The 144,179-nt window shown below is 45.2% G+C and overlaps 1 protein-coding gene, 1 non-coding gene and 3 pseudogenes across 2 annotated transcripts; 2 read left to right on the top strand and 3 right to left on the bottom strand.

Moving 5' to 3' along the window:
• The first annotated feature begins 53,510 nt into the window (after nucleotides 1-53,510).
• trnaa-ugc (transfer RNA alanine (anticodon UGC)) lies at nucleotides 53,511-53,582 on the top strand. Its single transcript has one exon. It is a non-coding gene; the product is annotated as a tRNA-Ala (tRNA).
• An 11,621-nt stretch (nucleotides 53,583-65,203) lies between these two features.
• Nucleotides 65,204-86,712, top strand: LOC139208588 (uncharacterized; annotated as a pseudogene).
• A 9,828-nt stretch (nucleotides 86,713-96,540) lies between these two features.
• LOC139208587 (uncharacterized) lies at nucleotides 96,541-115,405 on the bottom strand (annotated as a pseudogene).
• A 5,218-nt stretch (nucleotides 115,406-120,623) lies between these two features.
• Nucleotides 120,624-121,355, bottom strand: LOC139208897 (uncharacterized; the record flags this gene model as incomplete). Its single annotated transcript, XM_070838669.1, has 1 exon — nucleotides 120,624-121,355. A coding segment is annotated over exon 1 (681 nt), but the record flags the coding sequence as incomplete, so codon positions are not given.
• Nucleotides 121,356-122,103: 748 nt separating this feature from the next.
• On the bottom strand, nucleotides 122,104-122,932 carry LOC139208586 (uncharacterized; annotated as a pseudogene).
• Between the last annotated feature and the right edge of the window lie 21,247 nt (nucleotides 122,933-144,179).

The raw sequence follows: 144,179 nt of genomic DNA, 5'->3' as shown, positions 1-144,179 counted from the left end.
GGCAAGTCTCTGCTCAGAGTGTGCCCAGACAACTCAAGTGGGAAAGGAGCAAACATGAAGCAAACAGGTTTTGATCAAAGTCACTGATTCCCAAATACTTTGTACGTTTCAAACAGTAAACTGATACTTTCAATCGATCCTAATTACAGGTACAACTGAGGCATTATGATTGTGTGTTCTCTGTTTGTCTGTCCGGTTGTAAACTCGCCTCTCACTCAATGTCAGCTGGGATTGGTTCCAGCGCCCCATGAACCTTAAGGATGATTCTGTGGAAGAGACTGTTGTGTTAGACAATTGATCTCTTTAGCTTGGTGAACCTAATACACTGACAATTTAGTGAATAATTACTGTCAATTTTCTATCATAACATACAGAACTTACCCTATCCTATCATCAGTATCCATAGAGGTACTAAGGCACACATTGGCCAGTTGAAATACCACTGAGGTTCTGGGGTCCTGGGTTCAATCCCCAGCATCTCCAACATGTGTATGACTAGCATAAGAGTCTTTACACCACACTGTAATCCTGTAACAGTATTACATATAGTGGGTTCATATGCGGTAGTCTATATCATAACTTCAGCCATGTGTCCTTATCTGTGTGCTGACCATATCCTTCATTGCTGTATTCAACATATCTTCTAATGGCTACTTTCAGCAGAATAACAAGCCATGTGACAAAGCTGCTTATGTATATTTAGGGCCCGAGCACCAAGCGCTGCGAGGACCCTATTGAAATGTGAGGAAATGCATCCGAAATTAAAGCCGCAAGCAGCGTTGAAGGGCCCTCGCACCTTTGTTGCATGTCGGGCAATGTCATGCACATCAAATGATGAAAGTCTTACTTCCTGTTGTCACTAGGTGGCAAAATGACTGTGGTAGCTAACTGGCATGTAGATGTCTTCAGGCCGGGACTCTTATTAATCATGACAAGTTTGGAACAGATTGGATAATGTACACTGAAGATACAACAATTTCCTGTTTCATGGCGAACACGGCGTCGCCACGGTGACAGCGTTTGACAAAACCTCAAAAGCTTCATAAGTGAGCATCATCCACGTCTTGGGAATGTTTGGACCAAATTTGAAGTGGCTGTAACTAACCTGCTGAGAGAGAGACGTCTGAGAATAAAACATGCACTTCCTCCCTCCACTATGCACATGTCTTCAGAGCCGGACAGTCGTCAAACAGTAGAAATGTGGTGAAGATAGGACCTTGCAGAGTGGAGTTACTGCACTTGTAATGCTCACGGTGAAGGAAGGAAGCAACAGCTTTTGATGAAAACTCACGGTATGTACAATAGAGGTAGGTGTAGTGCAGAATTGCAGTGCAAAAATGTTGCAAATGTGCAGGGGTGTGGAACTATTGCACAGTGGATCCTGAGACTCTGAGGCTAGTGCGAGTTCATCAGGGTGACGGCCTGGAGGAAGAAACTGTCTCTGTGTCTGGTGGTTTGGGTGTACAGTGATCTGTAGCGCCTACCAGACGGGAGGAGTTTGAAGAGTTTATGTGCGGAGTGTGAGGGGTCTGCAGAGATGTTACCTGCCCTCCTCCTGACCCTGGACAGGTACAAGTCCTGGATGGAGGGCAGATCGGCCCCAATTATCCTCTCTGCAGATGTAGTGTTGGTTTTTTCCCAAAGAAAACAGGCAACTTCTCTCATTTAAGGTGTTTTAATATTTGTAAGAATAAAACATAAGCATGGCCATGGACTCAGTCTGTTCTCGGAAAACCACAGTCAGCAAGCTGTTAGTCTGTAGCCAACAGATAGCAGAGTGAGCCCCGGGCTCTGTGTGAGGCATCAATTTGTACATTCAGATATTGTGGATAGAATTGTGATTTGTTTTGACTAGGTGGGGGAGACCATGGTTTAGACTCAGCCCTCCCTTGTTGGTGCACAGGCTGGTCCCAGCCTCTTGGCATCAAGACCTTCATCCAGCATCTAGTGATTAAAAGTAGTATTAAAAGTAGTATTAAAATTCCCCACAATATCAAATCAAATAATTGAATAAAATCAATCAGAATTAGTGAACTGCTGATTGGAGTATTGACTCTTTATAGGATGGAGAAGCACAACCCATAATCCAGAAAAGAAAAACTTGTGTCCCAAACACCTAGGGGCCCACCTGGGAGGCGATGTAGCACCAGTCCTGGCTGCATCCACCTTTCAACTCGGAGGAGAATCAAAATAGAAATAATAAAAAGTCGTCGCTTCACCGTCGGCCCCGAATGTCTAAACTAGCAGGAAACGCAGGAGTGTCGGTGCTCGGGGACAAGTCGCTGGAGTTTTACCGGGACCCGGTGAGCTTCTGCCGGCAGCGGATCGAGAAGCACCGGGGAAGAGTGTTCCAGTGCCGCCTGCTGAACAGACCGACCGCCTTCATCTGCTCCGTGCAGGGGATGAGAGAGCTGCTGTGTGGTGTGGTATGGTGTGTGTGTGTGTGTGTGTGTGTGTGTGTGTGTGTGTGTGTGTGTGTGTGTGTGTGTGATGAGACACTGCAGTTGCTTAGATATATTACAAATGTTTCCGTGTTTGACTTTATTGTTTGTTTTGTGACATTGTGAAGTGATGGTGAAGGTTATTTAGAGGGTTTATTTAACGTGTGACTGACTGGATAACTGTCGCACCTCCAGTGAAGCATCCTCAGTGTCTCTTTCCCTCCTGCTCACCTGCTTTGTTTGCAGCACTCATACACAGAATGAAACTCTGCCATGTCCTGTATGCTGTATGTGTACGTTTGTGATGAAGTTTACGTTGTGTGTTTCTGAGAAATCCCACTTATTTGTGAAGGATCCTACTGACTTGATGACCAACATGTATGGTGACACTGTTGTCACCACTAATGGTGAATACACTCACACACAAAACCTCCACAAGTGACAGTTGATTGACAGTTGAACTAATTGGTACTAATATTTAATATAGATATTTAATTGAAAGCTGAACAGATGTTCAGCTTTAACTCACATTAGATTGTGTGGTTGCATTTGACATTTGTAAGAATATGTATTTTATGATGTGGAGAATCCCGTGATTCATGGAACTTTTCTTATTTTGACTCTAGCTGTATATTTAGAGCCTTTGGTTCAGTGGGTGTCCGTGATGGCACCAAAAATAGTGGCAAGGATATTTGTTACACAACTGCAAAGCTTTATTGCTGCAGTAGTTGTAATGTGTCCATCAATGCTGAAGGTGTCTTGAGCAAGAACTGACCCAAATCCCCACAGTTATTATACTGCGTGTAATGTGGTGCAGCAAAATGCAAGACATACGTTTGCAGAACACCTTAGAATGACTTCATCTTGTTTGAGACTAAAAGGGGAGGGGTGATGCCATCGTGTGGCCTTATCATGCAATGAGATGAGCTGTGTCAGGTCATCTGTGAAGTCTTAAAGGTATAAAGAGGTAAGGTCAGTAATGAGAGTGAATACAGCTCAGGGAAAACAGAGAGACTGCACACATTAGTTTAAGTTGTGTGGATCAGCTGACAGTCACAGATGATCTTCCACATTTGAAGACAGATGTGAATACACCTGTGTTTACTAGACACTTAACGATGAAATGCCCATGAAAATATGTTACCTTGTATCAATTGCTATAATAACCTTCATGGGAAATTGACAGAGGCACTATTTCACACAGCAAATGCCATCCTGTGTTTAAATGAGCCTGTCTATAAGACTGCTCCCTGAACACACTGTGTAAAGACGATAATGAATGCACAATATCACTGTTGATTTCTCTTCTTCTTATTATTATTGTTATTATTATTTCTTCAGTTTTATTGACAAGCAATTCCATGGTCATGCATTGGTCCTGTTTCTTTTTTTTGTCTGTTAGGCCACGAACAAGGAACCAGTCATTAGTTCAGTGCATGCAGCGCCACCATGTGGCCATTTCTAAGGTACTTTACATTACAGAGGTCTAAAATCAAACTTTCCCATGATTCCTCCAGACACATGAGTATTAATAGGCAATTAGATAAGACAGTTAGATGATGAGTTATCTCTGCTGGCAAAAAGTTCAAAATTATATAAATTCATGAGAATCTCAAATATTAAAGGTTTAGTATGCAGGATTTGAGAGGTCTATTGGGAATGAAATGTAATATAATTAATAATCATGTTCTCAGTAATGTATAATCACCATAAACCATGGTTGCAATCTGCAACTTTACTACAAGATTAAATTAAATCCTACACACTGCATCGTGCACATCAAATAATGTGTTTTCTAAACATTAAACCATGTAAACCTGTTTTTAGGAGGACCTCCAAATACAAGTATGAACCTGAAAATGAGCAGAATAGGGGACCTTTAAGGTTTTTCTTATATACTAATACACTTATCATATATGATGTACTCATGACTCATCTGACAGCAGCAGAAAGGGATTTATTAACCAACAGGAAATGGTTAATAGAACAAGCACAGCTCACACAGCATAAATAAAAGCAATAAAAATAAATAAATAAAAGCAATAAAAAAAATAAATAAATAAAAAATAAAAACATGTTTAAAAGTCTGGAGGTTGAAGGGGAGGTATAGCACATCTAGCAGGAGCTAGAGTTTTAGGCTGGTGCTGGAGTTGATGGATGGCGGCTGACGTCGTGTCTCGGGACAGGAACTGTTGTTTGCAGCTACCTGGCAGAATGGAGAAGTGAATGAAAGGGGTTGCAGGCTGCAGGCAGAGGCTGCTAGAGTAAAACATGCCTAATGTAGGCAGGAAGACAGGAATGGAACTGTACTTACCTACAAGGGGAGGATGCCAGGGGTTGCAGGTGAAGTTTTCACCTAGCTATCGGAGGCAGAGGTGGGTGCTCAGGATGATGCTGTCATGATCTCTGAGGGGAGGCAGAGGTGCAGGATGCTGGTAGGGATTGTAGGTGAGCTATGGGCTGACTGGAGGAAGAGGTGTAGGTTGCTGGAGTTTTGGCTGCAGTTCTGTGGTAAATTCTGCAGGTGGAGGCTGTGGCTGCATATGTCTGGCAGGTGGAGGTTTAAGATGCAACTTTCTGTCAGATTCTGCAGGTGGAGACTGTCGCTGCATGTGTCTGGCAGAGGTTACAGGTGGAGGCTTTTGCTGCAACTTTCTGTCAGATTCTGCAGGTGGAGGCTGTGGCTGCATGTGTCTGGCAGGTGGAGGTTTAAGCTGCAACTTTCTTTCAGATTCTGCAGGTGGGGGCTGTGGCTGCATGTGTCTGGCAGAAGTTACAGGTGGAGGTTTAAGCTGCAACTTTCTGTCTGATTCTGCAGGTGGAGGCTGTGGCTGCATGTTTTTTGGCAGAAGTTACAGGTGGAGGTTTAAGCTGCAACTTTCTGTCAGATTCTGCAGGTGGAGGCTGTGGCTGCAGATGTCGGGCAGGAGTTACAGGTGGAGGTTTAAGCTGCAACTTTGTCAAATTTGACAGGTGGAGGCTGTGGCTGCATGTGTCTGGCAGAGGTTACAGGTGGAGGCTTTTGCTGCAACTTTCTGTCAGATTCTACAGGTGGAGGCTGTGGCTGCAGATGTCGGGCAGAGGTTACAGGTGGAGGTTTAAGCTGCAACTTTGTCAAATTCGACAGGTGGAGGCTGTCGCTGCATGTTTCTGTCTGAGGTTACAGGTGGAGGTTTAAGCTGCAACTTTCTGTCAGATTCTGCAGGTGGAGGCTGTGGCTGCAGGTGTCTGTCTGAGGTTACAGGTGGAGGCTGTGGCTGCAGGTGTCTGTCTGAGGTTACAGGTGGAGGCTTTTGCTGCAACTTTCTGTCAGATTCTACAGGTGGAGGCTGTGGCTGCAGATGTCGGGCAGAGGTTACAGGTGGAGGTTTAAGCTGCAACTTTCGGTCAGATTCTGCAGGTGGAGGCTGTGGCTACATGTTTTTTGGCAGAGGTTACAGGTGGAGGCTTTTGCTGCAACTTTCTGTCAGATTCTGCAGGTGGAGGCTGTGGCTGCAGGTGTCTGTCTGAGGTTACAGGTGGAGGTTTAGGCTGCAACTTTCTGTCAGATTCTGCAGGTGGAGGCTGTGGCTGCAGGTGTCTGTCTGAGGTTACAGGTGGAGGCTGTGGCTGCAGGTGTCTGTCTGAGGTTACAGGTGGAGGCTTTTGCTGCAACTTTCTGTCAAATTCTGCAGGTGGAGGCTGTGACTGCATGTGTCTGGCAGAGGTTACAGGTGGAGGCTGTGGCTGCAGGTGTCTGTCTGAGGTTACAGGTGGAGGCTGTGGCTGCAGGTTTCTGTCTGAGGTTACAGGTGGAGGCTTTTGCTGTAACTTTCTGTCAGATTCTGCAGGTGGAGGCTTTTGCTGTAACTTTCTGTCAGATTCTGCAGGTGGAGGCTGTGGCTGCATGTGTCCAGCAGAAGTTACAGGTGGAGGCTGTGGATGCAGGTTTCTGTCTGAGGTTACAGGTGGAGGCTGTGGCTGCATGTGTCTGGCAGAAGTTACAGGTGGAGGTTTAAGCTGCAACTTTCTGTCAGATTCTGCAGGTGGAGGCTGTGGCTGCACGTGTCCGGCAGAAGTTACAGGTGGAGGCTGTGGCTGCAGGTGTCTGTCTGAGGTTACAGGTGGAGGCTTTTGCTGTTTCAATTTGCAGCAGATTGACAGAGGAAATCGTGGTGGATGGCTGAAGTTGTAGGTGGAAACTGTCGTTGCAGCTTTCTGCAAGAATTTGCAGGTGGAGGATGTGACTGTTCTTGCAGAAGCTGTTGTGGAGGTTTGGCTGTAATTCTAAGCTAGAATCTTGCAGTTATCTGGCAGAGGTTACAGGTGGAGGCTGTGGCTGCAGGTTTCCGTCTGAGGTTACAGGTGGAGGCTTTTGCTGCAACTTTCTGTCAGATTCTGCAGGTGGCGGCTGTGGCTGCATGTGTCTGGCAGAGGTTACAGGTGGAGGCTGTGGCTGCAGGTGTCTGTCTGAGGTTACAGGTGGAGGCTGTGGCTGCATGTGTCTGACAGGTGGAGGTTTAAGATGCAACTTTCTGTCAGATTCTGCAGGTGGAGACTGTCGCTGCATGTGTCTGTCTGAGGTTACAGGTGGAGGTTTAAGCCGCAACTTTCTGTCAGATTCTGCAGGTGGATGCTGTGGCTGCAGGTGTCTGTCTGAGATTACAGGTGGAGGTTTAAGCTGCAACTTTCTGTCAGATTCTGCAGGTGGAGGCTGTGGCTGCAGATGTCGGGCAGAGGTTACAGGTGGAGGTTTAAGATGCAACTTTCTGTCAGATTCTGCAGGTGGAGGCTATGGCTGCATGTGTCCGGCAGAAGTTACAGGTGGAGGCTGTGGCTGCAGGTGTCTGTCTGAGGTTACAGGTGCAGGCTGTGGCTGCAGGTGTCTGTCTGAGGTTACAGGTGGAGGCTTTTGCTGTAACTTTCTGTCAGATTCTGAAGGTGGAGGCTGTGGCTGCATGTGTCTGTCTGAGATTACAGGTGGAGGTTTAAGCTGCAACTTTCTGTCAGATTCTGCAGGTGGGGGCTGTGGCTGCAGATGTCGGGCAGAGGTTACAGGTGGAGGTTTAAGATGCAACTTTCTGTCAGATTCTGCAGGTGGAGGCTATGGCTGCATGTGTCCGGCAGAAGTTACAGGTGGAGGCTGTGGCTGCAGGTGTCTGTCTGAGGTTACAGGTGGAGGCTGTGGCTGCAGGTGCCTGTCTGAGGTTACAGGTGGAGGCTGTGGCTGCAGGTTTCTGTCTGAGGTTACAGGTGGAGGCTTTTGCTGCAACTTTCTGTCAGATTCTGCAGGTGGAGGCTGTGGCTGCATGTGTCGGGCAGAGGTTACAGGTGGAGGTTTAAGCTGCAACTTTCTGTCAGATTCTGCAGGTGGAGGCTGTGGCTGCAGGTGTCTGTCTGAGGTTACAGGTGGAGGTTTAAGCTGTAACTTTCTGTCAGATTCTGCAGGTGGAGGCTGTGGCTGCAGATGTCGGGCAGAGGTTACAGGTGGAGGTTTAAGCTGCAACTTTCTGTCAGATTCTGCAGGTGGAGGCTGTGGCTACATGTTTTTTGGCAGAAGTTACAGGTGGAGGCTTTTGCTGTAACTTTCTGTCAGATTCTGCAAGTGGAGGCTGTGGCTGCAGGTGTCTGTCTGAGGTTACAGGTGGAGGCTGTGGCTGCAGGTTTCTGTCTGAGGTTACAGGTGGAGGCTTTTGCTGCCACTTTCTGTCAGATTCTGCAGGTGGAGGCTGCATGTGTCGGGCAGAGGTTACAGGTGGAGGCTTTTGCTGCAACAGGTGGCGGCTGTGGCTGCATGTGTCTGGCAGAAGTTACAGGTGGAGGCTATGGCTGCAGGTGTCTGTCTGAGGTTACAGGTGGAGGCTGTGGCTGCATGTGTCTGACAGGTGGAGGTTTAAGATGCAACTTTCTGTCAGATTCTGCAGGTGGAGACTGTCGCTGCATGTGTCTGTCTGAGGTTAAAGGTGGAGGTTTAAGCTGCAACTTTCTGTCAGATTCTGCAGGTGGAGGCTGTGGCTGCAGATGTCGGGCAGAGGTTACAGGTGGAGGTTTAAGATGCAACTTTCTGTCAGATTCTGCAGGTGGAGGCTATGGCTGCATGTGTCCGGCAGAAGTTACAGGTGGAGGCTGTGGCTGCAGGTGTCTGTCTGAGGTTACAGGTGCAGGCTGTGGCTGCAGGTGTCTGTCTGAGGTTACAGGTGGAGGCTTTTGCTGTAACTTTCTGTCAGAGTCTGCAGGTGGAGGCTGTGGCTGCATGTGTCTGTCTGAGATTACAGGTGGAGGTTTAAGCTGCAACTTTCTGTCAGATTCTGCAGGTGGAGGCTGTGGCTGCAGATGTCGGGCAGAGGTTACAGGTGGAGGTTTAAGCTGCAACTTTTTGTCAGATTCTGCAGGTGGAGGCTGTGGCTGCAGATGTCGGGTAGAAGTTACAGGTGGAGGTTTAAGCTGCAACTTTTGTCAGATTCTGCAGGTGGAGGCTGTGGCTGCAGATGTCTGTCTGAGGTTACAGGTGGAGGCTGTGGCTGCAGGTGTCTGTCTGAGGTTACAGGTGGAGGCTTTTGCTGTAACTTTCTGTCAGATTCTGCAGGTGGAGGCTGTGGCTGCAGGTGTCTGTCTGAGGTTACAGGTGGAGGTTTAAGCTGCAACTTTCTGTCAGATTCTGCAGGTGGAGGCTGTGGCTGCAGATGTCGGGCAGAGGTTACAGGTGGAGGCTGTGGTTGCAGGTGTCTGTCTGAGGTTACAGGTGGAGGCTTTTGCTGCAACTTTCTGTCAGATTCTGCAGGTGGAGGCTGTGGCTGCAGGTGTCTGTCTGAGGTTACAGGTGGAGGCTGTGGCTGCAGGTGTCTGTCTGAGGTTACAGGTGGAGGTTTAAGCTGCAACTTTCTGTCAGATTCTGCAGGTGGAGGCTGTGGCTGCAGGTGTCTGTCTGAGGTTACAGGTGGAGGCTTTTGCTGCAACTTTCTGTCAGATTCTGCAGGTGGAGGCTGTGGCTGCAGGTGTCTGTCTGAGGTTACAGGTGGAGGCTGTGGCTGCAGGTGTCTGTCTGAGGTTACAGGTGGAGGTTTAAGCTGCAACTTTCTGTCAGATTCTGCAGGTGGAGGCTGTGGCTGCAGGTGTCTGTCTGAGGTTACAGGTGGGGGCTGTGGCTGCAGGTGTCTGTCTGAGGTTACAGGTGGAGGCTGTGGCTGCATGTGTCTGGCAGAGGTTACAGGTGGAGGCTTTTGCTGCAACTTTCTGTCAGATTCTGCAGGTGGAGGCTGTGGCTGCAGGTGTCTGTCTGAGGTTACAGGTGGAGGTTTAAGCTGCAACTTTCGGTCAGATTCTGCAGGTGGAGGCTGTGGCTACATGTTTTTTGGCAGAAGTTACAGGTGGAGGCTTTTGCTGCAACTTTCTGTCAGATTCTGCAGGTGGAGGCTGTGGCTGCATGTGTCTGGCAGAAGTTACAGGTGGAGGCTTTTGCTGCAACTTTCTGTCAGATTCAGCAGGTGGAGGCTGTGGCTGCAGGTGTCTGTCTGAGGTTACAGGTGGGGGTTGTGGCTGCAGGTGTCTGTCTGAGGTTACAGGTGGAGGCTGTGGCTGCATGTGTCTGGCAGAGGTTACAGGTGGAGGCTTTTGCTGCAACTTTCTGTCAGATTCTGCAGGTGGAGGCTGTGGCTGCATGTGTCGGGCAGAGGTTACAGGTGGAGGTTTAAGCTGCAACTTTTTGTCAGATTCTGCAGGTGGAGGCTGTGGCTGCAGATGTCGGGTAGAAGTTACAGGTGGAGGTTTAAGCTGCAACTTTTGTCAGATTCTGCAGGTGGAGGCTGTGGCTGCAGATGTCTGTCTGAGGTTACAGGTGGAGGCTGTGGCTGCAGGTGTCTGTCTGAGGTTACAGGTGGAGGCTTTTGCTGTAACTTTCTGTCAGATTCTGCAGGTGGAGGCTGTGGCTGCAGGTGTCTGTCTGAGGTTACAGGTGGAGGTTTAAGCTGCAACTTTCTGTCAGATTCTGCAGGTGGAGGCTGTGGCTGCAGATGTCGGGCAGAGGTTACAGGTGGAGGCTGTGGTTGCAGGTGTCTGTCTGAGGTTACAGGTGGAGGCTTTTGCTGCAACTTTCTGTCAGATTCTGCAGGTGGAGGCTGTGGCTGCAGGTGTCTGTCTGAGGTTACAGGTGGAGGCTGTGGCTGCAGGTGTCTGTCTGAGGTTACAGGTGGAGGTTTAAGCTGCAACTTTCTGTCAGATTCTGCAGGTGGAGGCTGTGGCTGCAGGTGTCTGTCTGAGGTTACAGGTGGAGGCTTTTGCTGCAACTTTCTGTCAGATTCTGCAGGTGGAGGCTGTGGCTGCAGGTGTCTGTCTGAGGTTACAGGTGGAGGCTGTGGCTGCAGGTGTCTGTCTGAGGTTACAGGTGGAGGTTTAAGCTGCAACTTTCTGTCAGATTCTGCAGGTGGAGGCTGTGGCTGCAGGTGTCTGTCTGAGGTTACAGGTGGGGGCTGTGGCTGCAGGTGTCTGTCTGAGGTTACAGGTGGAGGCTGTGGCTGCATGTGTCTGGCAGAGGTTACAGGTGGAGGCTTTTGCTGCAACTTTCTGTCAGATTCTGCAGGTGGAGGCTGTGGCTGCAGGTGTCTGTCTGAGGTTACAGGTGGAGGTTTAAGCTGCAACTTTCGGTCAGATTCTGCAGGTGGAGGCTGTGGCTACATGTTTTTTGGCAGAAGTTACAGGTGGAGGCTTTTGCTGCAACTTTCTGTCAGATTCTGCAGGTGGAGGCTGTGGCTGCAGATGTCGGGCAGAGGTTACAGGTGGAGGTTTAAGCTGCAACTTTCTGTCAGATTCTGCAGGTGGAGGCTGTGGCTACATGTTTTTTGGCAGAAGTTACAGGTGGAGGCTTTTGCTGTAACTTTCTGTCAGATTCTGCAAGTGGAGGCTGTGGCTGCAGGTGTCTGTCTGAGGTTACAGGTGGAGGCTGTGGCTGCAGGTTTCTGTCTGAGGTTACAGGTGGAGGCTTTTGCTGCCACTTTCTGTCAGATTCTGCAGGTGGAGGCTGCATGTGTCGGGCAGAGGTTACAGGTGGAGGCTTTTGCTGCAACAGGTGGCGGCTGTGGCTGCATGTGTCTGGCAGAAGTTACAGGTGGAGGCTATGGCTGCAGGTGTCTGTCTGAGGTTACAGGTGGAGGCTGTGGCTGCATGTGTCTGACAGGTGGAGGTTTAAGATGCAACTTTCTGTCAGATTCTGCAGGTGGAGACTGTCGCTGCATGTGTCTGTCTGAGGTTAAAGGTGGAGGTTTAAGCTGCAACTTTCTGTCAGATTCTGCAGGTGGAGGCTGTGGCTGCAGATGTCGGGCAGAGGTTACAGGTGGAGGTTTAAGATGCAACTTTCTGTCAGATTCTGCAGGTGGAGGCTATGGCTGCATGTGTCCGGCAGAAGTTACAGGTGGAGGCTGTGGCTGCAGGTGTCTGTCTGAGGTTACAGGTGCAGGCTGTGGCTGCAGGTGTCTGTCTGAGGTTACAGGTGGAGGCTTTTGCTGTAACTTTCTGTCAGAGTCTGCAGGTGGAGGCTGTGGCTGCATGTGTCTGTCTGAGATTACAGGTGGAGGTTTAAGCTGCAACTTTCTGTCAGATTCTGCAGGTGGAGGCTGTGGCTGCAGATGTCGGGCAGAGGTTACAGGTGGAGGTTTAAGCTGCAACTTTTTGTCAGATTCTGCAGGTGGAGGCTGTGGCTGCAGATGTCGGGTAGAAGTTACAGGTGGAGGTTTAAGCTGCAACTTTTGTCAGATTCTGCAGGTGGAGGCTGTGGCTGCAGATGTCTGTCTGAGGTTACAGGTGGAGGCTGTGGCTGCAGGTGTCTGTCTGAGGTTACAGGTGGAGGCTTTTGCTGTAACTTTCTGTCAGATTCTGCAGGTGGAGGCTGTGGCTGCAGGTGTCTGTCTGAGGTTACAGGTGGAGGTTTAAGCTGCAACTTTCTGTCAGATTCTGCAGGTGGAGGCTGTGGCTGCAGATGTCGGGCAGAGGTTACAGGTGGAGGCTGTGGTTGCAGGTGTCTGTCTGAGGTTACAGGTGGAGGCTTTTGCTGCAACTTTCTGTCAGATTCTGCAGGTGGAGGCTGTGGCTGCAGGTGTCTGTCTGAGGTTACAGGTGGAGGCTGTGGCTGCAGGTGTCTGTCTGAGGTTACAGGTGGAGGTTTAAGCTGCAACTTTCTGTCAGATTCTGCAGGTGGAGGCTGTGGCTGCAGGTGTCTGTCTGAGGTTACAGGTGGAGGCTTTTGCTGCAACTTTCTGTCAGATTCTGCAGGTGGAGGCTGTGGCTGCAGGTGTCTGTCTGAGGTTACAGGTGGAGGCTGTGGCTGCAGGTGTCTGTCTGAGGTTACAGGTGGAGGTTTAAGCTGCAACTTTCTGTCAGATTCTGCAGGTGGAGGCTGTGGCTGCAGGTGTCTGTCTGAGGTTACAGGTGGGGGCTGTGGCTGCAGGTGTCTGTCTGAGGTTACAGGTGGAGGCTGTGGCTGCATGTGTCTGGCAGAGGTTACAGGTGGAGGCTTTTGCTGCAACTTTCTGTCAGATTCTGCAGGTGGAGGCTGTGGCTGCAGGTGTCTGTCTGAGGTTACAGGTGGAGGTTTAAGCTGCAACTTTCGGTCAGATTCTGCAGGTGGAGGCTGTGGCTACATGTTTTTTGGCAGAAGTTACAGGTGGAGGCTTTTGCTGCAACTTTCTGTCAGATTCTGCAGGTGGAGGCTGTGGCTGCATGTGTCTGGCAGAAGTTACAGGTGGAGGCTTTTGCTGCAACTTTCTGTCAGATTCAGCAGGTGGAGGCTGTGGCTGCAGGTGTCTGTCTGAGGTTACAGGTGGGGGTTGTGGCTGCAGGTGTCTGTCTGAGGTTACAGGTGGAGGCTGTGGCTGCATGTGTCTGGCAGAGGTTACAGGTGGAGGCTTTTGCTGCAACTTTCTGTCAGATTCTGCAGGTGGAGGCTGTGGCTGCATGTGTCGGGCAGAGGTTACAGGTGGAGGTTTAAGCTGCAACTTTTTGTCAGATTCTGCAGGTGGAGGCTGTGGCTGCAGATGTCGGGTAGAAGTTACAGGTGGAGGTTTAAGCTGCAACTTTTGTCAGATTCTGCAGGTGGAGGCTGTGGCTGCAGATGTCTGTCTGAGGTTACAGGTGGAGGCTGTGGCTGCAGGTGTCTGTCTGAGGTTACAGGTGGAGGCTTTTGCTGTAACTTTCTGTCAGATTCTGCAGGTGGAGGCTGTGGCTGCAGGTGTCTGTCTGAGGTTACAGGTGGAGGTTTAAGCTGCAACTTTCTGTCAGATTCTGCAGGTGGAGGCTGTGGCTGCAGATGTCGGGCAGAGGTTACAGGTGGAGGCTGTGGTTGCAGGTGTCTGTCTGAGGTTACAGGTGGAGGCTTTTGCTGCAACTTTCTGTCAGATTCTGCAGGTGGAGGCTGTGGCTGCAGGTGTCTGTCTGAGGTTACAGGTGGAGGCTGTGGCTGCAGGTGTCTGTCTGAGGTTACAGGTGGAGGTTTAAGCTGCAACTTTCTGTCAGATTCTGCAGGTGGAGGCTGTGGCTGCAGGTGTCTGTCTGAGGTTACAGGTGGAGGCTTTTGCTGCAACTTTCTGTCAGATTCTGCAGGTGGAGGCTGTGGCTGCAGGTGTCTGTCTGAGGTTACAGGTGGAGGCTGTGGCTGCAGGTGTCTGTCTGAGGTTACAGGTGGAGGTTTAAGCTGCAACTTTCTGTCAGATTCTGCAGGTGGAGGCTGTGGCTGCAGGTGTCTGTCTGAGGTTACAGGTGGGGGCTGTGGCTGCAGGTGTCTGTCTGAGGTTACAGGTGGAGGCTGTGGCTGCATGTGTCTGGCAGAGGTTACAGGTGGAGGCTTTTGCTGCAACTTTCTGTCAGATTCTGCAGGTGGAGGCTGTGGCTGCAGGTGTCTGTCTGAGGTTACAGGTGGAGGTTTAAGCTGCAACTTTCGGTCAGATTCTGCAGGTGGAGGCTGTGGCTACATGTTTTTTGGCAGAAGTTACAGGTGGAGGCTTTTGCTGCAACTTTCTGTCAGATTCTGCAGGTGGAGGCTGTGGCTGCATGTGTCTGGCAGAAGTTACAGGTGGAGGCTTTTGCTGCAACTTTCTGTCAGATTCAGCAGGTGGAGGCTGTGGCTGCAGGTGTCTGTCTGAGGTTACAGGTGGGGGTTGTGGCTGCAGGTGTCTGTCTGAGGTTACAGGTGGAGGCTGTGGCTGCATGTGTCTGGCAGAGGTTACAGGTGGAGGCTTTTGCTGCAACTTTCTGTCAGATTCTGCAGGTGGAGGCTGTGGCTGCATGTGTCGGGCAGAGGTTACAGGTGGAGGCTTTTGCTGCAACTTTCTGTCAGATTCTGCAGGTGGAGGCTGTGGCTGCATGTGTCTGGCAGAAGTTACAGGTGGAGGCTTTTGCTGCAACTTTCTGTCAGATTCTGCAAGTGGAGGCTGTGGCTGCAGGTGTCTGTCTGAGGTTATAGGTGGAGGTTTAAGCTGCAACTTTCTGTCAGATTCTGCAGGTGGAGGCTGTGGCTGCAGGTGTCTGTCTGAGGTTACAGGTGGGGGTTGTGGCTGCAGGTGTCTGTCTGAGGTTACAGGTGGAGGCTGTGGCTGCATGTGTCTGGCAGAGGTTACAGGTGGAGGCTTTTGCTGCAACTTTCTGTCAGATTCTGCAGGTGGAGGCTGTGGCTGCATGTGTCGGGCAGAGGTTACAGGTGGAGGCTTTTGCTGCAACTTTCTGTCAGATTCTGCAGGTGGAGGCTGTGGCTGCAGGTGTCTGTCTGAGGTTACAGGTGGAGGCTGTGGCTGCAGGTGTCTGTCTGAGGTTACAGGTGGATGCTGTGGCTGCAGGTTTCTGTCTGAGGTTACAGGTGGAGGCTTTTGCTGCAACTATTTGTCAGATTCTGCAGGTGGAGGCTGTGGCTGCAGGTTTCTGTCTGAGGTTACAGGTGGAGGTTTAAGCTGCAACTATTTGTCAGATTCTGCAGGTGGAGGCTGTGGCTGCAGGTGTCTGTCTGAGGTTACAGGTGGAGGCTTTTGCTGCAACTTTCTGTCAGATTCTGCAGGTGGAGGCTGTGGCTGCAGGTTTCTGTCTGAGGTTACAGGTGGAGTTTTGGCTGTAACTTTCTGTCAGATTCTGCAGGTGGAGGCTGTGGCTGCATGTGTCCGGCAGAAGTTACAGGTGGAGGCTTTTGCTGTTTCAATTTGCAGCAGATTGACAGAGGAAATCGTGGTGGATGGCTGAAGTTGTAGGTGGAGGCTGTTGTTGCAGCTTTCTGCAAGAATTTGCAGGTGGAGGATGTGACTGTTCTCGCAGAAGCTGTTGTGGAGGTTTGGCAGTTCTTAGTCAGAATCAGCAGGTGGAGGCTTTTGGTGGAGGCTCCAACTGAAGATGGAGTCAGCAGCTGCAGATTACTGGCAGAGTCTGAAGGTGGAGGTTCAGGCTGAATGTCTCTGCTAGAATCTGCAGGTGGAGGCTGTGGCTACAGGTTTGGTGGAGGAGGTTGCAGTTTAAGTATTTGTCTGCTGTCTGCAGGTGGAGGCTAGATCAGCAGACAGCTGCTGTAGTGTGAAGGTGGCTGTAAGATGGTATTGATGGAGGGTGGGTTGTGACTATAGATGTCTTCCAGGTTCTGCAGGTGGAGCGAGGGGCAGCAGGTGGAGGGTAAAAACTGCTAGCAGAAGCTGGAAACAGTGGGTGGCTGCTGCAGGCACAGAGGTGTGGCTGGTGAGTCGGGTGGTGGTGGTGGAGGCTGAGGAGAGAGTTTCTTATTAGAGATAATATTTACAGATTCAAACAAAAATCACAGTTCATACAACTTACCATTACTTAAACTACTACTACTTAAACTACCACTAACACTAGGACTATAACTAACACTATAACTAACACTAACACTACTACTACTAAATGATACTTATTGATTGCTTATTATTGATATATGATTGCACATCATCTAATTATTCTAACGCTGTTAGATTTAGTGCTTTTTGGGATTCTGAGGTTTTGGCTCATGTGAAACATCAATATCATGTTGGGGAGGAGAGATTCCAGCCCCGTATGCTTCAGCAACATGCAGACGTCCGTCTTCACTGGTAAAAGTTGTGAGTGTGGGACGATTCAGTCTCTCCCACAGCTTTTGTTTGATGCGACGCCCGAGGTCAAGGGAGTACGGGCGAGGCTGGCCATTCTTGTACCTGTGAGAGACAGAGAAAAGGATTCAATCATAACGATACGTGTGATCCAAAATCTTCTGCTCTAAAGTGTGAAAATCATCCGATTGAAAGAGTTCTGAGTTTTGACACAAACATACGTCAACATTTCATCGACAACTTGGTGGTAGATCCGCTGGTACTCTTCCACCGAATGGTTGTGGATCCTCAGTGGGCTGTCATCGCACCGTGGAGCAGGGGAGGGCTTGGGGCTAGTGGGCACACTTGAAACCACCGGCAGGTCGTCAGGCGGGATGGGAGACATCGGCCTTTGGTCCTCTAATGTGGAGGGCTGAGGAGGGGGAACCGGCCTTTGGTCCTCTAATGTGGAGGGCTGAGGAGGGGGAACCGGCCTTTGGTCCTCTAATGTGGAGGGCTGAGGAGGGGGAACCGGGTTCAGCACTTCAGGATGCTCATGCTGTTTGGAAGAACGAGCCACGGAGGTTCTCTTCCTCTTCTTGGAAGGGTTGGCCGCAGTAGCTGAGGGCTGGCGCTTTCTTTTTACACTTGGCACCTGTGGGCGGTCAGCAACACACGAGAGGATGTCAGGCTCCAGTAAACGTCTTACTTAACAACACTCTTTTATAATGTCACAAGAGAGAAATCCACATCAAATGCACTGCGAAGGACTACTTTGTCCAATGTAAATAACTTTATTATATCCATTTTCTAGGATTTTTGAGACACACGCCTTCATAACATAGAAAACATGGAAATCAAATGCCTTACCTGGCAGTCTCTACAGCACCGGCATGTGCTGTGGACTCCAGGCTGCGTCGCTCTTGCTGCCTGCCGCTCAGATCTTCTCTTTTCACTGTGGCTGTCACACTGCAACAATATAGCCTCATGTTAGATCGACGTTTCACAAACACAGTTAAAGTCCAATAGACTGTATTCGCGGCAGACATTTTGACTTGTCACAGCTTCTTTCTGCTTTTTGGTAACTTGTGTTAAACCAAAGCATTGAACAGAATAAGGTGTAAAATCAGCCATGTACACATCTCTGAAATACAGTCACAACCAACATGTTTTATTAAAATAACACATTATAGCAACAGTAATAATGAAAGAACTTATTATTAGACCTTTAGTGGAAGAAGGAGTCAAGGATTCAAGAAACTTGATTTGTCATACCAACAAACATTTACACATGGGGTGGTACGAAATTACGCTCTCAGGTCCCAGTTTAAGCCACAATAAATATATAGAATAAAATATAGGTACCTCTAGGTAGAGGTATTAAGTGCTAAAATACAGTAACTAGAATACAGTAACTGCAGTCGTGTCATTGCAGACAGGCTGATCATTACACACTGACAGGAATCTCAGAGATCAGAGATGAGACATAAATTCAACTCTAGAAGAAAAAGCCAGGTGCACATCTGTGAAATACAGTCCTGACAATAAACCAATTTTAAATCTGACATTTTGTTTTTACAAAAATGTAGTAACTTGAAAAGACTGAGATGCAGAGAAACAGCAAAACATGACAGTTTATATCACATCGTGAGTGAAAACCAGCAGAACAACACATGGAAGTTGTAATAAACTCAATAAAGATTTCTCTTTTACCAGTAGTCATTTTTAATTAGTAATTAATTCGTTTTTGAAAACTACATAGAAAGTAAAACTTGCCAGAACTTTTTGTGACTGTTTGAAAGTTTGTGTATGTTTAAATGGTGATTTTATGAAAATGATGCACCTGGAGACAAAACATAGCAACCGTGGAATCCTGCCCGTCCATTCTGTTTACCAAATATTATTAAATAATAATAAGACAAGATCAATTAAAAAGTAATTCTGCCTCAATGTAAGTCTAAGTATATTATAAAGAATAAAGTGTCAGGATAAAATCAAGCTGACGTACATCAGTGGAATACAGTTTTGCTAATAAAGCAATTTTAAATTTGATACATTTTCTCTTAAGAAAATTAAACCATTTGAAAAGAAACTGAGATGCAGAAAAACATGAACACATGAAAATTGTAATAAGCTCCATGAAGATTTCTCTTTTACCAGCAGAGCAATTTTAAATTTGACAGTTTTGAAAACAACATAGAAACATTTGAAAAGAAAGGGAGATGCAGAGAAACAGCAAAATGTGTCAATTTATTTCACAGCGTGAGTGAAAACCAGCACAAAAACACATGAAAGATATAATGGAAGTTGTAAATCTGCACCTGTGTCTGCATCTCAGTTTCATTTGTGAATATGTGATAGAAAATAGACCTGATCTTCCCTTTCTCACATTTATTTTTAAGATATTTTGCTTAAAATACAGGCTATAATGTTTAATGAATGAATGTTTGAATTTATCTTGGATTTATTCTACTGATGAGAAAAAATAAAATCTCTTTTAGCCATTTCAGAGGAGCTAAGTGAATATTCACATCAGCTTTTCTTCAAATCCTTCTACAATATGACATATAGGCCTGTTATACACACTGTTGCCCTTAAAGTTGGAACAAAATGTTTTTTACCTCTTACCTTTACCTGATAATGTGATTTATTCTTGATAAATAAAGTGTATATCTTCTCAACTTTATTGATCAAACTCTTCCAAACATATCACAGTGAGACTTAAACCACAACGAACCTTTGCAAACTGTGTATTCTCCATGTCTGTGGGTCTGTTCATGTCAGAGCCTGTTAGCCATGTATCAGTGCAAACACATAGAAAAGTCCAAAATGTTCATAGCTTACATTTTCCATGTCGCAGGTCGGTAGTGTCTCTTTAGTTCGTTCGTCTGTTTGAGTCTTGAATACTTGTCGGGATAAAAGAAGTCCTCGGTGGAAGTGATAACTTTACAGAAATCCTCAAGTAAAACTTGCCAGAACTTTTAGTGACTGTTTGAGAGTTTGTGTATGTTTAAACGGTGATTTTATGAAAATGATGCACCTGGAGACAAAACATAGCAACCGTGGAATCCTGCCCGTCCATTCTGTCCACATGTGAGTTTACAGTCACATCTCACCTGTAACCTGTGAGGAAGATCAGGTCTATATGTGAGCACTGGTGGACTCCATGTTTGAATAAAACACTGCAGAAGTGCCCTCTTGGATGCCCCTTTAGTAGAGAACACATGACTGATGTACTGCTGTAGTGCCATTTAGGCTGCACTACATGCTAGAAAATGAGTTGACCTCTATCTGCCTCTAATGGGTAAATAGTTCATAGTTCCCTGCATGTCTCAGTTTAATACATTTAGTGTAAATAACTAATAAAATCAAATTTTAGTGGAAATGTTTACAATTGCCAAAAAGAATTCAAAGAAGACCACAGAAGGTTTTATTTGATGCATCCTCTCATGCTTTAGTTACACTGCGCCAAAGCCTGAATCAACCAGTTTAGTGTAAGTTAGCTGAATATAACTTTAGTGTAGTTAAATCTGATGAAGAAAGAAATCACATTGAATGTATGGATGGATTTTGTCTTGGAGCCTGTCCACACAAGATATTTGTTCATTTCAAAATAGCACTAATAGCACAAATTGTGTAATACATCTATATGTGAAGCCAATAAGAGTCTTTCAGAGACAGATAAATGGTAGTGGTACAGATCTGTGACTTTTCCTCAGACTGAAACAGTGAAATCGTACACAAAAGACCACTCAGTCTGACTAGTTAAACTGAGAAGTTTACTTTTGATACCTACTCCTCTCTACTCAGAGATTTCCACCTCTGCCTCAATACAATGGACATGAACTTTGGTTTTTCAGTGCTGACAGCGTAACTCAAGCCAAGTGTGAACATTAGGTTTTGTAGTTTAGGATCTCAATATATGACTTGTGCATCATTTCATACCATTTGTGCATCAAAAGCACTTTATCTGGTATGTCACACTCTCATCCTCAACCCTCTGCATTGCTCTCAGTCCCCATCTCCAGCAGCTGCTCCCTCCCCCCTCCTCCCTGCCATCCTCCACCTGTCCACCAGAGGCCCTCAGGACTCTCCCTCCTCTTCCTGTCACCTGACTTCCCCATCCATCCACCCACCACTTCTAACTTCCCTGCCTGCCTGTTGTGCCTGTTTTTCACTGCTCTCCTAGTTTTCACCCTTGGCTGCTTCATGACTCTGTAAGCTTATATATCTCCAGTTTCATTCATTAAATCATTAAACTGTATCAACTCTGCCTCGTCCGTGTTTGCGTAACATGCTGCCACATGTGCGCTTGCCGAGAAATTCTTTCTTTGAGGGTTGTTATTCTGGGAAATGTTGGAAATCAGACTAAACAAGTTGAGTCCAGGGTGCGCGGTGGTGTAGAGGTTAGCACTGTTGCCTCACAGAGAGAAGGCTCCAGGTTTGAGTCTTGCATCTTCTCCTTCACAGTCCAAAAACATCAGGTTAATCGGTGGATCTACATTTCCTGTAGGTGTGAATACAAGTGTGACTGTTTATGTGTGTTGACTGACTAGCAACCAGTCCAGGGTGTACTCCAGCCCCCCTGCGACCCTGAAGGATAACCATGGATGGATGGAAGCGGAGTCCATAGATGGTCTATATCAGGGGTCACCAACCTTTTTGAAACTGAGAGCTACTTCATGGGTACTGAGTCATACGAAGGGCTACCAGTTTGTCACACTCCTCTGAAATAACAAATTTGCTCAGTTTGCCTTTAGTTATATATTATTATTAATGATACTCATCTATGTGAAGACACTGATCACATTAGTGATTTCTCACAGTATTTATCAACAATGACTTAAAGTGGGAAACAGATAATATCAATATTACACATTTCATTTCTATTAGCCCCCAGTTGGACACAGGGGACGTGCCCCCCCTTTACATTAAGTTGTCCCCCCCAAAAATCATTGGAAACACATAAATAATTTGGAATAATATAGTTATGTTCAATAAAAAGCACAACACACGCGGTGCTAATAATAAACGTAAAACAATGCGTTTCTTAATTGTTGAAAAATTATGATCCCCCTATTCCTCACAGTGGTTTGGTCCACATGCTGTTCTCCGATGCAGCAGCTCTGTTTCAGTGACAGTCACCGATAGCAATTAGCATCATTGCTTCTTTGATAACTTCTCCATCTGAAATGCCTCCTTCTTCCTCTTTATCAGAAAATGTGTCGCTCTAAACTGCTGCTGCTTACCCAAAGCTGCCTTCGACTCTTCCCGGTGGGCAGTTAGCATGCTAGTTAGCATGCTAACTTTGTGACCCGTAGTGAAGCGTCTCTCCACATTGTGCCGCTTTGTCGTCGCCCCACAAATGAGACACACGTAGTTTTCTTTCACAGCAGTAAAAAGAAAACTCTTCCTCTCATTCACTGTGAAAATGCTGAGTTTTCTTTCTTTTTTCTGCCATGTTTTTTGGGTTAGAAACCGCATTCAGCTCCTTCATCTTCGCTGCGCTCGCTAGCTTACTCTCCACGAGCGCCAAAGTTTAGACATGAGCACAATACTTGACCTTTGAACTCGAAGAGGTCAGAGGTCACCTAAAACTATCTAAACTAATTCTTTTATTTTTAAGATATTGTCATTCTCAAATCTATATAAATACAAGTGTGATTAAAAAAAGAATAGCAACAGAAAAAAAATTAATTTTAGACGCAGCTCACTGGTGAGTTGTGCTATTTTTAGAACAGGCCTGCTGGGGGGCGACTCATGTGGTCCTTGGGGGCGACCTGGTGCCCGCGGTCACCGTGTTGGTGACCCCTGATCTATATTATACTATTATATAGTGGTGGGCAAGTGAAGCCCCATGAAGCACTGAGGCTTTCCTAACAATTGTGCCGAAAAAGATTCAAAGCTTCAAGACTTGAGTGACGGTGACATCTGGTGGACAACTGAAGTCATAGCAACCTCTAAAGAGCACGACTGAAGCACTCGCACTGTTTCAATCCCATGACAGCAATAAAAGTTCAGAAAAGTCTGTGTGGTCATTCAAGTGTTTTGTTCATTCATACCAAATAATGATTATATCGTCATTACAATAAAATATGCAGATGCTCTCCCCCATACTCTAAAACACATTTCAGATGAACCCAAAGAATAAATGCAAATTATATTACGGGTTAAATGTTGGTTAAGGGTTTATTAAAACTTTGAGCTTTATTTAAAAACTGTACTAAAAGTCCCTAACAGGATTAGAGATCCTTCCTACTTTGCAAATGATCATGGTGTTTGAATTCAGAAACATTGTTTTTTTTGTGTGAAGTGTTTTTAAGGAAAACCTTTAAAGATAATGGTTTGTCATTTGGGGACTTGTATGGTTCATTTGGAATGATTATTCACAGAAGCAGACAAGTTATTTGTCTTCACAGGTTTTTATTGAGAAATCTAATTTTTTTCTACTGTCGCAGGCTTCAGTCGGCTCCTCTTCTGGCTGACCAGCTCCCCAGCTTTGGAAAATATCCTTTCACAGGGAACAGATGATGCTGGGATGCACAGATACTTGCATGCAAGTTTCCACAGCGTAGGATATAAAGTCTTTCGTGCCACCCAGTACTTCAGGGGATCCTCTGCTCCTGTCAGAATTTGTTTTTTCAAATATCTATGACACAGACAGTAAGACAATGAATGACTGAATAAAACAACTGATGTTTCAACAGTAATCAACATGCATACCTCTGGATCTCCACTGCAGCGCTGGCAGATACACTGCTGGTGTGGTGCTGAGACTCTACATAGTTGTCCAGTAAAGCCCACAAGTTGTAATTTTCTTCACCAGCACTGGCAGATGTTGTTGCAGTCTCCAGGGAAACATCTTCTGCCGACCCATCAATACGACCGGCACACTCTCGTGTCAGCCTTTCTACAGCAGCCTGAGCATTGCTTTGATTAGTAAAGCCAGCCTGTTTAAACCGTGGATCCAAGATGGTGGCCACAGACAGGGAGTTCACCTTTTCCAAGCCACTGAATTTTTCATTCAAATTTGTTTTCAAATGGTTGGCAAGCATGGCACCAATACAAGGAGCCATTTGGGCACATTCGGCAGAAATTACATGTCTCAGCATTTTGGCTATAGGAATTGCCTTTGACCCCGACACTCTCCTTTCCTCAGAAAGCTCAACAGTTGCCTGATAGAATGGCCTTAAAACTATCAGGCACTGGTTGATTGCTGCATAGTCATCAGCAGTGAAAGGCACTATGTCAGTGCTAAGTGATGCCAGGGCTGCCCCTAAAGGTTCTCTCTGCTCATAAAGCCTATGGAGCATGGCATAAGTGCTGTTCCATCTGGTTTCGACCTCTTGAACAAGCTTTTTTTGGGGCATGCCCATATTAGCTTGAATAGAGCACAACTTTTCCTTTGCTTTTGAACTGGACTTGAAGTGTGCCACTATTGTGCGGGCCCTACTGCGCATGTTTTCCAGCTCAGAAGTCTGACAGAGTGATTTTTTGACAATGAGATTCAGCATGTGGGCAAAGCAATAAATATGTCTAACATTTAACTGCGTAACACTTGCCACAATATCGTGAGCTCCATCAGTAACCATCCCACAGACCTTTTCAGTGATTCCCCACTCTCATCAAATTTGCAATTGCATCTGAAATATTAGCTGCTGTGTGGGTCAAAGGAAAATACTGCACCCCTAAAAGCACAGTAGCCAGATCTAGGCTGTCTGACACATAATGGCAAGTGACACCAAGGTATGCATCCATGTTGACTGATGTCCACATGTCAGCAGTCAAACTAACAGCTGAAGTCTGTTTCATTTCGGCCAAGGCCTTCTCTTTGGTTACAGTGTACCTTGCTTCCACCATTGCCTTTACAGTTTTGCAGCTTGGAATGGAGTATGATGGGTCCAGGATTTTAATGACATTTTTGAACCCTTCATCCTCAACGACAGAAAAAGGCTGACCATCTTTAACTATCATGTCCACCAAGGCCTCATCCAGCTTCTGTTTTCTGGACACTGTGTGGGAGAAAGGTTGCTATATGAATATGATACACAACATCTACAATAAATAGACACACACACATACATATATACAGTATATATACAAATATATTTCGCTTACTGTCAGGATTTCCAGTGTTGACAGGGTCACTGGTTTGCTGGGTATGATTGTCATCATGCCTGGCACGCAAGTGTCTCAGCATAGATGATGTGTTGTTGCTTAAGACAACTCTTGTGTGCACAGCAAACACCGCACCTACAAGCAATTGTAATTTTTAGACCCATTTAAAAATTAAAAATACAATTCAATTATGGAAACATAAAATGTATGCCATAAACTGCATTATACCTTATTTGGTGGTATGAGATCAAAATGATCCCAAACTTTAGAACGTCGCTTATTGGTGGTACTCGCCATGAAACTTGCCAAAATACTCTCACTCTCACTCTCCAAATCTCCTCACAACCCCATTTTGAAGCATAATGATGCATCTTATATAGCTGGTATGGCACCAAACCACTCAAATCTGTCAAACCTGTCAAGCTGTCATTGGCTCAGAATGCATTGAAACCATGAGCCAATGACACACACTGAAAGACTATGAGCCAATGAAAAGCTTCGAAACATTCTGAAGCAATGAAGCGCGAAGCGAAACAGTGATGCATTCGAAGCTTCGAACGTCATCGGTCACGTGACACTGGTGTTTTGATACAAGCTCCTACACAGCGTTTCGAATCACTCCGCTTCAGGAAGAGTGACACAAGCTCCAAAGCCTCGGTATCATTTGCCCATCACTAGTTTATTTCTATTTTTCTCCTCACTGTACATACAGTCAAGTTTCACAGAGTCAAATTCCTTGTTTGCCTGTTCAAACTTGGCCAATAAAGTTGATTCTAATTCTCATTACAGATGATGACTGAGGCATTATGATTCTCTTTTCTCTGTCTGTCTTCCATCTATCCCATTCTTAGGAATGCAACGGCTGACATTGTCCATGATGTCCTGCAGCTTGCACTGTGTGCGTCCTTCCACCACCATCCCCAGTGAATCCAGACTTGTATCCAGCTCTGAGCCAGCCTTATTAACCAGCTTCTCCAGCCGCCTGCTGTTCTCAGCTGGTGAGTGTGAGCGTGAGTGGTTGTCTGTGTCTATGTATTGACCCTGTGATTGACTGTTGAGGAGTCCAGGGTTTTACCCCACCTCTTGCCCAATGTCAACTGGGAGCTCTCCCTCGACCCTTAAGGATAAGCGCTATCCAGAGATTGGGCCCTTGGTGCAGGATGAGACTTTTCACAAAAGGTCCTTTGATGTGTCATCACTTTGACAAGTCATGTTCCGGAATGTTGCATCTTTTGGTGATCCTGTTGGGACCCCCTTTTTAAGGGAGGGGGTGTGATGACCCCTGAGGTCATCTTGAGGGCGGCCCTGGTGGTTCGTGTCTGTTGTGCTGTAGTGGCTGATTAGGTTAATCAGAAGCACCTGTGGGGCCCAGGTTGCTCCTGGGTTATTTAAGAGCTAGCCACCTACTAACCACTCTCTCTGCTCACCTTCGCAGGTAAAACAGGCACCGGGCTCGGCCATAGTGTTCCAGTTTTCTCTTTTATGATTTGGCATGCATTCACAACACTCACGCAGACATGATTCACACATTCATCACACCCACACTACTGATTCTACTTACTTTCATAACCCCATCCTAATTTGGCATTAATTTGGATTTGGTTTAAGTTAATAAAATACACCTTAAACCTTTATGCTTCGTGTGTCTCTCCTTTTTGTTGTGGCCTTTTGAGCCGGGTCATAACAACAGGTCAATCATTAAATAAAATGGAGCGCAAGTAATGAAGGTATATAAAAGTTAATATTTATTATCCACGGTGCATATCATAGAATCACAATCCTATTCCTCCAAACGGGGTAAAATTATGTATACTGTCAATACCTATTGCACATGAGCCCGATAGACCGGGGGTGAAAGTCACTGCATGCTTAAGATGCCACTGCACATCAATTCATATCAAAGTAGCACCGCAATCAGTTCACACGTGACTATAACCAGCACACCTAAGTCAGGTTTCAGTACTACTAGGGATTACAGTTGATAATTACCCACCGCGGGTCTTAACAGGGAAGTGAATAAACAAACACAACAATTAACAAAAAATAAAGGAAGTTAGTCCGCCCTCACAGGATGTAACCCCAGGTCTTTACATCCACGAGCCCCGCAAGGCCGAGCGGACTAACTAAAACAAATCCTACAAATGAAACTAAAGAGGACAGCAGGAGACAGTTGTAGGAAGTTTAGAGGTGGCCTCACTACGGGGCACCATAATAATGTAGCAATATATATACCCTCTCACTGGGGCACCAAAATAATGTAGCAAGTTGACTACCATTTAATTAATTAATTAAAAGCTCTCGTATCAATAGGGGCACCACCCGTCATTGGACGGGAAATTCAACTTATTATGTTATTAGCACAGATGGCTTCAGGTCTTTAATCTTAAGAATTAAACATTAAACATTAAACAGTCTCAGTTCTAAATGTGTAAGTTCTCAGTGGCATTGATCCTCTTAGACCTTGTTATGAAGAAATATCCAGGCAGCGAAGTGGCGGTTAATACACCTTTTTATTAATAAATGCTAAATATCAACATAAAACACTAATGACTATAAAGGCGGATAAGACAGAAATGACACTAGACAGACAACAATCAAGACAGAAGACTAACATTGCTGATAAACCTTTGGATTGGTGATAGTGCAATGAAACTGAATACGGATTTTACCAGAGGACGAGGGGAACCTGTCTGACTTTAAGAACGTTGTAGTTAGAACCACAGAGGATTCACTGACTACTCTCCCTGCAGATTTAGATAGATCTCAGAGCTACACTGACACCAACTTGTGAACTAACACCAGCTGTTATACTTCACGTGGGTCCTTGGTCCAGCAGCGATGCATCCAGTGGTGGTCCGCAGTCACACAGGCAGGGTCAGCTGTCAGCGTCCCTGGCAGGTTTCCAGGAGGAGGAGAGAGAGGACCTCTCTCTGGAGGCTGAGACAGGAGGCTGGAAGGCCTTGGCGATGTCGGCTCAGTTCACTCGGCACCGTGGTTCAGGAACTGGAAGGTTCTGGTGGATCAGGACCACACAGACTTTTCTGAACTTTTATTGCTGTCATGGGATTGAAACAGTGCGAGTGCTTCAGTCGTGCTCTTTAGAGGTTGCTATGACTTCAGTTGTCCACCAGATGTCACCGTCACTGAAGTCTTGAAGCGTTGAATCTTTTTCGGCACAATTGTCCGAAAAATTGCCCACCACTATATAATAGTATAATATAGATCAGGGGTCACCAACACGGTGACCGCGGGCACCAGGTCGCCCCCAAGGACCACATGAGTCGCCCCCGCAGGCCTGTTCTAAAAATAGCACAACTCACCAGTGAGCTGCGTTTAAAATTAATTTTTTTTCTGTTGCTATTCTTTTTTTAATCACACTTGTATTTATATAGATTTGAAAATGACAATATCTTAAAAATAAAAGAATTAGTTTAGATAGTTTTAGGTGACCTCTGACCTCTTCGAGTTCAAAGGTCAAGTATTGTGCTCATGTCTAAACTTTGGCGCTCGTGGAGAGTAAGCTAGCGAGCGCAGCGAAGATGAAGGAGCTGAATGCGGTTTCTAACCCAAAAAACATGGCAGAAAAAAGAAAGTAAACTCAGCATTTTCACAGTTAATGGGAGGAAGAGTTCTTTTTTACTGCTGTGAAAGAAAACTGCGTGTGTCTCATTTGTGGGGCGACGACAAAGCGGCACAATGTGGAGAGACGCTTCACTATGGGTCACAAAGTTAGCATGCTAACTAGCATGCTAACTGCCCACCGGGAAGAGTCGAAGGCAGCTTTGGGTAAGCAGCAGCAGTTTAGAGCGACACATTTTCTGATAAAGAGGAAGAAGGAGGCATTTCAGACGGAGAAGTTATCAAAGAAGCAATGATGCTAACTGCTATCGGTGACTGTCACTGAAACAGAGCTGCTGCATCGGAGAACAGCATGTGGACCAAACCACTGTGAGGAATAGGGGATCATAATTTTTCAACAATTAAGAAACGCATTGTACACTAAACTGGTTGATTCAGGCTTTGGCGCAGTGTAACTAAAGCATGAGAGGATGCATCAAATAAAACCTTCTTTGGTCTTCTTTGAATTCTTTTTGGCAATTGTAAACATTTCCACTAAAATTTGATTTTATTAGTTATTTACACTAAATGTATTAAACTGAGACATGCAGGGAACTATGAACTATTTACCCATTAGAGGCAGATAGAGGTCAACTCATTTTCTAGCATGTAGTGCAGCCTAAATGGCACTACAGCAGTACATCAGTCATGTGTTCTCTACCTAAGGGGCATCCAAGAGGGCACTTCTGCAGTGTTTTATTCAAACATGGAGTCCACCAGTGCTCACATATAGACCTGATCTTCCTCACAGGTTACAGGTGAGATGTGACTGTAAACTCACATGTGGACAGAATGGACGGGCAGGATTCCACGGTTGCTATGTTTTGTCTCCAGGTGCATCATTTTCATAAAATCACCATTTAAACATACACAAACTCTCAAACAGTCACTAAAAGTTCTGGCAAGTTTTACTTGAGGATTTCTGTAAAGTTATCACTTCCACCGAGGACTTCTTTTATCCTGACAAGTATTCAAGACTCAAACAGACGAACGAACTAAAGAGACACTACCGACCTGCGACATGGAAAATGTAAGCTATGAACATTTTGGACTTTTCTATGTGTTTGCACTGATACATGGCTAACAGGCTCTGACATGAACAGACCCACAGACATGGAGAATACACAGTTTGCAAAGGTTCGTTGTGGTTTAAGTCTCACTGTGATATGTTTGATCAATAAAGTTGAGAAGATATACACTTTATTTATCAAGAATAAATCACATTATCAGGTAAAGGTAAGAGGTAAAAAACATTTTGTTCCAACTTTAAGGGCAACAGTGTATATAACAGGCCTATATGTCATATTGTAGAAGGATTTGAAGAAAAGCTGATGTGAATATTCACTTAGCTCCTCTGAAATGGCTAAAAGAGATTTTATTTTTTCTCATCAGTAGAATAAATCCAAGATAAATTCAAACATTCATTCATTAAACATTATAGCCTGTATTTTAAGCAAAATATCTTGAAAATAAATGTGACAAAGGGAAGATCAGGTCTATTTTCTATCACATATTCACAAATGAAACTGAGATGCAGACACAGGTGCAGATTTACAACTTCCATTATATCTTTCATGTGTTTTTGTGCTGGTTTTCACTCACGCTGTGAAATAAATTGACACATTTTGCTGTTTCTCTGCATCTCCCTTTCTTTTCAAATGTTTCTATGTTGTTTTCAAAAACTGTCAAATTTAAAATTGCTCTGCTGGTAAAAGAGAAATCTTCATGGAGCTTATTACAATTTTCATGTGTTCATGTTTTTCTGCATCTCAGTTTCTTTTCAAATGGTTTAATTTTCTTAAGAGAAAATGTATCAAATTTAAAATTGCTTTATTAGCAAAACTGTATTCCACTGATGTACGTCAGCTTGATTTTATCCTGACACTTTATTCTTTATAATATACTTAGACTTACATTGAGGCAGAATTACTTTTTAATTGATCTTGTCTTATTATTATTTAATAATATTTGGTAAACAGAATGGACGGGCAGGATTCCACGGTTGCTATGTTTTGTCTCCAGGTGCATCATTTTCATAAAATCACCATTTAAACATACACAAACTTTCAAACAGTCACAAAAAGTTCTGGCAAGTTTTACTTTCTATGTAGTTTTCAAAAACGAATTAATTACTAATTAAAAATGACTACTGGTAAAAGAGAAATCTTTATTGAGTTTATTACAACTTCCATGTGTTGTTCTGCTGGTTTTCACTCACGATGTGATATAAACTGTCATGTTTTGCTGTTTCTCTGCATCTCAGTCTTTTCAAGTTACTACATTTTTGTAAAAACAAAGTGTCAGATTTAAAATTGGTTTAATGTCAGGACTGTATTTCACAGATGTGCACCTGGCTTTTTCTTCTAGAGTTGAATTTATGTCTCATCTCTGATCTCTGAGATTCCTGTCAGTGTGTAATGATCAGCCTGTCTGCAATGACACGACTGCAGTTACTGTATTCTAGTTACTGTATTTTAGCACTTAATACCTCTACCTAGAGGTACCTATATTTTATTCTATATATTTATTGTGGCTTAAACTGGGACCTGAGAGCGTAATTTCGTACCACCCCATGTGTAAATGTTTGTTGGTATGACAAATAAAGTTCCTTGAATCCTTGACTCCGTCTTCCACTAAAGGTCTAATAATAAGTTCTTTCATTATTACTGTTGCTATAATGTGTTATTTTAATAAAACATGTTGGTTGTGACTGTATTTCAGAGATGTGTACATGGCTGATTTTACACCTTATTCTGTTCAATGCTTTGGTTTAACACAAGTTACCAAAAAGCAGAAAGAAGCTGTGACAAGTCAAAATGTCTGCCGCGAATACAGTCTATTGGACTTTAACTGTGTTTGTGAAACGTCGATCTAACATGAGGCTATATTGTTGCAGTGTGACAGCCACAGTGAAAAGAGAAGATCTGAGCGGCAGGCAGCAAGAGCGACGCAGCCTGGAGTCCACAGCACATGCCGGTGCTGTAGAGACTGCCAGGTAAGGCATTTGATTTCCATGTTTTCTATGTTATGAAGGCGTGTGTCTCAAAAATCCTAGAAAATGGATATAATAAAGTTATTTACATTGGACAAAGTAGTCCTTCACAGTGCATTTGATGTGGATTTCTCTCATGACATTATAAAAGAGTGTTGTTAAGTAAGACGTTTACTGGAGCCTGACATCCTCTCATGTGTTGCTGACCGCCCACAGGTGCCAAGTGTAAAAAGAAAGCGCCAGCCCTCAGCTACTGCGGCCAACCCTTCCAAGAAGAGGAAGAGAACCTCCGTGGCTCGTTCTTCCAAACAGCACGAGCATCCTGAAGTGCTGAACCCGGTTCCCCCTCCTCAGCCCTCCACATTAGAGGACCAAAGGCCGGTTCCCCCTCCTCAGCCCTCCACATTAGAGGACCAAAGGCCGGTTCCCCCTCCTCAGCCCTCCACATTAGAGGACCAAAGGCCGATGTCTCCCATCCCTCCTGACCACCTGCCGATGGTTTCAAGTGTGCCCACTAGCCCCAAGCCCTCCCCGGCTCCACGGTGCGATGACAGCCCACTGAGGATCCACAACCATTCGGTGGAAGAGTACCAGCGGATCTACCACCAAGTTGTCGATGAAATGTTGACGTATGTTTGTGTCAAAACTCAGAACTCTTTCAATCGGATGATTTTCACACTTTAGAGCAGAAGATTTTGGATCACACGTATCGTTATGATTGAATCCTTTTCTCTGTCTCTCACAGGTACAAGAATGGCCAGCCTCGCCCGTACTCCCTTGACCTCGGGCGTCGCATCAAACAAAAGCTGTGGGAGAGACTGAATCGTCCCACACTCACAACTTTTACCAGTGAAGACGGACGTCTGCATGTTGCTGAAGCATACGGGGCTGGAATCTCTCCTCCCCAACATGATATTGATGTTTCACATGAGCCAAAACCTCAGAATCCAAAAAAGCACTAAATCTAACAGCGTTAGAATAATTAGATGATGTGCAATCATATATCAATAATAAGCAATCAATAAGTATCATTTAGTAGTAGTAGTGTTAGTGTTAGTCATAGTGTTAGTTATAGTTATAGTGTTAGTAGTAGTTTAAGTAGTAGTAGTTTAAGTAATGGTAAGTTGTATGAACTGTGATTTTTGTTTGAATCTGTAAATATTATCTCTAATAAGAAACTCTCTCCTCAGCCTCCACCACCACCACCCGACTCACCAGCCACACCTCTGAATGACCACTTTAAGCCTCTCTCACTCTGTTGCAGATTAAAATGTGACCACCAGCCTGCAGCAGCCACCCACTGTTTCCAGCTTCTGCCGGCAGTTTTTACCCTCCACCTGCTGCCCCTCGCTCCACCTGCAGAACCTGGAAGACATCTATAGACACAACCCACCCTCCATCAATACCATCTTACAGCCACCTTCACACTACAGCAGCTGTCTGCTGATCTAGCCTCCACCTGCAGACAGCAGACAAATACTTAAACTGCAACCTCCTCCACCAAACCTGTAGCCACAGCCTCCACCTGCAGATTCTAGCAGAGACATTCAGCCTGAACCTCCACCTTCAGACTCTGCCAGTAATCTGCAGCTGCTGACTCCATCTTCAGATGGAGCCTCCACCAAAAGCCTCCACCTGCTGATTCTGACTAAGAACTGCAGCCAAACCTCCACAACAGCTTCTGCGAGAACAGTCACATCCTCCACCTGCAAATTCTTGCAGAAAGCTCCAACAAGACCCTCCACCTACAACTTCAGTCATCCACCACGATTTCCTCTGTCAATCTGCTGCAAATTGAAACAGCAAAAGCCTCCACCTGTAACTTCTGCCGGACACATGCAGCCACAGCCTCCACCTGCAGAATCTGACAGAAAGTTACAGCCAAAACTCCACCTGTAACCTCAGACAGACACCTGCAGCCACAGCCTCCACCTGCAGAATCTGACAGAAAGTTACAGCCAAAACTCCACCTGTAACCTCAGACAGAAACCTGCAGCCACAGCCTCCACCTGCAGAATCTGACAGAAAGTTGCAGCAAAAGCCTCCACCTGTAACCAAAGACAGACACCTGCAGCCACAGCCTCCACCTGCAGAATCTGACAAATAGTTGCAGCTTAAACCTCCACCTGTAACCTCAGACAGAAACCTGCAGCCACAGCCTCCACCTGCAGAATCTGACAAATAGTTGCAGCAAAAGCCTCCACCTGTAACCTCAGACAGAAACCTGAAGCCACAGCATCCACCTGTAACCTCAGACAGACACCTGCAGCCACAGCCTCCACCTGTAACCTCAGACAGATACCTGCAGCCACAGCCTCCACCTGTAACTTCTGCCGGACACATGCAGCCACAGCCTCCACCTGCAGAATCTGACAGAAAGTTGCAGCTTAAACCTCCACCTGTAACCTCAGACAGACACCTGCAGCCACAGCCTCCACCTGTAACCTCAGACAGACACCTGCAGCCACAGCCTCCACCTGCAGAATCTGACAAAAAGTTGCAGCTTAACCCTCCACCTGTAACCTCTGCCAGACACATGCAGCCACAGCCTCCACCTGCAGAATCTGACAGAAAGTTGCAGCAAAAGCCTCCACCTGTAACCTCAGACAGAAACCTGCAGCCACAGCCTCCACCTGTAACCTCAGACAGACACCTGCAGCCACAGCCTCCACCTGTAACCTCTGCCAGACACATGCAGCCACAGCCTCCACCTGCAGAATCTGACAGAAAGTTGCAGCAAAAGCCTCCACCTGTAACCTCAGACAGACACCTGCAGCCACAGCCTCCACCTGCAGAATCTGACAGAAAGTTGCAGCAAAACCCTCCACCTGTAACCTCAGACAGACACCTGCAGCCACAGCCTCAACCTGTAACGTCTGCCGGACACATGCAGCCATAGCCTCCACCTGCAGAATCTGACAGAAATTTGCAGCAAAAGCCTCCACCTGTAACCTCAGACAAACACCTGCAGCCACAGCCTCCACCTGCAGAATCTGACAAAAGTTGCAGCTTAAACCTCCACCTATAACCTCAGACAGACACATGCAGCGACAGTCTCCACCTGCAGAATCTGACAGAAAGTTGCATCTTAAACCTCCACCTGTCAGACATCTGCAGCCACAGCCTCCCTCTGCAGAATCTGACAGAAAGTTGCAGCTTAAACCTCCACCTGTAACTTCTGCCCGACATCTGCAGCCACAGCCTGCACCTGCAGAATCTGACAGAAAGTTGCAGCAAAAGCCTCCACCTGTAACCTCTGCCAGATAACTGCAAGAGAAGCCTACACCTGCAGATTCTAGCTTAGAATTACAGCCAAACCTCCACAACAGCTTCTGCAAGAACAGTCACATCCTCCACCTGCAAATTCTTGCAGAAAGCTGCAACGAGAGCTTCCACCTACAACTTTAGCCATCCACCACGATTTCCTCTGTCAATCTGCTGCAAATTGAAACAGCAAAAGCCTCCACCTGTAACTTCTGCCGGACACATGCAGCCACAGCCTCCACCTGCAGAATCTGACAAAAAGTTGCAGCTTAAACCTCCACCTGTAACTTCTGCCAGACACATGCAGCCACAGCCTCCACCTGCAGAATCTGACAGAAAGTTGCAGCAAAAGCCTCCACCTGTAACCTCAGACAGACACCTGCAGCCACAGCCTCCACCTGCAGAATCTGACAAAAGTTGCAGCTTAAACCTCCAACTGTAACTTCTGCCAGACACATGCAGCCACAGCCTCCACCGGCAGAATCTGACAGAAAGTTGCAGCTTAAACCTCCACCTGTAACTTCTGCCAGACACGTGCAGCCACAGCCTCCACCTGTAACTTCTGCCGGACACGTGCAGCCACAGCCTCCACCTGCAGAATCTGACAAAAAGTTGCAGCTTAAACCTCCACCTGTAACCTCTGCCCGACATCTGCAGCCACAGCCTCCACCTGCAGAATCTGACAGAAAGTTGCAGCTTGAAACTCCACCTGTAACCTCAGACAGACACCTGCAGCCACAGCCTCCACCTGTAACCTCAGACAGACACATGCAGCCACAGCCTCCACCTGCAGAATCTGACATAAAGTTGCAGCTTAAACCTCCACCTGTAACCTCTGTCCAACATCTGCAGCCACAGCCTCCACCTGCAGAATCTGACGAAAATTTGCAGCTTAAACCTCCACCTGTAACTTCTGCCCGACATCTGCAGCCACAGCCTCCACCTGCAGAATCTGACAGAAAGTTGCAGCTTAAACCTCCACCCGTAACCTCAGACAGACACCTGCAGCCACAGCCTCCACCTGTAACTTCTGCCGGACACATGCAGCCACAGCCTCCACCTGCAGAATCTGCCAGAAAGTTGCAGCTTAAACCTCCACCTGTAACCTCTGCCCGACATCTGCAGCCACAGCCTCCACCTGCAGAATCTGACAGAAAGTTGCAGCTTAAACCTCCACCTGTAACCTCAGACAGACACCTGCAGCCACAGCCTCCACCTGCAGAATCTGACAAAAAGTTGCAGCTTAAACCTCCACCTGTAACTTCTGCCAGACACATGCAGCCACAGCCTCCACCTGCAGAATCTGACAGAAAGTTGCAGCTTAAACCTCCACCTGTAACCTCAGACAGACACATGCAGCCACAGCCTCCACCTGCAGAATCTGACAGAAAGTTGCAGCAAAAGCCTCCACCTGTAACCTCAGACAGACACCTGCAGCCACAGCCTCCACCTGCAGAATCTGACAAAAGTTGCAGCTTAAACCTCCAACTGTAACTTCTGCCCGACATCTGCAGCCACAGCCTCCACCGGCAGAATCTGACAGAAAGTTGCAGCTTAAACCTCCACCTGTAACTTCTGCCAGACACATGCAGCCACAGCCTCCACCTGCAGAATCTGACAGAAAGTTACAGCAAAAGCCTCCACCTGTAACCTCAGACAGACACCTGCAGCCACAGCCTGCACCTGTAACCTCAGACAGACACCTGCAGCCACAGCCTCCACCTGTAACTTCTGCCAGACACACGCAGCCACAGCCTCCACCTGCAGAATCTGACAGAAAGTTGCAGCAAAAGCCTACAACTGTAACCTCAGACAGACACCTGCAGCCACAGCCTCCACCTGTAACCTCAGACAGACACCTGCAGCCACAGCCTCCACCTGTAACTTCTGCCGGACACGTGCAGCCACAGCCTCCACCTGCAGAATCTGACAAAAAGTTGCAGCTTAAACCTCCACCTGTAACCTCTGCCCGACATCTGCAGCCACAGCCTCCACCTGCAGAATCTGACAGAAAGTTGCAGCTTGAAACTCCACCTGTAACCTCAGACAGACACCTGCAGCCACAGCCTCCACCTGTAACCTCAGACAGACACATGCAGCCACAGCCTCCACCTGCAGAATCTGACATAAAGTTGCAGCTTAAACCTCCACCTGTAACCTCTGTCCAACATCTGCAGCCACAGCCTCCACCTGCAGAATCTGACGAAAATTTGCAGCTTAAACCTCCACCTGTAACTTCTGCCCGACATCTGCAGCCACAGCCTCCACCTGCAGAATCTGACAGAAAGTTGCAGCTTAAACCTCCACCCGTAACCTCAGACAGACACCTGCAGCCACAGCCTCCACCTGTAACTTCTGCCGGACACATGCAGCCACAGCCTCCACCTGCAGAATCTGACAGAAAGTTGCAGAAAAATCCTCCACCTGTAACCTCAGACAGACACCTGCAGCCACAGCCTCCACCTGCAGAATCTGCCAGAAAGTTGCAGCTTAAACCTCCACCTGTAACCTCTGCCCGACATCTGCAGCCACAGCCTCCACCTGCAGAATCTGACAGAAAGTTGCAGCTTAAACCTCCACCTGTAACCTCAGACAGACACCTGCAGCCACAGCCTCCACCTGCAGAATCTGACAAAAAGTTGCAGCTTAAACCTCCACCTGTAACTTCTGCCAGACACATGCAGCCACAGCCTCCACCTGCAGAATCTGACAGAAAGTTGCAGCTTAAACCTCCACCTGTAACCTCAGACAGACACATGCAGCCACAGCCTCCACCTGCAGAATCTGACAGAAAGTTGCAGCAAAAGCCTCCACCTGTAACCTCAGACAGACACCTGCAGCCACAGCCTCCACCTGCAGAATCTGACAAAAGTTGCAGCTTAAACCTCCAACTGTAACTTCTGCCCGACATCTGCAGCCACAGCCTCCACCGGCAGAATCTGACAGAAAGTTGCAGCTTAAACCTCCACCTGTAACTTCTGCCAGACACATGCAGCCACAGCCTCCACCTGCAGAATCTGACAGAAAGTTACAGCAAAAGCCTCCACCTGTAACCTCAGACAGACACCTGCAGCCACAGCCTGCACCTGTAACCTCAGACAGACACCTGCAGCCACAGCCTCCACCTGTAACTTCTGCCAGACACACGCAGCCACAGCCTCCACCTGCAGAATCTGACAGAAAGTTGCAGCAAAAGCCTCCACCTGTAACCTCAGACAGACACCTGCAGCCACAGCCTCCACCTGCAGAATCTGACAAAAAGTTGCAGCTTAAACCTCCACCTGTAACTTCTGCCAGACACATGCAGCCACAGCCTCCACCTGCAGAATCTGACAGAAAGTTGCAGCTTAAACCTCCACCTGTAACCTCAGACAGACACATGCAGCCACAGCCTCCACCTGCAGAATCTGACAGAAAGTTGCAGCAAAAGCCTCCACCTGTAACCTCAGACAGACACCTGCAGCCACAGCCTCCACCTGTAACTTCTGCCAGACACACGCAGCCACAGCCTCCACCTGCAGAATCTGACAGAAAGTTACAGCAAAAGCCTCCACCTGTAACCTCAGACAGACACCTGCAGCCACAGCCTGCACCTGTAACCTCAGACAGACACCTGCAGCCACAGCCTCCACCTGTAACTTCTGCCGGACACATGCAGCCACAGCCTCCACCTGCAGAATCTGACAGAAAGTTGCAGCAAAAGCCTACAACTGTAACCTCAGACAGACACCTGCAGCCACAGCCTGCACCTGTAACCTCAGACAGACACCTGCAGCCACAGCCTCCACCTGCAGAATCTGACAAAAAGTTGCAGCTTAAACCTCCACCTGTAACCTCTGCCCGACATCTGCAGCCACAGCCTCCACCTGCAGAATCTGACAGAAAATTGCAGCTTGAAACTCCACCTGTAACCTCCGACAGACACCTGCAGCCACAGCCTCCACCTGCAAAATCTGACATAAAGTTGCAGCTTAAACCTCCACCTGTAACCTCAGACAGACACCTGGAGCCACAGCCTCCACCTGCAGAATCTGACAGAAAGTTGCAACTTAAACCTCCACCTGTAACCTCAGACAGACACATGCAGCCACAGCCTCCACCTGCAGAATCTGACAGAAAGTTATAGCAAAAGCCTCCACCTGTAACCTCAGACAGACACCTGCAGCCACAGCCTCCACCTGTAACTTCTGCCGGACACGTGCAGCCACAGCCTCCACCTGCAGAATCTGACAGAAAGTTGCAGCAAAAGCCTCCAACTGTAACCTCAGACAGACACATGCAGCCACAGCCTCCACCTGCAGAATCTGACAGAAAGTTGCAGCTTAAACCTCCACCTGTAACCTCAGACAGACACATGCAGCCACAGCCTCCACCTGCAGAATCTGACAGAAAGTTACAGCAAAAGCCTCCACCTGTAACCTCAGACAGACACCTGCAGCCACAGCCTGCACCTGTAACCTCAGACAGACACCTGCAGCCACAGCCTCCACCTGCAGAATCTGACAGAAAGTTACAGCTAAAGCCTCCACCTGTAACCTCAGACAGACACCTGCAGCCACAGCCTCCACCTGTAACCTCAGACAGACACATGCAGCCACAGCCTCCACCTGCAGAATCTGACAGAAAGTTGCAGCAAAAGCCTCCAACTGTAACCTCAGACAGACACCTGCAGCCACAGCCTCCACCTGTAACTTCTGCCGGACACGTGCAGCCACAGCCTCCACCTGCAGAATCTGACAAAAAGTTGCAGCTTAAACCTCCACCTGTAACCTCTGCCCGACATCTGCAGCCACAGCCTCCACCTGCAGAATCTGACAGAAAGTTGCAGCTTAAACCTCCACCTGTAACCTCAGACAGACACCTGCAGCCACAGCCTCCACCTGCAAAATCTGACATAAAGTTGCAGTTTAAACCTCCACCTGTAACCTCAGACAGACACCTGCAGCCACAGCCTCCACCTGTAACTTCTGCCGGACACGTGCAGCCACAGCCTCCACCTGCAGAATCTGACAAAAAGTTGCAGCTTAAACCTCCACCTGTAACCTCTGCCCGACATCTACAGCCACAGCCTCCACCTGCAGAATCTGACAGAAAATTGCAGCTTGAAACTCCACCTGTAACCTCAGACAGACACCTGCAGCCACAGCCTCCACCTGCAAAATCTGACATAAAGTTGCAGCTTAAACCTCCACCTGTAACCTCAGACAGACACCTGCAGCCACAGCCTCCACCTGCAGAATCTGACAGAAAGTTGCATCTTAAACCTCCACCTGTAACCTCAGACAGAAACATGCAGCCACAGCCTCCACCTGCAGAATCTGACAGAAAGTTACAGCAAAAGCCTCCACCTGTAACCTCAGACAGACACCTGCAGCCACAGCCTCCACCTGTAACTTCTGCCGGACACGTGCAGCCACAGCCTCCACCTGCAGAATCTGACAGAAAGTTGCAGCAAAAGCCTCCAACTGTAACCTCAGACAGACACATGCAGCCACAGCCTCCACCTGCAGAATCTGACAGAAAGTTACAGCAAAAGCCTCCACCTGTAACCTCAGACAGACACCTGCAGCCACAGCCTGCACCTGTAACCTCAGACAGACACCTGCAGCCACAGCCTCCACCTGTAACTTCTGCCGGACACATGCAGCCACAGCCTCCACCTGCAGAATCTGACAGAAAGTTGCAGCAAAAGCCTCCAACTGTAACCTCAGACAGACACCTGCAGCCACAGCCTCCACCTGCAGAATCTGACAGAAAGTTACAGCAAAAGCCTCCACCTGTAACCTCAGACAGACACCTGCAGCCACAGCCTCCACCTGTAACCTCAGACAGACACATGCAGCCACAGCCTCCACCTGCAGAATCTGACAGAAAGTTGCAGCAAAAGCCTCCAACTGTAACCTCAGACAGACACCTGCAGCCACAGCCTCCACCTGTAACTTCTGCCGGACACGTGCAGCCACAGCCTCCACCTGCAGAATCTGACAAAAAGTTGCAGCTTAAACCTCCAACTGTAACCTCTGCCCGACATCTGCAGCCACAGCCTCCACCTGCAGAATCTGACAGAAAGTTGCAGCTTAAACCTCCACCTGTAACCTCAGACAGACACCTGCAGCCACAGCCTCCACCTGCAGAATCTGACAAAAAGTTGCAGCTTAAACCTCCAACTGTAACTTCTGCCAGACACATGCAGCCACAGCCTCCACCTGCAGAATCTGACAGAAAGTTGCAGCTTAAACCTCCACCTGTAACTTCTGCCAGACACATGCAGCCACAGCCTCCACCTGCAGAATCTGACAGAAAGTTGCAGCAAAAGCCTCCACCTGTAACCTCAGACAGACACCTGCAGCCACAGCCTCCACCTGCAGAATCTGACAAAAGTTGCAGCTTAAACCTCCAACTGTAACTTCTGCCCGACATCTGCAGCCACAGCCTCCACCGGCAGAATCTGACAGAAAGTTGCAGCTTAAACCTCCACCTGTAACTTCTGCCAGACACACGCAGCCACAGCCTCCACCTGCAGAATCTGACAGAAAGTTGCAGCAAAAGCCTCCACCTGTAACCTCAGACAGACACCTGCAGCCACAGCCTGCACCTGTAACCTCAGACAGACACCTGCAGCCACAGCCTCCACCTGCAGAATCTGACAGAAAGTTGCAGCAAAAGCCTCCAACTGTAACCTCAGACAGACACCTGCAGCCACAGCCTCCACCTGTAACTTCTGCCCGACATCTGCAGCCACAGCCTCCACCTGCAGAATCTGACAGAAAGTTGCAGCTTGAAACTCCACCTGTAACCTCAGACAGACACCTGCAGCCACAGCCTCCACCTGCAGAATCTGACAGAAAGTTGCAGCCGAAACTCCACCTGTAACCTCTGCCAGACACATGCAGCCACAGCCTCCACCTGCAGAATCTGACAAAAAGTTGCAGCTTAAACCTCCACCTGTAACTTCTGCCCGACATCTGCAGCCACAGCCTCCACCTGCAGAATCTGACAGAAAGTTGCAGCTTAAACCTCCACCTGTAACCTCAGACAGACACCTGCAGCCACAGCCTCCACCTGCAGAATCTGACAAAAGTTGCAGCTTAAACCTCCAACTGTAACCTCAGACAGACACCTGCAGCCACAGCCTCCACCTGCAGAATCTGACAGAAAGTTGCATCTTAAACCTCCACCTGTCAGACACATGCAGCCACAGTCTCCACCTGCAGAATCTGACAGAAAGTTGCAGCTTAAACCTCCACCTGTAACTTCTGCCCGACATCTGCAGCCACAGCCTCCACCTGCAGAATCTGACAGAAAGTTGCAGCTTAAACCTCCACCTGTAACCTCAGACAGACACCTGCAGCCACAGCCTCCACCTGCAGAATCTGACAGAAAGTTGCAGCAAAAGCCTCCAACTGTAACCTCAGACAGACACCTGCAGCCACAGCCTCCACCTGTAACTTCTGCCCGACATCTGCAGCCACAGCCTCCACCTGCAGAATCTGACAGAAAGTTGCAGCTTGAAACTCCACCTGTAACCTCAGACAGACACCTGCAGCCACAGCCTCCACCTGCAGAATCTGACAGAAAGTTGCAGCCGAAACTCCACCTGTAACCTCTGCCAGACACATGCAGCCACAGCCTCCACCTGCAGAATCTGACAAAAAGTTGCAGCTTAAACCTCCACCTGTAACTTCTGCCCGACATCTGCAGCCACAGCCTCCACCTGCAGAATCTGACAGAAAGTTGCAGCTTAAACCTCCACCTGTAACCTCAGACAGACACCTGCAGCCACAGCCTCCACCTGCAGAATCTGACAAAAGTTGCAGCTTAAACCTCCAACTGTAACCTCAGACAGACACCTGCAGCCACAGCCTCCACCTGCAGAATCTGACAGAAAGTTGCAGCAAAAGCCTCCACCTGTAACCTCAGACAGACACCTGCAGCCACAGCCTCCACCTGTAACTTCTGCCGGACACATGCAGCCATAGCCTCCACCTGCAGAATCTGACAGAAAGTTGCAGCTTAAACCTCCACCTGTAACCTCAGACAGACACATGCAGCGACAGTCTCCACCTGCAGAATCTGACAGAAAGTTGCATCTTAAACCTCCACCTGCCAGACATATGCAGCCACAGCCTCCACCTGCAGAATCTGCCAGAAAGTTGCAGCTTAAACCTCCACCTGTAACCTCAGACAGACATATGCAGCGACAGTCTCCACCTGCAGAATCTGACAGAAAGTTGCATCTTAAACCTCCACCTGTCAGACACATGCAGCCACAGTCTCCACCTGCAGAATCTGACAGAAAGTTGCAGCTTAAACCTCCACCTGTAACTTCTGCCCGACATCTGCAGCCACAGCCTCCACCTGCAGAATCTGACAGAAAGTTGCAGCTTAAACCTCCACCTGTAACCTCAGACAGACACCTGCAGCCACAGCCTCCACCTGTAACTTCTGCCGGACACATGCAGCCACAGCCTCCACCTGCAGAATCTGGCAAAAAGTTGCAGCTTAAACCTCCACCTGTAACCTCAGACAGACACCTGCAGCCACAGCCTCCACCTGCAGAATCTGACAAAAAGTTGCAGCTTAAACCTCCACCTGTAACTTCTGCCCGACATCTGCAGCCACAGCCTCCACCTGCAGAATCTGCCAGAAAGTTGCAGCTTAAACCTCCACCTGTAACGTCTGCCAGACACATGCAGCCACAGCCTCCACCTGCAGAATCTGACAGAAAGTTGCAGCCGAAACTCCACCTGTAACCTCTGCCAGACACATGCAGCCACAGCCTCCACCTGCAGAATCTGACAAAAAGTTGCAGCTTAAACCTCCACCTGTAACTTCTGCCCGACATCTGCACCCACAGCCTCCACCTGCAGAATCTGACAGAAAGTTGCAGCTTAAACCTCCACCTGTAACCTCAGACAGACACCTGCAGCCACAGCCTCCACCTGCAGAATCTGACAAAAGTTGCAGCTTAAACCTCCAACTGTAACCTCAGACAGACACCTGCAGCCACAGCCTCCACCTGCAGAATCTGACAGTAAGTTGCAGCAAAAGCCTCCACCTGTAACCTCAGACAGACACCTGCAGCCACAGCCTCCACCTGTAACTTCTGCCGGACACATGCAGCCATAGCCTCCACCTGCAGAATCTGACAGAAAGTTGCAGCTTAAACCTCCACCTGTAACCTCAGACAGACACATGCAGCGACAGTCTCCACCTGCAGAATCTGACAGAAAGTTGCATCTTAAACCTCCACCTGCCAGACATATGCAGCCACAGCCTCCACCTGCAGAATCTGCCAGAAAGTTGCAGCTTAAACCTCCACCTGTAACCTCAGACAGACATATGCAGCGACAGTCTCCACCTGCAGAATCTGACAGAAAGTTGCATCTTAAACCTCCACCTGTCAGACACATGCAGCCACAGTCTCCACCTGCAGAATCTGACAGAAAGTTGCAGCTTAAACCTCCACCTGTAACTTCTGCCCGACATCTGCAGCCACAGCCTCCACCTGCAGAATCTGACAGAAAGTTGCAGCTTAAACCTCCACCTGTAACCTCAGACAGACACCTGCAGCCACAGCCTCCACCTGTAACTTCTGCCGGACACATGCAGCCACAGCCTCCACCTGCAGAATCTGGCAAAAAGTTGCAGCTTAAACCTCCACCTGTAACCTCAGACAGACACCTGCAGCCACAGCCTCCACCTGCAGAATCTGACAAAAAGTTGCAGCTTAAACCTCCACCTGTAACTTCTGCCCGACATCTGCAGCCACAGCCTCCACCTGCAGAATCTGCCAGAAAGTTGCAGCTTAAACCTCCACCTGTAACGTCTGCCAGACACATGCAGCCACAGCCTCCACCTGCAGAATCTGACAGAAAGTTGCAGCCGAAACTCCACCTGTAACCTCTGCCAGACACATGCAGCCACAGCCTCCACCTGCAGAATCTGACAAAAAGTTGCAGCTTAAACCTCCACCTGTAACTTCTGCCCGACATCTGCACCCACAGCCTCCACCTGCAGAATCTGACAGAAAGTTGCAGCTTAAACCTCCACCTGTAACCTCAGACAGACACCTGCAGCCACAGCCTCCACCTGCAGAATCTGACAAAAGTTGCAGCTTAAACCTCCAACTGTAACCTCAGACAGACACCTGCAGCCACAGCCTCCACCTGCAGAATCTGACAGAAAGTTGCAGCTTAAACCTCCACCTGTAACCTCAGACAGACACCTGCAGCCACAGCCTCCACCTGTAACTTCTGCCGGACACATGCAGCCACAGCCTCCACCTGCAGAATCTGGCAAAAAGTTGCAGCTTAAACCTCCACCTGTAACCTCAGACAGACACCTGCAGCCACAGCCTCCACCTGCAGAATCTGACAAAAAGTTGCAGCTTAAACCTCCACCTGTAACTTCTGCCCGACATCTGCAGCCACAGCCTCCACCTGCAGAATCTGCCAGAAAGTTGCAGCTTAAACCTCCACCTGTAACGTCTGCCAGACACATGCAGCCACAGCCTCCACCTGCAGAATCTGACAGAAAGTTGCAGCCGAAACTCCACCTGTAACCTCTGCCAGACACATGCAGCCACAGCCTCCACCTGCAGAATCTGACAAAAAGTTGCAGCTTAAACCTCCACCTGTAACTTCTGCCCGACATCTGCACCCACAGCCTCCACCTGCAGAATCTGACAGAAAGTTGCAGCTTAAACCTCCACCTGTAACCTCAGACAGACACCTGCAGCCACAGCCTCCACCTGCAGAATCTGACAAAAGTTGCAGCTTAAACCTCCAACTGTAACCTCAGACAGACACCTGCAGCCACAGCCTCCACCTGCAGAATCTGACAGAAAGTTGCAGCAAAAGCCTCCACCTGTAACCTCAGACAGACACCTGCAGCCACAGCCTCCACCTGTAACTTCTGCCGGACACATGCAGCCATAGCCTCCACCTGCAGAATCTGACAGAAAGTTGCAGCTTAAACATCCACCTGTAACCTCAGACAGACACATGCAGCGACAGTCTCCACCTGCAGAATCTGACAGAAAGTTGCATCTTAAACCTCCACCTGCCAGACATATGCAGCCACAGCCTCCACCTGCAGAATCTGCCAGAAAGTTGCAGCTTAAACCTCCACCTGTAACCTCAGACAGACATATGCAGCGACAGTCTCCACCTGCAGAATCTGACAGAAAGTTGCATCTTAAACCTCCACCTGTCAGACACATGCAGCCACAGTCTCCACCTGCAGAATCTGACAGAAAGTTGCAGCCGAAACTCCACCTGTAACCTCTGCCAGACACATGCAGCCACAGCCTCCACCTGCAGAATCTGACAAAAAGTTGCAGCTTAAACCTCCACTTGTAACTTCTGCCCGACATCTGCAGCCACAGCCTCCACCTGCAGAATCTGACACAAAGTTGCAGCTTAAACCTCCACCTGTAACCTCAGACAGACACCTGCAGCCACAGCCTCCACCTGTAACTTCTGCCAGACACATGCAGCCACAGCCTCCACCTGCAGAATCTGACAGAAAGTTGCAGCAAAATCCTCCACCTGTAACCTCAGACAGACACCTGCAGCCACAGCCTCCACCTGCAGAATCTGGCAAAAAGTTGCAGCTTAAACCTCCACCTGTAACCTCAGACAGACACCTGCAGCCACAGCCTCCACCTGCAGAATCTGACAAAAAGTTGCAGCTTAAACCTCCACCTGTAACTTCTGCCCGACATCTGCAGCCACAGCCTCCACCTGCAGAATCTGCCAGAAAGTTGCAGCTTAAACCTCCACCTGTAACGTCTGCCAGACACATGCAGCCACAGCCTCCACCTGCAGAATCTGACATAAAGTTGCAGCTTAAACCTCCACCTGTAACCTCTGTCCAACATCTGCAGCCACAGCCTCCACCTGCAGAATCTGACAGAAAGTTGCATCTTAAACCTCCACCTGTCAGACACATGCAGCCACAGTCTCCACCTGCAGAATCTGACAGAAAGTTGCAGCCGAAACTCCACCTGTAACCTCTGCCAGACACATGCAGCCACAGCCTCCACCTGCAGAATCTGACAAAAAGTTGCAGCTTAAACCTCCACCTGTAACTTCTGCCCGACACCTGCAGCCACAGCCTCCACCTGTAACCTCAGACAGACACCTGCATCTTAAACCTCCACCTGTAACTTCTGCCGGACACATGCAGCCATAGTCTCCACCTGCAGAATCTGACAGAAAGTTGCAGCAAAAGCCTCCACCAGTAACCTCAGACAGACGCCTGCAGCCACAGCCTCCACCTGTAACTTCTGCCAGACACATGCAGCCACAGCCTCCACCTGCAGAATCTGACAGAAAGTTGCAACTTAAACCTCCACCTGTAACCTCAGACAGACACATGCAGCAACAGTCTCCACCTGCAGAATCTGACAGAAAGTTGCATCTTAAACCTCCACCTGCCAGACACATGCAGCCACAGCCTCCATCTGCAGAATCTGACAGAAAGTTACAGCAAAAGCCTCCACCTGTAACCTCAGACAGAGACCTTCAGCGACAGCCTCCACCTGCAGAATCTGACATAAAGTTGCAGCTTAAACCTCCACCTGTAACCTCAGACAGACACCTGGAGCCACAGCCTCCACCTGCAGAATCTGACAGAAAGTTGCAACTTAAACCTCCACCTGTAACCTCAGACAGACACATGCAGCCACAGCCTCCACCTGCAGAATCTGACAGAAAGTTGCAGCTTAAACCTCCACCTGTAACCTCAGACAGACACATGCAGTGACAGTCTCCACCTGCAGAATCTGACAGAAAGTTGCATCTTAAACCTCCACCTGTAACCTCTGCCAGATAACTGCAAGAGAAGCCTACACCTGCAGATTCTATCTTAGAATTACAGCCAAACCTCCACAACAGCTTCTGCAAGAACAGTCACATCCTCCACCTGCAAATTCTTGCAGAAAGCTGCAACGAGAGCCTCCACCTACAACTTCAGCCATCCACCACGATTTCCTCTGTCAATCTGCTGCAAATTGAAACAGCAAAAGCCTCCACCTGTAACTTCAGACAGACACCTGCAGCCACAGCCTCCACCTGTAACCTCAGACAGACACCTGCAGCCACAGCCTCCACCTGTAACATCTGCCAAAAAACATGCAGCCACAGCCTCCACCTTCAGAATCAGACAGAAAGTTGCAGCTTAAATCTCCACCTGTAACTTCTGCCAAAAAACATGCAGCCACAGCCTCCACCTGCAGAATCAGACAGAAAGTTACAGCTTAAACCTCCACCTATAACTTCTGCCCGACACATGCAGCCATAGCCTCCATCTACAGAATCTGACAAAAAGTTGCAGCTTAAACCTCCACCTGTAACTTCTGCCCGACACATGCAGCCATAGCCTCCATCTACAGAATCTGACAAAAAGTTGCAGCTTAAACCTCCACCTGTAACTTCTGCCAGACACATGCAGCCACAGCCTCCACCTGCAGAATCTGACAGAACGTTGCAGCAAAAGCCTCCACCTGTAACCTCTGCCAGACACATGCAGTGACAGTCTCCATCTGCAGAATCTGACAGAAAGTTGCATCTTAAACCTCCACCTGCCAGACATATGCAGCCACAGCCTCCACCTGCAGAATCTGCCAGAAAGTTGCAGCTTAAACCTCCACCTGTAACCTCTGCCAGACACATGCAGCCACAGCCTCCACCTGCAGAATCTGACAGAAAGTTGCAGCAAAAGCCTCCACCTGTAACCTCTGCCAGACACATGCAGTGACAGTCTCCACCTGCAGAATCTGACAGAAAGTTGCATCTTAAACCTCCACCTGCCAGACATATGCAGCCACAGCCTCCACCTGCAGAATCTGCCAGAAGGTTGCAGCTTAAACCTCCACCTGTAACTTCTGCCAGACACATGCAGCCACAGCCTCCACCTGCAGAATTTACCACAGAACTGCAGCCAAAACTCCAGCAACCTACACCTCTTCCTCCAGTCAGCCCATAGCTCACCTACAATCCCTACCAGCATCCTGCACCTCTGCCTCCCCTCAGAGATCATGGCAGCATCATCCTGAGCACCCACCTCTGCCTCCGATAGCTAGGTGAAAACTTCACCTGCAACCCCTGGCATCCTCCCCTTGTAGGTAAGTACAGTTCCATTCCTGTCTTCCTGCCTACATTAGGCCCGTTTTACTCTAGCAGCCTCTGCCTGCAGCCTGCAACCCCTTTCATTCACTTCTCCATTCTGCCAGGTAGCTGCAAACAACAGTTCCTGTCCCGAGACACGACGTCAGCCGCCATCCATCAACTCCAGCACCAGCCTAAAACTCTAGCTCCTGCTAGATGTGCTATGCCTCCCCTTCAACCTCCAGACTTTTAAACATGTTTTGATTTTTTATTTATTTATTTATTTATTTATTTTCTTTTATTTATGCTGTGTGAGCTGTGCTTGTTCTATTAACCATTTCCTGTTGGTTAATAAATCCCTTTCTGCTGCTGTCAGATGAGTCATGAGTACATCATATATGATAAGTGTATTAGTATATAAGAAATACCTTAAAGGTCCCCTATTCTGCTCATTTTCAGGTTCATACTTGTATTTGGAGGTCCTCCTAAAAACAGGTTTACATGGTTTAATGTTTAGAAAACACATTATTTGATGTGCACGATGCAGTGTGTAGGATTTAATTTAATCTTGTAGTAAAGTTGCAGATTGCAACCATGGTTTATGGTGATTATACATTACTGAGAACATGATTATTAATTATATTACATTTCATTCTCAATAGACCTCTCAAATCCTGCATACTAAACCTTTAATATTTGAGATTCTTATGAATTTATATAATTTTGAACTTTTTGCCAGCAGAGATAACTCATCATCTAACTGTCTTATCTAATTGCCTATTAATACTCATGTGTCTGGAGGAATCATGGGAAAGTTTGATTTTAGACTTCTGTAATGTAAAGTACCTTAGAAATGGCCACATGATGGCGCTGCATGCACTGAACTAATGACTGGTTCCTTGTTCGTGGCCTAACAGACAAAAAAAAGAAACAGGACCAATGCATGACCATGGAATTGCTTGTCAATAAAACTGAAGAAATAATAATAACAATAATAATAAGAAGAAGAGAAATCAACAGTGATATTGTGCATTCATTATCGTCTTTACACAGTGTGTTCAGGGAGCAGTCTTATAGACAGGCTCATTAAAACACAGGATGGCATTTGCTGTGTGAAATAGTGCCTCTGTCAATTTCCCATGAAGGTTATTATAGCAATTGATACAAGGTAACATATTTTCATGGGCATTTCATCGTTAAGTGTCTATTAAACACAGGTGTATTCACATCTGTCTTCAAATGTGGAAGATCATCTGTGACTGTCAGCTGATCCACACAACTTAAACTAATGTGTGCAGTCTCTCTGTTTTCCCTGAGCTGTATTCACTCTCATTACTGACCTTACCTCTTTATACCTTTAAGACTTCACAGATGACCTGACACAGCTCATCTCATTGCATGATAAGGCCACACGATGGCATCACCCCTCCCCTTTTAGTCTCAAACAAGATGAAGTCATTCTAAGGTGTTCTGCAAACGTATGTCTTGCATTTTGCTGCACCACATTACACGCAGTATAATAACTGTGGGGATTTGGGTCAGTTCTTGCTCAAGACACCTTCAGCATTGATGGACACATTACAACTACTGCAGCAATAAAGCTTTGCAGTTGTGTAACAAATATCCTTGCCACTATTTTTGGTGCCATCACGGACACCCACTGAACCAAAGGCTCTAAATATACAGCTAGAGTCAAAATAAGAACAAGTTCCATGAACCACAGGATTCTCCACATCATAAAATACATATCCTCACAAATGTCAAATGCAACCACACAATCTAATGTGAACAGATGTTCAGCTTTCAATTAAATATCTATATTAAATATTAGTACCAATTAGTTCAACTGTCAATCAACTGTCACTTGTGGAGGTTTTGTGTGTGAGTGTATTCACCATTAGTGGTGACAACAGTGTCACCATACATGTTGGTCATCAAGTCAGTAGGATCCTTCACAAATAAGTGGGATTTCTCAGAAACACACAACGTAAACTTCATCACAAACGTACACATACAGCATACAGGACATGGCAGAGTTTCATTCTGTGTATGAGTGCTGCAAACAAAGCAGGTGAGCAGGAGGGAAAGAGACACTGAGGATGCTTCACTGGAGGTGCGACAGTTATCCAGTCAGTCACACGTTAAATAAACCCTCTAAATAACCTTCACCATCACTTCACAATGTCACAAAACAAACAATAAAGTCAAACACGGAAACATTTGTAATATATCTAAGCAACTGCAGTGTCTCATCACACCATGACACCTTTAAGGAAGTATTGAATGTCTGACATTCATAACAAGTCAGGCTGTTTATCTGTTTTGTCATTATGTCTCACGTGTGTATGTTTTACATCTCAATACAACATCCTTCTTTAAAGTCTCTAAAGACAATATCTATATAATTCTCCTATATCTTGTACTTTACTGTGAGTGTAAGAGAACTTTATTGAAATCCATTTTATGTATTAGCACATTTAATCCCCCTCCCTTTTCCCTTTTTATATTTGGAAATGATTTTCTGTAGCTCTCAGTAGCTCCCTACCCCCCCTCCAGCAGCATCACGAGTCTCTCTCATGACAGATCAGACTAATCTCGGGGTGAATTTCACTCCTTATGGAGGAAAATGTTCATTTTGTGCCTTTGAGTGAGAGGAAAGTCATTATTAAGACTCGTTATCTTGAGGCAAAGGAGAAAAGGTCACTGCCAGCTCATTAGAAACCATTGATTTCCCTTTAAATCAGTGACTATAACCAGTGAAGGCACCAACAATCCCATCAACCATCATATAGATGCAGACTATAAATATAAATGTGTAAAGTCATTGTAAGAATATTATTGACCACCTGGTTTCAACACAACACATTTGCACTGAACTTTGAGATGGTGGTGCTCACCTGTGGCACACACACACGCACACGCACACACACACCATACCACACCACACCACACCACACAGCAGCTCTCTCATCCCCTGCACGGAGCAGATGAAGGCGGTCGGTCTGTTCAGCAGGCGGCACTGGAACACTCTTCCCCGGTGCTTCTCGATCCGCTGCCGGCAGAAGCTCACCGGGTCCCGGTAAAACTCCAGCGACTTGTCCCCGAGCACCGACACTCCCGCGTTTCCTGCTAGTTTAGACATTCGGGGCCGACGGTGAAGCGACGACTTTTTATTATTTCTATTTTGATTCTCCTCCGAGTTGAAAGGTGGATGCAGCCAGGACTGGTGCTACATCGCCTCCCAGGTGGGCCCCTAGGTGTTTGGGACACAAGTTTTTCTTTTCTGGATTATGGGTTGTGCTTCTCCATCCTATAAAGAGTCAATACTCCAATCAGCAGTTCACTAATTCTGATTGATTTTATTCAATTATTTGATTTGATATTGTGGGGAATTTTAATACTACTTTTAATACTACTTTTAATCACTAGATGCTGGATGAAGGTCTTGATGCCAAGAGGCTGGGACCAGCCTGTGCACCAACAAGGGAGGGCTGAGTCTAAACCATGGTCTCCCCCACCTAGTCAAAACAAATCACAATTCTATCCACAATATCTGAATGTACAAATTGATGCCTCACACAGAGCCTGGGGCTCACTCTGCTATCTGTTGGCTACAGACTAACAGCTTGCTGACTGTGGTTTTCCGAGAACAGACTGAGTCCATGGCCATGCTTAAGTTTTATTCTTACACATATTAAAACACCTTAAATGAGAGAAGTTGCCTGTTTTCTTTCGGAAAAAAACAACACTTCATCTGCAGAGAGGATAATTGGGGCCGATCTGCCCTCCATCCAGGACTTGTACCTGTCCAGGGTCAGGAGGAGGGCAGGTAACATCTCTGCAGACCCCTCACACTCCGCACATAAACTCTTCAAACTCCTCCCGTCTGGTAGGCGCTACAGATCACTGTACACCCAAACCACCAGACACAGAGACAGTTTCTTCCTCCAGGCCGTCACCCTGATGAACTCGCACTAGCCTCAGAGTCTCAGGATCCACTGTGCAATAGTTCCACACTCCTGCACATTTGCAACATTTTTGCACTGCAATTCTGCACTACACCTACCTCTATTGTACATACTGTTGTTAAAGAGTTCTATACTGTTTATATTGTCCTGTTCTTTTCCTGTTGTTGTAGTTTATTTCTATTTTTCTCCTCACTGTACATAGAGAGTCAAGTTTCACTGAGTCAAATTCCTTGTTTGCCTGTTCAAACTTGGCCAATAAAGTTGATTCTAATTCTCATTACAGATGATGACTGAGGCATTATGATTCTCTTTTCTCTGTCTGTCTTCCATCTATCCCATTCTTAGGAATGCAACGGCTGACATTGTCCATGATGTCCTGCAGCTTGCACTGTGTGCGTCCCTCCACCACCATCCCCAGTGAATCCAGACTTGTATCCAGCTCTGAGCCAGCCTTATTAACCAGCTTGACCAGCCGCCTGGTGTTCTCAGCTGGTGAGTGTGAGCGTGAGTGGTTGTCTGTGTCTATGTATTGACCCTGTGATTGACTGTTGAGGAGTCCAGGGTTTTACCCCACCTCTCGCCCAATGTCAACTGGGAGCTCTCCCTCGACCCTTAAGGATAAGCGCTATAGATGGATGGGTGAGTAGGATATGTAAATGTAAAATACTCCAGAGATCGGGCTGTTGGTGTTTGGTGAAATTGGCTGCTTGAGGAAGCCCAGAGGCAGTGATGTTAACACCATAACAACATCTCTCTAAGCAGTTTGAATATAAACTCAACTGTGTAACATTCATGAAGAGAGGAAGAGACTGTTGTGTTACACCATCAGTTTTAGCTTGGTGCATGCAATAAGCTGACAACTTAGTGTACAACTACTGTCAATTTTCTTTCATACACAACTTCCTCACCCTACCCTATCATGACTAGCCATAGAGGTAGGAAGACACTCATTGAGCAGTTGAAATACTCAAAACAAGAGAGGGGATGTAGCTCAGTGGTAGAGCGTGTGCTTTGCATGTACAAGGTCCTGGGTTCAATCCCCAGCATCTCCAACAAGTTAATGTTTAGCACAAAAAGCCCTTACACCACAGTTGTGCTGTGTGTCATTAAATCAAAATGGTATCTGTCTGCCAATCCATATGTCCGTCCCTCCATCCAGCCATACATCCACCTATCCAGTCCTCATTACAGATGATGACTGAGGTATTATGATTCTCTTTTCTCTGTCTGTCTTCCATCTATCCCATTCTTAGGAATGCAACGGCTGACATTGTCCATGATGTCCTGCAGCTTGCACTGTGTGCGTCCCTCCACCACCATCCCCAGTGAATCCAGACTTGTATCCAGCTCTGAGCCAGCCTTATTAACCAGCTTCTCCAGCCGCCTGCTGTTCTCAGCTGGTGAGTGTGAGCGTGAGTGGTTGTCTGTGTCTATGTATTGACCCTGTGATTGACTGTTGAGGAGTCCAGGGTTTTACCCCACCTCTTGCCCAATGTCAACTGGGAGCTCTCCCTCGACCCTTAAGGATAAGCGCTATCCAGAGATTGGGCCCTTGGTGCCTGATGAGACTTTTCACAAAAGGTCCTTTGATGTGTCATCACTTTGACAAGTCATGTTCCGGAATGTTGGATAAGCCTTTGATGCAGGCAAGTCTCTGCTCAGAGTGTGCCCAGACAACTCAAGTGGGAAAGGAGCAAACATGAAGCAAACAGGTTTTGATCAAAGTCACTGATTCCCAAATACTTTGTACGTTTCAAACGGTAAGCTGATAATTTCAATCGATCCTTTTGTTTATCTGTTCATCTATTGGTCTGTCCACCCGTGAGTCCAATTGTACTGAATGAGGTTTCTCAGGAACGCATTCATTTTCATGATTCAAATTCTGCACAAACCTTTCCATTTGGACTGAACAATGGCAGCCGTTGTGGGAGTCATTATGTCTTTGGGTTGTTTGCCAATCCGCATGTCCGTCCCTCCATCCAGCCATACATCCACCTATCCAGTCCTCATTACCCCTGTGATTGACTGTTGAGGAATCCAGGGTTTTACCCCACCTCTTGCCCAATGTCAACTGGGATTGGTTCCAGCTCCCCCATGAACCTTAAGGATGAGCACTATAGATGGATGGATGAGTGGGGTATGAAAATGTAAAATATTCCAGGGATTGGGCCCCGGGTGGCTGCTTAAACTGGTTGCTCGAGGAAGGAGCAGCAGTTTACCCCGAGGCAGTGACCATATCACCATCTCTCTAAACAGTTTCAACACCAACTGAACATCATGACCTTCATGAAGAGAGGAAGAGACTGTTGTGTTAGACAATTGATCTCTTTAGCTTGGTGAACCTAATACACTGACAATTTAGTGAATAATTACTGTCAATTTTCTATCATAATATACAGAACTTACCCTATCCTATCATCAGTATCCATAGAGGTACTAAGGCACTCATTGGCCAGTTGAAATACCACTGAGGTTCTGGGGTCCTGGGTTCAATCCCCAGCATCTCCAACATCTTTAGTCTTTACACCACACTGTAATCCTGTAACAGTATTACATATAGTGGGTTCATATGCGGTAGTCTATATCATAACTTCAGCCATGTGTCCTTATCTGTGTGCTGACCATATCCTTCATTGCTGAATTCAACATATCTTCTAATGGCTACTTTCAGCAGAATAACAAGCCATGTGACAAAGCTGCTTATGTATATTTAGGGCCCGAGCACCAAGCGCTGCGAGGACCCTATTGAAATGTGAGGAAATGCATCCGAAATTAAAGCTGCAAGCAGCGTTGAAGGGCCCTCGCACCTTTGTGCATGTCGGGCAATGTCATGCAAATCAAATGATGATTGGCACAAAAGTCTTACTTCCTGTTGTCACTAGGTGGCGCAATGACTGTGGTAGCTAACTGGCATGTAGATGTCTTCAGGCCGGGACTCTTATTAATCATGACAAGTTTGGAACAGATTGGATAATGTACACTGAAGATACAACAATTTCCTGTTTCATGGCGAACACGGTGTCGCCACAGTGACAGTGTTTGACAAAACCTCAAAAGCTTCATAAGTGAGCATCATCCACGTCTTGGGAATGTTTGGACCAAATTTGAAGTGGCTGTAACTAACCTGCTGAGAGAGAGACGTCTGAGAATAAAACATGCACTTCCTCCCTCCACTATGCACATGTCTTCAGAGCCGGACAGTCGTCAAACAGTAGAAATGTGGTGAAGATAGGACCTTGCAGAGTGGAGTTACTGCACTTGTAATGCTCACGGCGAAGGAACATTTTCGATGGAAATTGGTCGCGCCACCAAGGCAACAGCTTTTGATGAAAACTCACGGTTTTCACTACGGACCAACACAGTTCAAAGTCAGCAATTTAAAGCAGTCATTCCTGGCAGGGGTATTAAAGACTGAACACTAGTTAGCAAGCAAAGAGGTTGAAATGGGCAACTAAAAGTGGCTGGCATAGTCAAATAATGAAATAGCTCAAAGTAGTGGATAAACAGTCTGAAGTCATTTGCATGTGGATATAATCTAACTGTGTCGTTTCTTTTCAAACTGCCAGATTTCTTCACAGAGCCGTGGCACAGGGCAGACGGGCTCTGGCTCATGTGCTTGCTGCAAAAATGGCCAGATGAGGCTCCCTGGACATAAAAGAGCACAACGGGCAGGTCCACACACTTCACATTGTTTTTATTTATCCCAAATGAACAGTGCTAACACATGATTAATAATTGCACATATGCAATAACAGTATATACATTCCAGCAAGAATACAATTATTTTTGATTGGTTGACTAGGTGGGGAGTAGCCGTGGATTTATGCTTGGCCCTCCCTTCGTTGGTGCACAGGCTGGTCCCAGCCTCTTGGCATCACGACCTTCATCCAGCAGCTGTACCTGTAACAAAGTATCCTCCTTGGTGACCTTTCCCTATCGTGTGTGTGCTTCTTACAATGGAGTCTTTCTGAGAGCATCCCTCCCCTGCAGTTATCTCATCCTGCTGTTCCAGTAACGGCCTCCCACCAGCCTCGTCCTTGGAGCTCCCAGTACTGGGTGTGAAATGTAGTTTATGAGGTGTGTAGTAGTGCATGTAAGCGTGCTTGTGCTTTCTTGCCATAAACATCCCACTTAATCATCATGTGTCTGGCCCTTCAGAACCTGGGGCCAGTGCTTGTTCCCCTCTATCAACTTTGGGGTATGGCTCTTCCCTGTGGTGGTGCATTGCATTACTATGTCTCTCCCTGCAGATTAAAAACAGTGCATACATTGTCAGTAAGAACTGAACTTCCAGTGTTAGCAACACAAATGGTTCTAATGGTTGATTATATAGTGTTATTAGTTCACTCACAGGTCACTTGGTTAGTTCAAATAAAGGTTATACAGTTTACTATTAATATAATGTTAGTCATACAGTTATTATTGCTAATTCAAATCCAGTGTTGGGTAATTAGTTTTACATATAGTGTTGTTAGTACAAGTTTAAGGCACACAGTATTATATATTTGGCCTTTTTATAAGTAGTGATTAAAAGTAGTATTAAAAGTAGTATTAAAATTCCCCACAATATCAAATCAAATAATTGAATAAAATCAATCAGAATTAGTGAACTGCTGATTGGAGTATTGACTCTTTATAGGATGGAGAAGCACAACCCATGATCCAGAAAAGAAAAACTTGTGTCCCAAACACCTAGGGGCCCACCTGGGAGGCGATGTAGCACCAGTCCTGGCTGCATCCACCTTTCAACTCGGAGGAGAATCAAAATAGAAATAATAAAAAGTAGTCGCTTCACCGTCGGCCCCGAATGTCTAAACTAGCAGGAAACGCGGGAGTGTCGGTGCTCGGGGACAAGTCGCTGGAGTTTTACCGGGACCCGGTGAGCTTCTGCCGGCAGCGGATCGAGAAGCACCGGGGAAGAGTGTTCCAGTGCCGCCTGCTGAACAGACCGACCGCCTTCATCTGCTCCGTGCAGGGGATGAGAGAGCTGCTGTGTGGTGTGGTATGGTGTGTGTGTGTGTGTGTGTGTGTGTGTGTGTGTGCGCACGCACACGCCACAGGTGAGCACCACCATCTCAAAGTTCAGTGCAAATGTGTTGTGTTGAAACCAGGTGGTGTTACGACCCAGTCTAGGGGAGCTGGGACACAACATAAACGAGTGAGAAAAACACAAACTTTGTCTCCAAATCAAAATGTACCAATTTATTGTAAACAGAAAGAGGCCTGACGTGCAGGTAAAAAGTTCCACGAACAAAACCAAAATAGTGCAATATATATACAGTGACTACCAAAGACAACAATCAAACAAACGAGCAATCAAAAACAGAACCACCACCCAAACTACAAACCTATTCAGAGCACTACTAACAAACAAAATCGATCTGAGGACAAAGTTCACAATCAAGTTCCTAATCTAGCTGCTGTCAAGTCGAGGTTCTCCCGGGGACTGGAACTCCCTGGATTTAAATCCCTGGCGGCTGCTGGAGGAACCAATGGAACCGCGACACCATTTGCTGGTCGGAGGTGGGCAGGACCAACACAGCTGCTACAAAAAAAGAGAGCACTCACTCCGACACAACAACAAAAACCAAACCAAAAGGACAACACAGAAGACAGCAACACATGGCAGAACAATAACGGCCAGGGCCGTAACACCCCCCTTCCTAAATATCAGACATTCCCCTATAATGTCTGATACTTCAAGAAGAGACCCGAGACAACGCATCTGCTAACACATTCTCTGTGCCTTTTCTGGTTCGAACTTCGATGTTAAAGTCCTGGAGCAACAGGGACCACCTCATTAGTCTCTGGTTTCTGTTCCTCATCCGGGCCAGAAACACAAGGGGGTTATGATCCGTGTAGACCACCACAGGCAAGGAACTGGAGCCTACATAAACCTCGAAATGCTGCAAGGCCAGCAGCAACGAGAGAGCCTCTTTTTCGATGGTGCTATACTGTACCTGATGCCTATTGAACTTTTTGGAAAAGTAACTGATAGGGTGTTCGATACCGCGCTCGTCCTCCTGCAGCAGCACCGCCCCTGCGCCGCTGGCGCTTGCGTCCACCTCCATCTTGAAGGGGCGCTCAAAGTTAGGAGCGGCCAGAACCGGTGTGCTACAGAGGACGGCTTTGGCTGACTGGAAGGCCTTTGTACAGTCAGGGGACCATTCGAATGGCCGCGAGAGACTAGTTAGACTAGTGAGTGGAGCCACAACATCAGAGAAATTTCTACAGAAACCACGATAATAGCCAGCCATCCCTATAAAACGGCGAAGCTCACGCCATGTCTGAGGCACAGGGTAGTCGAGGATAGCTTGGACTTTATCTGCCAGGGCCCGCACCTGACCCTGACCCACCTGCTTTCCTAAGTAGGTCACAGTGGCGTGACCAAACTCACATTTGGCCAGGTTTATGGTGAGGGAAGCCTGCTTCAACTTACTGAAGATTGTGCTCAGTGTTTTAATGTGCTCAGGCCACGTTTTGGAATACGCAACAATGTCGTCTAGGTAAACTTCACAGCTCTCAACACCACCTAGGACTTTGTGCATTAGCCGTTGGAAAGTGGCCGGCGCATTCCTGAGACCAAAGGGCATGACAGTGTACTGGAGGAAGCTGTCTGGAGTCACAAAGGCAGCGATTTCTGAAGCACGGGGAGTCAAAGGGACCTGCCAATAACCTTTTAACAGGTCGAGTTTTGTCACAAATTTGGCAGCACCGACTCTGTCCACACAATCCTCCATTCGGGGCAGAGGATAAGAGTCAGCCTTTGTCACATTATTAACTTTTCTAAAGTCTGTGCAAAAACGAGGAGTTTTGTCCACTTTGGGAACGAGAAGACAAGGAGAACTCCATGCACTGAAGCTTGGAACAGCTAATCTATTTTCCAACAAATAGTTAACTTCCTGTTGGAGAAGTACACGCTTTGTGGGGTTAACGCGGTATGCGTGCTGCTTGATGGGAGAGTTATTTCCTACATCAATATCGTGGGATATGGCGGTGGTGCGAGATGGAGTATCTGAAAACAAAAGTAGGTGATTTTCGATTAGTTGACAGATATCTTTTCGAGCGGGTAAGTCTAAGTGTTTTAAGTGATGCTGCACATTTTTCAAGTTCTGAGTTCTGGAGGCGAGTGCACGAGTCTCCGTGGCCAAGATATAATCCATCGCTCTCAGGACTGTATTGGGACGGAGGCACCTGCACAACAGTGGACACTACGGCTGGAGGGACAGAGGGAGAAACAGGAGAACGAAGAAAATATGGCTTCAGCATATTAATGTGGCACACACGGGATTTTCTCCGACGATCAGGGGTGCATACCACGTAATCAGTTTCTCTTAACTTTTTCTCAATAGAATAAGGACCCGAGAATTTGGCCTTGAGGGCGGAACCGGGAATTGGAAGTAGTGACAACACCTTATCACCAACTTCAAAACTTCTCTGCACTGCCTTTCTAGCGAATTTTTTTTTCATTTTCCCCTGGGACACTGAAAGAGCGCTGCGCGCGGTCTCGCAGGCTTTGTGCAAACGCTCTCTGAAAGAGCTCACGTAATCGAGTATATTCTGGTTGGAGCTAGACGTTTTTTCTGACAATTAACGTTCTCTCAGCACGCGCAGAGGACCACGCACGGTGTGTCCAAACACCAGCTCTGCAGGACTGAAACCTATGGATTCCTGCACACTTTCTCGTACAGCTAGCATAAGGAATGGCAAACCTTCATCCCACTCCTTTCCTGATTCTAAATATAATTTCCAAAGCATAGATTTTAATGTCTGATGGAAATGCTCGAGTGTGCCCTGGGACTGGATGATACGCGCTGGATTTGTGGTACTGAATGGACAGCGACGTCAGGACCTGGGCAAACAGTTTTGACAGAAAATAACACTGTGGCTTTCACCACATCATAATCAAGGCTCTCATTAATTGCTAATGTTGTGCAGACTTCCTGCGCTTTTCCCACTAACTTACACTGCAACAAAAGGCTCCAAACATCTTTGGGCCACTTTAAAGTAGCTGCAATGCGCTCAAAAGCATTGAAATATGAATCTACCTCGCTCTCTCGGAATTGAGGTACAAGAGCAATGTGCCTGCTCACATCAAACTGTTCAGAAGTTGAGGGGAGAGGCATACTTACAGTGGTAGGTGTTTTACTTTTGTTGGACAGATCGACCTCCTGGGCCCTTATGCGGAGATGCATAAGCTCAACCTCACGGGTTTTTGTTTGAAGCTCCACCTCTCTCAGGCGGAGGGCCAGCTTCAGATCCTCTGTGTCCACACCAGCCTGGATCAGGATCTAGCCCTGCCAGACCGACTGCAGGAGCCTCCGCTCCAGCCTGCACCTGGGCGCTGACATTGTCCGAGGCCGTGGCAGCCTCCGCTCCCACTTCCTCATCCGCAACGTCAGACGCACTGTCTGCCTCACGCTCAGGCTTCACAATGCCTTTCTCCACCCTTCTGCACCCTATACAGCCTCCTGTAGGACAGGCCTAATCTGTTGACAACTACTGATCACATTTAAAAGGGGAAAAACATTGCTTTTACTTAATTATATTTAGCATTTTTTTACATGTTGTTACTACTGATGTTGAGATTTAAAAGTTGTGGTTATGGTTATGAAGTGCCTTTTTATATTATGTAAATGTATTATTAATCAATAAGCAGTAAAGCTATGCTGAGATAAACTCACACACACACACACTCACACATATACTCACAGAGACACACACAAAAGAAAAAAGACGCAAGATGAGGGAGTGTAGGTTTTTCCTCCCCTTTAGGGCGCTGTCTCCGCTGACTGGATGATCTGTGTGCCTACAGGCTGATACCAGCCTGTGCACCAGGGAGAGCTAAGTCTAAACCACGGCTCTTCCCCATCTTTGACAAACCAATCAGATAGTTGCACATTTTGAGTATATGACGTGTAATGCTAAGCTTTGCATAGTTGTCACAATAGTCGGCCTTGCTTGCAAGCGGCCCACTAATAACATAACAATAGTGGGCCTTGCTTGCAAGCGGCCCACTAATGAACAAGTATTTATGCTGTGCATGCAGTACAACTGTGTTGCTTTTATTTTGAAAAGCCTGGCGTATCTGCGTCTGTCTGCACGGCGACAGACAATGCTAGCCAGCTATCCCTAGCCCCCTAAAAATGTTGACTCACATAAAAAAAGAAAAGTTGATTCCGAATGCCGCGTTTTCAACAAGACATGGACTGCTAAATATTTCTTCACAGAAGTCAAAGGTAAAGCCATGTGCTTAGTTTGTGGTACACAAGTCGCTGTGTTTAAGGATTACAATCTGGATCGCCACCACGTGACCAAACACGAGGAGACCCAGAGCTTCACACCCAGAGATGCAGCTGTCAAGACAAGTTATGTCATATCTCACAAAATCACCAGAAAAAGTAAACCGTTTTCTGACGGAGAGTTTATTAAGGAGTGTTTGGTGGACTCAGATGTGCCCAGAGAAAAAGGGCGCGTTTGAGAAGGTTCACTGTAACGAGAAGGGTTGAGGACATTGCAGGAAATCTGGAGCTTCAGCTGAAGTACAGAGCGGTTAACTTTCCTCCTGGCTCTGGATGAGAGCTGCGATGTACGTGACACTGCCCAGCTACTCATCTTCTTACGTGGGATCACTGCAGGCTTCAAAATCACGGAGGAGCTGGCAGCCATGCTGTCAATGAAAGGGACGACAACAGGGAGTGATTTCTTAACGGAGGTAAATCGAGTTTGGACAAGTTGGGACTGAAATGAGTCAATAGCAATAGCAATAGGATTTATTAACCAATAGCAAATGGTTAATAGAACAAGCACAGCTCACACAGCATAAATAAAAGCAATAAAAATAAATAAATAAAATTGAAAAATCAAAACATGTTTAAAAGTCTGGAGGTTGAAGGGGAGGCATAGCACATCTAGCAGGAGCTAGAGTTTTAGGCTGGTGCTGGAGTTGATGGATGGTGGCTGACGTCGTGTCTCGTGGACAGGAACTGTTGTTTGCAGCTACCTGGCAGAATGGAGAAGTGAATGAAAGGGGTTGCAGGCTGCAGGCAGAGGCTGCTAGAGTAAAACATGCCTAATGTAGGCAGGAAGACAGGAATGGAACTGTACTTACCTACAAGGGGAGGATGCCAGGGGTTGCAGGTGAAGTTTTCACCTAGCTATCGGAGGCAGAGGTGGGTGCTCAGGATGATGCTGCCATGATCTCTGAGGGGAGGCAGAGGTGCAGGATGCTGGTAGGGATTGTAGGTGAGCTATGGGCTGACTGGAGGAAGAGGTGTAGGTTGCTGGAGTTTTGGGTGGAGGTGGAGGCTTTTGCTGTTTCAATTTGCAGCAGATTGACAGAAAAATCGGTGGTGGGTGGCTGGAGTTGTAGGTGGAGGCTCTCGTTGCAGCTTTCTGCAAGATTTTGCAGGTGGAGGCTGTAGCTGAATGTGTGTGGCAGAAGTTACAGGTGGAGGTTTAAGCTGCAACTTTCTGTCAGATTCTGCAGGTGGAGGCGGTGGCTGCATGTGTCCGGAAGAGGTTACAGGTGGAGGTTTAAGCTGCAACTTTCTGTCAGATTCTGCAGGTGGAGGCTGTGGCTGCATGTGTGTGGCAGAAGTTACAGGTGGAGCCAGCAGCTGGAGATTACTGGCAGAGTCTGAAGGTGGAAGTTGAATGGCTGAATGTCTCTGCTAGAATCTGCAGGTGGAGGCTGTGGCTACAGGTTTGGTGGAGGAGGTTGCAGTTTAAGTATTTGTCTGCTGTCTGCAGGTGGAGGCTAGATCAGCAGACAGCTGCTGTAGTGTGAAGGTGGCTGTAAGATGGTATTGATGGAGGGTGGGTTGTGTCTATAGATGTCTTCCAGGTTCTGCAGGTGGAGCGAGGGGCAGCAGGTGGAGGGTAAAAACTGCTGGCAGAGGCTGGAAACAGTGGGTGGCTGCTGCAGGCTGGTGGTCAAATTTTAATCTGCAACAGAGTGAGAGAGGAAATAGGTGGTGGTGAAGGTGGTGGATGGAGGAAGATGGTGCTTAAAGTGGTCATTCAGAGGTGTGGCTGGTGAGTCGGGTGGTGGTGGTGGAGGCTGAGGAGAGAGTTTCTTATTAGAGATAATATTTACAGACTCAAACAAAAATCACAGTTCATACAACTTACCATTACATAAACTACTACTTAAACTACCACTAACACTATAACTATAACTAACACTATGACTAACACTAACACTACTACTACTAAATGATACTTATTGATTGCTTATTATTGATATGTGATTGCACATCATCTAATTATTCTAACGCTGTTAGATTTAGTGCTTTTTTGGATTCTGAGGTTTTGGCTCATGTGAAACATCAATATCATGTTGGGGAGGAGTTGTGAGTGTGGGACGATTCAGTCTCTCCCACAGCTTTTGTTTGATGCGACGCCCGAGGTCAAGGGAGTACGGGCGAGGCTGGCCATTCTTGTACCTGTGAGAGACAGAGAAAAGGATTCAATCATAACGATACGTGTGATCCAAAATCTTCTGCTCTAAAGTGTGAAAATCATCCGATTGAAAGAATTCTGAGTTTTGACACAAACATACAACGGTGGAGCAGGGGAGGGCTTGGGGCTAGTGGGCACACTTGAAACCACCGGCAGGTCGTCCGGTGGGATGGGAGACATCGGCCTTTGGTCCTCTAATGTGGAGGGCTGAGGAGGGGGAACCGGCCTTTGGTCCTCTAATGTGGAGGGCTGAGGAGGGGGAACCGGGTTCAGCACTTCAGGATGCTCATGCTGTTTGGAAGAACGAGCCACGGAGGTTCTCTTCCTCTTCTTGGAAGGGTTGGCCGCAGTAGCTAAGGGCTGGCGCTTTCTTTTTACACTTGGCACCTGTGGGCGGTCAGCAACACATGAGAGGATGTCAGGCTCCAGTAAACGTCTTACTTAACAACACTCTTTTATAATGTCACAAGACAGAAATCCACATCACATCACCATCGAAGGACTAGTTTGTCCAATGTAAATAACTTTATTATATCCATTTTCTAGGATTTTTGAGACACACGCCTTCATAACATAGAAAACATGGAAATCAAATGCCTTACCTGGCAGTCTCTACAGCACCGGCATGTGCTGTGGACTCCAGGCTGCGTCGCTCTTGCTGCCTGCCGCTCAGATCTTCTCTTTTCACTGTGGCTGTCACACTGCAACAATATAGCCTCATGTTAGATCGACGTTTCACAAACACAGTTAAAGTCCAATAGACTGTATTCGCGACAGACATTTTGACTTGTCACAGCTTCTTTCTGCTTTTTGGTAACTTGTGTTAAACCAAAGCATTGAACAGAATAAGGTGTAAAATCAGCCATGTACACATCTCTGAAATACAGTCACAACCAACATGTTTTATTAAAATAACACATTATAGCAACAGTAATAATGAAAGAACTTATTATTAGACCTTTAGTGGAAGAAGGAGTCAAGGATTCAAGGAACTTTATTTGTCATACCAACAAACATTTACACATGGGGTGGTACGAAATTACACTCTCAGGTCCCAGTTTAAGCCACAATAAATATATAGAATAAAATATAGGTACCTCTAGGTAGAGGTATTAAGTGCTAAAATACAGTAACTAGAATACAGTAACTGCAGTCGTGTCATTGCAGACAGGCTGATCATTAGTGCAGGAGTGGGCCACCAACTTACAGCATGGCTAGTGGACTTCCTGACCAGCAGGCCACAGTTTGTGAGGACAAAAGGCTGTGTGTCCGATACGGTGGTCTGCAGTACGGGGGCACCACAGGGGACCGTCTTGGCTCCTCTCCTCTTCACCCTATACACAGCAGACTTCACACACCATACAACAAACTGCCACCTTCAAAAATTCTCTGACGACTCAGCCATCGTCGGTCTCATCAACAACAGAGACGAGGGGGAGTACAGACAGCTGAACAAAAACTTTGTGGACTGGTGCCAGCAGAACTGCCTCCGGATTAATGCCGGAAAAACCAAAGAGCTGGTAGTGGACTTTCGTCGGCACAAAGACCCTCCCTCTCCGGTGAACATCCAGGGAACGGACATAGAGATTGTGGACTCTTACAAGTACCTGGGTGTTCACCTCAACAAGAAGCTGGACTGGACTGTTAATACTCAGGCACTCTTCAAGAAAGGCCAAAGCAGACTCCACCTGCTGCGTAGACTGAGGTCTTTCGGAGTGGCGGAGGGCCTCCTGAGGACTTTCTATGACTCTGTGGTGGCATCAGCCATCTTCTACGGTGTGGTCTGCTGGAGCAGCAGCATCACGGCAGCAGAGAGGAAGAGACTGAACAAACTGGTGGACAAAGCCAACTCTGTCCTGGGCTGTAGCCTCGATCCTGTGGAGGTGGTGGGTGACAGGAGGATGGTAGCGAAGCTGTCATCAATCATGGACAATGTCTCCCACCCCCTACATGAGACTGTAAGAGCCCTGGAAAGCTCCATCAGTGACAGGCTTCGTCACCCACGATGCTCCAAAGAAAGGAATCGCAGGTCCTTCCTCCCTGCTGCCATCAGACTTTACAACCAAATCTGCTCCCAGTAGACCAAAGACCAAGAAAAAGGAACAAGTGCAATATTTCATATATATTTATATATTTATATTTTCCCCCATGTGCAATAGCCTTTCTATCACCTCATTCTTTCATTCTTTCACCATACATTATTTTTTGTATATACTGTACATGTAAACATATATATATTTTATATTTTTTATTCCCTTTCTTTGTATGTGTGAACTGTATCTTGTATGTGTGAATCAGAACTGCTGCTGACTTGAAATTTCCCCATTGTGGGATAAATAAAGGAATATCTTATCTTATCTTATCTTATTACACACTGACAGGAATCTCAGAGATCAGAGATGAGACATAAATTCAACTCTAGAAGAAAAAGCCAGGTGCACATCTGTGAAATACAGTCCTGACAATAAACCAATTTTAAATCTGCCATTTTTTATCACATCGTGAGTGAAAACCAGCAGAACAACACATGGAAGTTGTAATAAGAGACGCAGAGAAACAGCAAAATGTGTCAATTTATTTCACAGCTTTTCTTCAAATCCTTCTACAATATGACATATAGGCCTGTTATATACACTGTTGCCCATAATGTTGGAATAAAATGTTTATTACCTCTTACCTTTACCTCTTACCTGATAATGTGATTTATTCTTGATAAATAAAGTGTATATCTTCTCAACTTCTCAACAACCAAACTCTTCCAAACATATCACAGTGAAACTTAAACCACAATGAACCTTTGCAAACTGTGTATTCAGGCAAAAACTAAATTATTCTGCAATTATTCCAACTTTATGGGCAACAGTGTATGACCAAATAAGCTTAATCCAGATCTCCATACTGCTCAGCTCTTACATGTCTGTGGGTCTGTTCATGTCAGAGCCTGTTAGCCATGTATCAGTGCAAACACATAGAAAAGTCCATAATGTTCATAGCTTACATTTTCCATGTCGCAGGTCGGTACTGTGTCTCTTTAGTTCGTTCGTCTGTTTGAGTCTTAAATACTTGTCAGGATAAAAGAAGTCCTCGGTGGAAGTGATAACTTTACAGAAATCCTCAAATAAAACTTGCCAGAACTTTTTGTGACCGTTTCAGAGTTAACCCGTCTCCTCCCTTAGGGCCCAAATGTTTTTTTTTGTTTTCATTTCTCAATATATCGGTCATTTTAAAGGCTATTTGTATGAAATCTTGCCAGGATATATTTTTTTAGCATTATTTTCAAAATTCCATGATCCCCTCTATTCGAAGGTGTATAGATATATACTGTGATCCTGACAAATTATAATGCATTTCCCATGAATACCTAATGAACCTAAGCCTCTACCTTCAAAATACCAGGAAAAGAGGTTTTGGGTGTAATGAGGGCTAAGCAATGACAGAAGGGAAGACAGAGGTTTTATCCTCTGCATCTTAGGGGAGTGTTCTCCTCTGACAGAGGAACGCCTGTGTCATCACTTAAGAGTTTTAGACGTACTAAATTAGATTTCTGTTTCATATTCACTATGTTCCAAATCCATTTTCATTCCTAACATTGCATGGTATACAGAATCAAGATATTTCTCTTCCAATACATATATTCATTAAGTCTTTACCAAATAACTTCCTAAATGGCATGACACACAATGACCTAATCTTTAACATTCTCAAGTTTGCATTAACTTCCATTACTCTAATTATCACATGACACAGATTAAACAGACCTGGATTGAATATATTGTTGGTTAGTTTCTAATTTATTAGACACAGATTATTAATTATATGGACTTCCTGAGTCTTCTCACTCATTGGTGAATTGCAGTGTTATCACAGGATTTGAAGCAGCATCCTCAAAGGCTGTAATTGGTTAGTTGGTCATCCTTGGATATAAATGAACATGTGGGTTACACCATTAGACAAAAGAACACATTAATTGGCATTAACTGATCTGTGGGCACTTTGGACAGTTTCTTTAACCACATTTAAACTTATAGCAGAAATGGAAGAATGTTGATACAGACTTCCCTCATTCCTCTCCCTGATCAGTCTGGCCTGGGCCTCCGGGGTCCACGAGTGAGAGAGAGACCACGGGGTTGCTCGGACAGGACCCTTCTGTCCTAATCACTGGTTCATAGAGGGTTCAGAACGTATATGTCGATAGAAGCCCTTTGTTAACTTTGTGGCAGTCACTGTGAGGCCTTTTACACAACACCTACCCAGAGGCAAGCTTTGGGTTCCATCACTTCATCATTGTCACTTATCAGTCTTTTTAGCGTTCATCACGTTATCATCCAGAACTCTCATACAATGGCTTCCTGTCTTGGATAAGTCAGTTCAGGGTTAATTCACAGCCAGTTCACTGTTAAAGCATGGGTTTGTGCCAACCCCCCCCCCTTTCCTCTGTCACAGGACAGTCCAGGAGGTCATAGGGCAAGTGAGTCAGCCACACTACTGGTTCGACGGGCTACAGCTGCAATTTTGCAGTCTCCTGAGGAAAGTGGAGAAGATTCTGGCAGCAGCCAAGACTCAGGTGAGAGTGAAGGTTCTGTGGATGAATTCCTGCCAGGGACAGAGAGTTCCAGCATCTCTGAGGAGGAGGAGGAGGAGGAGGAAGAGGAGGATGAAGCAATGGAGGATGAAGCCTCTCCATGGCGGCCCAAAAATGGGGAAATCATGTGGTCTCCCACTCACAGAGAGGTCCTGCCATTTTTTCCCCCTCCAATTTTGACCCCAGGGCCGACCCACTTTGCCATCGCCAGGATCAGCAGCCCTGAGACAGCGTTTGGCCTGTTTTTTTCCAAGGACATCCTGCAGCTAATCCTCCATTTCACTAACCTGCAGGGGAGGAGGTCTGTGAAAGACTGGAAAACTGTGAGTGAGGAGGAACTGCGGGCCTACCTGGGGCTTCTGATCCTGGCAGGCAAGTACAGGTCACAGCACGAAGCTACAAAAAGCCTGTGGGACCGTGAGACGGGGCGTGCAATTTTTGCAGCAACGATGTCGCAGAAGAGATTCATGCAAATTAATGTCGCCCTGAGATTTGATGACTGCCTGTCAAGGCCAGAGCGCCACAGAAGAGACAAATTGGCCCCAATTATGGATATCTGGAGCAAGTGGAGCACCCGCCTCCCCAAGCTTTACAACCCAGGGAGAGACATTTGTATTGACGAGCAGCTGGTCCCTTTTCTGGGCTCTATGTGATGTGCAGACCTCCTATGCATGGAGGCTTCAAGTTTACACAGGGAAGTGTTGGGCTTCACTATACAGTGAATGGCACATGTGAAGACCGCATGTTTCTTTGTCTGTAAAACTATTGGGCTCCTTTCCCCAATGCCCCCCAGTTTCACAGATAGGTGTGAAATCACCCCCGCACCCAGCTCCACTGTCACCATTGGCCGGAGGGGACACATGATTTTACGACCGCAGGCCCACAAAACCAGTTCACCCCCACTGAACTCTCTTTTTCTCATCGTCTCTCCTGAAGTGGAGAGACCAGCTCTTTCCTGCTCCCTCTCCTCCTGCAGAGGAGAGACCAGCTCTCCTGATCTTTCCTGAAGAGGAGAGACCAGCTCAACTCAGCTAAGCTCTGCCTCAGTGTGGTCTGTCCAGAGCAGCCACCTCCTTCATGGTAGCGACACAAGGTCCTGCCTGAAGTAAGCAGATCAGCGCCAGCAGGCACGACCCAGAGTCTGCCAGCTGATAACCAGAACCAACAACAGGAGCACACCAGCAAGTTAGCACAGAGCTGCTAACTAACAGGAACAAAGGAGCGACCGGATTCCTCCAGCCTGCAACCACAGCACGGACACGAACCACACCTTTCCTCCAGCAACAAGCTGAGAAAGCAGCACCCTCAAGGACACTTCGTCTCCCCTTTTAAGGACTGGTAACAAACTCTAACTGGGCATAATTAGCATAGCATTACTGCATACATGGTTTACCCTTGTTAATGTATTGACTTGCTTTAATGTTCCTTGAGTTTGATTATTGTGATGTGTTGCAGATTACTGTGCATCCATTAAGTTTAGTTGATGTTAGCCTACAAACTAACCATCCTGTCTTAACCTGCACCTTTATCTCTCTCACATACACAGTCTACAACAGGCCACTGAGGGACAAAGCTAAGCAGATGTGGCCGGGTGTTGTTCCCCCTTTTTGCCACTGCTGGGCACTGTGATGGCTGGGCACTGTGCCAGCGGTGCAGGTACTGATGGCAGGGCGGTGCCAGGTGTGGCGCAGGTATTGATTGCAGGGCGGTGCCAGGGGAACTTTTAAGTTCAGGGCTGTGGCGGCAGTACAGGTCTCTTCCGCTCTTTGCTGACTCCCGTGGTGACTGGTGCGGCGTGGCAGCGCTGTGTGGCGTGGCAGCCCCTTTGTTTGGTGCGTGCACCGTGTGTTGGTGTTTCCCATTTGGGCGCCCTGAGTTTCCTCCCAGGTGAGTACCCTGCTGTCTTTCTTCCTTTCGGTTGCACGTTAGCGTGTGTGGGAATCACAAGATCTCCGCTCCTTTCAGCGCGGCTGACGGCCGGGGCAGGAGAGAGAGAGAGAGAGAGAGATTCACTGGCGCACCACTGTGTACGGTCACTTGCTCGCTCCGGTACGTAAATTCCACGTTGTCTGCCTGCCCTTTTGTCTGCTGTTCACCTTGCTAACACAGAGCGTAACTTTTAGGCTGTGCGGTTGAGCCAACCATAGAGGCCCATATCTTCCGGGGGCTTGGGGATTTGCTGCGCTGCTTGGAGCAACTGCCTGCCCGCTGCTATCATCACTCCCTGGACTACACTGCTGTTTTGGTTCTGGTTATATTTGTATTCTTCTGGTTTCTTTTTGTTTTGTTTTTGGTTCCGTTGCGGCGTGGGGTCAGCGCAGAGAGGACTCTGCTTTGGTTCAGCGGCTGACTGTCCCGTTTGTAAGATAAGGCTAATGGTGTCACGCACCGTCTGGAAATGCGTGGCTGTCCACGCCTCGTGACACGGGCCTTATGAAGAAGATCTTAACAACTTAAGTTGTTCCTTTTTCGTTTGATTGTTTAATGATAGATTTAGTAATTTGTTTGGTATTTTGGTTTCATTTGTATTGTGTTAATTTGATTTGTTTGTATATTTACATACATTTATTTTGCTTCATTTATTGTTTTTTTTTAGTTATTAAATCATTGTTTCTTTGGGATTTCTTTGTTTAGTCCACACCAGTTTTTGTTATGTTTATGGGCACGTTGTATTAATCTGTGTGTTTCTGCTGCTTTCAGGTGCTGTGGGCTGACTGCGGCAGTTACTCCCTGGTGGTGGTGCGTTCTTCACGGTCCCCTCCCTCCTTTTTTTGATTTTGTGTGCGTGTGTATTTGCAGTGTCACGGGTGATTCATTTGAGGGATCCCTTCTTCCTCCTTGGTTGTCCTGCCGCATGGTAAGCCCCCAGCCCTGTGGTTTTATATTTTTCTGCCCATTTTATCGTGTGTTTGATCTGGTGTGTGATTTTGGTTTATTTTCTTATGATTAAGTTTATTAATAAAATTGATTTTTGAAAACACGTCCTGCCCAGTGGTATCTGACCTGCGTGGCTAAGCTCATGGTGACTTTAGATTGAGGTTGCCTGAGCTTCTCATGCCACATTCTGGCGTTGTCGGCAGGATATCACATTTAAAGGGGCAGAGACGTGTTTTCTTTTCTTTTTTTCCCCTTATTGTTTGCCTTATTGTTAGTTGGTGTTTTTGATTTTGTTATTTGATTTGCTTTAGTGGTGAGAACCAAAACAGCAGTGTTCTCTCTAGGGGTCCAATTTGTCATCTTTTTTTTGGTTGGTGCAGCACTCTCCTGGCCAGCATGGAGGCGGAAGTGCAGCAGCTTGAGGAGCTTGTGTTGCAGCTTAGGGCAGATAACGAGCGGCTTCGTCAGGAGCGAGCCGCCTCCTCTTCCTCTGCTCCGGCTGGTCATGTCCCATCTGCAGGTGTTGCCACTGCTGTCGCAGAGCGTTTGGTTGTCATACCAAGGGATCGTAAGTGCCCCATGTTCAATGGAAAGACTGGCATTGGGATAGCCGAGTGGGTGGAGGAAATTCAGGCGTGTGTGCGTGCCCGCCATCTTTCTGCTACTGACCAAGCCCTTTTCCTTTTTGACCATTTGGAGGGAGAGGCGAAGGAGGAGATCAAGTTTCGCTCTAGTGTAGAGCGAGGAGACCCAGCCCGGGTTCTCGCCATCTTGAAGGAGCTGTATGGTTGTGCTCAATCCTATGTCACTTTACAACAGGCTTTCTTTTCCAGGCACCAACTTGAAGGTGAGACACTGCAGGAGTTTTCGTTAGTCCTTCTGGCTTTAATGGCACAAGTGAGGCAGTGTGCACCTGATGGGATGCCAAATGCTGATGTTCTCCTCCGAGACCAATTTGTTGAGCATGTCCTTGATAGTTCCCTCCGGAGAGAACTTAAGCAGTTTGTTCGCCGTCAGCCAGCTGCCACTTTGTTGGAGTTACGGAGCGAAGCTATTAGGTGGGAGAGAGAGGGCCTTCCAGGGGGTACTAGGGGACGCAGTTTTTCCTTGCCATCAGCTTACGGCCTTCAGTATGGGGTACAGGGTCGTGTTCAGCCAACTCCTAAGGTCGCTTCACAGGAACCAGGGTTTGGTGAGTTACTGGAACTTATGAAGCGCCAGCAGGAGCAACTTAACCAGCTTACTCAAACTGTAGCCTCCCTGCAGGCCCCCCGTTACCAAGGCCGGGCTCCTCGCAGTGGCCCTCTGATTTGCAGAAGGTGCCAGCGGCCTGGCCATTTTGCTCGTGAGTGTGATAGTGAGCGGGTCCCCTCCCGCCCTCGTGCTAATTCTGTGGCTGGCGGGAACTTGAATACTGTTGAACTTCCTTTTCCTCACCAGCTGGGAAACTGAAGCCCGCTGAGTTGTCGAGCCACAGCTCAGTTGGGGAGTCTTTAGGCTCACCGAAAGGTGCGGCAGCTGAATTAGTGGCTGCTTGTCCAAATATTGAAGTCTCCATTGGAGGAGTTATGGTTTCATGCCTGGTGGACACTGGTTCCATGGTGTCCACCGTCACTGAGAGCTTCTTTCTGGCACAATTCGCGCCTTGGGACCAGGATCGCCTTCGCTCCTGTCACTGGCTACAGCTGCGAGCAGCTAATGGCCTAGCAATTCCATATATCGGCTACTTGGAGCTCGATGTGGAACTTTGTGGCAAGGCGATACCCCGCTGTGGGATCCTTGTAGTTAAAGACCCCCCTGGTGCCATGTCTCCTGTCCCTGGAATCTTGGGGATGAATGTGATTCGCAGGTGTTACAGGGAGCTGTTTGGTACATTTGGCACCTCTCTTTTTGACTCTCCGTTTGTTTCACAGGCACCTAGTCCAGTTGTGGCAGCTTTGCAGAGGTGCCATCGGGCTGCCACTGAAACCCCAACGAACCCCACAGGTGCTGTGAGGGTCCGGGGCAGGCGAGCTGTGCGTGTACCTGGTGGGACAATGAAGTTAGTTGCGAGCACCTGCCCAAAACAGTTTTCTGGTCAATTAGTATTGTTCGAACCCCCAGAAGCTGGTCTGCCGGCTGGGTTATTAGCTTCTCCATGCCTTGTACAGGTTGTTCAGGGTACAGTGTATGTCCCTGTGGTTAATGTTGGGGCAACTGAGGCTCTACTTTATCCAAGGACTGGCCTTGGCACCCTTGGGTTTGCACAAGTTGTCAGTCTGCCTGCCGGTGTGACCGAGGAGCCAATGTGGGCTACTGTTTCTTCCCAAGCAGCTACCCCTTCAGTGCTAGATAGGATGGAGGCGCTGGATCTGTCTGTACTGACTGAGCAGGAGCAGACAGGTGTAAAGTCATTGCTGTGCAAGTACCATTCTGTCTTTTCCACTCATGATGGCGATTTGGGCTGCACTAATCTCATCACGCATGACATTCCCCTGCTTGATGATGTGCCGGTCAGACAGAGATACAGGCGCATTCCTCCGTCGGAATATGAGGCAGTGAAGACCCACATTCATCAACTTTTGGAGTCTGAGGTCATTAGGGAGAGCAGTAGTCCCTACGCCTCCCCCATTGTGCTGGTTCGGAAGAAGGATGGCAGTTTGCGGTTGTGTGTGGACTACCGCCTCTTAAACACTAAAACCCGGAAGGATGCCTTCCCTTTGCCACGTATTGAGGAGAGTCTGGATGCACTTTCGGGAGCCCGTTGGTTTAGCACGCTTGATCTGGCCAGTGGTTATAACCAGGTTCCAGTGGCTGAGCAGGACCGGCCCAAAACGGCCTTCTGTACACCTTTTGGCCTTTTTGAATTCAATCGGATGCCTTTTGGCCTGTGTAACGCCCCAAGCACCTTCCAGCGGCTGATGCAAAGGATGTTCGGCGACCAGCAGTGTCAGTCCGTACTGCTCTATCTGGACGACATTGTCGTCTATTCGTCCTCTGTCGAGCAACATCTGCAGCGTTTGGAAATGGTGCTTGGTCGGCTCCACCAGGAGGGCCTGAAGGTGAAGCTTGATAAATGTGCATTCTTCCAACAGGAGGTCACCTACCTGGGGCATGTGATCTCGAGCCAAGGGGTCTCCACCGACCCCAAGAAAATTGAGGCTGTGGCTAACTGGCGGCGCCCCAGTCATGTTTCAGAGCTGCGCTCCTTTTTGGGTTTTGTCAGCTACTATCGGCGCTTTGTAGAGGGCTTTGCCAATCTGGCAGCCCCTCTGCATCGGTTGGTGGCAGAACTAGCTGGCACGAAGTCTAGGAGAAGCTCAGGTCAGGCTCTGGGGGCTGCATGGACCCTGCAATGTGAGGACAGCTTTGAGGCCTTAAAGGCAAAATTGGTCTCCGCCCCAGTTCTTGCCTACGCTGACTTCTCGCGCCCTTTTATTCTAGAGGTCGATGCCAGTTACAGTGGTCTTGGGGCTGTTCTCTCCCAGGACACAGACAGCGGTGTGAGACCGGTGGCCTACGCCAGCAGGGGCCTTCGGCCCACGGAGCGAAATATGTCTAACTACAGCTCAATGAAGCTGGAATTTCTTGCACTCAAGTGGGCCATGACGGAGAAGTTCCGGGAGTACCTGTTGGGGCATAGGTGCATTGTTTACACTGATAACAACCCGTTGAGCTATCTCCAGTCTGCCAAGTTAGGGGCCACCGAGCACCGGTGGGCTGCCCAATTGGCTTCTTTTGATTTTGATATTAAGTATCGTTCAGGCCGCAGCAACAGGAATGCGGATGCACTTTCGCGGCAATATGTGTCTGCTTCGCATGTGGTTGCTGATTCTTTGCTTGGTACTTCAGTTCCTCTTAACATTCAGCAAGGCCCACACCTAGGCCCAGTGGCATCTCACACTCAGTCTGCTATTTCAGTTTTTCCCTCCCATTCTGTTACCGATCTCTGTTCCTTGCAGGAGGCAGATCCCCTCCTGAGAGTTGTGCTGCCATTTTGGCGACGGAACACACCGCCTACCTGGGAGGAGAGGCAACGGCTTCCTAAAGCAGCCCTAGCCCTCTTGCGCCAGTGGGGCCGCCTAGTGGAGAAGGATGGGGTTCTTTTCCGCCAGGTCTCCCGCCCTGATGGAGGAGAAAGGTTTCTCCAGCTCATCTTGCCTGCAGTTCTCAGGCAGGAGACCTTGAACCAGCTTCACCAAGAACATGGTCACCAGGGCATTGAACGGACGACCGAGTTGGTGCGGCAGCGCTGTTATTGGCCAAACATGTCCTCAGACATAAAGCAGTGGGTGTCCAAGTGTGAGCGTTGCCAGGTCGCTAAGGACTCTGGACACAGGCAGCATAGTTTCATGGGCCACTTGCTTGCCTCCCGACCCAATGAGATCTTGGCTATTGACTTCACGCTGTTGGAGCCTTCCCGAAACGGGTATGAAAATGTACTGGTCATGACTGACGTATTTAGTAAATTTACCGTAGCAGTGCCTACACGGGATCAACAGGCCTCTACTGTGGCCCAGGTTTTGATCTCCGAGTGGTTTTACAAATTCGGCATTCCGAGCCGTCTTCATTCAGACCAAGGAAGGAGTTTTGAGAGCGCACTGATTAATCAGCTCTGCCTTCTGTATGGTGTGGCAAAGTCCCGTACTACCCCGTACCATCCTGCAGGTAATGGACAATGTGAGCGGTTTAACCGAACCCTACATAATCTCCTTCGGACTCTTCCAGCATCACGGAAGCGCGACTGGGTTTCTTGTTTGCCTCAGGTGCTCTTCTGTTATAATACAACCCCTCATCAGAGCACAGGAGAGTCTCCGTTCTATTTGTTGTTTGGGCAGGAGCCCCAGCTTCCTGTTGACTTCCTTCTGGGCAGAGTTCAGGACCCCGTGCCGGGTCAGGTACATGATTGGGTGGCTGAACATCAAACCAGGCTTCGAGTCGCTTTTGAGGGTGCTCATGAGCGCTTGTTGGCAGCTGCTGACCGGCGAAAACAACGGCACGACCAGCAGGTTCGGGAGGCACCTCTGTCGGTGGGGCAGCTGGTGTACTTGAGGGACCATAGTCATAGAGGGCGCCAGAAAATCCAGGATCTCTGGAGCTCAGTGATTCACCAGGTGGTGAGGGCACCTGTTAGTGAAGGGGCGGTTTACACTGTGGCTCCAGTGAATGATCTACAGAAGGTCCGGAATGTGCATCGGGACATGCTGAAGGCTGTAGTCCGGCCTGAAGCTGTGACTCCTCCATCGAGAATACCCTCACTGCCTACCCAGACAGCACCCGATAGTGAGTCTTCTTGTGACGGTGACCTGTGGGTCTTGGTCCCTGAAACACCTCATCCACCATCTGCAGCTGTTGCAGGTGTTTTGTGTCCCACCAGCCCTTCTGTTGCAGCCCCTTTGCAGGCTCCACCGGTTGCAGCGGGACCTCCAGTACCAGAGCCGCCAGTTCCTTCATTGTCCCCAACTGATCAGCCAAGTACAGGTCAGCAAACATTGCGTAGAACTACTCGCTGTACAGCTGGTCATCATTCTAATGTCCATCACTTTCCTCGATCTGCTGGTAACAGGGACAACGCAACTGTCGGGGCCCCGGGCCCTGTGTCCCATGCTCAGTTTGCAGTGTTCAGGCCTTGGTGTTAGCCCAGCATTTTCTGTACATCGTCGGGTCGACGATACAAAAGTGGGGGGTAGATGTGGCCGGGTGTTGTTCCCCCTTTTTGCCACTGCTGGGCACTGTGATGGCTGGGCACTGTGCCAGCGGTGCAGGTACTGATGGCAGGGCGGTGCCAGGTGTGGCGCAGGTATTGATTGCAGGGCGGTGCCAGGGGAACTTTTAAGTTCAGGGCTGTGGCGGCAGTACAGGTCTCTTCCGCTCTTTGCTGACTCCCGTGGTGACTGGTGCGGCGTGGCAGCGCTGTGTGGCGTGGCAGCCCCTTTGTTTGGTGCGTGCACCGTGTGTTGGTGTTTCCCATTTGGGCGCCCTGAGTTTCCTCCCAGGTGAGTACCCTGCTGTCTTTCTTCCTTTCGGTTGCACGTTAGCGTGTGTGGGAATCACAAGATCTCCGCTCCTTTCAGCGCGGCTGACGGCCGGGGCAGGAGAGAGAGAGAGAGAGAGAGATTCACTGGCGCACCACTGTGTACGGTCACTTGCTCGCTCCGGTACGTAAATTCCACGTTGTCTGCCTGCCCTTTTGTCTGCTGTTCACCTTGCTAACACAGAGCGTAACTTTTAGGCTGTGCGGTTGAGCCAACCATAGAGGCCCATATCTTCCGGGGGCTTGGGGATTTGCTGCGCTGCTTGGAGCAACTGCCTGCCCGCTGCTATCATCACTCCCTGGACTACACTGCTGTTTTGGTTCTGGTTATATTTGTATTCTTCTGGTTTCTTTTTGTTTTGTTTTTGGTTCCGTTGCGGCGTGGGGTCAGCGCAGAGAGGACTCTGCTTTGGTTCAGCGGCTGACTGTCCCGTTTGTAAGATAAGGCTAATGGTGTCACGCACCGTCTGGAAATGCGTGGCTGTCCACGCCTCGTGACACGGGCCTTATGAAGAAGATCTTAACAACTTAAGTTGTTCCTTTTTCGTTTGATTGTTTAATGATAGATTTAGTAATTTGTTTGGTATTTTGGTTTCATTTGTATTGTGTTAATTTGATTTGTTTGTATATTTACATACATTTATTTTGCTTCATTTATTGTTTTTTTTTAGTTATTAAATCATTGTTTCTTTGGGATTTCTTTGTTTAGTCCACACCAGTTTTTGTTATGTTTATGGGCACGTTGTATTAATCTGTGTGTTTCTGCTGCTTTCAGGTGCTGTGGGCTGACTGCGGCAGTTACTCCCTGGTGGTGGTGCGTTCTTCACGGTCCCCTCCCTCCTTTTTTTGATTTTGTGTGCGTGTGTATTTGCAGTGTCACGGGTGATTCATTTGAGGGATCCCTTCTTCCTCCTTGGTTGTCCTGCCGCATGGTAAGCCCCCAGCCCTGTGGTTTTATATTTTTCTGCCCATTTTATCGTGTGTTTGATCTGGTGTGTGATTTTGGTTTATTTTCTTATGATTAAGTTTATTAATAAAATTGATTTTTGAAAACACGTCCTGCCCAGTGGTATCTGACCTGCGTGGCTAAGCTCATGGTGACTTTAGATTGAGGTTGCCTGAGCTTCTCATGCCACACTAACAGCACTTAGCTTTCCTTTGTCTGCCTCTGACCCACACCCCAGGGGGTCTGGCCATCACCATTTGGTCTCTCTCCCCCACCTTTGTGGGACCCATCTCACATTCCTCAGCCTTATCACACACACACACACACACACACACACACACACTCTTACACTCATATTATTTTAGTTTAGTCATAGAGATTTAGTTAGATTGTTTGATTGATTTTGTTTCTGCAACAGCAGATGTCTTTAACACCTACTCTGCTTCAGCCGTACTTACAACCGAAGTACAAGTCCTTAATGCATAACAAATGATGTCCCTGAATTTTGCTCTGTTTTAATAAATGTTTTAATACTTGCTGTCTCCGTTAATGTTGTACAATTGTGGACACTGCCAACCTCTACACTGTCAAGAACTCCAAAAATCCTTCAGCTAGCTATCAATGTGGTAATTTTGGTAGTAATTATTAAATTAATTATAAAACATAATTCCAAATTGATAGTTTAGTATTTTTATGAGACTAAATCAATTAAAACGGCTGTCTTTTCCTCGTTTTTCGAGGTGGTGCCCCAATCGAGGTGGACTTTAATCAAAGTTCATTTATTTTAATAATTATTAATTATCTTTGATAATTATTAATTATTTCTGATAGCCAAATTGAACATTACCACTTGTTAAAGCACAACAGAAGTCTGCCACACGAGAGCTCAATCAAGGCATGCGGGTGGTCCTGCAGCTGACAGACGAACTGGAGGGCCATACAGTGACCACAGACAATTTTTTTACGTCTTTTCCTCTGGCAGAGGAATTGCTGAAGCGGAGGATGGCACTGGTGGGGACCGTGAGAGCAAACAAACCTGAGCTCCCCCCCAGCTGCTCAGTGCCAAAGGCAGAGAGGTGCTGTCCTCTGTCTTTGGCTTCAGTCACAACAAGACTGTTGTGTCATATGTCCCGAAGAAGGGAAAAAATGTACTACTCATCAGCACACGACACCGAGAGCCAGAGGTCCAGGAATCTGGCAAAAAGAAGCCCAGGATCATCCTGGACTACAACAAGTGCAAGGGGGCTGTGGACTGTTTAGACCAGGTAAGCACAATCATACAATTTTTTTTATACAATCAATTATTTACCAATTGATTTACTGCTACTCATTATGTATGATTGTCTGATATAGCCAAAGACAATTTACTTAACTTTACTCTGAATTTTTGTATTTATCAAAATAATAAAAAGGATGTGTATAAATGTATTCATGTCATCTGATCATTTCTTTTCCTTTTGCAGGTTTGTGGCACCTACTCCTGCCGGCGACAGGCGCGAGGTGGCCCATGTGCCTGTTCTACCACATGCTTGATGTTTCATGTTAAAATGCCTACATCCCCTTCACTGCTGTGGATCCCGGCTGGAACAGCACCAGACACTACAGGCGGCATTTGTTTTTGGAGCAGGTCGGCAGAGCGCTGGTCACCCCGGCCATGGCTAAGAGGAAGTGTCTGCCGAGAGGGCCATTTGCAGCCAGCCTGGTCCGATAAGCTCCTAGCCAGGTCCATGGTCAAGAGGAGGAGGAGGAGGAGGAACCACAGCCAGGTCCCACTAAAAAGAGAAAGCAGTGTGCTTTGTGCACGCAGCGCAGGAGGATGTGGAAACAATGTGCCAAATGCGGCACACACGCATGCAGCATGCACCTGAAAATAATCTGCCACTTTTGCTTGTAAATGCAAGTGCAAATGTTTTGTGGGAGTTTGTTATAGTTTGTTAATAAACTCTCATTGTTCCAAAAACAATAATGCATCAAAATCAATGTTGCTATCAATTATTGACCTAATCAAGACTGTAATAACTTCATCCCAAATATTCCTCTTTGCACCTTATTTTTTGGAAAATATAGCATATTTACTTTTGTTTTTAACACTGAAAAAATTAGGAGTTCTTATGACAAAAAGGGCATAAAAACAAAAAATCTTAACCCTTTAAGCGCCAAAGTCGCAAAATTGCAACAAGCAACATTGCTGAATAAAACAGGCTGTATCTATAAATGTGGTGCCGAATCTTGTTACTACTTTTCACCAGGACATGGCGGACATGTGTGCCTGTAATCTGAGCAGCATTTGTGGGCGTGGTTCTATTCAAAGTTTTAGAGTAAAAAGAGTTTGTAAAACACCCTCCGGCGCAGAGACGCAGCAGCGAAGCAGAAGTAGTAGTGCAGAGCCTAGCGAGAGCGAAAGAGTGTTTTTTCATTTACTCACGATGGCGAGAGGTCGGTTTACCGTCGACGAAGTACTTCGTCAGGTACTGGCTGACTCCGATTCCGAGGAGGAAGACATGCAGTTGTCCAGTGAAGCAGAAACTGACATTAGTAGTGACGGTGAGTCCGCGCGCCATAGTCCACAATCAGCACAAGGTATAACAGATGCTTCACCTCAGCGTGGCCGGGGTAGAAGCATTCTGCGAACGTCAAGCAGGGGACGTGGTCGAGGTGGCAGGTGGGCTCATAACACCGCAAATATGGGTGAATGTAGCGGGGATGAAAACAACCGCAGTTGTCGTGGCAGACGCGGGAGAAGCCGCGGGAAAAAACACACCGCTAATAGCGGCGGAGGTGGCATTCATTGCCGCACCGTAAATCACGGTGGCGATGATGATGATGATGGCTGGCAGTTCTTGAGAGAAGAGGAAGTGTATCAAAAGTGGATCCGAAATTTTGATGAGCCTGTTGGTTATTGTGGAGACGATCCGACAAATTCTGAGCCCATTGATTTCATCTCTCTTTTTATGAATGATGAATTCTGGAGCCTATCCCAAATTTCGTTTCATACTAAAGATATTTCACATTTACAGTATGCCTTTATCTCAAACCACTTTAAAGTTATAGCCTTTTGAAACCTTGATATCAAAATTGAACATTTTCCAATATGGCCGCCACCTTGTGACGTCATAATATGCAAATTAGATGAATAATTTCACTCACATCACAGACTTTGAGTCATACTGAACAATTTTCTCATTAACAGTATACCTTTATCTCAAACTACTTTCAAGTTATAGCCTTTTGAAATCTTGATATCAAAATTGTATATTTTCTTGAAAAAACTCAGCCGCCTAAAGAGTTAAAAAATATTTAAAAACTTTATATCTATGGATAGGTCTGAAGTTGTTGAAAAGATTTTATGTGGTGAAAGTGGAAAAAAAAAAACATTTTTAACTTTTATTACACTCTTGTCCCTCAGGGCCCATTTAAAGGGGAGGAGAGGGGTTAAATGGTGATTTTATGAAAATGATGCACCTGGAGACAAAACATAGCAACCGTGGAATCCTGCCCGTCCATTCTGTCCACATGTGAGTTTACATCACAAGTTTACCAAATATTATTAAATAACTAGAGAATGCAATTTCTTAAGAAATTGCGGTGTGAATGCTTTCTGCTGAATGGCTTACACCACACTGAATAGCTTCCTTTTGAATTGAAAAGCATTGAATACCTGAATGAATGAATAAACTATTAATTGGCTTACACCACACTGAATAGCTGCCTGTTGAATTGAAAAAGCTTTGAATACCTGAATGAATAAATAAACTACTTATCTGAATAGGTGAAAGCGTGAAGCTGAATGGCTTACGCCACACTGAATAGCTGCCTTTTGAGTTGAAAAAGCATTGAATACCTGAATGAATGAAGAAACTACTAATCTGAATAGGTGAAAAGTTGAAAGATGTACAGAATCCATGTAGGAATAGTTTGAATGGTGAAAAATCAGCTGATTTCCTCCAAAGTGCACTAATGTACCATCTGAGGCATTTTATTTTGAAAATCTGGATGACTGTCATTGTGCGTGTGTCTCTGTGGGTCAAAGGTCACAAATCAGCTGATTTCCTCCAGCACTGAATACCTGACTGAATTGAAAAGCACCAACATCTAGCGGGAGCTACTGCAACAGGCTGCCGCACCGCACGGCCCCAGAAGAATATTTACCATCTGAGGCCCACCACAATATTGCTGAATTCAGGAATGGCCTAGTGAGAAGGAGAAGGTATGTCTCTCTGAAAAGTACAGTAGCTTGTGCCATAGCCTGCCTTCAATCAATGATGACGACAAACTCGTTGCTCTCATGTAACATTTCTGTTATTGTTTCACATGCTCATTGTATCTAGCCACCAGCTTGACGTGTCCTCAGTGTGTCACAGTGTTGCTCAAGCTTTCAGAACCATGGAGAGCAGCCGCCGTGTCACCAGCGGCCTGGATGTCAATAACTTCACTTTCAGCCTCATCCAGCGGCATCACCTTTCTCACGTTAGCAGAGAATTCCCCACCTGGACTGGACTGCTCTGAATGAGGTTGCTTTTATGTTTTGAGTAAAATATGAAGTGCTGCTAGTGTCTGACCTGTCTGTTTTTCTACTAGATGAGGAAGGAGACTGTTCTGAAAGACTTTGTGGCCATCGCAGGAGCACTGGGAGTGACACGCCTCACGATGTTCACCAAGACTCCCAGCAGCATTTGTTTTTTCACTTTTGGTGTGCAGTAGATGCGCACTGCGGCGTTTCCCACATGTAAGGCACAGAAATTAAGGTGTGACAGCTGTGAATGAGGTGCAATGTTACAATATTCGTAACATCAGTTCAATGTCTTTATTGACCTTGTGCCAGTACAATAAATAAAAACACTGCATTGATAACGAGTGCCATACTTCTAAAAAGTATCAGTCTTCCTGGAAAATGTCACTTGAGGATTGTAGTAAGTAAAGTTGCCCTCCACACACTGTGCATTCAGTATCATAACATGGACCCGTCTACGTCCCCCGATCCTGGTCCTGGTCCTGGGCCCCTGTGGTCCTGGGCCCCTGTGATCCTGGTCCTCCGATCCTGGTCCTGTGACAGTTGGAGAGGACAGAAAAGTCCTTTTATGGATTTTTTAAATGGGGTTTTTGCTTCAGTCATACAGAAATTGCAGACTGTAGAGTGCTGTAATGTTCAATCACTACCGATTTAACCCCACGGTCACTTTAGAGGCTGAATGTCAGTGAACACATCTGTCAAAATGAGCACGAGCGCATCAGCTGTTGGAAACCACATCAGCCGTTGGAAACCTTATCAGTTAGAGATTTCAACTGTAGAACAAGGTGGGTGACCTGCTTTACACTTTATTCAAACAAGTATTTTTAATAATAACTTGCTATAAACCTCAGTCCAGTACTGCATAAATACAGTAGATGTAACAAAATGTTCTTTTCACCGTTACTGTGTCTGTTTAGAGTAGTCAGTGTTACTTTATTACCCAAAGGCAGCACCGCAGCGTTAGCCAACGTTGACAAGCACTGAACCGGTAACCGGTGTCAACGTTGGCTTTGCTTAGCATTAATGCTAGCTGTTAAAAACGGGAATGAGTAGCTGGTATTTAGTTTGTTGGGTAGTTAACTAGTAGTATATCACTAACTAAATAATAACAAGACACACAGTAAGCCAGCTTGAACACATAGAAAGTACGCTAGCTGTTAAAAACGGGAATGAGTAGCTGGTATTTAGTTTGTTGGGTAGTTAACTAGTAGTATATCACTAACTAAATAATAACGAGACACACAGTAAGCCAGCTTGAACACATAGAAAGTACGCTGTGGTATAACGGTTACTTGCTTGCTATCACTAACTTAACTTAATATATATAATAAATGCCCAACAGTCAGAATTTACAACAACCGCCGCGTATCATCATGTTGCTGCTACAGCTAACCAAAAAGCTGAGCTAGCAGTCCTAGCTCTGGTGTTAACGTTAGCTTAACAGTCGTCTCCACTACTCAAATAAGCCCTGTCAACATGTATGCGCAACACCAAGGTTAAGCTACCATTCACTGCTGGGAATCTGTAGCATTAAAAACAACGTTAACTTGCAGGTCTTGCCTGTAGTTGTCATCTTGGTTACCTGCAGCGTGGCGCTGATGAAGCACACACCGTGCTGCACCTGCCCTCATCAGTTGTTAAATCTTCTGCCACTTCTTCTGTTGACTGGCAGCCCTAAAGATACAGTCAGCCCAACCAAAAGCTGCGCGCCCTACTGTAGTGGAGTGTGTAGCCTTAAGACCCCTTAAAAACTGTATTACCAGGTTCATTTACAGGTTCATCAACTGCACAGGCTACTGGGAAAAATAAAATATATGTGTCATGGTGTGCTCATTATGTCTAATAAATTTTAGCATGCCTATGTAAACATTATTTTTTGTTGTGTATTTTCAGAATGGCAAAGCAATGGAGCAGCAAGACGGCTCTTAAGACCTGCATGGCGGTCAAAATAATTGCAATCAAACAAACAGAGTCACAAATTGGCTTATTCGTGACGAGATCATAGAGGCCCGAAACAAATTCGATAATGTCACGGGAGTGCTGTGTGACGGCAGCACTGCCTATAAAATGACTTTTTATAAAGAAATAGCGGCAACTTTACAAGAGGGGCACAGTTATGTCATAAAAAATTATGCAACGTCAAAATTTGGCCGTAACATTCTTTTATGTCACAGACAGACTGCCATATATGTCTGTCCTCCAGTAACTGTGCCCCTAGTACTGGAGGAGGAAGCAAGACAAATTCTTTACCCTCCGTCACCTGAAATTAAATTGAGGGATGTCAACGGAGACATCAAGCATACAGTTACAGTCGGGGGACATGTGACCTCAGTAAGTTTCAGCCTTATAATGTAGCTCCTGGCACAGCACCTTCTCATCCCATTTCAGGACTGTATGAAATCTGTCAAACTAGCACAAACAATTGTCATGAAACACATTTCACACTGATGCTGTTATCTATACTCTGAAACATAGATTAATTTACTGTTTTACCTTGGCTTTATATACTAGTAGACTATATTGGATGAAAATAAAGTGACTGTTTTGGAGGAATTTTGACATTTTCTTCAACTTCCTCCACTTAAAAAGCTTATAACTTCCTCATACTTTCAGCTAGAAACTCCATTACAATTTTAATCAAGTCATGAGATCTGCAGCTGTTTTCGCTTCATTGGAACCTTGTTTGTATCTTCTACGGTTTGGACGCTATCGCAGTTTTAGTTTTATAACCGCTCTCCCCCCTTCTCTCATTTTACAATGTGTGTGTATGTGGCCGAGCTAGAGCGGGTGATTTTTCAGCCTTCACTGTGTCACGGCCGAACTGCTTCACCCACAGTCACAATTTATGCACCAAAATGTAGATAAACATGACTACTTTAAGACCATGTAAGCATTTCAGCTGCTGGACCTGCAGTTTTTGGCGCCACGGCCCCAAAGCACCAGGACACGACTTCAACTCAACCTTCATTGACTCCAATGTTATTTCAGCTCTGAAATCTGTGACCAAACCCACAAAGTTTGGAATTTTAAAACTGTGAAATCACACATTTTTCAACTTTATCCAAACAAATAACACATTTTCGTGTTCAGTCGAGTCTTCTGCTGCTCATGGTGGTGTTGGTTCAGCTCTATGATCTACTTTTTTGACAAAAATCACGGCTTTAGTTTTATTCCCTCCTTTTTCTCATTTTACGTGAGTGTGTATGTGGTGACATCATCGGCGCTTTCTTCGGCACCGTTTCAAACGGGTCAAGATAGAAGCAGCAGCTTATTAAAGAATTCAGCATGTAAAGCAGCAGCAGTGGTGTCGCGGCAGGGGGCAGCATTCACACTGCAATTTCTTTAGGAATTGCAATTTTTCTAGTTATCTTTTGTATTGTAGGGTGAAGCAGAAATTCAGACGGTCCAGTGGAAAGAGGCCAACCTTACCCTCACCAACATGCAGTTTCAAAATGCCTCCTCAGCCTTGCAGTCAACCATTTTTTCCACTGTTGACTTAAGTAAATGATTTTATGGTTTGATATTTCTGGGGCATCCAGTTGACTTGTTCCAGTAGTAATTAAAATGCTTATTCCCTACAGATCATTCCAGAAGAAAGGGTGGTGGCAGTGCGGGGATTGCGAGTCCTGGACAACGGCAGCTTGGAGGTGCTCGACAGCACCGACAATGAAATTGTCATACCCCAGGATGTGTGGGAAAAAGAGTTTCCTGACCCTCTCTCCACTTTCCCTGAAAACATAAAAATCCGCTACGGTGATGGTGGAATCCTCAACTGTGAGGCTCTGGATTAACCCCGCCACCCACATCCTCGTCATTAATCAGTTCATTTAAATAAATATGTTTGTTGCAATTGTACTATGGTTACTATCATTTTTTTCACACGTTTTGTTTGCAGTAGATTGTTTCCCACATGTAAGGGATTATGTGCACTGAGCTGGTCATTATTACAAACTGAAACCAGACCGATTTGCAGTGATTTGGCACCTTGTAGATAAGACATGGGCAAACTACGGCCCGCGGGCCATATACTGCTATATACTGCTCTACACTTGCTTCAAATTAGTATTTAATTAATTAATTTATTAATAGTAACTTGCTATAAAGTTCAGTCCAGTGCTGCATAAATTCATTAGATAACACAACAACACAACACAACAGATGACACAACAATAGTTTGAGGGTTTTTGTTTTTTTTTCAATTATTATAAACAGCACAGTTAATATAACAGTATATCGAAACAATGAGTAGAAAATAACAAACCAAAAATTATAAAGCCGGCACAAAAAACTACTCTTTTCCCACAGTTCTAAATTTTCTTCCGTTGGGGCCCTTAACCGGTAATGTCAGTGTGCCAATGTTTATTTTACTCTCCCACACAAACCGTGAGGGAGGAGAATTCAGGGAAACCCTGCACACTTCGATACTGGTGGTTCGGTTTGGTTTGGCTCGCCACCCAGTTCACACTGGGAATCTCTGGTCTTGAAATCTGGGGGTTATCTCTGGATCCAGGACTGAACTCCACACAAGCCCAGGAAGTACGCCAACTTCTGCTGGGTGTGGCTCCAACCCTTTCCAAATGGAATTTCCACAGACCTATGATAGGCCAGACAAGATTCAAATGGCCTGTTACATTCATACACTGTCTGTATAAATCATGCTTATTTTCTAATTTCACATTAATTATTACCAATTAACACTATTATGTATTAATCAATTCAAATCATGTTCTCAAGAGATTTAGTTGTACAACAAAAATTTAAATTCAAATATCCAATTGCAGTTAAGCAACTACATTCAAAGTGCTTTTTTATCGTGTTCAAGTGTTCAATGGACTTTAGTTACATTAGTAATGAACAGAAACAGTTTACAGAAACAAAATAAAAATACTGCAACTCCCTTTAATTTGGCGAATATGCATTAAATGCAGTAAACATTCTTAGTAATTTAGAGGCATTAAGGCTTAACATGCTTAATTATCTCTCGCTGCACCGGTAACAGTAAAAGAATGCACTAAAAATTAACCTTTTTAATTACTATAACAGAAAAAACACAAATAAATCAAATTGTCTCTTCAATAGGTTGAAGCTAACATATAACACCATATAGCGATACCAGCTAAGTGGCTAGGCTCAAGCTAACAGGCTATTAGCATCACAGCACATCAGGTAGCTAGCACCATTAACAATTTTCAACATTTTTAACACAAATATCAGCCATCTTACAGTGAACCTAACGGGTTTTACAGTGTTTCACTCACCGCTGAGTCAATGTATTTATACCATTTTACCTCACCAGGGTAGCGACAGTCAGCTAGCATCCAGTCACTCTGTGCTGTACAAGATTTAAATGTGACAGTAGAGCGATCAGCAACCGTTTAACATCATCCAGAATTGATATGACTTTGTTTAGAACAGGGCTGGGCAATTCATTTCTACAGGGGGCCACATGAAAAATCTGAACTGTGTTGGAGAGCCGAACCAACGATAACTTGAACTTAATTCTGCTCAATATTAATTTTCTCCCATTGTAAAAGGCAGTGAATTATATATTTTGATTAGGTGCTACTGGTAATCAGAAGTATATGAACATTCTGTAAATTTTTATGTAAATTCATGAATTGTGGAGTAGGTCGAAGAGGAAAACAATCCTATAAAAGTAATAAACAGTTTAAAACAAAAACAATCATTACATCACTGTTTCATTCTATTTGTAACTTGTTCATCTTCACAAATACTGAAAAGGTGTTTTGCAGTATGTTAAAGATAAGCAACTGATCAACTACATACAAAAAGCAATAAGCACTTTTGATGTTTTCAGTTCAGTTTACTTGTTCAGTGAGAACAATCCAGTCTGTCTTGGGCTTGAACAAGTGCATTGAAATCTGACTGAATGTCTGAATGTTTGTCCCATTTCAGTCCCAACTTGTCCAAACTCGATTTACCTCCGTTAAGAAGTCACTCCCTGTTGTCGTCCCTTTCATTGACTGCATGGCTGCCAGCTCCTCCGTGATTTTAAAGTCTGCAGTGATCCCACGTAAGAAGATGAGTAGCTGGGCAGTGTCACGTACATCGCAGCTCTCATCCAGAGCCAGGAGGAAAGTTAACCGTTCTGTACTTCAGCTGAAGCTCCAGATTTCCTCCAATGTCCTCAACCCTTCTCGTTACAGTGAACCTTCTCAAAAGTTCGTGACTGGGGTTCAGAAGAACTCCATTTGAAATGAAGGCCTGGTTTGCACTTTGAAGTTGCATCTCCACATCATATGGAAACTTTGGTATTTGGAATTCTATGGGCCACTGGGCCCCAGAAGTTTCTGGATCAGAGGAGAGTAATATTGTGTCAGATGATGACAAAGATGTTTCTTCCCCACTTTGCATCATGTTGCCTTGGTTGAGGTTTGGAGCATCTGACAAGTGGATGATTTTCACTGTGCTCTTGTCTTGAATATCGCTAATTTGGTTAAGGTTAACAAACTGAAGATAGGAAATTGTTTGAAGAAGCATAAAGGCAGAGTAGCAGTAATATTAGTAGTAGCAGTTGGTGACATCACTGATGACATCACCCACTCTTGGATGTGCAATATAAATTCTGAGGAGGGAGGGGCTACGTGATTTCGTGACTTTGGTTTTCTGAGGTGAGCATGATTATTGAATTAATGCCTTTGGCTGTCAGGGTTAGTGTGTTAATTGTGTGGTTTGCTGATAATTTAATAGTGTCAATGTTGTTAATTGTGCCGTGTTGCTTGTTAGAAAATGACGAGCCCTTCTCCTTCCACATTTGCAACCTTGGATGATGCAGAGGTGGTGGAGGTCCGCAGGGATTGTCAGCTGCTTAGTGTAAGTTCTTTGCATTAGTTTGTACATGATTTGTTGTAATTTTTATGTTTAGCCATGTCTCCACATGGTCCCTGAAGTGCTTGTGTTTCATTTTGCAGATGTTTGACTTTGTCACGGAGAAATGGCAAAGCCAACAGTGTTGCGGTAAGCTAGCAGAGTGAGCGCCAAAGTTATGGTAAGCTAGCAGAGTGAGCGCCAAAGTTACTGTAAGCTAGCAGAGTGAGCGCCAAAGTTACTGTAAACTAGCAGAGTGGGCGCCAAAGTTATGGTAAACTAGAGTGAGCGCCAAAGTTACGGTAAGCTAGCAGAGTGAACGCCAAAGTTACTGTAACCTAGCAGAGTGAGCGCCAAAGTTACGGTAATCTAGAGTGAGCGCCAAAGTTACGGTAAGCTAGTTGAGTGAGCGCCAAAGTTACGATAAGCTAGCAGAGTGAACGCAAAAGTTACGGTAAGCTAGAGTGAGCGTGAAAGTGATGGAGGAGGGAGACTGCCGTCATGACGGACAGATGTGCAGCAGGGTAAAGCTGGCTGAGCAGTATGAGCTGTGAAATGCAGATTTATAGGGAAAAATCTGGCATATACACTACTCACAAAAAGTTAGGGATATTCGGCTTTCAGGTGAAATTTCAGGATGAACCACCACTAATACATTTCCTGGTTCAGTTAGAATACTGCTGCTAGCTGCTAACTGCTGTTAGCTGATACTTAAATGTCCTACTTTCATGATATAATATCATTGTAGCATAAACTTTTTACATTTTCCATAAATTTCACCTGAAAGTCGAATATCCCTAACTTTTTGTGAACCCTGTATATATTCAATAAAGCCAGATGAACCCAATCAGTTGGCTAAACTTCAAATCTGCCTTAAGGACATAAAGTCCTAGATGAGCAGCAACTTTCTGCTGCTAAATTCAGATAAAACTGAAGTTATTTTGCTTGGCCCCAGACACCTCAGAAACTGCTCTGGACGGCATTAATCTGGCCTCCAGCTCCACTGTGAGGAATCTGGGAGTCTTGTTTGATCAGGATTTGTCCTTTAACTCCCACATTAAACAGATTTCTAGAACTGCCTTTTTCCATCTACGTAATATTGCTAAAATCAGGCCCATCATATCCACTGATGATGCAGAAAAATTGGTCCATGCATTTGTCACTTCTAGGTTGGACTATTGTAACTCATTATCAGGCTGCCCCAATAAGTCGTTAAAGACTCTCCAGCTGGTCCAGAACGCTGCTGCTCGTGTTCTGACGAGAACTAAAAGAAGAGACCACATTTCTCCTGTACTGGCTTCTCTTCATTGGCTTCCAGTAAAATCCTGAATAGAATTTAAAATCCTTCTCCTCACCTACAAGGCTCTTAAGGGTCAGGCTCCATCATATCTTAAAGAGCTTATAGTACCGTACTACCCCACTAGAGCACTGCTCTCCCAGAATGCAGGCCTACTGGTGGTTCCTAAAGTCCTCTAAAGTAGTTCAGGAGGCAGAGCCTTCAGCTATCAGGCTCCTCTCCTGTGGAACCTCCTTCCAGTTTGGGTTCGGGGGGCAGACACCCTCTCTACATTTAAAAGTAGACTAAAAACCTTCCTTTTTGACAAGGCATATATTTAAGGGCTGGATCAGGCCTTAGACCAGCCCCTAGTTATGCTGCTATAGGCTTAGACTGCCGGGGGACTCCTATGGTGCACTGAGCTCCTCTATTCTCTCTCCTCCTCTTCCTCTCCATCGTTATGTCTCATGTCAGCCAAATGTCTGCCTCTAACTTGCTATCTTCCCCGGAGCCTTTCTGTGCTTTCTCATCTCTCAGGTTCCTGTGGATCCCTGTGTATCCTGGTCCTGGTCCCGCTGATGTGGTTCTCTGGTTCCTGTGGGTCCCGGTCCTGGTCCCGCTGATGTGGTTCTCTGGTTCCTGTGGGTCCTGGTCCCGGTCCTGCTGATGTGGTTCTCTGGTTCCTATGGATCCTGGTCCTGGTCCCGCTGATGTGGTTCTCTGGTTCCTGTGGATCCTGGTCCTGGTCCCGCTGATGTGGTTCTCTGGTTCCTGTGGATCCTGGTACTGGTCCTGCTGATGTGGTTCTCCATCAGCCAATGGATGTGCGTTTGTCCAAGGCTACAGCCTGTCCGTCCTTGGGAGCTGGATCTCTCCTTCACTGTGGTGCTCCCGGAGGTTTCTCTTTTCCCACTGGGTTTTTTGAGTTTTTCCTTCCCGAAGAAGGAGGGTCATAAAGGGTAGGTGATGCCTTGTAAGTCTTAAAAAGGTGTTTTCTGCAGGCCAAGCATATGTTGGACTTAGTCGTGTTCGAAGTTTAGACGGGTTAATTATTCAGGGTGTTAACATTAAGGCCATTTATTGTAAGGATGACATTAAGGATGCAATTCAGAGTATGCCACAGTTTTTGAATGAAAATATAACAGGACAGACTTTCAATGCACATAACTTTAGTGTGTTTTTAATGAATGTGCAGAATTTAAGTACACATGTTTCTGATTTGAAATCATGTACACAGCATTTGCAGCTTAACTGTATTGCTGTGACTGAAACATGGCAACCTGATGCATCTTTGCTGGACGAAGTAAAGATTAACAGCTTTAGTTTTCATAGTCATCCACGGAGTGTGTCATACAGCAGTATCAACCCGACACTGCAAGACCAACAACATGGTGGTGTTGGCATGTATTGTGCAGATGGTGTGCCATGTAACATTATAAAAGTGCCACATGTTAATATGGTGCCACTATGTTGGTTCTAACATATTAGTAGCTGTCATTTATCAGCCACAGTCTTATCCAATGTCTGTGTTTAAGGAGAATCTAGGAAAGTTACTTGATTGGTTAGATCCACTCAGTAACACTATTGTTGTCATGGGAGATTTCAATGATGATATTTTGAAATCATCAACAATCTGCAAATTTATGACAGACAGGACATATGTTCACCTTGTCTTGCAGCCCACGACAGAGAGAGGCACACTGATTGATCATGTGTACGTTAAAACGACACAGTATGATGTAGATGTAGATGCTACAGTGGTGCCGATATATTTTAGTGATCATGAGAGGATTATTTGTTCTTTTAAATGTACAGCACTCCCAAGTGACAATTCAGGGCAACTGTTGCAGTAGTGATAGATTTAACTTGTGATTGTAGAGGTTAACAGCATTGACTGAAATCTCCTGTTCATTTTTAGAAGATTATTTCCTGTGTTTTGGGTATTTTCTTGTTTAAATAAAGAGTCCATCGGAGGGCTGCATCTATCATCAAGGACCCCACCCACCCCCAACACAAACTGTTCACTCTCCTCCCCTCAGGCTGGAGGTACAGGAGTCTGAAGTGCAGGAATTCAAAATCAGAAATTCCTTCTTTCCCTCAGCCATCAGGCTCCTCAACAGCCGATGGGAGTCAACAACACTGTTACGGCCCGTGGCCTTTGGTATGTAGTGTTGCACCCTGTCTCCCCCTGTTTGTTATGGAGCACCGTCTGTGGACTGGAGGCGTGACTTATCAGACTGCGGCACGCCCACACCTGGTTCTCTCTCTCACAACTGGTTACCATTGGCTGATCGACCATCCAGTGAGGGAGCTCCTCAACTCAGCGTGCTTCCTTTAAAGAGAGACCGGAACCAGCAGTCGGGCAGCTGTTTGTTTGACTGTGTTAGCAAACGTGGTGTGTGTTGCTCTTTGGTAAACAGCTTGCCTCTGTGTAAATCTCGCTCCTTTGTTAAAACCTGTCGATCCTTTGAGGACTGGGCTTAGCTATGGCTACCTTTTTCTTTGTGTGTGCGGCAGCTTTGTGTAAACGCTGTTTAGCGTCAAGGGTGCTACTCCCCTGTATTTTGTTCATTAGCATAGAATAGGAAGTCTTTTGTTTCTTTTACTTTTGAGTGGTGTCCGAATTTAGTTTAGTTTAGCAGACTCAGGTTGAGTCCTCTTTTTGTTCTGATTTGTTGTTTTGTTTGAGTAGCAGCCAACCGCCCTCCTCTTTTTCCTCCTGTCATTGTTTGTCCGGCACACTTTAAACCACGCCAGTTTGTAATAAAACAACTGTGAGCTGACCATTATTGTACCATCTGGTCCTTTATGTCTGCGCATCTTTCCCCTAGCGAGCCGGGGCGTAACAAACACCCAAACTGTTTGTTGTGCTCACACTTCCAACTGTGAAACTGTTATGCACCTTACTCTCCCTAACACTTACGCACCTTTACACTATGCAGTATTTATATCATATTGTTTATCCTTATGTCATGTCTCGTCGTACCTGTAAGTTGTCTGTGTTCACTTGTGCCTAGTCTTGTCTCTCACTTCCTGTTTTATTTTGAAACCCTAAACGCTCCTCTCTTTTCAGGCTGTTTGACTTCCTGCCCTTGTGTGTTTTCCCGCCAGTGTGATTGTCTGCCCCGCCCTGATTGTCTCCACCTGTTCCCCATTACCTTGTGTATATATTGTCTGCGTCTCCCTTTGTCTTGTATTGCATGTGTGGGAGTGAGTGATGAGTAAAGAGCTTTTAAATCTTGTTGTATTGTACAATGCAATGACAAACTATTCTATTCTACTTTTCAATCTCAAGCTGATGACTCAGAAAGAAGATTATGGGAAAAGATGGTGACAAGCTATGGAAATCCAGTGATTGACAAGTGGTGTTACTAAGATTAGCATATGATTCTCTCATTACTTATGTGCATGGCGCAACTCATGTCAATTAAAAAGCGGTGACTGAATTACATCTCTAAACTGTTCTTCACAATAGAATTAGAGAACAAGGTGAGAAAATTCATTCAACGATGGCTGATTTACGCACAATATAATCCGCATGTAAATCCACCAAAATATGATCATTTGCCGATGTTAGGATCCTGGTGTCTTTTCCCTGTTTCCCCTGTCTCTCTCCCTCATGTGTGTTTGTCTCCCCCTGTCTGTCACCAGAGTGGAGTCGATGAGATACTCCTGGTCATCAAGGGTTAGGGTTAGGGTTATTTATGTGCCTGTAATCCACTTCTCCCCCAGGCTGGATCTAAAACAGCAGAACCTCCTGAGGGCCCTGAATGGCTCCATCTTAGCCAAATGCAAGTTTTTACCTGAATTAAATCCCCTTCCCACTAAGAAAATCCTCCGCATGTGGCTAGCGGATTTAAACATGTGAGGGGGGCCAGGTGTGACAACACAGCCCCCCTCGGCAACATAACCAATCTCTCTAGGTCCTTCGAACTCAGCCTGGAGCACAGTGAAGTCCTGGAGAGGGGGCTGACATTTATCCCCACTCTGGGCCCCCGGAGCCGTGCGGAGCTGAGGAGGGATCTCCTCACATACCACAGGAGGCTGAAATTACTTGATTATTTTAATTACCAAAGCAATAACACCTTTCAACCATTTACAAACCCCTCCACATGGAATCCACAATTAAACTCAGTTTCACATTCAATTCAGTTACTCATCCGTAAAGACTTAGATAGCCTCACTCATTATAGACCCAGATTACCTACTCAGTACAATCTCACACCAACACAATTACAGGCAATCAAATCACTCAGTAATAAGCCGGACATAGTCATTAAGCTAGCAGATAAAGGATCACAGATTGTTATGGATAAGCACCAATACCTCTTTGAAGCAAACAGACAGTTGAATAACAATAAACACTATGTACCATTACCACAATCCATACAACCGGACACACAAAAACTTATTCACAACATTTTAATTAGAATACACAATAACAAATACATCACAACTAAACAATTACAATATCTCTCAGGTCCAGATCAACCCCGCCCCAGGATTTTTTATCTGCTCCCCAAAATTCACAAGCCTCCTGTGGGATGGACAGTCCCCTCTGAAGTTCCGTGCGGCAGACCTATAGTAAGTGATTGTGGCTCAGAGTCGTGTCGAGTGGCAGAATACATAGACTTTTACCTCAACCCACTCACAGAAACACACCAGTTACATCAAGGACACATACGACTTCGTCAATAAACTTAAAGGACTATACACACCAACTAACGCCTTCTTGTTTTCAATAGACATTAACTCACTCTACACCAACATTAACACGACTCTGGGCCTCCAGGCCATCAGGGAGGCCTTCAACAGGTTCCCAGACCCGGGGCGCCCAGATGGGGATATCTTGGAGCTGCTGGAGCTGAGCCTCACCCGGAACGATTTTCAGTTCAACGGCAAAAACTATTTACAGATTCATGGGACAGCTATGGGCAAAAGATTTGCCCCGGCTTACGCCAATTTATACATGTGCCTCTGGGAAGCTACAGCCTTCACTAAATGCAGACACTTACCAACCACATACTACAGATATCTGGACGACATATTTGGGATCTGGGGGGGCTCCGAGACTGAGTTCAAGGAGTTCCTCCAGATCCTAAACACACACCATCCATCAATCACCATAACTCACAACATACACCATGAAAAAATAGAATTTCTGGACACACAAGTTTTCTTCATTCCTCATAACGACACACACAATAAATTAGCAACCAGGGTACATTTCAAGGACACTGACAGACACGCACTTTTACACAAATCCAGTTTTCACCCAAAACACACATATAGAGGACTCATAAAATCCCAACTCATCTGGTTCCACAAGATCTGTAGCTTCCCAGAGGACGTTGAACGAGCCACTTCCACATTATTCAGACCCTTAAGACCCTGGGGATACTCCAAAAGGTTCCTAAGAACAATAAAAGGGGAGGTTAAACTAATATTTCAGAGGGGAGGGCAATATACCAGGGAACAGGACAACAAAATCACCATACCTTTTGTAGCCACATATTCACAGGACCTGGTGAGGCTCAGCTCCAAATTGAGATCCCACTTCCGGGAGGCCCAGGCTGAGGAAGGGGACCTGGAGGGATTCAGAATTATTTCGGCCCTCAGGAGGAACAAAAACCTCAAAGATATGCTGGTGCATTCCAGCCTGACAAGGGAGGAGGGACAGTTACAGGCACATCACAAATGCCTTTTTAATGCCCCTATTCTCCTTCCCTTACCTTAACCCCTACCCACACTGCTTTCCCTTACCTTAACCTTCACCCTCACCCTATTCCTGACCCTAACCCTAACCTCTAAACCCCTCCCACTCTCAATTTCCACCTTCACGCCTGACCCTAACCTCAACCTCAGCCCTCACCTCTATCCTCTACCCTAACCTACTCTCCCTTTCCTTCCTCAGCCCGTGCCCAGGTCTGCCCCCAGCTGCCATCTTCCTGTTGTCTCCCCCAGCGTGATCTCCTCTCCTGGGGGAGATAACTGAAATAGGCCCAACCACCAACAAAAGGACCAATCAGGAACTGACCTGTCAGCAATAGTCCCTCTCAACTCTGATTTAAACTCCCAGTGGTGCAGTGGCTGTGCGCGCACACACACACACACACACACACACACACACACACACACACACACACACACACACACACACACACACACACACACACATACACACGACTTCTACCTCAATCCACTTTCCCAGAAACATGACAGTTACATTCAGGACACATACAACTTCGTAAATAAACTCAAAGGAATTCAGGTACCACATCATGCATTTTTATTCTCAATAGACATCAATTCCCTCTACACAAACATCGACACGACTCTGGGCCTCCAAGCCATCAGGGAAATCTTTAACAGATTCCCTGACCCTGAACGCCCGGATGAGGATATTCTGGAGCTACTGGAGCTGAGCCTCACCAGGAATGATTTCCAATTCAACAATAAACATTACCTTTAAATACACGGGACAGCCATGGGCAAAAAATTCGCCCTGGCCTACGCCAACCTCTACATGTGCCTCTGGGAAGCTACAGCCTTTACCAAATGCATACATTTACCACTCATATACTACAGATACCTGGATGACATATTCGGGATCTGGGGGGGCTCCAAGACTGAGTTTGAGGGGTTCCTCCAGATCCTGAATACACACCACCCATAGATCACCATTACCCACAATATACACACTGAAAAAAAATAGAATTTCTGGACACACAGGTTTTTTTCACTCCACACAACGAAACACACAATAAACTGGCCACTAGAGTACACTTTAAGGACACAGACAGACACGCTCTATTACATAAATCCAGTTTTCACCCCAAACACACCTACAGAGGACTCATCAAGTCTCAACTCATCTGTTTTCATAGGATCTGTAGCTTCCCAGAGGACGTGGAGGTGGCAACGTCCACACTATTCACAGCGCTTAGGCCTCGGGGATACTCCAAACGCTTCCTGAGGACCATAAAAGGAGAGGTCAGGCAAATATTTCAAGGGGAGGGACAATATATCAGGGAACCGGATCAAAAATCCATTATACCATTCGTAGCCACATTTTCACAGGACCTGGTGAGGCTCAGCTCCAAAATAAAGTCCCACTTCCGTGAGGCCCAGGCAGATAATGGGGACCTGGAGAGATACAAAATTATCTCAGCCTTCAGGAGAAACAAAAATCTAAAGGATATCCTGGTGCACTCCAGCCTAACCAGGGGGAGTGAACGGTTGCAGGCCCATCACGGATGCCTTTTAAGTTATCTCTGGTCAGACGTTGGTGTGAAGACTTAAAGTTCGTTTTTCCGTCGCTAAAGTTACCAGTTATTAAATGCGCCGCGGTCTTTAGCAGGCTATATCATTTCTTTATCTTTTTGTCTTATCCTTCCATTATCGCCAAATCCTATAATAACCTCATCCATTCTGTTATGTCGTCTGATTATTATTGCTTTCACTTCATTTACATTTTTTCATTTAGTCATTAATAAAATTTCATTTATCACGTCGTTGTCGATATTGATTTATTACCCGTAAAGGCAGAGATCCCTGTTTTCGAGAATTTACTACTTAGACTGAGACTGTTTAATATTCAATTACTAAAGCCATTTGAGCTAATAAGGTAATAAATTAATAATTCTCCGTAAAGACGGAGTGGTGCCCCTATTGATACGAGAGCTTTTAATTAATTAATTAACGTGTAGCTTCTACCCGCTACATTTGGTTTTCTGAGTGATGAGATTGCTATGGTCCAGTGGAGTTACAACAAGCGCTGCCTACCACCTCCAGGTAAAACAGATAACATCTTCATTGCTGCGTTCACCACCGCTTATGCACGCCTGAAATTGTACAGTTATCTGGAGCAGGTAGGAGAGAATGCTCTCTACACAGATACCGACAGCTTAATCTATGTGGTAAAACAGGGAGATTCTCCGCTGGAAGTGGGTAATTATCTGGGTGATTTAACCGATGAGCTAGACGGTGACACTATTGATGAATTTGCAGCTGCTGGTCCTAAAAGTTATGCACCAAAAATCAGAAGAAAACAGTGTTGCGTGTCAAGGGGATCACTCAAACCCACAAGTGTAGTGAACGCATCAATTTTGACAGTGTCAGGGAGCTGGTTGAAGGCTATCTCGAGGGCTCTCGCGGTGACGTGATTGAAGGCCCTCAGTTCAATATCACACGCGATAAAAAGGGTTTCAGGTTGAAGAATGCTGCATTTCAGAAAAAGTTCAGAGTGGTGTATGACAAAAGACGTCTCTTTAGCGACGGTAAGACTCTGCCTTTTGGGTATTGAGGAAAGAAAGATGGCTCATCTAGAGGAAATTATGTTTGATCCAAGATTCATTACACCGTTTTCATGTATGGTCGTCGGACCCAGCGGGTCTGGAAAAACCTATTTTGTAAAAAATTTAGTAGACAATGCGATGGACAATGTACCTGAAAATATTGTATGGATTTATACGTCTTATCAACCAATGCATGCTGAGATGCAAAAGTGGAATAAAAAAAATCAATTTTGTGGAAGGACTGCCTGATTCTTTTGACGATGCAGATTTGTTTCCCCCCGAAAAAACCCATTTGATCATCCTGGACGATGTGATTTCAGAAAAACTTCTGGAAAGTTTTGAAGACGCCAACAAGGAGCCCTGTGGGTATTTAATCGTAGACCTCACGCCTTCCTGCCCAGAAAGCTACAGACTGAGGACGGGTATATTACCTCACCAGTGGCCCGCCGTTTACATGCCTTAATCACACTAATTCATTCATTCATCATGTCGACCCTGATACGAAGGAACACTCCGTTAATCTAGGCTCTTTACCGGGCTACGCCTCTCAAGCGCAGAGATATCCTTACCCACAGTTCTCCGGACTTTCTTCAGGCTCTCTGTGAGATTGCTTTAAATGTTTTAAAAAGGGGAACATCCCTCTCTCCCCTTCTCAATACAAAAAGTTAAAAAAGTACAGCAAAATGATCAGACTGCTGGCTGATAGAAAGACGGCTGTAAAACACAAGCGTCAGACTTTGATGAAACAATCGGGGGGATTCATCCTCCCTCTCTTGTCAGCGGCGGTCCCTATCCTGGGTAATCTTCTAGGAGGACTCATCAGAAGATAATGTCACAGAAAATGTTTCTCATCTCACCCCATCAACTTAATCGACTGACTCGGCCAGAATCTTCCATCAGACAGACGGCCGAGGACGTTTTGGATGAAAGCATTAGAAAAGTATTAAATGAACCAGGACTGAGTTCTTATGAAAAAATTAAAGTATGACGCTCTGCTGCAAAGATATGTCGCTCATGAAGCAAGGTCAAAAAGAAGACCGGCGGGTGACTGACTCTGCAGCAGCAGCAGCAGGATTCAAGCACCCCGGAGAAGCAGGAGACCGAACCCCCACGTGAGACGGAGGAGTACGATGTTACAGTGAGTGAAGTGTTAAAAGGGATTGAATCCTTGGTCAGCACCATCCAGGGCGACAGAGTCCATTGCTCCAGCCATGTCTTTGCAAAAAAGCCCGGCACTGAATTGACTGTTGAGTGTCCCCAGAATAGTTGAGGAGGGTTTTGATCATGGCCCAGTAAGGATGAGTGGTGCTAGATTGGGAAATCTATCACCCAGGGTGACGTCACATTGACTGAAAATTGTATTTAGTGGATAATTGATCAGTGATACGGGTGCATCATCCGCCAGGACTGAGCCGTCTGCGTTGGTGATTTTAACACGAAGATGGAGCAGAGTGTCATTCAGATCTAAATATTTTTCCCCATTTCCGGGAATAAAAAAATTCAATGGGACCTCTGTTGGTGATGGCTGATAGAGGCAGTATTTCAGTATACATCATATCCTCTATGGAAAGTTGCATCATGGGGGCGGAGAATAGGTCCAGCTCAGCCAGGGTGCATTCTGGCGATTTGTGATGAGCCATTTCTGATGGACTAGAAAATATCAGCCGACCTCTTCCCCCGTGGTTTGTTAGCCGCGACTGACCTCCTCTTATGAGCTACCCTGACTTTATTAGGGATCTGGTCCCCAGGAGGACGCTTTCGCCGTCTGTGGGAAAGGACCATAATCCCTCCTGACCCCTCCTGCCTGGCTTGAGCGGTCATTCTGCCCATCGTTTCTTTCACATTGTTGTGCTTTGGTAGTAAGTGGTAATGTTCAATTTGGCTATCAGAAATAATTATCAAAGATAATTAATAATTATTAAAATAAATGAACTTCGATTAAAGTCCACCTCGATTGGGGCACCACCTCGAAAAACGAGGAAAAGACAGCCGTTCTAATTGATTTAGTCTCATAAAAATACTAAACTATCAATTTGGAATTATGTTTTATAATTAATTTAATAATTACTACCAAAATTACCACATTGATAGCTAGCTGAAGGATTTTGGAGTTCTTGACAGTGTAGAGGTTGGCAGTGTCCACAATTGTACAACATTAAAGGAGACAGCAAGTATTAAAACATTTAATAAAACAGAGCAAAATTCAGGGACATCATTTGTTATGCATTAAGGACTTGTACTTTGGTTGTAAGTACAGCTGAAGCAGAGTAGGTATTAAAGACATCTGCTGTTGCAGAAACAAAATCAATCAAACAATCTAACTAAATCTCTATGACTAAACTAACAATAATATGAAGAGTGTGTGTGTGTGTGTGATAAGGCTGAGGGATGTTAGGTGGGTCCCACAAAGGTGGGGGAGAGAGACCAAATGGTGATGGCCAGACCCCCTGGGGTGTGGGTCAGAGGCAGACAAAGGAAAGCTAAGTGCTGTTAGCTTAGCTTTGTCCCTCAGTGGCCTGTTGCAGACTGTGTTTGTGAGAGAGATAAAGGTGCAGGTTAAGACAGGATGGTTAGTTTGTAGGCTAACATCAACTAAACTTAATGGATGCACAGTAATCTGCAACACATCACAATAATCAAACTCAATGAACATTAAAGCAAGTCAATACATTAACAAGGGTAAACCATGTATGCAGTAATGCTATGCTAATTATGCCCAGTTAGAGTTTGTTACCAGTCCTTAAAAGGGGAGACGAAGTGTCCTTGAGGGTGCTGCTTTCTCAGCTTGTTGCTGGAGGGAAGGTGTGGTTTGTGTCCGTTGCTGTGGTTGCAGGCTGGAGGAATCTGGTCGCTCCTTTGTTCCTGTTAGTTAGCAGCTCTGTGCTAACTTGCTGGTGTGCTCTTGTTGTTGGTTATCAGCTGGCAGACTCTGGGTCGTGCCTGCTGGCGCTGATCTGCTTACTTCAGGCAGGACCTTGTGTCGCTACCATGAAGGAGGTGGCTGCTCTGGACAGACCACACTGAGGCAGAGCTTAGCTGAGTTGAGCTGGTCTCTCCTCTTCAGGAAAGATCAGGTGAGCTGGTCTCTCCTCTGCAGAAGGAGAGGGAGCAGGAAAGACCTGGTCTCTCCACTTCAGGAGAGACGATGAGAAAAAAAAGAGAGTTCAGTGGGGGTGAACTGGTTTTGTGGCCTGCGGTCGTAAAATCATGTGTCCCCTCCGGCCAATGGTGACAGTGGAGCTGGGCGCGGGGGTGATTTCACACCTATCTGTGAAACTGGGCATTGGGGAAAGGAGCCCAATAGTTTTACAGACAAAGAAACATGCGGTCTTCACCATGTGCTGTTCACTGTATAGTGAAGCCCAACATCCCCCCTGCCATCAGGATGTCACCTGATGTGGGATGCTGATGGGATAATTGTGCATGTTTCGGCCATTGTTCATTTTTGTCAGTCCAGGTGAAACAAGTTGGTAACTACTGGGCAGTTTGTTATCCAACTGGGCATATGCTGAATCTATCTTGGCTAAGCTAGAACAGACATACGTTACAAAACAGTTCTTCATACACAACAATGACATACTGCATCCTAATAACCTGTGTTTCTCAGTTGTTAGTGAGGGTTAGTGGGAACAGGAAATGTCAGTGTGTTATGTAGCAGAGATAGAGGCACCTAAAATGACAAAGTCACAACAGTGTGTCCTACGTGTGTTTTGTATGATCTTACTGACAAAATATGAAGTTGGTCCAAGTGTACTTGAAAGTTGAGCAGTGGTGTTGAATCCAATCAGAATTTAGGCTTTCAGTAATGTTTGTTTATTACTGAGTGCTCAAATGAGTTTGCTGCTGTTGCTAACAAATTCAAATTTGCCTAAATAGCTGTAGTGAAGGTGAGGTACAAGATTTGGTGTCTGCAAATCTGTCAGTGCTGCTATGACCAAAAGGAGTGAGCTCTAGAGCTCTTACTCTTTCGTGGCTCAGGGCTGTAACGCTCCTGGTAGCCAGAGGGAGAGAGACATACAGAGTCACTGTCAGTGTCTGGAAGATTATTACCATGTTCTGAGCTGCAGTCAGAGATGCTGTAGTCATCATCTGACCCGTACGCTACCTGGTCACTGTTCCTTGCCTGGATTTCTGCATATGGCAGTCTCCTGCTCCTGTGCTCGGAGTGTCTATCCCTGGGCAGTGGATGGACCTGGCGGTTACGCTCAGTGTCCCTATGTGGTCTTTTGTCACCCCCCTTCCGTCTGTTGTGAGGGTGAACTTTTGGGGCAGCTGACCTGTCTGACACCTTGGTGTGTGAGCTGGGTGGCTCACTTGTCCCCCCTCTTGCTTTGGAAGAGACAATAGTTTCCCAGACTACCTGTGTCATCTTCCGGATCTCCTGCAATGAGGGGTCACCTTCCTGTGTCCTGAGTACAACGTGAGTACGCACACATGGGTGGAGGTTTCTCAAGAATAAGGCCTTGAAGGTGGAGCTTTCTTCTAAGCCTGGTGCATTCTTTCCCTGGAAATATGCGTGTCTCAAACGTTTGTAGTACTCTTTTGGATGCTCACGACGGGCATGCTTAATTTGTAGGGCTGCAATTATTGCTGTGGTGTCGTCAGTGGCACAGGAAAATTCTTCTGTCAGTGCTTGACGTAGCAATTTATACTCATTTCTGACACTGGGAGGTCGTGACTGTATAAACTTGTGGACCGCTTTAGAGCTGGTTTTCCACACAAGTCTAACTTTCTCCCTTTCAGTTGCATGGGGTAAGTCAATTAAGTTGTAGTCTAGCTCCCTGAAATAGTCCTCAACTTGGTGATCACAGTTATCTGGATCAAACCTGTCAATGCTTCTAGCTAGAAGCTCAAGCTCTTCAAGGCGGGGACTCTGTGAAGGCGAGACTAAGCCAGTGTCATTGATATGTAAATCATGCCCTACACTTCTCTGTGGTGGAAGAACAGGAGCTGAACAGCGGCCACTCTGACGGTGATGCAGAGAGGAGGCTGAGCAGTCCTGGACTGTTCTAGTCCCATCTTTGGAGGGACAAGCATGGAGAAATGTGTCGTGCAATGATGTGAATGAGGGACCTGGGACAGAATATCTTCTAGAAGATATACTAGACAACTCCTCTATGTCTGTTTCAGAGGAATGGGAAGTCAGGTGGCTTTGAGCTCGGTCTCTCAGCGGAGGCTGAGGAGCTGACTTCATTCCCAAGAACTTGTGTTCAGGTGGGAATAATTCATGTCCTCTGTTTGGAGAAAAACTGAACCTGTCACTGATAGAAGAGTGTGAATCGGAGTAACCGGAATCACACTGGCTGATTGACTCTGGTCGGGCCAAGTGTTCTGACTTCAGTCTATACATTTCTTCCTTCTGCGAACAGAGATCTAACTCTGCTGTGTGCAGGTCTTCTAAGTAGCGCAGGGCTTTCTTATTAGCCGTCTGAACCTCATGGAAGAGGCTAGAATTTTGCGCTCTCAGGACTTCTACCTCCTTCTCTACGGCTGCTCTGCTCTGAAGGGCGAGGCTGGTTTGCCTGTGAAAGGTCAAAAGCAAGCATTTTAACAAGGAGCCCTTGGATGCAGTCTGTGCATCACACCTGTCGTTGAGTAGGGAGTCTATCTCTTCTGTACACTCACTGAAATTCAATTTGTTGATGAATTCGGGGTAGCCAGGCTTTAGGCTCTGTGCTACGGAAGAAATAAACTGTTCTACACAGGGGTTCTCCATTGTTGCCTGAAAAGGGGTGAGGTAAAACAAGTTAAAATGCGATGAAGCAAAGTGGTTGGCTGTGGTGTTGCGGTGGCAGACACCTTGAAGTGTAGCTTGGGGAATACTACTAGCCTAACACTGTGGTGGCCTGCACTAGAAGGTAGCTATACACTATCTAGTGGAACTGGTGGGGATAGCAAACTGAGGCCAATTAAGGTAAATGCAGATTTACACAAAATAAGTTTGCTCACCAAAATTACGACTCTCTAACTGGAATGCACGGCAGTAACAGTCAGGAATGTCTCTTTAAGTTACTCAAGCTGGAACACGTGGCAGTTGCAGCTAGGTACTAACTTCACAGGGCTGATAGCACACTGTGGCTCTCTCTCAGGCTCTATTTCTTATTCAGGCTGAAATGCACGGCAGTAACAGCCAGGTTCAAGCTCTAAGTTCACAGGGCCGGTGGCACGCTGTGTCTTAAACAGGAAGCACTTTAGTTAACAGCGAATGGACAGATTGCATTGAATGTGTGACATTCAAATGCAGAACCAAATTCTTCCTACAGGGTAGGTTTACCTGAAAGGTTAGCAGCAGTAGCAAGCTCTAAATGTAACACTATGGGGCTTTCAATGTTTGCTTTCAAACATAGGCACCAGTATTAGCATTAGCTTTAGCCTTAATTCACAGTACACTAACTCTTCCAATTGTTTTTAGCTTAATTTAGTTAGATTGATTTTCACCACAATGCACTTGAAAGTACAGCTGGAAGTACTTCTGTGACTGACTAGTGGTTAAAAATGATAATTTTGCTCGTTTTAAAGTTTTATCAAAAATTTTGGTTTTGACCAAAATTCTGCTGAAAATTAATATTGTACAAATATGAACAATTGCCAACAGTACTCTGCCTCACACGGGACGCACCATTTGTTGTGCTTTAACAAGTGGTAATGTTCAATTTGGCTATCAGAAATAATTAATAATTATCAAAGATAATTAATAATTATTAAAATAAATGAACTTCGATTAAAGTCCACCTCGATTGGGGCACCACCTCGAAAAACGAGGAAAAGACAGCCGTTCTAATTGATTTAGTCTCATAAAAATACTAAACTATCAATTTGGAATTATGTTTTATAATTAATTTAATAATTACTACCAAAATTACCACATTGATAGCTAGCTGAAGGATTTTGGAGTTCTTGACAGTGTAGAGGTTGGCAGTGTCCACAATTGTACAACATTAAAGGAGACAGCAAGTATTAAAACATTTAATAAAACAGAGCAAAATTCAGGGACATCATTTGTTATGCATTAAGGACTTGTACTTTGGTTGTAAGTACAGCTGAAGCAGAGTAGGTATTAAAGACATCTGCTGTTGCAGAAACAAAATCAATCAAACAATCTAACTAAATCTCTATGACTAAACTAACAAGAATATGAAGAGTGTGTGTGTGTGTGTGTGTGTGTGTGATAAGGCTGAGGGATGTTAGGTGGGTCCCACAAAGAGAGGAGGAGAGAGACCAAATGGTGATGGCCAGACCCCCTGGGGTGTGGGTCAGAGGCAGACAAAGGAAAGCTAAGTGCTGTTAGCTTAGCTTTGTCCCTCAGTGGCCTGTTGCAGACTGTGTGTGTGAGAGAGATAAAAGGTGCAGGTTAAGACAGGATGGTTAGTTTGTAGGCTAACATCAACTAAACTTAATGGATGCACAGTAATCTGCAACACATCACAATAATCAAACTCAATGAACATTAAAGCAAGTCAATACATTAACAAGGGTAAACCATGTATGCAGTTACCAGTCCTTAAAAGGGGAGACGAAGTGTCCTTGAGGGTGCTGCTTTCTCAGCTTGTTGCTGGAGGGAAGGTGTGGTTTGTGTCCGTTGCTGTGGTTGCAGGCTGGAGGAATCCGGTCGCTCCTTTGTTCCTGTTAGTTAGCAGCTCTGTGCTAACTTGCTGGTGTGCTCTTGTTGTTGGTTATCAGCTGGCAGACTCTGGGTCGTGCCTGCTGGCGCTGATCTGCTTACTTCAGGCAGGACCTTGTGTCGCTACCATGAAGGAGGTGGCTGTTCTGGACAGACCACACTGAGGCAGAGCTTAGCTGAGTTGAGCTGGTCTCTCCTCTGCAGAAGGAGAGGGAGCAGGAGAGAGCTGGTCTCTCCTCTGCAGAAGGAGAGGGAGCAGGAGAGACGATGAGAAAAAAAAGAGAGTTCAGTGGGGGTGAACTGGTTTTGTGGCCTGCGGTCGTAAAATCATGTGTCCCCTCCGGCCAATGGTGACAGTGGAGCTGGGCGCGGGGGTGATTTCACACCTATCTGTGAAACTGGGCATTGGGGAAAGGAGCCCAATAGTTTTACAGACAAAGAAACATGCGGTCTTCACCATGTGCTGTTCACTGTATAGTGAAGCCCAACAACAACGTCTGAGGTTATGCCTGTGGCGGCTGATTTCAGATGTGGTTTAGCGATGGCAAAACCTCTTTGGAGAGATGAAACGAAACAGCTTAGAAAAGAGCGATCCAATTCCCCTGCCATACATGACTGGAGCGCCATAAAAACCGGGCAGAGAGCCACCCGCTTGATTTTCATAACAAGCCACAAGACGTCTAGGATCCTGTCCGTGAAATGCCATGAGTCTTTACAAGGACTTAACCGGTTTAAAGTGGAGCTTCAGTATGCTCTTTCCATACATAAAGTTCATGCACCGGTCACGATCCGACTTGATCTCGATGTGAATACTTTTGATGTATCCTTTAGATACTGGTAAGTAATGAACAGTGTTATACCTAACGTTCACCACGTCTCCAAAATCCCCTTTCACATGGACGAGCAGAGGTGAGTGACTGTCGCCCACCTGCTGATACTGAATGATATCTGTGTATACAAACAGGTTATAAATCCCTATGCTCAGATCGCAGGGATAAGGAGCTCTGCGGTTAGAGAGGGTCCACCATGCTCCTATTTTCATTCCCAGCAGATAGGCCAGGGGGGCATAGACGCGTATTTTGTACTGACCACTGCCTTTGGTCACGTTATTGTAATGCACCTGCGTGGTCGGGTCGTACTTTTTGAGGAATGGCACTAGCTGTTCCAAGAGGTCTTTTGGTTTGTCAAAATGCCTGCCTTGACCAAATCTCTGAATCACCACCGGTTGCGGGTCACCCTCCACTTTGACTATTTCGAAATAAGCGTTATGTGTAGGCAGAGTATACCATGTATGTGGGTAAATGATTTCACACAGACCCACCACCCATTTCCCCTTCAGTTCAATAGCCTTGGCTAAATCTACAGTGAAACTCAAGCTGGTGTTATCTTGAAACACATCTTTACTAGCGTTGGAGGGCAGGCTCACATAAAACCCTTCGCTGCTGTCGGCGTCCATGATGTACAGTGTGTGAGTGAGGCCGGCCCGATTGAGGGGGTCAAACAAAGTTCAAGGGGGCGTGGTACCTGTCAAAATCTAGTTTGACGAAAGGTCCCTCCCTATCTCTCTCTGGTAATGTTAGTATACTTGCTATTGGAGATTTCTTCCAGTTGCCTCGAGTGAAAGGGAAAGCTCTGTATGTTGATGATGTTGGTGTTAATTTGTGATCCAGTCTTTTTGAAAGTAGTTGAATTTACACGGATAGTCAGGCAGAAAAACAGTGTTTTTGCAGAATTGCTGAATTGAGTTAGAACACGGTCAAAGGACACATGCATATTAGAGTGATCAGATTTTTAAAAAAGTCGGGAAACTGGTGAAGTCAGCTCAGCTTTACACATCTTTCCCACTAATATACAAGTAAATGAGCATAACATTCAGCAGTTGTTTCAGAGTTGTCCTGATTAAGTAACACACATAGTTAACTCTGTTAATGTTTGATCACAGAGGAGGAAGAGATGTGTGAGTGTCTGTAGACTTGGTTGATTCAACTGGAATAGAACCAGGAGGAAACAGTGACCACTAAAGGCGGTTTGCGTCACCAGTTTCCACTTAGATTAGCCTGGGCCTGTACTGTTCAAAGTACAAGGCATCACTGTTGACAGCGCTGTTGGGTCTCTGAAGACGACTTTCTCTGCAGGCTAAGCATATGTAGCACTTAGTCAAGTTACAAGTCTGCAAGGGTTAATTATTCAGAACTTTAACATCAAAACCATATACTGCAAAGATGACATTCAGGATGCTATTCAAACTATGCCACAATATGTAACAAGACAGACAATCGAAGCGCACATTTTGGTGTCTTTTTAATGAATGTGCAGAACTTGAGTAGTCACATTTCTGATTTGACATCATGTACACAGCATTTGCAGGTTAACTGTATTGCTGTGACTGAAATATGGCTACCTGGTGCTTCATTGTTGGATGAAGTAAAGATTATGGTTTTCAAACTTTATGGTTTTGAAAGACAACATGGTGGTGTTTGCATGTACACTGCAGATACTGACTTATGTAACATTCTACAAGTGCCACATGTAGACTTGTATGTAGAGTGTTTGGTGTGTCACTATGCTACTTCTGATATTAGTAGTTGTTTATCGACCACCATCATATCCTGTGTCTGTTTAAACAGAACTTAGGGAAGTTACTTGATTGGTTAAATCCACTCAGTAACAATATTGCTGTCATGGGAGATTTTAATATTTTAAAATAATATTTTCTGTTTTAATGATGACTTAACATAGATAACCCACAAAAGGACATTTGTTCAGAAAAGTTATTTAAGTGGAATATGAGAGGACATAAAAACAGACTGAATGCCAGGTCTTTGAAAACCATAGGTATTGCTGGGTCTTAGTGTAAAATATGCCAATGTTTTCAATAACGAGCAGGTAGCTCATAAGAGATTTTAATATTAAAAAAGCAAAAGATGAAGGCATACTTGAGGTAGCAGTTACAAAAATTCAGAAGCGAACCATAAGGACTGACACTGACAGCAGACTGAGACAAACTAATGATCAAGGGATTTGTCCAGGTATAAGTAGTGACTGAAAACAGGTGAGGCAAACAAGGAACAGGTGAAGGAAATCACAAAGGCGGGAAAACACACAAAGGCAGGAAGAACAAGAGGAGACTACTACAAAATAAATCAGGAAAAATGAAGGAATAATAAAACTACAAAATATCGACTAGTTTTTAAAAAAAACTTGAAAGTCTTTAACTAAAACACAACTAATTTGTCGGGGGAAACATAGATTCTGTGGGTAATTATTTTCTAACAGTTCATTACTTGACCTCTGCAAGGCCATCTGATAGGCTTCCTCCACACAATTACATGAACCATTCTAAAAACATTTGTTTTATATTTACTGATTTATCAATTAAATCCTCTGTGGTGTGACAAATTTGTTTTACTGACAAACTGACTTTGTATCTTAAGCACAGAGTAGTGCATAATGTATATGACTTCTGTAGCACTCCTACCCTCTGTAAAATTAATGTGGGCAGTTCATCATAATTATCATTAAATTATCTTAAATTAAAATATAATCTGAGAACATGGTAAAAGGTTTCCAAATGAAGTATCACCCCACAGAAATTTGGTTACAATATATAAAATAGAATGAATGCAGAATAAATGAGTGCAATGTACACTTTAAACTCAATTTCTTACATTATCCTCACAAGTCCTTCTCTTTATACAAATACACTTGAATATTGCAGGCCTTGTGTGTGCCCAAAACAAAATAGTTTCTGCACTCAATTAATGAGCATTAAAAAATATACTTTTTTGGAAAAACCTGAATAAATCCATTCTTGAAAGAACAGAGATGTCTGCATCAGTCAACTGTTTTCTTGAGAGGTTCATTCCCAATTCCTCCTGTATTTGTGTGTCATGAGTCTGTGGTCATCTCTAGTTGGACCATTTCCCTTGTCTCCAGCATTTCTTTGAAGAAATGCCCCTGCCCTTCTGTGCTAAAAATGTGTTTGGTCATGCTGGTAGCCAGAATAACAGTTGTTTTGATGTGATAGGTCTTGGGTTGGTGGACTCATCTTTTTTTTTAATCCTGAGCCCCTTTGCAACACACATGTTGCGCCAGTGAGAACTGTACCACAGAGTTGTAGGTCTCTTGCTCTTTGAGTCTCTGGAATTATTTAGCTGTCTTCTAGGATGAATGAATGAATATCTTTAAAGTTTATTGTTAGTGTTTTTTTCTTTAGGCATCTCCATTCTCTTATCTTGGATTTTGAAGTGAATTACTATTTTTGGATATACTCTTGTATTGTGCAGGGACAGAATAACTGCTTTTGTAACCAGTTTGACAGTGCCTCAGTACTGTCTTGTATTCCCAGCTGTCTCTGTAGCATGGTCTCAGTAGCACACCTGCCATCAATGAGTTCATCACCTTACTCAGACTACACACCTGTCATCAATCAGCTCATGGCATCTGCAGTATATCAACCCCGGCTCCTCACTCACTCTTCCCTGGTGTCTGTGTCCTGGTCCACCATAGCAGCTTATGTTGGCCAAGGGAAGCTTTAACATTAAAGCACAAAACCCAGATATCTAACAATCTGTTATTAAAACTCCTGTCAGTGTAAAATGTGCTATGTTGTGGGAGAACATGATGAACTGCCAGGAACCTGACTTACCGAGAATTCACATCCCATTCCTCACGACTCTAAAGAAAATTGACAAGCTCTAATTAATCAGTAGATTTATCTTTACCCCTTTCACCATCTAAAGGCCTCCAAAGCAGCAGCACGCTTTCTTGGTCTTCTGTACATCACAATGCCAAAGAACTGCTGACTCTAATCAGTGTTTCACTGATGGTGTCTCTCAGATTCCAAGCTGTACCTTAAACACCCTGAATCCTGCCTGCCCACTGCCCATCAGTGAATATTCCTGTGACATTTTACATTGGGCTATTAACCTTAAACTCATGGAAAATTCCAAGTGACATCCTTCTCACTAAGAACAATGCTTGAAAAATTCAATTTAACTTTAAAAAAGCACATTTAAAGATAAAACAAGTTTGCATATCATTACAAAAAAATGCACCTTGGCTTTAACTGAGACACTCAAAAATAAACTATTCCATTTTGATCCAGTTTCAATGTCAATTTAATTTCATTGTAGATGAATGGATAACAGGAAGCAATACAGTCTTCAGGATGTACTGGCAATCGTCACTGGAGATGACAGTGAGTTTGAGGGATGCGTTGAGTCAAGTGTATCGCAATTCAGACAGTAGCGAATAAGATGATTTAGATGAGGTACTACTGCCAAACATGAGTCCTGTGCTGCAAAATACAACTTTCCAAGGAAAAAGGATTTTCTTAGAGAAAGAAACCTTTTTCACATTCAAAGGAGTGTCACACTTCCAGATATTCATTATCCTGTGGAGTTTTACAGAAAGTTAATTAGACCAGAAATGCTTGAGCTACTGAAAGAGCAAACTAATCTATGAAGTGTGCAAAAACCTGAATATCACAGCAATGTTAACACCTCTACTTAGTATTCAAGATTCAAAGCGTTTATTGTCAAGTGTACAGTGCAGAAACGGGTTTCCCTGTATAGTGAAAATCTTACTTTGCCATCCACACTGAATGCCAAAGAGTAAAAAAAAAAGAAGAGGATAGAAAATATAAAAACATAAATATAAACTACTATTGCTAAATAAACTGCTATTGCTTAACAAATATATTTTCAAAATGTGCAACTTAACATAAAGTACAGTCAATGTGCATTCAAAGTATTTGCTTACAACTCTGATTCTACAATTCCACTAGTGCTCAATCATCTTCAGTGACTGATCTACTTTGTGGGAACACCCTGTGACAATCAATGTCAGCTTGAAGATGAGTATCTGTTGATGCCAGGGTGGAGATGGGAAAACAGAAGGAGAGAAGTTCCCAGAACCTCACCCGACATTGCCCTTTCTTCTTGGGCTTTCTTACCCCAACATTGGTACTTTTTCCTGGTCCAGGCTCAGGTTGAAGAGATGACACAGGTCGCACAGGTCCTGAGAATCCTGGGGTTGGGAGAGAGAGAGACCGTCCCCCTTTAAAATTAATGATCCACAGGTTGATCTTTGACCTCAATGTTGTCTTTATGGACTGGACTGCAGTTGTTGTCTTCCAACAACTGGGTGGTGTTGCAGCTGCCCCGTGGAATTTTGGTAGGAATGAAGACTGGGCCCGGTTTCCAGGACGTAGTTGCTATATGGTTGGCAAAAGCCTCAGGTCGTTGGTACTACCGCGCTAGTTATGTTAATGCAGGTTGCGGGCTCTTTGGTACAGCACTTTGTCCAAGCGTCGGAGCCAACACGGTATGATCTGAGTGGTCGGGGGACAGACACAGTCTCTATGGGATGTTGGGTGGGTGACTGTACTAATGGAGGAGCAGAGAAGCGTGTAAGACTGCAGCTCTGCCTCCTGGTCTCGACTGTGGATTGTCAAGTTTTAGGACTAATAAACTTCGCCATATTTCTAGATAAGAGCGCAGCTCCGTCCAAAGTGGGATGGATGTCGTCTCTTCTAATGAGACCAGGTTTTCCCCAGAAAGACTTCCAATTGTCTATGTATCCCACATTGTTAGCTGGGCACCACCTCGACAGCCAGCGGTTAAATGATGACATGCGGCTGTACATGTCATCACTGGTCAGGTTGGGCAGGTGACCAGAGAAAACTACGGAGTCCGACATTGTTTTGGCAAAGTTACACACCGACTCCACATTGATTTTGGTGACCTCCGATTGGCGTAATCGGGTGTCATTAACGCCGACGTGAATTACAATCTTACCAAATTTACGATTATCCTTCGCCAGCAGTTTTAAATTTGAATCTATGTCGCCCGCTCTGGCCCCCGGGATGCACTTAACTATGTTTGCTGGTGCCGCTAGCTTCACGTTCCTGACTATGGAGCTTCCAATGACCAGAGTCTGTTTCTCAGCGGGTGTGTCGCTAAGTGGGGAGAATCTGTTGGAAACCTGAAGGTGGTGGTGCACCGTGGGCTTCTCCTTTGGGCTATGTTTCCTCCGGACAGTCACCCAGCCACCCTGGAACCGCCGGGGGAGTAGGAGCTAAGCTAGGTCGGCCCGCACCGGCTACTGGTGGCTGGCTAGCTACAGCTACAGACTTATGCTCCATGGTACGGAACCGTGTCTCCAACTCACTAAGCCTCGCCTCCAGTACAGCAAATAAACTACACTTATTACAGGTGCCCGTTTCACTAATGGAGGCCGAGGAGTAACTAAACATGTGGCACACTGAGCAGGAGACTGAGAGGGAGAGAGAGAAGCCATTTTGGAGGTTTAGCTTTTTAAGCTAGCAAGTGATTTAGATATAAAGCTACAGAAATAGCGAGATAATCACCACAAGGGAGTGAGACATATGTGCACAGGTTTTAAATTTAAATGTACAGCTGTTGGTTAGGACAGTAAAGCGTGAAAGTAGATCCAGTGGAGAAAAATGTGAGACGCTGTTGATAGCGCAGTACACAGAAACTCCGATAGCCGGAAATGATGCTTACCGTAACAGGAAATGGAGAGAGTGATTTGTATAGCCTCCAATTTGCCACGATTTTGCAGTATTCATTTTCCCCAAAGTTCTCAAAATGCCACTTCTATTTACATTATATCACTGTTCAATATACAATACACAGGACTATGATAACTATAATACGTTTGCAGCACACCAGAATGGAGACAACACCATGGCAGAGAGATAAAAATCAGATATAACGGCGTATTCTTGTTTGTGGTAGAGGTTGAACATGCTGTAACCATCCAATAGCAGACTTTTAGACACAAGTGAACCACTGAGATGAGTCTCTGTTAGACAGAGGACATCTGCGAGACGCAGTTCATGGTGACTTTTCAGATCTGCTCTATGACAAGGCAGTCCCTCTGTGTTATGATGCACAACAGTGAGAATGTCTGATCTGTTTAACATCTGTGTGACATGAAGTATCAGGGATGTGAGGCAGTCTTCTGTGGAGTGTAAATCACAGAAGACAACAATCATTAATTAAAATCATGGTTGATAATTACATTTAAATACCATTTAACTGTATGTTAAGACAAGTGATTTAAAAATCCTCAAGCATGCACAAAACAAAGTTTCACTCATTTTCAGAGATTTCTTATAGGTCTCTATGACATGTATGACACAGCTGGCACTTATTGCTAAATCTCAGCTGTGGTAGGTGTCATTGTTTTGATACACAACCAGTCAAAGAATGGACATTAACTCCGTACATATTTCAATTCAGCACAGACACCCAAAACACACAATATTTATTATGTAGTGAGGTATGTCTTATCTTTTAAAAAAAGCTAACTTTAGCTAACCGTCAAACAGTTAGCTGTTAGCCGGTTAGACATCTTTGGCAGCTAACAGCTGTTTGTTATCAGAGTGACAACGTTGGCAGGATTCCTACACAACAATTCACACCTCTGCCCATTCCAGATCTTCAGCAGTTTGTGTCCTACCTTCCTGTTTCAAAATACTATTAAGCAGGTTTGTCCATCTGATAAACAGAAGAAAATGAACAAAACCACATAGGAACACCAAGCTGTTGAACACAAGCCAACAAGTCCTGCTGTGCTGTCTGCCAGAAAGCTGGAGTACCTCTGATAGGTTTCAAAAATCTATAACCATCATCAAATTCTAACAACTGACTCAAAGACTTGTTGTCTTGCACACAGTTATTACTAAACTTTTGTGATGTCTGACCTCCTTTGCCTTTTCTTAAAGCAATGGACACACTGGATTTAACTTGTTCACTTTCTGACATGTACTGGGCATAAAATATATACTCTACATTGTGAGCAAACCTGTCATCAGCATGTAGACTCCTGTTATTACAATAACGAGACAATGTCAAGCGTTGTGGTCTACTACTATGGTATGTGAACCGACCCTGTGGGAACACAGGGAAGCATTTAGCTTCATTTGTCGGATCAGCAAGGAGTCCAACTGGATTGTTCCCTTCTGCTGGTGCCACATTCAAAACCCCATCAAAATACTGATCTAGAGCTTCCTGACCAATCAACAGGCATTAGACATGTATCCTGGAACATGCAATGCTGCTGTCTGTCATGGAGAAGCTCATCTTCAACAACTTCTCTAGAAGACTCACCACTTACTACATCATTATCACCAGCCTTCACTGAAACTACTTCATTCTGTTCCCTACAAAATTTGTTTAACCAAGCCTCATTAAACTGCACATATTTATAATGTACATTTGTCTGTTTTAAATGCTTCAATGTTTGCCTAATGTGCATGCTGTCAACAAATTGATATTCATAATGCCCTTTATACGTAAGTTTTACGTTTTAATTTCACATACAATATTGGATGTAAAGTTTAGCTGATTAACAAAATAAAACAAACTTAACCCGGTTTAGAATACAAACAAAAAAAGAATTATCTGTACATAAAAAGAAATAAAAATAAAATAGTGGTAGTAATTGTTTACAGAATGTCAAAGTCAGAGTCTGAGCTGGAACAATAAGGGGAATCAGGGCTGTGAGATGAGGTTGAATTTTGACCCGTATTGTTAACGTCCGCATGAACGTAGGTAGAGGATTGGATTATCTTACTAGTCAGCACGCTAGACAGCCATCTCAACATACACGGAATCAAGGTACAGAATAATAAGAAAATGACTATAATTGGGATGATCATTGTTAAAAACCATGATGACCATCCTTGGCCCCAAGATTTTAGCCAAGAGAACCATGAGTCATCTGCTACTGGTGGGGGTTGAATGGCATCTCGCATATGTTTGATGATATCAGTGATGTTCTCATATTCATCAAGCACATAAAAACAAGAGACATTGAGTATTTTGCAAACACCCCCTTTTTCAGCTAAAATTATGTCAAGAGCTAGTCTGTGTTGGATAACTGCTGTTCTGATGGCAACCATTTCGGTGTTAATCAAGGAAAGGGCCATTTCAGTATGGTTTGCCAGGGAAAGAACAGACCAAGCCAGTCCATTAATTTTGTTCAGGGCTGCAGCCGTTCCACCGCCTAGAAACAAGGACCAGCCAATATTGGTGTTGGGAGAAGTCCAGGGATCAGCTAACACGTAGTCATTGTATTTGGAGGGAATATTTTTGCGAAAGCAAAGATATGTGGTAGAAGTCTTCTTATGGAAGACTTTTGTATCAGTTGCGACAATTGATGGATGGCAACAACCAGACCACTGAAATAGGTGGCAAGCCATGATAGGCCTTTTTAACCACAAGACCACATTATTCCTGGTTGGGATGAGAGTTGTCTAAATGGACATGCAAATCTTGTCACGGTGTTATTAGGCCATCTGTGAGAACAATTGGTTGATGCTGAAGTGTTCACAAATATTTTAGTTTGGCAACTTGACTGGCCTAGGTGAGGGCCTGATGGTGATGTTGAACAAACACAAGTCTCTGCATGCTGTAGAGAAACTTCAAATGCCATGTTATTAGTCGTTGAATGGGGATCAGTACAGGTGATATTGGGATGTGGAGCAATTGAGACATTATTTCTGATCTGTTGGCCAGCAACCAGTAATATCATCATTTTATTACTTATTTTACTTATTTTATTTGTATAGCCCAATATCACAACAGAGTGTCTCATAGTGCTTTACAAAGTTCACTGAAATAAACAAGTGTAAGCGAACAAACAATCTAATAAAGAGTCCAGCAGTCGATGAGGCCAGTGGATCAGTCCGATGGATCAGTCCGAGGCATCACCTGCCCTTTATGACCCTCCTTCTTCGGGAAGGAAAAACTCAAAAAACCCAGTGGGAAAAGAGAAATCTCCGGGAGCACCACAGTGAAGGAGAGATCCAGCTCCCAAGGACAGACAGGCCTGTAGCCTTGGACAGACGCACATCCATTGGCTGATGGAGAACCACATCAGCGGGACCAGGACCAGGATCCATAGGAACCGAGGAAGAGGAGGATAGAGAATAGAGGAGCTCAGTGCACCATAGGAGTCCCCCGGCAGTCTAAGCCTATAGCAGCATAACTAGGGGCTGGTCTAAGGCCTGATCCAGCCCTTAAATATATGCTTTGTCAAAAAGGAAGGTTTTTAGTCTACTCTTAAATGTAGAGAGGGTGTCTGCCCCCCCGAACCCAAACTGGAAGGAGGTTCCACAGGAGAGGAGCCTGATAGCTGAAGGCTCTGCCTCCTGCACTACTTTTGGCGACTTTGGGAGCCACCAGTAGACCTGCATTCTGGGAGCGCAGTACTCTAGTAGGGTAGTACGGTACTATAAGCTCTTTAAGATATGATGGAGCCTGACCCTTAAGAGCCTTGTAGGTGGGGAGAAGGATTTTAAACTCTATTCTAGATTTTACTGGAAGCCAATGAAGAGAAGCCAGTACAGGAGAAATGTGGTCTCTTCTTTTAGTTGTCAGAACACGAGCAGCAGCGTTCTGGACCAGCTGGAGAGTCTTTAAGACTTATTGGGGCAGCCTGATAATGAGTTACAATAGTCCAACCTAGAAGTGACAAATGCATGGACCAATTTTTCTGCATCGTCTGTGGATATGATGGGCCTGATTTTGGCAATATTACATAGATGGAAAAAGGCAGTTCTAGAAATCTGTTTAATGTGTGAGTTAAAGGACAAATCCTGATCAAATAAGACTCCCAGATTCCTCACAGTGGAGCTGGAGGCCAGATTAATGCCGTCCAGAGCAGTTATGGTAGTAGAAAAGCTGTCTCTGAGGTGTCCGGGGCCAAGCAAAATAACTTAAGTTTTATTTGAATTTAGCAGCAGAAAGTTGCTGCTCATCCAGGACTTTGTCCTTAAGGCAGATTTGAAGTTTAGCCAACTGATTGGGTTCATCAGGCTTTATTGATAAATATAATTGTGTATTGTCTGCATAACAGTGGAAATTAATGGAGTGCTTCCTGATAATATTACCCAGAGGAAGCATATATAAAATAAGGAGTATTGGTCCAAGCACTGAACCTTGTGGAACTCCATGTCTAGCCTTAGTGTGGACAGAGGATTCATTGTTAATATGTACAAACTGAAATCGATCCAGTAAATAGGACTTAAACCAGCTTAATGCAGTTCCTTTTATACCAATGAACTGTTCCAGTCTCTGTAACAGGATGTGATGGTCAATGGTGTCGAAAGCAGCACTCAGGTCTAACAAGACCAGGACAGAGAGAATGGCATCTGTCTGATGCCATAAGGAGGTCGTTTGTAACCTTCACCAGTGCTGTCTCTGTGCTGTGGTTCGCTCTAAAATCTGACTGAAAATCTTCAAATAGACTATTAGAGTTTAAAAAATGACACAGCTGATTAGCTACGACTTTCTCCAGGATCTTGGAGAGAAAGGGAAGGTTGGATATAGGTCTATAGTTAGCTAACACACCTGAATCAAGAGTAGGCTTTTTCAGGAGAGGTTTAATTACTGCTACTTTATAGGACTGCGGTACATAGCCTGTTAGTAAAGACTGATTTGTCATATCCAGTAAGGACGTTAATTAGGGGCAGGACCTCTTTAAGGAGTCCAGTAGGAATGGGGTCTAGGAGACATGTTGACGGTCTAGATGAGGAGATTATTGAGGTCAATTCAGCAAGATCAATTGGAGAAAAACAGTCCAAGTACACATCAGGTGTAACAGCTGTTTCCATGATTCCTAGGTTTGAAGTTGGACCAGACCCTGTTGAGGGCAGGAGGTGCTGAATTTTGTCCCTAATAGTTAGAATTTTATCATTAAAGAAGCTCATGAAGTGATTACTGTTGAGCTCTAAGGGAACACAAGGATCAATAGAGTTCTGGCTCCTTGTCAGCCTAGCTATTGTGCTGAAAAGGAATCTAGGGTTGCTTTTATTTTCTTCTATTAATGTTCAGTTTCAACACCATAAGCCAAAACAAGGTCAAGAGTGTGATTAAAACAGTGAGTTGGTTCATTTACACTCTGGGAGAAGCCAATTGAGTCCAGTAGTGAGACAAAAGCAGTGCTGAGATTATCATTATCCACATGAATATTAAAATCACCTACTATAATCACTTTGTCCACATTAAGGACTAAATCTGATAAAAACTCAGTTAAGAATTCAGAGTACGGGCCAGGAGGGCGGTACACTGTGACAACCAACACTGGTTTTAGAGTTTTCCAGGTTGGGTGTGAAAAACTAAGAACAGGGTTTTCAAAGGAGTTATAATTAAGTTTGGGTCTAGGTTGGACTATTAAACTAGAGTTAAAGATTGCTGCAACTCCACCTCCACGTCCAGAATCTCTGGGAATATGAGTATTAGTATGACTGGGAGGAGTGGCCTCATTAAGGCTAACATACTCCTCAGGATGTAGCCAGGTTTCAGTCAGACACAATAAATCAATATGATGGTCAGATATCAGATCATTTACTAAAACAGCTTTGGATGGCAGAGATCTGATGTTTAAAAGTCCACATTTAACTCTCCTGTCCTGTTTCATAGTGCCAGTGGTATTAACTCTGATTAAATGTTTATGCTGAACTCCTCTCCTGTTGGACTTAATAGATCTAAATGGTCTGAGTGGTCGGGGGACAGACACAGTCTCTATAGGATGTTGGGTGGGTGACTGTTCTAATGGCGGAGCAGAGAAGTGTGTAAGACTGCAGCTCTGCCTCCTGGTCTCGACTCTGGATTGTCAGGTTTTAGGACTAATAAACTTCGCCATATTTCTAGATAAGAGCGCAGCTCCGTCCAAAGAGGGATGGATGCCGTCTCTTCTAATGAGACCAGGTTTTCCCCAGAAAGACTGCCAATTGTCTATGAAGCCCACATTGTTAGCTGGGCACCACCTCGACAGCCAGCGGTTAAATGATGACATGCGGCTGTACATGTCATCACTGGTCAGGTTGGGCAGGGGACCAGTGAAAACTACGGAGTCCGACATTGTTTTAGCAAAGTTACATACCGACTCCACATTAATTTTAGTGACCTCCGATTGGCGTAATCGGGTGTCATTAACGCCGACGTGAATTACAATCTTGTTAAATCTACGTTTAGCCTTCGCCAGCAGTTTTAAGTTTGACTCTATGTCGCCCGCTCTGGCCCCCGGGATGCACTTAACTATGTTCGCTGGTGCCGCTAGCTTCACGTTCCTGACTATGGAGCTTCCAATGACCAGAGTCTGTTTCTCAGCGGGTGTGTCGCTAAGTGGGGAAAATCGGTTGGAAACCTGAAGGTGGTGGTGCACCGTGGGCTTCTCCTTGGGACTATGTTTCCTCCAGACAGTCACCCAGCCGCCCTGGTTTCCCGGCTGCGCGGGAACCGCCGGGGGAGTAGGAGCTAAGCTAGGTCGGCCCGCACCGGCTACTGGGGGCTGGCTAGCTACAGCTACAGACTTATGCTCCATGGTGCGGAACCGTGTCTCCAACTCACTAAGCCTCGCCTCCAGTACAGCAAATAAACTCCATTTATTACAGGTACCAGTTTCACTAAAGGAGGCCGAGGAGTAACTGAACATATGGCACACTGAGCAGGAGACTGAGAGGGAGAGAGAGAAGCCATTGCAGTGGTTTTAGTTTTAAGAAGCTAGCTAGTGATTTAGGTAAAAACTACAGAAATAACGAGATTATCACCACAAGAAGTGAGAAATGTGTGCAGGTTTGTAAATTTAAATGTACAGCTGGTGGTTAAGACAGTAAAACGTGAAAATAGATCCAGTGGAGAAAAAGGAATGAGAGACGCTGTTGACAGCGCAATACACGGAAACTCCGATAGCCGGAAATGACGCTTACCGTAACAGGAAAGAGGAGACTGAGCACACACTGAGGCTGTGTGTGCAGCCTCAGTGTGCGCTCATACTCCTCAGGATGTAGCCAGGTTTCAGTCAGACACAATAAATCAATTTCATGGTCAGATATCAGATCGTTTACTAAAACAGCTTTGAATGGCAGAGATCTGATGTTTAAAAGTCCACATTTCACTCTCCTGTCCTGTTTCATTGTGCCAGTGGTACTAACTTGGATTAAATGTTTAAGCTGGACTCCTCTCCTGTTGGACTTAATAGATCTAAATGATCTGAGTGGTCGGGGGACAGACACAGTCTCTATGGGATGTTGGGTGGGTGACTGTACTAATGGAGGAGCAGAGAAGCGTGTAAGACTGCAGCTCTGCCTCCTGGTCTCGACTCTGGATTGTCAAGTTTTAGGACTAATAAACTTCGCCATATTTCTAGATAAGAGCGCAGCTCCATCCAAAGTGGGATGGATGCCGTCTCTTCTAACGAGACCAGGTTTTCCCCAGAAAGACTTCCAATTATCTATGAAGCCCACATTGTTAGCTGGGCACCACCTCGTACATGTCGTCACTGATCAGATTGGGCAGGGGACCAGAGAAAACTACGGAGTCCAACATTGTTTTAGCAAAGTTACACACGGACTCCACATTAATTTTAGTGACCTCCGATTGGCGTAATCGGGTGTCATTAACACCGACGTAAATTACAATCTTACCAAATCTACGTTTAGCCTTCGTCAGCAGTTTTAAGTTTGATTCGATGTCGCCCACTCTGGCCCCCGGGATGCACTTAACTATGTTCGCTGGTGCCGCTAGCTTCACGTTCCTGGCTATGGAGCTTCCAATGACCAGAGTCTGTTTCTCAGCGGGTGTGTCTCTGAGTGGGGAGAATCGGTTGGAAACCTGAAGGTGGTGGTGCACCGTGGGCTTCTCCTTTGGGCTATGTTTCCTCCGGACAGTCACCCAGCCGCCCTGGTTTCCCGGCTGTGCGGGAACCGCTGGGGGAGTAGGAGCTAAGCTAGGTCGGCCCGCACCGGCTACTGGGGGCTGGCTAGCTACAGCTGACTTATGCTCCATGGTGCGGAACCGTGTCTCCAACTCACTGAGCCTCGCCTCCAGTACAGCAAATAAACTACACTTATTACAGGTGCCCGTTTCACTAATGGAGGCCGAGGAATAACTAAACATGTGGCACACTGAGCAGGAGACAGCAGGAGACTGAGAGGGAGAGAGAGAAGCCATTGTAGCGGTTTTAGCTTTAATAAGCTAGCTAGTGATTTAGGTATTAAGCTACAGAAATAACGAGATTTTCACCACAAGAAGTGAGATATGTGTGCAGGTTTTAAATTTAAATGTACAGCTGGTGGTTAGGTTAGTAAAGCGTGAAAATAGACCCAGTGGAGAAGAAGGAATGTGAGACGCTGTTGATAGCACAGTACACGGAAACTCAGATAGCCGGAAATGACGCTTACCGTAACAGGAAGCTCACAGGAGAGCCGTCTCACAAGACGTCGAGGATCCTGTCCGTGAAATGCCATGAGTCTTTACAAGGACTTAACCGGTTTAAAGTGGAGCTTCAGTATGCTCTTTCCATACATAAAGTTCATGCACCTGTCACGAGCCGACTTGATCTCGATGTGAATACTTTTGATGTATCCTTTAGATACTGGTAAGTAATGAACGGTGTTATACCTAACGTTCACCACGTCTCCAAAATCCCCTTTCACGTGGACGATACCCAGCAGAGGTGAGTGACTGTCGCCCACCTGCTGATACTGAATGATATCTGTGTATACAAACAGGTTATAAATCCCTATGCTCAGATCGCAGGGATAAGGAGCTCTGCGGTTAGAGAGGGTCCACCATTCTCCTATTTTCATTCCCAGCAGATAGGCCAGGGGGGCATAGACGCGTATTTTGTACTGACCACTGCCTTTGGTCACGTTATTGTAATGCACCTGCGTGGTCGGGTCGTACTTTTTGAGGAATGGTTCCAAGAGGTCTTTTGGTTTGTCAAAATGCCTGCCTTGACCAAATCTCTGAATCACCACCGGTTGCGGGTCACCCTCCACTTTGACGATTTCGAAATAAGCATTATGTGTAGGCAGAGTATACCATGTATGTGGGTAAATGATTTCACACAGACCCACCACCCATTTCCCCTTCAGTTCAATAGCCTTGGCTAAATCTACAGTGAAACTCGAGCTGGTGTTATCTTGAAACACATCTTTACTAGCGTTGGAGGGCAGGCTCACATAAAACCCTTCGCTGCTGTCGGCGTCCATGATGTACAGTGTGTGAGTGAGGCCGGCCTGATTGAGGCCGATTGAGGGGGGTCAAACAAAGTTCAAGGGGGCGTGGTACCTGTCAAAATCTAGTTTGACGAAAGGTCCCTCACCTATCTCTCTGGTAATGTTAGTATACTTGCTATTGGAGATTTCTTCCAGTTGCCTCGAGTGGAAGGGAAAGCTCTGTATGTTGATGATGTTGGTGTTAATTTGTGATCCAGTCTTTTTGAAAGTAGTTGAATTTACACAGATAGTCAGGCAGAAAAACAGTGTTTTTGCAGAACTGCTGAATTGAGTTAGAACACGGTCAAAGGACACATGCATATGAGAGAGTGATGTTCAGATTTTAAAAAAAAGTCAGGAAACTGGTGAAGTCAGCTCAGCTTTACACATCTTTCCCACTAATATACAAGTAAATGAGCATAACATTCAGCAGTTGTTTCAGAGTTGTCCTGATTATGTTGAAATAGAGGAACAAGATTAAGTTAATAATAAGAAAACAGGGAAACTGGGGTTATAGAGTGGTCACCATACTAAAACATAACACATGTTTAGCTGAGCAGCTGTTGTTGGGAAGGAATGAGTGTGTGATGCTGTGCAAAAATGTAGATGTTGCTGATTGTTTAGTTAATGGTGTTTGTGGCACAGTAACACACATAGTTAACTCTGTTAATGTTTGATCACAAAGGAGGAAGAGATGTGTGAGTGTCTGTAGACTTGGTTGATTCAACTGGAATAGAACCAGGAGGAAACAGTGACCACTAAAGGCGGTTTGCGTCACCAGTTTCCACTTAGATTAGCCTGGGCCTGTACTGTTCAAAGTACAAGGCATCACTGTTGACAGCGCTGTTGGGTCTCTGAAGACGACTTTCTCTGCAGGCCAAGCATATGTAGCACTTAGTCGAGTTACAAGTCTGCAAGGGTTAATTATTCAGAACTTTAACATCAAAACCATATACTGCAAAGATGACATTCAGGATGCTATTCAAACTATGCCACAATTTGACACAAAATGTAACAAGACAGACAATCGAAGCGCACATTTTGGTGTCTTTTTAATGAATGTGCAGAACTTGAGTAGTCACATTTCTGATTTGACATCATGTACACAGCATTTGCAGGTTAACTGTATTGCTGTGACTGAAACATGGCTACCTGGTGCTTCATTGTTGGATGAAGTAAAGATTATAGTTTTCAAACTTTATGGTTTTGAAAGACCAACAACATGGTGGTGTTTGCATGTACACTGCAGATACTGACTTATGTAACATTCTACAAGTGCCACATGTAGACTTGTATGTAGAGTGTTTGGTGTGTCACTATGCTACTTCTGATATTAGTAGTTGTTTATCGACTACCATCATATCCTGTGTCTGTTTAAACAGAACTTAGGGAAGTTACTTGATTGGTTAGATCCACTCAGTAACAATATTGCTGTCATGGGAGATTTTAATAATATTTTAAAATCATCCACAATCTGCAAATTTATGACAGACAGGACATATGTTCAATTTGTCTTGCTGCCCACGACAGAGAGAGGCACACTGATTGATCATGTGTATATAAAAACACCACAGTATCATGTAGATGCAACAGTGGTGCCAACGTACTTTAATGATCACGAGGGGATAATTTGTTGTTTTAAATGTATAGATCTCCCTTATAACTATTTAGTTTAAGTTCAACTGTGGTGCCTGATTTAACAAGTGTAATTGGTTTAGTTTGGCATATGAGGCAGAGAAAAGATGAAATGTTGTTTGTGGGTGAAATGCAATGACAGTGCACGTTCTTTGTTGAAATTAAATCATTTGTTAGTGTTTGTTTATATAGTGTATAGTTTTCAGGTCAATATTTTTGAACAGAGCTACAATACGCTAATCATTACCTTATAGTGCTTACACGCCACAATTTAGCATTGGTAGCTAATGCCACACTTAAGGGACTCATGCTATTAGCAATGAACTGGATTTAATCTGTCAGTTTGTTAGTGATAATAGAATGGCCTTAGATGCTTCAACTGCTCAAGGAGGAGTATGTGCTATTGTTGAAGGATGTTGCACATATTTTCCGTTAGAGGGAACTTTTTGCCCCAGCTGCTGCCCCTGATCTAATCCACTTTCCAGGCCAGGAAAGCCCATTTTCTGTTTTAATGATGACTTAATATAGATTAACCAACAAAAGGACATTTGTTCAGAAAAGTTATTTAAGTGGAATATGAGGACATAAAAACAGACTGAATGCCAGGTCTTTGAAAACCATAGGTATTGCTGGGTCTTAGTGTAAAATATGCCAATGTTTTCAATAACGAGCAAATAATGAGCAGGTAGCTCATAAGACATTTTAATATTAAAAAAGCAAAAGATGAAGACATACTTGAGGTAGCCGTAACAAAAATTCAGAAGCGAACCATAAGGACTGACACTGACAGCAGACTGAGACAAACTAATGATCAAGGGATTTGTCCAGGTATAAGTAGTGACTGAAAACAGGTGAGGCAAACAAGGAACAGGTGAAGGAAATCACAAAGGCGGGAAAACACACAAAGGCAGGAAGAACAGGAGACTACTACAAAATAAATCAGGAAAAATGAATGAATAATAAAACTACAAAATATCGACCAGTTCATTACTTGATAGGCTTCCTCCACACAATTACATGAACCATTCTAAAAACATTTGTTTTATATTTACTGATTTATCAATTAAATCCTCTGTGGTGTGACAAATTTGTTTTACTGACAAACTGACTTTGTCTCTTAAGCACAGAGTACTGCATAATGTATATGACTTCTGTAGCACTCCTACCCTCTGTAAAATTAATGTGGGCAGTTCATCATAATTATCATTAAATTATCTTAAATTAAAATATAATCTGAGAACATGGTAAAAGGTTTCCAAATGAAGTATCACCCCACAGAAATTTGGTTACAATATATAAAATAGAATGAATGCAGAATAAATGAGTGCAATGTACACTTTAAACTCAATTTCTTACATTATCCTCACAAGTCCTTCTCTTTATACAAATACACTTGAATATTGCAGGCCTTGTGTCTGCCCAAAACAAAATAGTTTCTGCACTCAATTAATGAGCATTAAAAAAAATACTTTTTTGGAAAAAACCTGAATAAATCCACTCTTGACAGAACAGAGATGTCTGCATCAGTCAACATCTCATTTCTTGAGAGGTTCATTCCCACTTCCTCCTGTATTTGTTTGTCATGAGTCTGTGGTCATCTCTAGTTGGACCATTTCCCTTGTCTCCAGCATTTCTTTGAAGAAATGCCCCTGCCCTTCTGTGCTAAAAATGTGTTTGGTCATGCTGGTAGCCAGAATAACAGTTGTTTTGATGTGATAGGTCTTGGGTTGGTGGACTCATCTTTTTTTTTTATCCTGAGCCCCTTTGCAACACACATGTTGCGCCAGTGAGAACTGTACCACAGAGTTGTAGGTCTCTTGCTCTTTGAGTCTCTGGAATTATTTTGCTGTCTTCTAGGATGAATGAATGAATATCTTTAAAGTTTATTGTTAGTGTTTTTTTCTTTAGGCATCTCCATTCTCTTATCTTGGATATTGAAGTGAATTACTATTTTTGGATATACTCTTGTATTGTGCAGGGACAGAATAACTGCTTTTGTAACCAGTTTGACAGTGCCTCAGTACTGTCTTGTATTCCCAGCTGTCTCTGTAGCATGGTCTCAGTAGCACACCTGCCATCAATGAGTTCATCACCTTACTCAGACTACACACCTGTCATCAATCAGCTCATGGCATCTGCAGTATATCAACCCCAGCTCCTCACTCACTCTTCCCTGGTGTCTGTGTCCTGGTCCACCATAGCAGCTTATGTTGGCCAAGGGAAGCTTTAACATTAAAGCACAAAACCCAGATATCTAACAACCTGTTATTAAAACTCCTGTCAGTGTAAAATGTGCTATGTTGTGGGAGAACATGATGAACTGCCAGGAACCTGACTTACCGAGAATTCACATCCCATTCCTCACGACTCTAAATAAAATTGACAAGGTCTAATTAATCAGTAGATTTATCTTTACCCCTTTCACCCTTTAAAGGCCTCCAAAGCAGCAGCACACTTTCTTGGTCTTCTGTACATCACAATGCCAAAGAACTGCTGACTCTAATCAGTGTTTCACTGATGGTGTCTCTCAGATTCCAAGCTGTACCTTAAACACCCTGAATCCTGCCTGCCCACTGCCCATCAGTGAATATTCCTGTGACATTTTACATTGGGCTATTAACCTTAAACTCATGGAAAATTCCAAGTGACATCCTTCTCACTAAGAACAGTGCTTGAAAAATTCAATTTTTAAAAAAGCACATTTAAAGATAAAACAAGTTTGCATATCATTACAAAAAAATGCACCTTGGCTCTAACTGAGACACTCAAAAATAAACTATTCCATTTTGATCCAGTTTCAATGTCAATTTAATTTCATTGTAGATGAATGGATAACAGGAAGCAATACAGTCTTCAGGATGTACTGGCAATCGTCACTGGAGATGACAGTGAGTTTGAGGGATGCGTTGAGTCAAGTGTATCGCAATTCAGACAGTAGCGAATAAGATGATTTAGATGAGGTACTACTGCCAAACATGAGTCCTGTGCTGCAAAATACAACTTTCCAAGGAAAAAGGATCTTCTTAGAGAAAGAAACCTTTTTCACATTCAAAGGAGTGTCACACCTCCAGATATTCATTATCCTGTGGAGTTTTACAGAAAGTTAATTAGACCAGAAATGCTTGAGCTACTGAAAGAGCAAACTAATCTATGAAGTGTGCAAAAACCTGAATATCACAGCAATGTTAACACCTCTACTTAGTATTCAAGATTCAAAGTGTTTATTGTCAAGTGTACAGTGCAGAAATGAGTTTCCCTGTACAATGAAAATCTTACTTTGCCATCCACACTGAATGCCAAAGAGTAAAAAAAAGAAGATAGAATAAAATATAAAAACATATAAATATAAACTACTATTGCTAAATAAACTGCTATTGTTTAACATATCAATATATTTACAAAATGTGCAACTTAACATAAAGTACAGTCAATGTGCAGATTAGAGGTAGTTGTGACTCCTATTGGCTGTTAAGGAGCCTGATGGCGGAGGGAAAGAAGGAGTTAGCATTGTGGTTCAAGTTCCAGTTTCAAAGTATTTGCTTACAACTCTGATTCTACAATTCCACTAGTGCTCAATCATCTTCAGTGACTGATCTACTTTGTGGGAACACTCTGTGACAATCAATGTCAGCTTGAAGATGAGTATCTGTTGATGCCAGGGTGGAGATGGGAAAACAGAAGGAGAGAAGTTCCCAGAACCTCACCCGGCGTTGCCCTTTCTTCTTGGGCTTTCTTACCCCAACATTGGTACTTTTTCCTGGTCCAGGCTCAGGTTGAAGAGATGGCACATGTCGCACAGGTCCTGAGAATCCTGGGGTTGGGAGAGATAGAGACCGTCCCCCTTTAAAATTAATGATCCACAGGTTGATCTTTGACCTCAATATTGTCTTTATGGACTGGACTGCAGTTGTTGTCTTCCAACAACTGGGTGGTGTTGCAGCTGCCCCATGGAATTTTGGTAGGAATGAAGACTGGGCCCGGTTTCCAGGACGTAGTTGCTATATGGTTGGCAAAAGCCTCAGGTCGTTGGTACTACCGCGCTAGTTATGTTAATGCAGGTTGCATTAAATCTCTGAACAGCGCCTCGACACATTTGTCAAACATACGCATGGTCGCCACAGGTTTGCTGCGCAATATGTCGCACTTTGAGGACCAATTGAGTTCGAAGTTTACTTGTTCACCTTGTTGAGTCTTAATTGCTGTAATAACCTCTTTCCAGCGCATTTCTGCAGCAGAAAATGTGCAAAAGAAAGTAGGAGTTCCCAACCGTCTGATCATAGCAAACAGATCTTTTGTGGTTTTTTCCCTGTAGGCCGGGGTGCCTCTCAGTGGCATCATAAATCAGACTGCATCTTTGTTACGCAATAGTTTTTCAACCTCTACTTTGTCTCTCAACATGGCGTTGGTTATTTTACGATTATCTCGAGTAAAAGGTTTGTCTTTCCGCAGTTGTATTCTCATACTGGAAGTGTCCAGATGTATTATGTTAAACAGTCATCGATACAGCAAAGTCTGGTTTTGAAATAACTGCAAGGTGTTAATTTCACAGGCCTGGTTTAGTCTAGCGTGTTTTCACCAGTGGCAAACTGAACTGGGAATGCCATTGCTTCAAGTATAGGAGTTCTGAAAAAGCTTACAGGTTTTTGTCCTTCAGCTGGAGCAACAGAGTAGATTCCCTCACTGAAACGTAATATCTCCTCTGAAATATCACTAGACTGTAGACATGACTTGAGTACAATACCGCCATTAGGTTCATCACCCTCAGCATTAGCATTCTGATCTGTCTGCCGCTCAGCTTGGTTGTCAGCACTCTCATGACCTGTGATTCGCTTCTCAGTCTGGGTAAGGCATTGACCGTTTCTTGCACTTCAGAAGGAACACACACCACGTTGCCATGGATGGCTCTCTGCTGACCTTTGGGACGTGGGTTAATTTTGGCAAATGCTATGCATTTAGCAATGAGATGCCTCTCCAATATATTCAAATCAAAGAGTTCATCTGGAATATCTGCCAGGTGTAAATGATTAGCCATGGCAAGGGCTGGCATGCTACCATTCTTGAGGTGATCATGACAACTATGACAGATCCACTCACTCTCTCTCATCTGGTGCTGTATACTGTTGTGAATTTTGACATTCATCAGTACAAATATGAACAAACCTGTCTGTGAGGCAGGCTTCAGACACGTGCATCTTTAACGTACCCGTTCTTTATTTGTAGTTGAAAAATATCTATGGCTTCTCTCAGTGTCATCCCTCTGGTTATGCTGTCTGTTTATCTGTCTGTACCTTCGTCTTACTTTCAATGCACAACGCACGGTTCTAGTCAACACTTTTGTTTCTCATGAGTCGTCTCATTGTTTCTTTTTGTTTGGATCTGAATGCAGGATCCTTTGTCTGAACCCAGCATTCAAGTGATAGCGGGTGTTTATGTACGATCTCTGTCTTTGTTGAAAGCCACTGTCTCCACTGTAACGATTCCTTATATATGATCTCTGTCTTTGCCTGAAGTTGGAGTCTTGTTGATAGCGACTCGTCATGTAGGACATCTTTCTCTTTCTGCACTCAACATTGTGCCTGTAACGTTCAATTTCATAGAATTTTTTTCTGTCTGTTAAGAACTGCATCTTTAGCTCTGTGTCTTAACTCTTCTTTGAAACTTTCACTTTTTGTTTTACATTTTGATAGGTTTGGCATATAATCATTGTCACACAGTGGTGACAATCTTTGATTTTAGATCATTCAAATGTGTGAACAGAAACATGACAGCTGTGCCAGTACCACCTGGACCATGGGGTAAGCCATTGGGTTGCCTAGAGTGTGGGTCAAAAAAGCCATACCTTCCTTGCTGGTCTCGGAAAACAGCAATGCAGAGAGACCTCATGATCAGCAAAGCGTAGTCCAACTACTGGCCATTGTAGGGATGCTTTTCTGTGGTTGTAGTAATGAAGAGAGTAGTCCAAGGTTCATTCAAGAAGTTTATGTAGGTTTACGAGCTCGGAGTCTAACATCACAGGCATAGATGAGACTAAAGAATACAGAGCAAAGCTTTCACATATATATATATATAGGATTCCACAAGCAAGATCTGGTTTCAGGTATGTGAGGGGGTACCCCAAAGATGGACTTAACCTTTACATGTGCTGACCATCGTCCAGACAAAGTGGAGTCAGGAAGATAGAATGCTGACTTGAGAGGAACGTGTATGTTATCTAGGACACATGTCCCTACAGCATGTTACATGAAAAAGACATTCTAACAGCCATGCAGATGGGTCAACTGGTGGACGTGTTGCAGGCTCTTCTCCCCTCACAACCACCTTGGGAGAAAACTTGGGCACCTATGGCTTTGGCTGGTCCACTGGCTTTGATGGGGTCTCGTCAAGTGTGACATAGGATGAGGACCACATCAGCTGTGCCAGGATTGGCATCCCAACATAATCACTCAGGTGGACCTGTCAAAACAACATATCAAGATACATGTTTACATTAAGTTCTTCATTCATTCCACAGACCATAAGTACACTTTTGCATTAACAACCACTCTTTATCTTGCAACAATGTATTTAACTTACACCAACTCTGCTCCACATCTTCAGATGGGTCAATGGGATGGTCCTTTCAATGTGTCACCATCTGGCTTTCCTGTCAGTAAGCTAAACTGATAAAGAAAAATATAATCCACAACCATTAATATCCAAAACAAACAAAGCCTTTCACTGTCTACTTGATAATACTAACTAAAAATACATCACTTTACACACACTTTCTCACAATGGCTCGTTCGCCAATTCACACACACACACACACACACATTAAACTAACTAACTTAGTTACATGTTTACTAAACAAGTGTACACACACAAAATCACTACACACTACAGTTACCGTGGAAGTTACCGTGCTGGCCGCTAACAAAGCAGACAAAGACTCTAGACAGAAGCGCGCAAAATTATACAGCGGTAGCAAAAGATATTGTCTGTACCAATAGAAACCACCAGCACAAAAACATGTACGCTACACTTTCCCTCTCGAACACACACACTATTCTCATAAATTCAAGCCAGCCGACCAAATAAACACACAAGCTCACTAATGTAGAACTACAACTAAAGAGATGAATGCCTAACGCATCATAAAAACATTTACTCGACCACTGAACACAGACTTTCTCCCTATCACATGTTGTGCTTTGACAAGTGGTAATGTTCAATTTGGCTATCAGAAATAATTAATAATTATCAAAGATAATTAATAATTAAAATAAATGAACTTTGATTAAAGTCCACCTCGATTGGGGCACCACCTCGAAAAACGAGGAAAAGACAGCCGTTTTAATTGATTCAGTCTCATAAAAATACTAAACTATCAATTTGGAATTATGTTTTATAATTAATTTAATAATTACTACCAAAATTACCACATTGATAGCTAGCTGAAGGATTTTGGAGTACTTGACAGTGTAGAGGCTGGCAGTGTTCACCCTTGTACAACATTAAAGGAGACAGCAGGTATTAAAACATTTATTAAAACAGAGCAAAATTCAGGGACATCATTTGTTATTCATTAAGGTGAAGGACTTGTACTTTGGTTGTAAGTACAGCTGAAGCAGAGTAGGTATTAAAGATATCTGCTGTTACAGAAACAAAATCAAACAATCTAACTAAGTCTCTATGACTAAGCTAACAAATAATAAGAGTGTGTGTGTGTGTGTGATAAGGCTGAGGAATGTGAGATGGGTCCACAAAGGTGGGGGGAGAGCCCAAATGGTGATGGCCAGACCCCCTGGGGTGTGGGGCAAAGGAGACAAAGGAAGCTAAGTGCTGTTAGCTTAGCTTTGTCCCTCAGTGGCCTGTTGCAGACTGTGTGTGTGAGATAAAGGCGCCAGGTTCAGGAAAGGTGGTTAGTTGTATGTAGACTCTGTGTCTGTGTGAACAAACTAACATCAACTAAACTTAATGGCTGCACAGTAATCTACAACACATCACAATAATCAAACTCAATGAACATTAAAGCAAGTCAATACATTAACAGGGGTAAACCATGTATGCAGTAATGCTATGCTAATTATGCCCAGTTAGAGTTTGTTACCAGTCCTTAAAGGGGAGAAGGAGTGTCCTTGAGGGTGCTGCTTTCTCAGCCTGTTGCTGGAGGAAAGGTGTGGTTCTTGTCCGTTGCTGTGCGGTTGCAGGCTGGAGGAATCCGGTCGCTCCTTTGTTCCTGTTAGTTAGCAGCTCTATGCTAACTTGCTGGTGTGCTCCTGTTGTTGGTTCTGGTTATCAGCTGGCAGACTCTGGGTCGTGCCTGCTGGCGCTGATCTGCTTACTTCAGGCAGGACCTTGTGTCGCTACCATGAAGGAGGTGGCTGTTCTGGACAGACCACACTGAGACAGAGCTTAGCTGAATTGAGCTTCTCTCCTCTTCAGGAGAGATCAGGGGAGCTGGTCTCTCCTTTGCAGGAGAGACGTCAGGATAAGAGGGAGCAGAAAAGAGCGATCAGAAAAGAGAGTTCAGTGGGGTTGAACTGGTTTTCTTGGGCTGAGGTCGTAAAATCATGTGTCCCCTCCGGCCAATGGGACTGCTGAAACTGGGGGCATTGGGGAAAGGAGCCCAATAGTTCCACACAGAAAAGAAACATGCGGTCTTCACCATGTGCTGTTCACCGTATAGTGAAGCCCAACATCCCCCCTGCCATCAGATGTCACCTGATGTGGGATGCTGATGGGATAATTGTGCATGTTTCGGCCATTGTTCATTTTTGTCAGTCCAGGTGAAACAAGTTGGTAACTACTGGGCAGTTTGTTATCCAACTGGGCATATGCTGAATCTATCTTGGCTAAGCTAGAACAGACATACGTTACAAAACAGTTCTTTATACGCAACAATGACATACTGCATCCTAATAACCTGTGTTTCTCAGTTGTTAGTGAGGGTTAGTGGGAACAGGAAATGTCAGTGTGTTATGTAGCAGAGATAGAGGCACCTAAAATGACAAAGTCATAACAGTGTGTCCTAAGTGTGTTTTGTATGATCTTACTGACAAAATATGAAGTTGGTCCAAGTGTACTTGGAAGTTGAGCAGTGGTGTTGAATCCAATCAGAATTTAGGCTTTCAGTAATGTTTGTTTCATTACTGAGTGCTCAAATGAGTTTGTTGCTGTTGCTAACAAATTCAGATTTGCCTAAATAACTGTAGTGAAGGTGAGGTGCAAGATTGGGTGTCTGTCATCCGGTCAGTGCTGCTATGACCAAAAGGAGTGAGCTCTAGAGCTCTTATTCTTTCGTGGCCCAGGGCTGTAACGCTCCTGGTAGCCAGAGGGAGAGAGGCATTCAGAGTCACTATCAGTGTCTGGTAGATTATGGCCATGTTCTGAGCTGCAGTCAGAGATGCTGTAGTCATCATCTGACCCGTACGCTACCTGGTCACTGTTCCTTGTCTGGATTTCTGCATATGGCAGTCTCCTGCTCCTATGCTTGGAGTGTCTATCCCTGGGCAGTGGACGGACCTGGTGGTTACACTCAGTGTCCCTATATGGTCTTTTGTCACCCCCCTTTCGTCTGTTGTGAGGGTGAACTTTTGGGGCAGCTGACATATATGAGACCTTGGTGTGTGAGCTGGGTGGCTCACTTGTCCCCCCCCTTGCTTTGGAAGAGACAATAGTTTCCCAAACTAGCTGTGTCATCTTCCGTATCTCCTGCAATGAGGGGTCACCTTCTGGTGTCCTGAGTACAACGTGAGTACGCACACATGGGTGGAGGTTTCTCAAGAATAAGGCCTTGAAGGTGGAGCTTTCTTCTAAGCCTGGTGCATTCTTTCCCTGGAAATATGCGTGTCTCAAACGTTGGTAGTACTCTTTGGGATGCTCACGACGGGCATGTTTAATTTGTAGGGCTGCAACTATTGCTGTGGTGTCGTCAGTAGCACAGGAAAATTCTTCTGTCAGTGCTTGACGTAGCAATTTATACTCATTTCTGACACTGGGAGGTCATGACTGTATAAACTTGTGGACCGCTTTAGAGCTGGTTTTCCACACAAGTCTAACTTTCTCCCTTTCAGTTGCATGGGGTAAGTCAATTAAGTTGTAGTCTAGTTCCCTGAAATAGTCCTCAACTTGGTGATCACAGTTATCTGGATCAAACCTGTCAATGCTTCTAGCTAGAAGCTCAAGCTCTTCAAGGCGGGGACTCTGTGAAGGCGAGACTAAGCCAGTGTCATTGATATGTAAATCATGCCCTACACTTCTCTGTGGTGGAAGAACAGGGGCTGAACAGCGGCCACTCTGACGGTGATGCAGAGAGGAGGCTGAGCAGTCCTGGACTGTTCTAGTCCCATCTTTGGAGGGACAAGCATGGAGAAATGTGTCGTGCAATGACGTGAATGAGGGACTTGGGACAGAATATCTTCTAGAAGATATACTAGACAACTCCTCTATGTCTGTTTCAGAGGAATGGGAAGTCAGGTGGCTTTGAGCTCGGTCTCTCAGCGGAGGCTGAGGAGCTGACTTCATTCCCAAGAACTTGTGTTCAGGTGGGAATAGTTCATGTCCTCTGTTTGGGGAAAAACTGAACCTGTCACTTATGGAAGAGTGTGAATTGGAGTAACCGGAATCACACTGGCTGATTGACTCTGGTCGGGCCAAATGTTCTGACTTCAGTCTATACATTTCTTCTTTCTGCGAACAGAGATCTAACTCTGCTGTGTGCAGGTCGTTCAAGTAGCGCAGGGCTTTCTTATTAGCTGTCTGAACCTCATGGAAGAGGCTAGCATTTTGCGCTTTCAGTACTTCTACCTCCTTCTCTACGGCTGCTCTGCTCTGAAGGGCGAGGCTGGTTTGCCTGTGAAAAGTTAAGAGCAAGCATTTTAACAAGGAGCCCTTGGATGCAGTCTGTGCATCACACCTGTCGTTGAGTAGGGAGTCTATCTCTTCTGTGCACTCACTGAAATTCAATTTGTTAATGAATTCGGGGTAGCCAGGCTTTAGGCTCTGTGCTACGGAAGAAATAAAAACTGTTCTACACAGGGGTTCTCCATTGTTGCCTGAAAAGGGGTGAGGTAAAACAAGTTATAAAATGCAAGAATTTAACAGTGGTTGGCTGTGGTGTTGCAGTGGCAGACACCTTGAAGTGTAGCTTGGGGAATACTACTAGCCTAACCAAAGACTGTGGTGGCCTGCACTAGAAGGTAGCTATACACTATCTAGTGGAACTGGTGGGAATAGAAAACTGAGGCCAATTAAGGTAAATGCAGATTTACACAAAATAAGTTTGCTCACCAAATATTATGACTCTCTAACTGAAATGCACGGCAGTAACAGTCAGGAATGTCTCTTTAAGTTACTCAAGCTGGAACACGTGGCAGTTGCAGCTAGGTACTAACTTCACAGGGCTGATAGCACACTGTGGCTCTCTCTCAGGCTCTATTTCTTATTCAGGCTGAAATGCACGGCAGTAACAACCAGGTTCAAGCTCTAAGTTCACAGGGCCGGTGGCACGCTGTGTCTGAACAAACAGGAAGCACTTAAGTTAACAGCAAATGGACAGATTGCATTGAATGTGTGACATTCAAATGCAGAACCAAAAATCTTCCTACAGGATAGGTTTACCTGAAAGGTTAGCAGCAGTAGCAAGCTCTAAATGTAACACTATGAGGCTTTCAATGTTTGCTTTCAAACATAGGCACCAGTATTAGCATTAGCTTTAGCCTTAATTCACAGTACACTAACTCTTCAAATTGTTTTTAGCTTAATTTAGTTAGATTGATTTTCACCACAATGCACTTGAAAGTACAGCTGGAAGTACTTCTGTGACGGACTAGTGGTTAAAAATGATAATTTTGTTCGTTTTAAAGTTTTATCAAAAATGTTGGTTTTGATCAAAATTATGCTGAAATTTAATATTGTACAAATATGAACAATTGCCAACAGTACTCTGCCTCACACGGGGGCACCATTTGTTGTGCTTTGACAAGTGGTAATGTTCAATTTGGCTATCAGAAATAATTAATAATTATCAAAGATAATTAATAATTATTAAAATAAATGAACTTTGATTAAAGTCCACCTCGATTGGGGCACCACCTCGAAAAACGAGGAAAAGACAGCCGTTTTAATTGATTCAGTCTCATAAAAATACTAAACTATCAATTTGGAATTATGTTTTATAATTTCTACCAAAATTACCACATTGATAGCTAGCTGAAGGATTTTGGAGCTCTTGACAGTGTGGAGGTTGGCAGTGTTCACCCTTGTACAACATTAAAGGAGACAGCAGGTATTAAAACAGAGCAAAATTCAGGGACATCATTTGTTATTCATTAAGGTGAAAGACTTGTACTTTGGTTGTAAGTACAGCTGAAGCAGAGTAGGTATTAAAGATATCTGCTGTTACAGAAACAAAATCAAACAATCTAACTAAATCTCTATGACTAAACTAACAAATAATAAGAGTGTGTGTGTGTGTGTGTGATAAGGCTGAGGAATGTGAGATGGGTCCACAAAGGTGGGGGGAGAGCCCAAATGGTGATGGCCAGACCCCCTGGGGTGTGGGGCAAAGGAGACAAAGGAAGCTAAGTGCTGTTAGCTTAGCTTTGTCCCTCAGTGGCCTGTTGCAGACTGTGTGTCTGAGATAAAGGCGCCAGGTTCAGGAAAGGTGGTTAGTTGTATGTAGACTCTGTGTCTGTGTGAACAAACTAACATCAACTAAACTTAATGGCTGCACAGTAATCTACAACACATCACAATAATCAAACTCAATGAACATTAAAGCAAGTCAATACATTAACAGGGGTAAACCATGTATGCAGTAATGCTATGCTAATTATGCCCAGTTAGAGTTTACCAGTCCTTAAAGGGGAGAAGGAGTGTCCTTGAGGGTGCTGCTTTCTCAGCCTGTTGCTGGAGGAAAGGTGTGGTTCTTGTCCGTTGCTGTGCGGTTGCAGGCTGGAGGAATCCGGTCGCTCCTTTGTTCCTGTTAGTTAGCAGCTCTGTGCTAACTTGCTGGTGTGCTCCTGTTGTTGGTTCTGGTTATCAGCTGGCAGACTCTGGGTCGTGCCTGCTGGCACTGATCTGCTTACTTCAGGCTGGACCTTGTGTCGCTACCATGAAGGAGGTGGCTGTTCTGGACAGACCACACTGAGACAGAGCTTAGCTGAATTCCTGAGCTTCTCTCCTCTTCAGGAGAGATCAGGAGAGCTGGTCTCTCCTTTGCAGGAGAGACGTCAGAATAAGAGGGAGCAGAAAAGAGCGATCAGAAAAGAGAGTTCAGTGGGGTTGAACTGGTTTTCTTGGGCTGAGGTCGTAAAATCATGTGTCCCCTCCGGCCAATGGCGACTGTGGAGCTGGGTGCGGGGTGATTTCACACCTATCTGTGAAACTGGGGGCATTGGGGAAAGGAGCCCAATAGTTCCACACAGAAAAGAAACATGCGGTCTTCACCATGTGCTGTTCACAGTATAGTGAAGCCCAACACACACACACTTTCTCTAAACAGTGAACTTTACCATCTTCTAAATCCAGCCAACTGACCATATAAACTCACACCAAAACTAAAGTAATATAAGTCTGTTTGCTTCCAAGCAAACGAGAAACACATTTGATGTAAACAAATAGTGGATACAAAGACGGCGGTTAGCGTGTGTTGTGGAAGTTTTTTCAGCATCTGTTGGTGAAGGATGAAATAGAGACAAGGTTTTATTTCCTTTGCAAAGAAAAGGTCAATCAGCACACCAGCGGTCAGAGTGGAGAAAGACCCTGAACATTGGCAGACCTACACTTTTATCCCTGAAGAACGTCCCCCAAGGCGTGTTTCACACCTCTTTGTCTGTTGCAGGCACTGACACAGTTCTAAAGGAGGTTCGCACTCCTTTGTCAGGTACTAGCACCGGCTCTCCAGGGTGTGTCTCACCTAAGGGGTATTCTGTAGGGTTGTGTATTCAGGTACTCCCATTGTCAAGAGGTCTAGACATGATAATTCTTAGCATCAAAGGATCTGGTGTCTTTGTGTAGTCAGCAGGAGGTGGGGAAGTCTCAAGAATCTCAGGAACACAAGGAAGTGAGAAGTTTAAATTTCAATCACAATTCCCCCCTTTTGATTATTTCATCAATCAATAAATGCAAAAGGAAATAAAAATAAAGAACAGAAAATAAAAGAATATAGTCACGACTTAATTTTCCGATACATTAATTTTCAAAAAGTATCATCATGGCAGTTGTTTTTAGAAGAAGAGGGAGACAGAGAGAAGGAAGAGGGAATAAAAGAAAGAAAGGAAGGAAAAAAAAAACCAATAAAAATAATAGTGGTAGTAATTGTTTACAGAATGTCATCAAAGTCAGAGTCTGAGCTGGAACAATAAGGGGAATCAGGGCTGTGAGATGAGGTTGAATTTGACCGGTATTGTTAACGTCCGCATGAACATAGGTAGAGGATTGGATTATCTTACTAGTCAGCACGCTAGACAGCCATCTCAACATACATGGAATCAAGGTACAGAATAAAAAGAAAATGACTATAATTGGGATGATCATTGTTAAAACCCATGATGACCATCCTTGGCCCCAAGATTTTAGCCAAGAGAACCATGAGTCATCTGCTACTGGTGGGGGTTGAATGGCATCTCGCATATGTTTGATGGTATCAGTGATGTTCTCATATTTATCAGGCACATAAAAACAACAAGAGACATTGAATATTTTGCAAACACCCCCTTTTTTAGCTAAAATTATGTCAAGAGCTAGTCTGTGTTGGATAACTGCTGTTCTGATGGCAACCATTTCGGTGTTAATCAAGGAAAGGGCCATTTCAGTATGGTTTGCCAGGGAAAGAACAGACCAAGCCAGTCCATTAATTTTGTTCAGGGCTGCAGCCGTTCCACCACCTCGAAACAAGGACCAGCCAATATTGGTGTTGGGAGAAGTCCAGGGATCAGCTAACACGTAGTCATTGTATTTGGAGGGAATATTTCTGCGAAAGCAAAGATATGTGGTAGAAGTCTTCTTATGGAAGACTTTTGTATCAGTTGCGACAATTGATGGATGGCAACAACCAGACCACTGAAATAGAGGTAGCAAGCCATGATAGGCCTTTTTACCACAAGACCACATTATTCCTGGTTGGGATGAGAGTTGTCTAAATGGACATGCAAATCTTGTCACGGTGTTATTAGGCCATCTGTGAGAACAATTGGTTGATGCTGTAGCGTTCACAAATATTTTAGTTTGGCAACTTGACTGGCCTAGGTGAGGGCCTGATGGTGATGTTGAACAAACACAAGTCTCTGCATGCTGTAGAGAAACTTCAAATGCTATGTTATTAGTAGTTGAATGGGGATCAGTACAGGTGATATTGGGATGTGGAGCAATTGAGACATTATTTCTGATCTGTTGGCCAGCAATCAGTAACATCATCATTCCCAGAGGGACAGTGCATTTAGCCTGATCTCCTCTGCCCCAAAGTTCTTTCATGTGATCTTGTAATACAATATTTGCTGTCAGGGGTTTTGCTTGCCATCTAGCTGCTAAAGCATGACAAACCCAACAGTCACCAGGAATCTTCAGCTCCTTTTTGTGTAAAAGAGCTAAAGCACATGCACTGTTGTCATTGCATTGTCTGAGGGCTTGCTGTGCTGTGCCATCTGTCGGAGTGACAGTTATGGCAGGCTTGTAGGCTTGTTTGCCTCTATCATCATCATTGAACATGATAGGGTCAGGATCAGGTGGTACATGGTGTAGTCCGGTGGGAGAAGTTGGTGTTTGTTGAATTCGGAGTTATTCCTTGTGTTGTCCACGCGTTGTCCGTCCTCGCGTCGACAGTTGAGTTCCTCCGTTGGCTCAGGGACCTTCCTGCAGTGGTTGGCGTGGACCCATGTTGTCCTCTCAGCGACCTCCACGGCGGTATGCGTCGTCAGGAGTACCTGGAATGGACCTCGCAGCGTTTGGAGTGCCAGTGTTTCCTTCTTAGGTCCTTCACCACCACCCAGTCGCCAGGTTGGAAATCATGGAGAGGTGTGGAAGCTGGTGATGGGAGGGCTGACTTCACCTGTTGAGAGATTTGAGAGAGAGTGGAAGATAAGTTTTTGCAATATTGTAGCATGTCATCCTCGCATAGGCCAGTGGAGGGGAGTGGCCTGGTTGCAGGCTCCACTCCTAAAGAAGGAGGTCTGCCAAAAAGAATCTCAAAGGGACTCATGTTTACTCTGGACCTTTTTCTCATTCTCATATGCATTAGAACAATGGGAAGAGTTTTTGTCCATGGCAGTCCTGTTTCCTCACAGCATTTGGCCAATTTTGATTTTAGAGTGCCATTTTCTCATTCTACAGCACCTCCACTGGCAGGGTGGTATGCACAATGTTGTCTGAGGTCAATGGCAAGAAATTCACTAATTTGGGTTATTGCAGAATTGACAAAATGTGAGCCATTATCGCTACTAAGTTTGGTTGGTATTCCCCATCTGGGGATGATTTCTGTTAGCAGAGCCTTTGCCACTACTTGGCTGCTTTGGTGTTTAGCTGGTGTTGTGGAAGTTTTTCAGCATCTGTTGGTGAGGAATGAAATAGAGACTTCTGCCGGCCGACAAGGTTTTATTTCCTTTGCAAAGAAAAGGTCAATCAGCACACCAGCGGTCAGAATGCAGAAAGGCCCTGAACATTGGCAGACCTGCACTTTTATTCCTGAAGAACGTCCCCCAAGGCGTGTTTCACACCCCTTTGTCTGTTGCAGGCACCAGCACAGTTCTAGAGGAGGTTCGCACTCCTTTGTCAGGTACCGGCACCGGCTCTCCAGGGTGTGTCTCACCTAAAGGGTGTTCTGTAGGGTTGTGTATTCAGGTACTCCCATTGTCAAGAGGTCTAGACATGATAATTTCTTAACATCAAAGGACCTGGTGTCTTAGTGTAGTCAGCAGGAGGTGGGGAAGTCTCAAGGATCTCAGGAACACAAGGAAGTGAGAAGTTCAAATTTCAATCACAATTCCCCCCTTTTGATTATTCATCAATCACAAAATGAAAAAAAGAAAATAAAAGTAAAAATAAAAAATGCAGAAAATAAAAGAATAGGTCACAACTTAATTTTCCGATACATTAATTCACATGGATTTTCAAAAAGTATCATCATGGCAGTTGTTTTTAGAAGAAGAGGGAGACAGAGAGAAAGGAGAGAGGAAAAGGGAATAAAAAAAAGAAATAAAGTAAAAAATAATTATTTACAGAATGTCCTCAAAGTCAGAGTCTGTGCTGGAACAATAAGGGGAATCAGGGCTGTAAGATGAGGTTGAATTTTGACCGGTATTGTCACTGTCCGCATGAATATAGATAGAGGATTGGATTATCTTACTGGTCAGCATGCTAGACAGCCATCTCAACATGCACGGAATCAAGGTACAGAATACAAGGAAAATAACTATAATTGGGATGATTATTGTTAAAAGCCAGGATGACCATCCTTGGCCCCAAGACTTTAGCCAAGAGAACCATGAGTTATCTGCTATTGGTGGGGGTTGTATGGCATCTCGCATATGTTTGATATCAGTGATGTTCTCATATTCATCAGGCACATAAAAACAACAAGAGACATTGAGTAATTTGCAAACACCCCCTTTTTCAGCTAAAATTATGTCAAGAGCTAGTCTGTGTTGGATAACTGCTGTTCTGATGGCAACCATTTCGGTATTAATCAATGAAAGGGCCATTTCAGTATGGTTTGCCAGGGAAAGAACAGACCAAGCCAGTCCATTGATTTTGTTCAGGGCTGCAGCCGTTCCGCCGCCTAGAAACAAGGACCAGCCAACATTGGCGCTGGGAGAAGTCCAGGGATCACTTAACATGTAGTTATTGTATTTGGAGGGAATATTTCTGCGAAAGCGAAGATATGTGGTAGAAGTCTTCTTATGGAAGACTTTTGTGTCAGTTGCGACAATTGATGGGTGGCAACAACCAGACCACTGAAATAGAGGTGGCAAGCCATGATAGGCCTTTTTACCACAAGACCACATTATTCCTGGTTGAGATGAAAGTTGACTAAATGGGCATGCAAATCTTGTCACTGTGTTATTAGGCCATCTGTGAGAACAATTGGCTGGTGCTGTAGTGTTCACAAATATTTTAGTTTGACAACTTGACTGGCCTAGGTGAGGGCCTGATGGCGATGTTGAACAAATACAAGTCTCTGCATGCTGTAGGGAAACTTCAAATGCCATGTTGTTCGTAGGTGAATGGGGATCAGTACAAGTGATATTGGGATGTGGAGTAATTAAGACATTATTTCTGATCTGTTGGCCAGCAATCAGTAACATCATCATTCCCAGAGGGACAGTGCATTTAGCCTGATCTCCTCTGCCCCAAAGTTCTTTCATGTGATCTTGTAATACAATACTTGCTGTCAGGGGTTTTGCTTGCCATTTAGCTGCTAAAGCATGACAAACCCAACAGTCACCAGGGATCTTCAGCTCCTTTTTGTGTAAAAGAGCTAAAGCACATGCACTGTTGTCGTTGCATTGTCTGAGGGCTTGCTGTGCTGTGCTATCTGTCGGAGTGACAGTCATGGCAGGCTTGTAGGTGGTTGCCTCTATCATCAT

Source organism: Pempheris klunzingeri, chromosome 10, assembly GCF_042242105.1.
Source record: "Pempheris klunzingeri isolate RE-2024b chromosome 10, fPemKlu1.hap1, whole genome shotgun sequence".
Classification (NCBI taxonomy): Eukaryota; Metazoa; Chordata; class Actinopteri; order Acropomatiformes; family Pempheridae; genus Pempheris; species Pempheris klunzingeri.
The sequence above is the reverse complement of the archived record's forward strand: the minus strand, read 5'-3'. Positions and strand labels throughout refer to the sequence as shown.